Below are 144179 nucleotides of genomic sequence, written 5' to 3'. Positions count from 1 at the left end.
CACACAAGGAGAAACACACAAGGAGGGGAGACACACAAGGAGAAACACACAAGGAGGGGAGACACACAAGGAGAAACACACAAGGAGGGGAGACACACAAGGAGAAACACACAAGGAGGGGAGACACACAAGGAGAAACACACAAGGAGGGGAGACACACAAGGAGGGGAGACACACAAGGAGAAACACACAAGGAGGGGAGACACACAAGGAGAAACACACAAGGAGGGGAGACACACAAGGAGAAACACACAAGGAGGGGAGACACACAAGGAGGGGAGACACACAAGGAGAAACACACAAGGAGGGGAGACACACAAGGATACACAAGGAGAAACACACAAGGATACACAAGGAGAAACACAAGGACACACAAGGAGAAACACACAAGGATACACAAGGAGAAACACACAAGGATACACAAGGAGAAACACACAAGGATACACAAGGAGAAACACACAAGGACACACAAGGAGAAACACACAAGGACACACAAGGAGAAAGACACAAGGACACACAAGGAGAAACACACAAGGACACACGAGGGGACACACACAAGGATACACAAGGAGAAACACACAAGGATACACAAGGAGAAACACACAAGGATACACAAGGAGAAACACACAAGGATACACAAGGAGAAACACACAAGGACACACAAGGAGAAACACACAAGGACACACAAGGAGAAACACACAAGGAGAAACACACAAGGACACACAAGGAGAAACACACAAGGACACACAAGGAGAAACACACAAGGACACACAAGGGGAAACACACAAGGACACAAGGACACACAAGGGGAAACACACAAGGATACACAAGGACACACAAGGGGAAACACACAAGGATACACAAGGACACACAAGGAGAAACACACAAGGACACACAAGGAGAAACACACAAGGACACACAATGAGAAACACACAAGGACACACAAGGAGAAACACACAAGGACACACAAGGAGAAACACACAAGGAGAAACACACAAGGAGAAACACACAAGGACACACAATGAGGGAGAGGGGGAGACAGGGTTAGTACAGTAGAGGAGAGGGGGAGACAGGGTTAGTACAGTAGAGGAGAGGGGGAGACAGGGTTAGTACAGTAGAGGAGAGGGGGAGACAGGGTTAGTACAGTAGAGGAGAGGGGGAGACAGGGTTAGTACAGTAGAGGAGAGGGGGAGACAGGGTTAGTACAGTAGAGGAGAGGAGGAGACAGGGTTAGTACAGTAGAGGAGAGGGGGAGAGGGGGAGACAGGGTTAGTACAGTAGAGGAGAGGAGGAGACAGGGTTAGTACAGTAGAGGAGAGAGGGAGACAGGGTTAGTACAGTAGAGGAGAGGGGGAGACAGGGTTAGTACAGTAGAGGAGAGGGGGAGACAGGGTTAGTACAGTAGAGGAGAGAGGGAGACAGGGTTAGTACAGTAGAGGAGAGGAGGAGACAGGGTTAGTACAGTAGAGAGGGGGAGAGGGGGAGACAGGGTTAGTACAGTAGAGGAGAGGAGGAGACAGGGTTAGTACAGTAGAGGAGAGAGGGAGACAGGGTTAGTACAGTAGAGGAGAGGGGGAGACAGGGTTAGTACAGTAGAGGAGAGGGGGAGACAGGGTTAGTACAGTAGAGGAGAGAGGGAGACAGGGTTAGTACAGTAGAGGAGAGGGGGAGACAGGGTTAGTACAGTAGAGGAGAGGGGGAGACAGGGTTAGTACAGTAGAGGAGAGGGGGAGACAGGGTTAGTACAGTAGAGGAGAGGGGGAGACAGGGTTAGTACAGTAGAGGAGAGAGGGAGACAGGGTTAGTACAGTAGAGGAGAGGGGGAGACAGGGTTAGTACAGTAGAGGAGAGGGGGAGACAGGGTTAGTACAGTAGAGGAGAGGGGGAGACAGGGTTAGTACAGTAGAGGAGAGGGGGAGACAGGGTTAGTACAGTAGAGGAGAGGGGGAGACAGGGTTAGTACAGTAGAGGAGAGGGGGAGACAGGGTTAGTACAGTAGAGGAGAGGGGGAGACAGGGTTAGTACAGTAGAGGAGAGGGGGAGACAGGGTTAGTACAGTAGAGGAGAGGGGGAGACAGGGTTAGTACAGTAGAGGAGAGGGGGAGACAGGGTTAGTACAGTAGAGGAGAGAGGGAGACAGGGTTAGTACAGTAGAGGAGAGGGGGAGACAGGGTTAGTACAGTAGAGGAGAGGGGGAGACAGGGTTAGTACAGTAGAGGAGAGGGGGAGACAGGGTTAGTACAGTAGAGGAGAGGGGGAGACAGGGTTAGTACAGTAGAGGAGAGGAGGAGACAGGGTTAGTACAGTAGAGGAGAGGAGAGGGGGAGACAGGGTTAGTACAGTAGAGGAGAGGGGGAGACAGGGTTAGTACAGTAGAGGAGAGGAGAGGGGGAGACAGGGTTAGTACAGTAGAGGAGAGGGGGAGACAGGGTTAGTACAGTAGAGGAGAGGGGGAGACAGGGTTAGTACAGTAGAGGAGAGGAGGAGACAGGGTTAGTACAGTAGAGGAGAGGGGGAGACAGGGTTAGTACAGTAGAGGAGAGGAGGAGACAGGGTTAGTACAGTAGAGGAGAGGAGGAGACAGGGTTAGTACAGTAGAGGAGAGGGGGAGACAGGGTTAGTACAGTAGAGGAGAGAGGGAGACAGGGTTAGTACAGTAGAGGGGGAGACAGGGTTAGTACAGTAGAGGGGGAGACAGGGTTAGTACAGTAGAGGAGAGGGGGAGACAGGGTTAGTACAGTAGAGGAGAGAGGGAGACAGGGTTAGTACAGTAGAGGAGAGGGGGAGACAGGGTTAGTACAGTAGAGGAGAGGAGGAGACAGGGTTAGTACAGTAGAGGAGAGGGGGAGACAGGGTTAGTACAGTAGAGGAGAGGGGGAGACAGGGTTAGTACAGTAGAGGAGAGAGAGGGGGAGACAGGGTTAGTACAGTAGAGGAGAGGGGGAGACAGGGTTAGTACAGTAGAGGAGAGGGGGAGACAGGGTTAGTACAGTAGAGGAGAGAGGGAGACAGGGTTAGTACAGTAGAGGAGAGGGGGAGACAGGGTTAGTACAGTAGAGGAGAGGGGGAGACAGGGTTAGTACAGTAGAGGAGAGGAGGAGACAGGGTTAGTACAGTAGAGGAGAGGTGGAGACAGGGTTAGTACAGTAGAGGAGAGGGGGAGACAGGGTTAGTACAGTAGAGGAGAGGGGGAGACAGGGTTAGTACAGTAGAGGGGGAGACAGGGTTAGTACAGTAGAGGAGAGGGGGAGACAGGGTTAGTACAGTAGAGGAGAGAGGGAGACAGGGTTAGTACAGTAGAGGAGAGGGGGAGACAGGGTTAGTACAGTAGAGGAGAGGGGGAGACAGGGTTAGTACAGTAGAGGGGGAGACAGGGTTAGTACAGTAGAGGAGAGGGGGAGACAGGGTTAGTACAGTAGAGGAGAGAGGGAGACAGGGTTAGTACAGTAGAGGAGAGGGGGAGACAGGGTTAGTACAGTAGAGGAGAGGGGGAGACAGTGTTAGTACAGTAGAGGAGAGGGGGAGACAGGGTTAGTACAGTAGAGGAGAGGAGGAGACAGGGTTAGTACAGTAGAGGAGAGGGGGAGACAGGGTTAGTACAGTAGAGGAGAGGGGGAGACAGGGTTAGTACAGTAGAGGAGAGGAGGAGACAGGGTTAGTACAGTAGAGGAGAGGGGGAGACAGGGTTAGTACAGTAGAGGAGAGGGGGAGACAGGGTTAGTACAGTAGAGGAGAGGAGGAGACAGGGTTAGTACAGTAGAGGAGAGGGGGAGACAGGGTTAGTACAGTAGAGGAGAGGAGGAGACAGGGTTAGTACAGTAGAGGAGAGGGGGAGACAGGGTTAGTACAGTAGAGGAGAGGAGGAGACAGGGTTAGTACAGTAGAGGAGAGGAGGAGACAGGGTTAGTACAGTAGAGGAGAGGGGGAGACAGGGTTAGTACAGTAGAGGAGAGGGGGAGACAGGGTTAGTACAGTAGAGGAGAGAGGGAGACAGGGTTAGTACAGTAGAGGAGAGGGGGAGACAGGGTTAGTACAGTAGAGGAGAGGGGGAGACAGGGTTAGTACAGTAGAGGAGAGGGGGAGACAGGGTTAGTACAGTAGAGGAGAGGGGGAGACAGGGTTAGTACAGTAGAGGAGAGGGGGAGACAGGGTTAGTACAGTAGAGGAGAGGTGGAGACAGGGTTAGTACAGTAGAGGAGAGGAGGAGACAGGGTTAGTACAGTAGAGGAGAGGGGGAGACAGGGTTAGTACAGTAGAGGAGAGGAGGAGACAGGGTTAGTACAGTAGAGGAGAGGAGGAGACAGGGTTAGTACAGTAGAGGAGAGGGGGAGACAGGGTTAGTACAGTAGAGGAGAGGGGGAGACAGGGTTAGTACAGTAGAGGAGAGGGGGAGACAGGGTTAGTACAGTAGAGGAGAGGGGGAGACAGGGTTAGTACAGTAGAGGAGAGGGGGAGACAGGGTTAGTACAGTAGAGGAGAGGGGGAGACAGGGTTAGTACAGTAGAGGAGAGGAGGAGACAGGGTTAGTACAGTAGAGGAGAGGGGGAGACAGGGTTAGTACAGTAGAGGAGAGAGGGAGACAGGGTTAGTACAGTAGAGGAGAGAGGGAGACAGGGTTAGTACAGTAGAGGAGAGGGGGAGACAGGGTTAGTACAGTAGAGGAGAGGGGGAGACAGGGTTAGTACAGTAGAGGAGAGGAGGAGACAGGGTTAGTACAGTAGAGGAGAGGAGGAGACAGGGTTAGTACAGTAGAGGAGAGAGGGAGACAGGGTTAGTACAGTAGAGGAGAGAGGGAGACAGGGTTAGTACAGTAGAGGAGAGGGGGAGACAGGGTTAGTACAGTAGAGGAGAGGGGGAGACAGGGTTAGTACAGTAGAGGAGAGGAGGAGACAGGGTTAGTACAGTAGAGGAGAGGGGGAGACAGGGTTAGTACAGTAGTGGAGAGGGGGAGACAGGGTTAGTACAGTAGAGGAGAGAGGGAGACAGGGTTAGTACAGTAGAGGAGAGAGGGAGACAGGGTTAGTACAGTAGAGGAGAGAGGGAGACAGGGTTAGTACAGTAGAGGAGAGGGGGAGACAGGGTTAGTACAGTAGAGGAGAGGGGGAGACAGGGTTAGTACAGTAGAGGAGAGGGGGAGACAGGGTTAGTACAGTAGAGGAGAGGAGGAGACAGGGTTAGTACAGTAGAGGAGAGGGGGAGACAGGGTTAGTACAGTAGAGGAGAGGAGAGGGGGAGACAGGGTTAGTACAGTAGAGGAGAGGGGGAGACAGGGTTAGTACAGTAGAGGAGAGGGGGAGACAGGGTTAGTACAGTAGAGGAGAGAGGGAGACAGGGTTAGTACAGTAGAGGAGAGGAGGAGACAGGGTTAGTACAGTAGAGGAGAGGGGGAGACAGGGTTAGTACAGTAGAGGAGAGGGGGAGACAGGGTTAGTACAGTAGAGGAGAGAGGGAGACAGGGTTAGTACAGTAGAGGAGAGGAGGAGACAGGGTTAGTACAGTAGAGGAGAGGGGGAGACAGGGTTAGTACAGTAGAGGAGAGGGGGAGACAGGGTTAGTACAGTAGAGGAGAGGGGGAGACAGGGTTAGTACAGTAGAGGAGAGGGGGAGACAGGGTTAGTACAGTAGAGGAGAGGGGGAGACAGGGTTAGTACAGTAGAGGAGAGGGGGAGACAGGGTTAGTACAGTAGAGGAGAGGGGGAGACAGGGTTAGTACAGTAGAGGAGAGGGGGAGACAGGGTTAGTACAGTAGAGGAGATGGGGAGACAGGGTTAGTACAGTAGAGGAGAGGGGGAGACAGGGTTAGTACAGTAGAGGAGAGGGGGAGAGGGGGAGACAGGGTTAGTACAGTAGAGGAGAGGGGGAGAGGGGGAGACAGGGTTAGTACAGTAGAGGAGCAGGTTGTCACAGCTGTGACAAAATGACCTATTTACATTTAGAGCTTACCAGAGACGTACTCGTAATTATTCAGGAAATAACTCGTTCAGCATGGACACAAGCATACTGTAAAAATGGATGTCTTGGGTGACCGACTTTCAAAGCCACTGTGCCTGCTTGTATAAAACAACATAGATTACTACTTTAGTGTCTCAGTGTTTTATGTTATTAGGGTGTTCACTTAGCTGCAAGATACAATGTCAGAAAGCGTGTCTGTACTGTACGTGACTTAATAAGTGATGCTCCAATCCCATTATAATAAGTGAAACCGTAGCTCGAGTGGTTTTACAGTATGCAGCTGGGTACAGATCATAAGAGAATAGAACATAATGACCTTGGTGATGTCAAGATATAAAACATGCCTTTGTTTAGTGTAATCCTATTATTTCCCCTCTAACACAGCTGCTCAGAAGATCCTGACGGCTAAGAAGCAAGCCGCTCTGCTGGCCTCCTGCAAGTCTCTCCCCAACTCTCCCAGTCACTCCGGAGGCTCCACCCCAGTGTCGGGAGTCTTTCCCGGGCAGGTAAAACGCTCACATGTTGACGACACGCACCGTGATCGGATGAGAGTAGGGGTGTAACGATGCGACGACACAACGATTAATTTCGGTTACGATTATTCAGGCAACGATTCAATGCATCATGAAATCTCTTCATTTGACCACGATTCGATACATTTTTTATTAATTTTCTTATCAGTTAATTCCCCCCAAAAAAATGTATACACAAAATGTGGCTGGGGGAACTGATTCACTCAGCATGAATGGACTAGGTCAATAAAAACAATACACACAAAAAAACATAACATATATATATTTTTTCTCGATCATAATGGATTCTAACATATTCAAATCGATGCAGTTGAATCGTCACATTAGAATCGATGCATCGTTACACCCCAAGATGAGAGGCATTTCACGAGTGCTTATACCTGCAGTGTTCCTTACATTGCTTAGCAACAAGGAACTAAATAATTGTTGATAAAGGATGAAATTAAAGTGTGGGTCATTCAGCCATAGACTTATCCCCCACCCCCCACCCCCACCCCCCGACATGCCACAAATAGCCTCAGCCAGTCCTTTGTTCCAGGAGGTATCAGACATGGACTGCTGCCAATAGCTGGAGAACTTGAGAAGTGTTAAAACCATCTCTGACTCTTAATTACTAAACACTGCATGGACTCTGGCACAATGTGCTACTACTATATATACACCATGCATACTATTATGATTGTGATTATTATGATTATTATGACTGTTATTATTATGATTATTATTATTATTATTATTATGACTGATTATGACTGATTATGACTGATTATGACTGATTATGACTGATTATGACTATACTGCCGTTATTATTACTTTTTCTATTAGTATTTATTTTGTATCTATAGCACCTTGTGTTTGAAAAATTTCAAAATGTTTTATAAAACTAACAACATACTCAAGGTCATGCTATTGTGGTGGTTTATTGGCACCAATGTGCTGGGCCCTATTCCCCGTACCTGGTTCAACTAAGTCGATCAAGAGTCCCATTATCCAGATTCAATTAACCCGATGTTTGAAGCCGGGATTTTCCTGTTCCTCGAAGGTGGATTCAGTCTCGTTAACTCGAACCAGACTTGAGACTCTGGATAATTGCGCGCGGCCGCTTCAGTTGAAAAGACAGCAGGTGTCGATAGCAGAAATCCTGATCTTCTAACGGCATTGATTGATTGATTGATTGTTTTAAAACTTTATTAACAGATTGCAGGCGGCTCAATAGCCTCGCCGACAAGTTAAATGCATAATCTATAGGCTAATTTTAAATCCCTCATTACCCCAATCAATCAGATTATATTTCTTTAAACGTTCCTGCTGGCAGTAGGTTTATGGATTGAATAATCAAATGAGATCTTGCTAGCGAAAATAATTAGTTCAACTGTTTCAGAATAAGGATACGGCTCTCTTATCCATTGATTGATGTATGGTGGATGTTTTACTTATCTGCACTGTGGTGTGACGGTTTGTCCTTTTGCCTTTCACGCAGACGACCCGCGTTCGAATCCCCCTCCTTCTAGTCTTTTTCTTCTTTTTGCAATGTAAATACTTTGGTGCACGTTGAGAGCTATATAAATAATGACATCCTCAATGCATGTAGATTTATAATATTTTAACTTAAAACTAGGCTACTTTTGCGTATAATCATTAATATTATATTCCAAAAAAATTATATTGGAAACGCGGGGTTTCAAACTCGGGTCGCCCGGTTGACAGGATTTGGCACTAGCCGTTGCACCACTGTGCCAGACGGGATATATTCATTGTGTATCCATCAATGGACAAGAAACCCGTGTTTCGAATATTTTTCTTTTGAATGAAGTTTTATCTCTTTATTCTCAAATGCATTAATGTGACGTCAACGGCTCATTCAATTTCTCAAATCCGTCAAACAGCGCATCTCATCAGACATTTTAATCCCAGTTACAATATCACACAAAAACCACAATCCACGCATAGACACTTCAATTTTATGCTTGAATGAAACACAATCCGGGCGCTCCGTTAAGCAAATCTACAGCGGAGAATATATGAAACTAATCAGAGCCAAACGGCCGATAGGTTTCATTCATTAAAAATATCCCCGCGGGATTCACATTTGCAATGCGCCGTTATTAAAATAACCACATGCAGTGTGTATCGCGACTCCGAGCGCCGTATATGACATGCATTATTTTATTTAGGACAAAGTAAATCTATAGGCTCAATATGATTTATTATCAGCATTTAGTTCTATTATTATACATTTCAAAAGCCCCCTCTAGGAAAACGAAGCACAAAAACATAATTCAGAATGGTATAATGGGATCTAGACTGTGAGAGAAATATTTCTGGAAGCGAGCTGGCATTTCTTTGCGGGGGCGTGGCCATGGTTCATCCAGCTAACTGAACTTAACCCTGCTCCCGACCAGGCTCAAACTTTTTGATCTGTTGTCATGGTGATTTAGACAATCGAGCATCGGGGAATGGAAAGGTCTGGTTTAAGTCAGGCTATGCTGGAAATTATCCGGCTAACTCAGTTAGCCAGGTACGGGGAACGGGGCCCAGGGATCTAAAGGACTCTGTACAGATCTACAGTATGGCCTCGTTTGTCAGAGTTTGTCAGAGGGGAGCAACAGTTGTGATTGGAGGATCAAGAACCACGTTGATAGGGGAGCTCCAGTAGCTCACCACGTACCGCGAGTGCTATTTCAGCGCCGTGGACAACCGTGCTCGTCACGGATCTGGGGCTGAGCGCGTTCGAATCCCGGACGGCAGCCGTGCCTTTCCCAGAGTGTCTTCCCCCCCATCTGAACCCTTTCAGCCTGCTTCTGTCATAGAACCAGCTGACTGGTCAAAGTTTTTAAAAAAAAGAACCACGTTGATTTTAGTTCTATTGTGTATTTTAGTTAGTTCAACTATTTTCCTCTTGTCACTTGTCTGCCTGTTTATCCCATACAGTACATGGCTGGTGTGGCAAATTACACTGTTAATGTGCTTATTGCCTAGTGCAAAATTCAGTACACATCAGTCTGTAAATATGAATACCGGTAACTATATATAATTTCCATATGTATATTTTTATGTGTGCATAATTGGACATATGCATCAGATTCAGAATACCAGTAGCCTGGTTTGTATTATATGCACACTATCTGTTTACTGTGTATATATATATATATATATATATATATATATATATATATATATATATATATATATATATATATATATATATATATATATATATATATATATATATATATCACACGTTACTCTGTACATATCAGTAGCCACCTGTTCACTTGTACACAATTAGTCACAATTAGTCAAATGCACATTTGTCTATATCATTTTTAGCTTTTATTTCTCACATTTACATTTACATTTAGTCATTTAGCTTGACGCTTTTATCCAAAGTGACTTACAAGTTCTGTACAACATGCACAACTCTGGCAGCTAAGGGTCAGTAAGATTGTTTGTCAAACAGTGTTGAACTTAAGTGCTGCAGTCTTGAGTGCATAGTAGTAAAGACATATGAGCATAGTAGGTAGTAATATAGACACGGTAGATTACTTAGTAGCAATTTCTTATTTATTTTATTTGATATTTTTTGTGTTTTTAATGAACATTTTCGACATTTCTGGCCTATTCATTGCAGCGTGGTGCTATCGACTATACGACACTTTTTCCCCTCGAGGAGATGGCGGTCTTACCTGTTGTTCCTCCCTCTCTCCACCTCCAGACCAGTAATGGTGGCCAGAGCAGCGACTACTCCTCCTCCCTGCCCTCCACCCCAGTGATTAGTCACAAAGACATCAGCGGTGCCGCCCCTGGGACCCTGCGCAGTGGCCCCCGGAAACGCACCTCCCGCTTCACAGTATGTGTTCTTCACTGCTGTCTCTCTCTCCCCCCCCTCTCTCTCTCCCCCTCTCTCTCTCTCTCTCTGTCTCTGTCTCTCCCCCTCTCTCTATCTCTCTCTCCCCCTCTCTCTCTCTCCCTCTCTCTCTCTCTCCCCCATCTCTCTCTCTCTCTGTCTCTGTCTCTCCCCCTCTCTCTATCTCTCTCTCCCCCTCTCTCTCTCTCCCTCTCTCTCTATATATATACTGTATATCTCTCCCTCTCGCTCTATCCCTCTCTCTGTCTCTCTCTGTCTCCCTCTCTTTCTCTCTCTCTCTCTCTCTGTCTCTGTCTCTCTCTCCCCCCTCTCTCTCCCCCCCCTCTCTCTGTCTCTGTCTCTCCCCCTCTCTCTATCTCCCTCTCCCCCTCTCTCTCTCTCCCTCTCTCTCTATATATATACTGTAATCTCTCCCTCTCGCTCTATCCCTCTCTCTGTCTCTCTCTGTCTCCCTCTCTTTCTCTCTCTCTCTCTCTGTCTCTGTCTCTCTCCCCCCTATCTCTATCTCCCTCTCTCTATCTCTCTCTGTCTCTCTGTCTCTGTATCTGTCTGTCTCTCTCCCTCTTTCTCTCCCCCCCCCTCTCTCTCTCTCTCTCTCTCTCTCTCTCTCTCCCCCTCTCGCTTTCTCTCTCTCTCTCTCTCTCTCTCTGATCAACGTAGTGTCTTTCCTTTGTTCTCAGAGCCGAAGGGGCAGTGACTCAAACAGACGCAGCGTAGACTGTAAGGGGGACTTTGGCAGTGGGCGCTCCATCCCTATTAAACAGGTGGGTCGCAGTCATTTCAGCTGTTTTCTTAAAGGGGACATGCATTGCTATTCCTAGCACTATTTGGGCAACTTTACACAATTCCTGTGAGTCTATTGAACACATCTGTAAGCTTTTATTTAAAAAAATTCATTGTTTTATATTTCTAATCAAGTACTCAAAAGTTTTTCTCACTTTGGATTTCAGGCTGTGTTGGCCTGGCTCCGCCCATAAGCACTTTGAGTGACAGTCATCCACACAGTCTGCGACTGGCACAGAGAGAGATAGAGATAGACTGAGGGGGATACTAATTCATTTCGCCGCGCGCGGGGGGGGGGGGGGGGCATAATCCCACGGGACAATGCATTGGTAACTTGTTTCAAATGACAATATATACCCCTGTGATTATTATTGTACGGATCGGAATACGGGCGTGCGCGTGGGAGCATGCGCAAAGATATTACAGTGATATGCTGGTGCTCGACTGCGAGGGAGAGAGAGAGATAGAGAGGGAGAGAGAGAGATAGAGAGAGAGAGAGGGACACACGGAGGCATGGAGCACTGTGTAAACGCTGTGTGTGAGAGAAGACGGGTCCCCCTCTCTATCTCTCCCTCTTTCCCTCTATCTCTCTCTCTCCCTCGCAGAGTTGCAGTCGAGCACTTTCTCGTTTGAGGAAGTATCGGGTTACACTATCTGCCTCGCTCTGTTTGAGGAAGTGAAGATTTTCCACTGGCTCTGCTGTCGCGGTCAACCATAGAGGGGGCGTTAGTTATGCAAATCAGTGCTATATTCACATCAGCAAAACCGTCAAATCAGAACAGCTTAGTTGAGTGAGGGAAGATCTCGTGAACTCGAGACTAGACTGACGAGTCAATATGGTAATTAGAGACACAGACCCATTGATACTAACCCCTATTACTATAAAACCATGATAAATACTGGGAAAAGCCATTTATAATGCATGGGACCTTTAATGTTAACTTAACGTTACTTACTTACTTACATGGCAACATTCCCCTTAGAGCTGCTGTCAGATCTGTCCCTGAATTAGGGCTCATGTTCCCAGAGCTTCCCAGAGGAGGAGTGCTGACCTGGGGTCAGCGACAGGAACACTCGTCTTTAAAACCTTATTCAAACTAACAGAGGGGAACTCACTGTAGAGCAGTGCGCCCACTTTGAGAGGTTTTTGTGAATAATATATTATGGACTCAGGAATGTTCAGCAATGATGAAAAACACCCTTGTTTTCATATGAACACCCACTCATTGAAGAGGTTCTGAATGGATTTCATGAGTCCTAGGGTCATGAAACATGTAAAGCCAAGGACCAACTTTAAAACTGCGGCGACCGTTGGTTGTGTGATAGTAAAGGGTTAACCTTCTGTCGTGTGGCAGTGAAAGGGTTAATGTAGACCTTTTTTTATTTGTAAGTCAACTCTTTGACTGCCAGAGTGGAGTGGACTCAACCTTGATGACTTGGACTCGGACTATAGGGTAATGGGGACTCGTCTCTGACTCGACTTGGGCTCTTCTTTGGTGACTCGGATTCGGATTCGAACACTGGGGACTCGAGACTCGACTCTGACTCGAGATTTAGTGACTCGACTGCAACACTGGCTCACGCGTCCATCTGCATCCTTGACACTCTGTGCCCTTGTTCTCCTCTAGTGCTGAATTTCCCTCAGGATAAATAAAGGATCTCTATTCTCTTCTCTTCTCTTCCTGTGGAGCAGAGCATCCTGCTGAAGCGCAGCGGGAACTCACTCAACAAGGAGTGGAAGAAGAAGTACGTCACTCTGTCCAACAACGGCACGCTGTCCTACCACTCCAGCGTCAACGTGAGTGACAGCTGTCAGAATGATCCACTCTAGCTGTTTGAAGTCTCAGGGAGGGGGGCGGGTTGTAATTGTCAGAGTTGAGTCGGTTCTGCTTCGTGTATTTACATACCGTGTCATTTTATTTGGTTATTCGTTTGATGCATGTTTTAATTATTTCCCTTACCTCTGTGATGTATCGTCTGTCTCTTTTCTATTTTATTGAATAATTTTGTCCCCTTTCCCTGTTGCCCTTTGAGAAGCCCTTTTTTCTTCTCGCCAGGCCGTTGTTGTAAATAAGAATTTGTTCTTAATTGACCTGCCTGGTTAAATAAAGGTTAAATAAAATTAAATTGAAAAGTTGGGAAAGAGAGCTGCAATAAATGACTCCAGTAAAAGTCCTGTCACTTCAGTGAGTTTGTATCTAAGTTGGAGGTCAAGTATTTGTCTCGAAAGTTACTTGTGTAAAGAGTAGCACGCCGTATAGTACTCAAGTATTTTGTTACTTTCGTACAATGATCATTGCGATTCTGTGCAGCTAACAACGTTGTAATTAGCTGAGTGGTCCTTGTGGTCTTTGCAAAGAAATTGACGGGTCCATATCAGCCTTTAAGATGTTTCCTTAATTAATCGTATTATTTGTATTATTATTATTCAATTAACAAGGTATTGTGGTGTTTTGCAATAAATGACAGATGTCATTGTACTCTTTTACCATTGTAAAACTTGCTCAAGTAAAAGTAAATACTTAAAACTGAATAATTTCAGGTAATTAACATTACATATCTCTTGTTGTTGAATTAACACAACATTATGCATACTTTTGACAATAAATAAAATTAGAATTTGTTCTTACTTGCTTGCCTGGGTAAATAAAGTTTAAATAAATGTAAAAAATAAAAATATCACATTGTCCGATATCACATTTTAATGCCAATATCGGCCGATAATATCGGACATCCCTACTTAAAACGAATAAATGATAATAATCACGTAAATTCCAGTACCTACGGTAGCTATAATGAGTGATGGTTGGTGTTCCCTCGGCAGGACTACATGCAGAACGCTCCGGGGAAGGAGATGGACCTGCTGCGGGTGACGGTGAAGGTGCCGGGGAAACGACCGCCTCGCGCCTGCCCCCCCGCTGACCTCAACGGCCTGGTGAAGGACCAGGGACCTGACGGGACCAGCCCAGGTAGAATAAGAACAATACACACCCTGTCCTGCATTCACTTTGTGGTCCACCAGTCTGGTTGATGAATGGCTGGTGCAGTTATGAGTTGAACCGTACCAGACACTCATTCTCTCTCTCTCTCTCTCTCTCTCTCTCTCTCTCTCTCTCTCTCTCTCTCTCTCTCTATGCAATGCATACTGTGGCACTGTATTCATTTATTTTATATTATTATTCATGAACTCATTATCATGTGATTAACACTGGGCAGTTTTCATAGGTCGTTTTAATCTGAAGCGTGAACTACACTATGTGTTGCTTTATCCTTTTTATATTGTTTGATTGTCTGTTGATTGTTGTTATTTGCACTGTGTTGGAGTTTCAAGTTTCAAGTTTCTTTAATAGTTGTCATACAGAAGTACAGAATACTTTTATACAAAATGCTTCTTACTGTTGCGCTCCAGAGACTGTGCAAGACAAGATAAGTATGAAATAAAATAACATAGTAAAATTAGAAGTAAAAAAATGAGGTCACAGTGTTCAGTTTAGACATATGTACAATGTTCGATGCAGAATAGACATAGTTACCATACAATATACAATACTGTGCAGTGTACTAATATACAATACTATATAGTGCAAGGCAGAAATGGAGAAATGGGACGAGGTGCAATTTAGGTACAATTCACAGTAGGTGTACGAGTTGTAGTGCAAATCCTTTATCAATAAATATAAAGTGTAAGTGTGTTTGTGTGATCTAAAGTGTGGAGAGTGGGTGCTGCAGTGTGTTGTTTGTTTGAGTGAGTGTGTGCGTGTGGGTGTGTGTGCTGTGTGCATTTGATGGTTGTTGCATAGTGATTATTGTTCGTTTAGCGATTATTGTTCGTTTAGCAGCCTGATGGCCTGGGGATAGAAGCTTCTTCTGAGTCTTTCTGTGCTCGCCTTAAGACTCCGGTATCGCTTGCCTGACCGCAGCAGTTCAAAGAGGCAGTTGTTCGGGTGGCTCGAGTCCTTAATAATTCTCTTAGCCTTCCCCTTGCACCGCTTGTTGTAAATGTTCTGGAGGGTGGGAAGCCCCCCTCCAATTGTGCGTTCGGCTGAACGTGTCACTCTTTGTAGTCTGCTACGGTCTTGTGCAGTGCTATTCCCAAACCAGGAGGTGATGTTGCCGGTCAGGATGCTCTCTATTGTACATGAGTAGAAGTTCCTAAGGATCTTCTGACTGACTTGGAACTTCCTTAGGCGCCTGAGGAAGTAGAGGCGTTGTCGTGCCTTCTTCACAACACTGTCAATGTGTGTGGTCCATGTCAAGTCCTCGGATATGTGGGCTCCGAGGTACTTGAAACTGTTCACTCTCTCAACCGGTGCCCCGTCGATGCTGAGGGGGCTGTAGTCCTTGACCCCCGACCTCCTGAAGTCCACAATCATCTCTTTTGTTTTGCTGACATTCAGGGAGAGGCAGTTCTCCTGACACCACTGTGACAGGTTCTCTACCTCTTCCAGGTAGGCCCTTTCGTCGTTGGCAGAGATCAGGCCCACCACTACTGTGTCATCAGCAAATTTGATGATGGTGTTGTTGTTCCGCTGTGCTACGCAGTCATGTGTGTACAGGGAGTAGAGGAGGGGGCTCAGAACACAGCCCTGGGGGGCCCCTATGTTGAGCGTGATGGATGAGGAGGTGCAGTTGCCGGCTCTTACCACCTGGGGTCTGCCCGTCAGGAAGTCCAAGACCCACTGGCAGAGGTCATAGTTCAAGCCCAGGTCCCTGAGCTTGGCTATGAGTTTGGAGGGGACTATGGTATTGAATGCTGAGCTGTAGTCGATGAACAGCATTCTCACATAGTTCCCCTGCCTCTTGTCCAGGTGTGATGCTGCTGTGTGCAGCACATGGGCTATGGCGTCCTCCGTGGACCTGTTGGGGCGATATGCAAATTGCAGAGGGTCCAGGTTGATGGGGAGGGAGGAACAGCTGTAGCCCTTCACTAGCTTCTCAAAGCACTTCATGGCTATGGAGGTGAGGGCTACAGGGCGGTAGTCGTTGAGGCAAGCGGGCGTAGATTTTTTGGGTACAGGGATGATGGTGGACTTCTTCAGACAGGTGGGGATGACAGCCTGTTCCAAGGACAGGTTGAAGATGTCAGTGAATACCGGGGCCAGTTGGTCGGCACAGACTTTTAGGACGCGGCCGGGGATGCCGTCCGGTCCTGCTGCCTTCCTGATATTCACTTTTTTAAAGATCCGTCTCACCTCATGCTCTGTTACCCTGAACACTGAGTCTCCATCAGCAGACCCCCCCCCCCCCCATTGCCGTGGTTTGTAGGCTGGTGTTGTTATTCACAGCCTCAAACCTCGCATAGAAGGAATTGAGATCATTTGCTAAGGAGATGTCACTGTTCAGTTTGAGGGGGGTGCCTTTGTAGTCTGTCATTGTTCTGAGGCCCTGCCACATGCCTCTAGAGTCAGCCTGTTCAAACTGAAGTTCAACTTTATCCCTGTAACGCCGGAGAACAACATTTTGTTTTTAACCCTCCAGTCACCCTTTAAAGAACCCACTACCTGTCTCCCTAGTGACCGAAACTGCGATCTCAGTAAAACATATCCTTTTCATGTATTGTTGCAATTTTTTTCATGAATATCATTATTAACTTCAGTCCTCACCATACATATCGAACATTTATTCATTTTCAGGATTTTAACCATTTCTTAAATTAGGGTTAGGGTTAGAGTTAGGGTTGGGGTTAGGGTTAGGGGGTTAACCTGTCCATTTCTGCGACTAGGGTGAAAGGTGTGACACTTGTTGTTCACGCGCTTAATAGTGATTGTTTTAAAAAAACCAACATGGATTATTGTAATGTGAGTCCAAGATGTGATACTGAGCTACTTTTTTGGCATATACATAAAAATCTAGCCAACGCTATCCACAAACACACGTGGAAAAAAAGGCTATTTGACCAGAATTGCAACAAGGGTGACTGGAGGGTTAAGTGTGCGAGTACAAAGAAATTACACTAAAGAACCTTGAACCTTGAACCTTGAACCTTACAAACGAAGCGCAAACCGGGTGAACTGGTTCAGATGAGAGTGGTGTCACTGTGAGACGAGGGGTTGTTTTCTCAGAGGAACGGGCAGCAAGTGGACGAGGCGATGCAGAAGGCTGATGGTAATCAGTGGTGATGGAGGTGACAGCGGCTCAGGAGGTCGTCTGGTAATCAGACGGTTCCCGGTTCGATTTTGGCTCCTCCTGACAGCATGTCGAAGTGTCTTTGAGCAAGACACTTAACCCCTCCTGATGAGTAGGTCAATGGCATATGGTGCATTTATCCAAAGCGCTTTAAAATGTATGCCTCACATTCACCCATTCACTCACACATTCACACACCGACAGCAGAGGCAAGGTGCGAACCTGCTCATCGGGAGCAATTGGGGGTTAAGTGTCTTGCCCGGGAGGAGCAGGAATCGAACCGGGAACCTTCTGATTACCGGACGACCGTTCTCTACCTCCTGAGCCCCTGTCGCCCTACAGTTGGCACCTTGCGCGGCCACCTCCGCCATCGGTGTTTGAATGTGTGATTGAACGAGTGAATGTGAGGCATAAGTTGTAAAGCGCTTTTTGGATAAAATCTGCTATATAGATGTTACCATTAGTCCATGTGATGGTCCTGGTTTGCAGCAGGCCCTGGTGGACACGGCTCTCCTGCCGAGGGGAAACAGCTTGTGGCTGAGCGCCGCCTGCCAGTGGAAACAGGCTGCCTGGGAGGCCTGGGGGGGCGAGACGGTGCAGATGGTTAACGGCGACGGGGAGATTTTCTGTTCTTCACCGCAGAACATTTGGTTCTGGGTTCTGGTGTCCAGAGTGATCGCAGTTCAACTTTAATGTGATCGTTTTCCTGAGGGCTCAGCCATATGGGTTCTGATGTTTTATTATATACGCAGGACACGGAGTACTGTCAGAGTCGTCTCTGATTGGTTGGTTTGGAAGAGGAATGTGATGACCGCACACACACGCCTCTCTCTCTTGGCAGTTTAAAAATATTTATTGGACTAAGACTTAGTATCACCAACATGGCCGTGGGGGATTAATACATAGTGAATTATTAATTCATTCATTCATTCATTCAATCTTCATTTAATCTCGAAAGGTCATTGAGAGCGAGCTCTCATTTGCAATAACGTCGAGAGGTACAAGTACATAAAGCAAAAACAATATAGAAACAGAAAGGTCAAATCAATTAAACAATTTTAATTCATTAAAACAACTACAACTATAATACATAGTAGAAATAGGTTTGACATGGACATTGTTATCTAGACATACAGTATGGGCCTGTATGGACAGACATAGGTCATAGTGAAGGTTACATGTCAGTTTTTATTTATAACAAGTACCATTCCCAGTGCCCTTTATTATATAATACCTGCTGAGCTATTACTGCTTTTACTGATTGAAAGACAAGGACGGGAAGGTCATTTATTTTGGTTCCCAAGGTGTAGACTCTGCGTCCCATGTTTGGATACCCTTAAAGGTGCTCCCATAGTCGAGCGGACTGTACACGGACTGGACTCTGCGGAGGTCCACTGGACTCTTTGAGCTTTCATAGTCGAGCGGATCTCCGCGGACCAATTTCCTACATGTCTCGCGCCAGTTTACACCAGTTTACACCTCGCGCCAGTTTGTGTGACACCAAGTCGGCGCCGCGGACGTCCGCGCGTCAGAAAATAGGAGCTTCGCACTCTGCTGTGGGTCTGCTTGTACAGTGTCTCCCCCCCCCCCTCAATGTACAGTTTTGCTTGTTTATACAGTGTGCCCCCCCCCCCCCAACCACCTCCAATGTAGATTACCCAGTATGGTTGTCAATATCCCAGTGTACAGTTTCTACGTCAAATGTATATACTCCCTTTTCCTGACTCCTTCTGTATCACAAACAGTACTGTATTTGCAAATCTGGTATGTCATAAATGTATAGATGTAGCAGTACTGACTATCTGTATGTCATGTATGTCATATATGTCCTGATGAATTGAAAATGGGGGACCCTGATGTAAACAAGACGAAAGTCTTTCTCTGGTCTGCATCCCCTTAACAATTGTGTGTATTGAGCTGTACTGTATTGTACCCATTCTGCAATCTGTTAATAAAGTTTTCAATCAATCAATCAATGCTTTGAGTACCCTTTGGGTCAGCTTTGAGCCCGCGGGAGTCTGCTCCGTGTATGGTCCGCTCGACTATGGGAGGGCCTTCAGAGTTGTTGTTTACGAGAATGCTGTTGATCCGAGTTTTCCAGCATATCTAGATTTCTTTGTAACTAAGTAAGGCTTTGATGACATCTCATCAGATATCCTGTGAGTGGAAAAAACGGTTTGGGACAACAATCGCATGCAGGGACAGCATTCATTCATGAGGGTTTCAGAGAAACTAGTATTCTGCAAACTCTGCCTTGCGTTTTCCGCCATCCCACGGGGCCTTCAAGCGCTCGCGGGGGGGGATGAAAGTGATTTGCAAGAGAACACTGAAACATTCAGCGTGAAGGCTAAAATATTGCACAACAAAATCTAAATTCCCCCGTGTCTGGAAAGTATCTGATTTATTCCTTTCAGGCGTTCGTGAAAATAAGCTGCATCACACCACAAGTAACGCACTTCCCTGGATCGGTTTCAGCGTTTCTCCCACAGAGTGTTAATTAAAACGCTCACGCCGTTTCTTCTCCGCAGTCCCCGTGAGCGGCAGCAGCATCCTGCAGGTGGAGGACAGAGACGGGGTGGGGATCGCTCTCTACTTACGGGGCAGCAGGACGGTGCAGCGATGCCCCTCCACGCTTTCCAACAAGGCCCAGAGTATTGGTGAGAAACATCAGGTCCACGGGGGAAACAAACAAAGAAGGTTATTGTGTTTGAAGGAAATGTAATTTTAAGCATCAGTATGTAGGACTACTGTAAAGCAGACTTCAGTACATGTGGCGTAAAACTGTGGAATTCTCTACAGAATCATTTAAAGAGTTGTACAAATATCTTTCAGTTCAAGAAAATGTATAAAGAAAGGACATTTAGACGTCATGAAGTTGAGGGGTAATAGCTTTCCCTATGAACATTTATTTTTGTATTATTATTATTATTATTATTATTATTATTATTATTATTATTATTATTATTATTATTATTATTATTATTATTATTATTATCATCATCATCATCATCATCATCATCATCATAATCATCATCATCATCATTATTATTATTATAATTATTATAATTATAATTATTATAATTATAATTATTATTATCATCATCATCATCATCATCATCATCATCATCATCATTATTATTATTATTATTATTATTATTATTATTATTATTATTATTATTATTATTATTATTATTATTATTATTATTATTATTATTATTATTATTATTATTATTATTTTTTTTCTCATTATTGTAAGTAGACCATCTATTTCTATTGTTTATTTATTGTTTTGAGTAAGGGGGCAGGCAAAATAAGATTTTCTTCTCCCTGCTCCTTTTCGCTCATGGAATGTACAAATTGAGAGGTGCTTTTATTATGAAATTAGGCTGTAATGCTTTTGTTCATGTGCATTAACATGAACGGAACAAATACAAATGAAATTAAATGAAATATGCACCCTTGTGTTTAAATACAGAACACCACATTCATTTGATTGTGATTAATTATTCCTGTAATTCCATCACTAGACTTGGCCATTGAGGGCGTGTCCAGCTCTTCCTCGACTAAAGACGTCGGCCCCGTCTCCCCGGTGACGGACAGGAAGAAGCATCGCAGGAAGAAGAGCATGAATCAGAAAGGGGACGCGGCCCCCGGCCAAGCAGATGGTAACGTTCGGTCTCATCTGCACTATTTCATTGTATAAAAAAGTCCATGATGATGAGGGTGACAAGTAATGTGAGAGTGATTCTACCCCCAAAACGACAGTGTCGGGGATGGTATGGATTCACCCGAACTGCTACCGCGATAGATCCTTCGCGTGGACACGATAACTGAAAGGATTTCTGTTCTTCCAAATTTCCAAATTTGCTGTGAACATTCATGGCCCCTACGGGAAGAGCCTTATTGATTTCAGTGACCACATGGCTTGTCCTCTAGCGCCGCCATCAGGACAAACCCCTGACTCTATTTGTTGTACAGTCATGAAAGTAATATTTTCCATAAAGAGCTATGAAGTCCGTCATATTCGATTTTCCACCATTTTGAATGTTTGAAAAATCACGTTTTTTCCACTAGCTTCCTTTGGCTGCTCACTTGATTCTCACAACGCTTGTTGTGTGGCTTATAGGGACCAATATCTTTAAATATGCCCTTTATATAGTTGATAGACCAAGCTGTATAACTGGCAGATCCAGTAGAACTTCAATTTTCACACTTGTTTTAAATAATTTGCACCAAACTTCACAAATATATGTTCATCCTACTTAATACTCATCAATGGGATGATTTGATAGATTGATAGGCCAAACCCTATGACCCCTCAGATCCAATAGAAGAAAAACGGAAGTGATGTGTTACTTGTAGGGCTGGGTATTGACAATCAATACCATCAAAGGTATATTAATACCACCTGGTATTGAAAAATGTGGAGACAAGCTCAACTTTAACTTTTCTTTTAATTGTGAAATAGATTGTTTTCACAGGCTATCACTACTAAGCGTACTGTATTCAACATGAATTCATTGACAAGTCAACACAAAGATCTTTGGGTACATGCTGTTTAGATATTGCCTTGGATGCCTGCCCTCACCTGCAAGCAAGCATTTGTAGTACCTTGCACCAATCATGCAGTATATTGACCAAAGTACTTGGTAGTTATTTGAATCAATATATACAATACAAGATACAAGATATCTTGTTTGAGAGTGGGAGAAATAAAAGACAAGACCATCATCTCCTCGAGGGGAAAGAGTGTCATTGTCGACAGGCCCACGCTGCAATGAATAGGCCAGACATTTAGAAAAATCTAAATTAAAAACACAAAAAAGGTCAAATAAAATAAATAGGAAATTGCTACTAAGTAATCTACCTTGCCAATTACTACCTACTATGCTAATATGTCTATACTACTATGCACTCAAGACTGTAGCACCCAAGCTCAACACTGTTTGACAAACATTGTTACTCAGCTGAAAGAGTTGTACCCTTCCTGCTGACTTGTTGTACAGAACTTGTAAGAAGTCACTTTGGATAAAAGCGTCAGCTAAATGACTAAATGTAAATCTATTGAACAGTTTCAAACAATACCCAGGCCTAGTTACTTGGAGTGGGAGGGAGGCCAGTCCCTGACGACCGGGGGGTGTTTCAGGGACATAATGTACCCTTACTGTCAGCATAGTTTTGACTAAAAGACTACTCAAAGAGAAGGTTTTACGGAGAACTCTCATGAAGGGAATACCTTTGCCTTGTATCACTTTTAATTTATTTTCACACAGTCTGTCTCTGCTGTTTGTCTTCTCTCTCTCTCTCTCTCTCTCTTTCTGGGAAATATGCTCTTGTGCTCCGTAGCCAAGCGCAGAATGTGGAAACTAAAAAGCTTTGGTAGCTTAAGAAACATAAACAAAACAGGTAATGCTGATCCGTCAGCCGTTTATCAGCCTCGTCAGCTGTTCCGTCTGCATGTCCTCTAACAACCCGCCCACTGACCCTGTCCAGATGTCTGCCTGGCTTGCTGTTTTCGTGTGTCTGGCTGTTGTCGTATGGCAGCGTATCATTATTGTAACGTTACAGTATGATACGGCCACCATACTGACCTGCTGTTCTAGCATGGCTACATTCAAACCATCATATCTCCATGAGCCAACGGATATTCTTCTCAGTATATCGACTTCATCCACCGGTACTGTGACGGGTTGAGGTGAGGTTTAGGCACGTGGTCTCCACAGTAGGTTAACCCTTTCACTACCACACTACAGAATGGTTAACACGTTCACTACCACACTACAGAATGGTTAACCCTTTCACTGCCACGCTACAGAGTGGTTGACCCTTTCACTGTGACACTACAGAATGGTTAACCCTTTCACTGACACACGATAAAGGGTTAACCCCTTCACTACCACACTACAGAATGGTTAACCCTTTCACTGCGACACTACAGAATGGTTAACCCTTTCACTGCCACACGATAAAGGGTTAACCCTTTCACTACCACACTGCAGAAGGTTAACCCTTTCACTACCACACTGCAGACGGTTAATGTTGGATCTTTAGCATTTACCTATTCTATTAAAAAAATATATATATATATTTACGGATTGTTGATACCATGGTTCATGGCGTTCATTATACCCATCCAGACGACTGGTCAGTTCCAATATATGGTCTGTTGGTTTGTATAAATTAGGTTTTAATTTACGTGACACATTCATTCCAACAGAAAACCCTCTGAATCATCTGCCTCAAATGTCTGCTGTGACGTGTTGACATTCACATGTCTGTGAGGGAGCGTGCCTATGTTCCCACAGCCCTATGTTCCCACATTTCCTTTTTTCATAAATTTTTATCTGATTTTATCCCACTTTCTCTTAATTTGGTAGCCAATTACACCCAACCTATTATCCAATTGTCCTCTGGTAGTGGAGGGCTCGTCCGGGAACATAGGGCTGTGGGACCATTGGGCTGTGGGAACATAGGGCCTAATTTTTTTGTGGAGGGGGGAATCTTAGAAATGACACCGTTTATTTGCGTGTCTCCAACAGACGAGGAGAACTTTGACTTCCTGGTGGTGTCGAGCACGGGCCAGACGTGGCATTTCGAGGCCCAGAGCGTGGAGGAGAGGGACTCCTGGGTGCAGGCCATCGAGAGCCAGATCCTGGCCAGCCTGCAGCTCTGTGAGAGCAACAAAAACAAGGCAAGACACGGCGGTGTCGCAGACACGCACACTAACACTGTACACACAAACAGTCAAATGCTGATGTGAAGTGTCATTTCGGTTTGATCCTAATTACTTTCTCTCGAAAAATGTATATGTATGTGCGTGTGTGTGTGTGTGTGTGTGTGTTTGTTTATTTGTTTATTATCTGGATCCCCATTAGTCTACACCCATAAGCCCAGCATGTTTGGCCTGTGTGATAATGATTCAGAGGTGCTCTGTAACATCTCAGCCAACACCCCTGACGTTGTGGTGGTTAATGAGAGTAGTAGAGAGGTGTTTATTCTAGAGGTTGGCTGTACCTTCGACCACAGCCTGGAGGAAGCCGCTCAAGCTGAACATCTCACAACTGGGCTCACAAGTGTCAACTTTTACTTTTCATTTTTGGCAGCCTGGGTCATGTTCACAAGCTGGTGGTTAGGGGCCTTCAGATGGCCCACATCTCCAAGAGAAAGGCTAAACAGTTAGCAAGGTATTGCTCCATATCTGCTATTATTACATGGCGTTTTCACATTCGCCGAAATGCTTGCTTGTGATTGGTCAATAGCCCCCGACAGCGGTGAATTATTTTTCGATAACCACCGGTGATTATTGTTTTTCGCAGCTGGAGTAATCAAGCCCCACTGACACACACTGTTTCATTGCAGCCAATCAGACACACCTGCCGGGCTGCCCGTGATAATAATAATCACTTTATTTAGGCTGACAGAGCCACAGAACAACTGCGATTTGTCAAATGAATTAGGTATATTGTTAGTAAGTTAGCCATGTAATAAGCGGGATAATGTATAGCTATACTCGGTCATCATCGCAAAATAATTGACCTTCACTGACGTTTAAAACACCTCGCCGAGGCGGCTCGGTATTTTAAACTCTGTGTCGGTCAATTATTTTGCGACAATGACCTCGTAGCTATACATTATCCCTTACTTATTGGTAGCTGTTCTATTTGGAGACGCCGTTACTTTTTGTACCCATAGAGTAGATATAGTTTTACGGAAATGCTATTGTATCTGTTAACCCACTTTTGATACATCATCTGTGTCAATATTGTATGTGTACGATGGGTGCTGCACAGTCACAAACGTAATTGAATGACTCCCAATGAGCTAATTGCACTGTTAATGTTTATGTCCTTAATGTACTTTGTATTTATGTGGACATAAATAAAGCTTTTAAAATGTTTGTATGTTTGCATGGGCATTGTGGTCAAAATGAAGGTAACATGCTGAGGGGGTTGTTCTGCATCTGTGTGTGGGTGGGATGCAATTCCTGGCACGGAAGTAATCCAATCATCCCCGGGAGGGCAAGGCGAACGATAATCACCTCTAACATCTCTGAGTTATCGCCATAATCCCGTGATCTATTTCTTGATGAGAGCTGCATCTTCCAGGATGACAAACCCCCATCGTTATCAGCCGTCCAGTGGTTTTTTAGACGGCATGCTAACGATGTCAGCCGCACTGTGGGGCAATAATCACATCTGACTTCACTTAAAGGGGAACGCCACCCATTTTAACCATTTTCACTACCATACTACCAACCAAGGGTTAACCCTTTCACCGTGACAATACAGAAGGTTAACCCCTTCACTGCCACGAAAACAAAGGGTTAACAATAGCCGTAAATAAGCCCACATGGTCTTGCATCACAATCGTACAGCACTATAGGATCCCATCCGTGTTCATTAAAGGGCATAACATGAGCCACAGAGTCCTGACAAGATATTCACTGCACTCATCTCTATTTATGCACCACAGTAGTACAATGTTGTGTTGAGTTCTCTCTCCTAAATGATGTTTACATTCTAGTATTGCTAACATGACTGAGCCAGAGTGTAAGCCTCATGTTGGTATAAGAGCTTCACACAAACATCGTTTGGACCCACAGAATCAATGCTCCATCATTGTCTATGGAGCAGCTGCACATGATACATCACTGGGCCTCATTATGATGCATTTGTTTAGCTAATCGAGTGTGAAATGGTTTATTCTTTACACAAGAAATGCAGCATTTAGCTTTTTGGGGTTTTGGGTGAATGAGTTTTATGTGTAAATTGTAATTTTTTTTCAAGAGCACGTAAATAAACATTACCTTTCTCAATGCCGTCCTGAGGGAGGTTAGATGTTAGAAAATGTGTGTGACAAATTTGTGCATGTAAGTAGAAATTAAATTAAAATATGAGTCCACCACACGACTTGTCAGAATGCTCCCACCATCAGTTTGTTTAGTCTCAAACCCCGCCCTCTGCAACAGTTGTGATTGGAGGATCAAGAAAAGAGGGCAGGGTTTGAGATAGGTCCGTTGATCTTCTGACCACACTGCAGGTGCGTAGCTAGCTGCTGGTGGGGCCTGGGCCCCGCCCACTTGGAAACCCAATCGTTTTCATCTTCATGTTTACAAACAAGCACAACGTGGGGTCAAAGCCGGATCCCCCACTTTAGTAGCCTACACCTGTCAGTCATCTTGTGACATCATTTACCCTTTATGTGTTCCTCCACAGGCTCGCAGGAACAGCCAGAGCCAGGTGGTGGCGCTGCAGGCCATCCGTCACGCCAAGGGAAACAACTTCTGTGTCGATTGTGAAGCTCCCAGTCAGTGACACCTTCTCATTGGCCTACATGTATCCCAAACCCGCCCTCTTTTCTGGATCCTCCTATCACGACTGTTACAACTGTTGTAACAGTTGTGATTGGAAGATCAATAAAAGAGGGCGTGGTATGAGATAGGCCTAATTCCTTGTTCTTCTCAAGGAAACTATAAAAGAAGGAGTCATTACGTCAGACGTTAGCTAGTTAACAATGCAACAAATTGCAGATGATTCTGACATCTGAGGTAATAATCTGTTTAAATGACAGATCATAAATGAGGAGATGGCGTTGCCATTTAACTCAATGTCGGTCAAACTGAACGTTTTCACACTTGGCACCAATGTGCGTTCACGCGCTACACAGTGATGCGATGACCCTTCCTTCTTTTATAGTTTTCTTGGTTCTTCTATTATTCACTTACACTTGTCCTCTTTTAGTCTAATTTCTTTCTTTTTTGTTTTAATGACATACATGCATGTCAATCAAATAATACCATCATATTCCTTTCATATATTTTTTTTCATGTGCTCATTCAAAAGGTTATTCACTCGCTCTGATATGAACGCTCATGTACCCAAGTTCGGCATGTCAAGTGGTAGCTCTTTATTTGTCTTGTCGTGCACATGGCTGTGTGGAGGGGCGGTTTCATAGCCTCACAGCCAGGATGTTATGGCTAACCTGCTTCCTGGAATCTGCTCTTGGATGAGAGGAATGAACCTGGAGTTCTTCCTGTCTGGAGAGGGAACCAATCAGGGGAGAGAACCAGTCAGGAGAGAGAACCAGTCAGGAAAGAGAGAACCAATCAGCAGAGAGAACCAGTCAGGAGAGAGAACCAATCAGGAGAGAGAACCAGTCTGACCATGGATTCCAAAATATTACCAGAAAGATTACATTTTATAATAGAAAAATTAACCTGCTTGGGCACCTGGTAAAGTGACTTTTGTTGGCTGTTCACATTATTTCTTAAAGGGGAACTCCAACATTTTGGGAAATTAGCTTATTTAACGTCTTCCCTGGAGTTAGACAAGAAGATACATACCTTTTTTGTCTCTGTGCGTGCATTTTAGCTTTGGGAATAGACGCTCCGTTAGCATAGCTTAGCTTCATCACTGGAAGTGAGGCAGGACAGTAGCCTTACAGTGCCTTACAGTGTATTGCAAGGTCTGACATTGACCAAATTTGATATGCATGACCTTGGTGGGCTCTAGGTCAACTCCTGAAAAGGGGGTCAATGTCAGACCTTGCAATCAAAAGTTAGGGGGCGCACTGAAATTATGGCAAGGGTTATTAGCCCCCTAACCTTTGATTGCAAAGTCTGACATTGACCCCCTTTTCAGGAGTTGACCTAGAGCCCACCAAGGTCATGCATATCAAGTTTGGTCAATGTCAGACCTTGCAATACACTGTAAGGCACTGTAAGGCTACTGTCCTGCCTCACTTCCATGAGCTATGCTAACGGAGCGTCTATTCCCAAAGCTAAAATGCACGCACAGATACAAAAAAGGTATGTATCTTCTTGTCTAACTCCAGGGAAGATGTTAAATAAGCTAATTTCCCAAAATGTTGGAGTTCCCCTTTAAATGTGGCCAATATCAGATTCCAGTGTGAACCGCTCACGCTCCTGAACTAACAGGAATGTGAAAGAAAGTCTGACCTGTATCTGATTTCGGACCACATAATGAAAGTGGCCCAGAATCAGAATTGAAAAGATCAAATTCCATGTGATTTGTGCTGATTTTATCAGCTGATTATGAATAATGATTTGGGCCACTCTCGCCTGCAGTGTGAACACAGCCATTGTGTCTCGCTGTCCCTGTGCACAGTTTTTATAGTTCTGTTCTGTCATTGTACCATGTGTGTGTGTGTGTGTGTGTGTGTGTGTGTGTGTGTGTGTGTGTACCATGTGTGTGTGTGTGTGTGTCATTGTACTTTGTGTTATGTGTGTCACACTATTGCTTTGTTCTATTGTCAACAAGACGGATTGTTTTTGCGAACGAGCTGTTTCTGATTCTGCTCCTCAGATCCCACCTGGGCCAGCCTGAACCTGGGCGCTCTCATATGTATCGAGTGTTCGGGGATCCACAGGAACCTGGGCACACACCTGTCCCGCGTGCGCTCCCTGGACCTGGATGACCTGCCGCGGGAGCTCACGCTGGTCCTCAGCGCCATCGGCAACCAGCTGGTCAACGGCATCTGGGAGGGACGCACGCTGGGACGCCATAAACCGTCCCCCGACGCCACGCGGTGAGGACGGGTGTTAGTGTACAAAGTCAACGTTTCAAACTAGGGATGGCCGATATTATCGGCCGATATTGGCATTCAAATGTAATATGGGAAAATATCGGTATCGATTTTTTTTTTTTTTATATATATATATATTTTTTTCAATATCGGTATATCGGATATCGGTAAAAAAGCCAATATCGAACATCCCTACTTCAAACCTTTATTTAAACTCGAAAGGCAACTGAGGTTTCCCTCATTTACAGTCACGTCGAGTGTATAGAAATAAGCACACACAAAAAAAGCCTATCAAATCACACAGCATATAGAATCATAACAAAAAGACAACAAGACGAGGCAAAAAGCAAGGATAACAAATCAATTGAAACAAGTACAACCTGATTGACAAAGGTTGGACATCAAGGTTTTAAACTCTGCAACAGAGAACTTTATATTTGAAGAATCGGTGTTGCAATCAAGTCACCTACAGTAACTGTAACTACAAACCCAATCTCAAGTCAACAGGTCCCAAATCCAAGTCACCTTACTGTATCTCCGTGTCCCCAATTCGATTCCCAAGTCTCCAGTACGTCCAAGTCCAAGTTCAAGTCACCTAATCAGCCGTTTAAATTCCTGGACTCGAGCGCACTGATAAAGACCGACGAGAATACATTTGAAACTTTGGAACCAAATACATACCGATTCAGTGTTGAATTTACATATTTAGTCAGTGGCAGTGTGGGAATCTGAGAGAGCGGATTGTAGTAGAAAGATATTGCTGAATTGGCGATGCAGCTGCGGTAACAACAGTAGAAGAGAGAGCGGAGTCTCATCTCAGTGACCTTCACACCTCCTCTCATGTACGACGCCTTCCAGGGTTGATTGATCACATTTGAATAGAAATGGCCTTTTGTTAGCATTCATATCTGATGAATCCAACCGTTCTGAGCAGTGTTGGGCAAGTTACTCAGAAAGTGTAATTAGTTACTTATTACCGATTACTCCTTTAAAAAGTTATCAAAAATGACTTTACCGATTACTTTGTGTAAAAGTAATTAGTTATGTCACTAGTTACGTTACTCGTTGCCCGCTGTCCAGATGTCAGCTGTGGTGGAAACAAAGTCTACCGAGTGTGGCCTTGAAATGAGCTTCCATCACCATTATTCTACTCAGTACCACATTACCGCCCAACACCGGTTCCCGAGTGACTGAAGACTCACCCGTTGAACCGGAGCGCCGTAACCGCTTACCAGAGTCACACTTCATCCCCTCGTGGGCGGAGCGCTCGATTGGTTGTTGAATATTCTAATTGGAAATAAAAACCCACTTCCTGCATTGACTCAAGGACACTATAAAAGAAGGAAGGGTCATCACGTCATAACACCAACGTTCTACGCTCTGCTTGGTGCCAGACTTTGGTGCCAGTTCTATTGAAGCCTGTATTAAAATTCTAAATATATCTATCTATCTATCTATCTATCTATCTATCTATCTATCTATCTATCTATCTATCTATCTATCTATCTATCTATCTATCTATCTATCTATCTATCTATCTATCTATCTATCTATCTATCTATCTATCTATCTATCTGAGGAAATACTTTTTTTTTTTGGATAAAAAAAAAACAAGAACAAAAGTAAAGTGAAATAAGTTCATAAAACGATTTTCATAATATTAAGATAATAAGATAATAATAATGATAACAATAATAATCAAAGTAATAATAATAATAATAATAATAATAATAATAATAATAATAATAATAATAATAATAATAATAATAATAATAATAATAATAATAATAATAATAATAATAATAAGAAGAATAATAATAATAATAATAATAACAATAATAACAAAAACAACAACATTAATAATTAGTCTAAACAAATTAACATGAAACTGTTAAACAAAGTGACATTAATGGTTTTATGAGATTGAAACTATTCATTTAATAATGTACATTTAAGCTTGGATTTGACTTTTTGAGTGATGAAATAGATGAGCACATTTTTATTATGGAGGGTTTTGAATTCCAAATAGTAGGACCTCTAAAAGCCTGTATTAAAATTCTAAACATACCAGCTATCTGAGGAAATACATCAACCGATATATCAAACGTTAGCTAGTTAACAATGCAACACATTGTCAGCATGTCCCCTGCACCCCCCACCCCCTAAATCTACGCCTACATGACTGACAGTCCTGATCCCTGTTGTTCTCGTCCCCCAGAGAGGAGCGGGAGTCGTGGATCCGGGCCAAATACGAGCAGAGGATGTTCGTGGCCCCGCTGCCTCCTCCCAGCCCCGGCGAGGGGGCGGCCATCGCTCTCTCCGGCCGCCTGCTGCTGGCGGTGATGGATCACAACCTGCCCCGGCTGCTCCTCCTCCTGGCCCACGGCACCAAGGAGGAGCTCAACGCTCCCGTCTTCAACCCGGCGCTCGTCCCCTGCTCTCCCTCGGCCCACAGGCTGCCCAGCTCCGCCCTCCACGCCGCCTGTCAGCTGGCTGACGTCGTCATGACGCAGCTGCTCGTCTGGGTACGTTTACACACTATATACCAATAGCCTCCAGCTGCAGTACGGAAGTTTCTCTCATCTAAGAGAGGTTAAGGTTAGAGTGACAGCCAGGGCTGGTAATCCTTCCTGTAACAAAGCAACATATAGGCCCTCAACCATAGAGGGTTAGGGTTAGGGTTGGGGAAGTATTTTACTGTATTGTACCCATTCTGCAATCTGTTAATAAAGTTTTCAATCCATCAATTCCTGGCCGCGACCCTCTCTCCAACCGCACGTCTCAACCGAGCTTGGTCAAGGGGGAGGGGCTAGGCCCAATGTGGAGTGATCTCCGCCAATCAGCGCGTGCTCTCTGTGGTAGAGAAACTTCCGTACTCTCCGCCAATCAGCGCGCGCTCTCTGTGGCTGCCACAGCGCCTAGTGAGGGGATCGCTCCGGTGTTGCAGCTGGACGCTACTCCTATATACAGGGTATCTGCAGGTTTCAACAAGCTACGTTTAAGACTTTTTAAGACCTTTTTAATACCACTTAGAGCTACATTTTATATCAATTTCACGACCATACTAGCAAAACAAAACAACACATAGCGACACTGAACTGGCGGCTGCATTTGCGTGCCAATTAAAATTCTTGCGTGGTCCATACAAGCTCTCGCCAGACGCACCAAGCTCCCGGTAGCCCCGCAAAAAACTACTTGAATGGGGGACCCTGATGTAAACAAGACAAACGTCTTTCTCTGGTCTGCATCCCCTTAACAATTGTGTGTATTGAGCCGTACTGCATTGTACCCATTCTGCAATCTGTTAAATAAAGTTTTCATTCATTCATTCATCATTAATTCATTCACCGTCGTGAGACAGGTTAGTTTTACCCTACTGATGATGTGTTGTTGCAATAGTAATCCTGCTCAGTACGAGAGGAACCGCAGGTTCAGACATTTGGTGTATGTGCTTGGCTGAGGAGCCACTGGTGCGAAGCTACCATCTGTGGGATTATGACTGAACGCCTCTAAGTCAGAATCCCCTCTAAACGTAACAATACCGTAGCGCCGTGGATCTCAAGTTGGCCCGGGATAGCCGGCTCCGGTCGGTGAGGAAAGCCGTTCGTGACGGGGTTGGGGTGCGGCCGGATGATGGTCGTATGGAAGTATGAATTTAATACTTTTTAAGACTTTTTAATACCCCGCAGATATCCTGTATATCTCTTCACATCGCTCCACATATACCTCTAGTGTTTTATTTTAATTGTTTTTTTTACATTTGCTACTCGATTTTGAAAAAGATCATTTGAGAACAGCGATGTTGTTTTATTCTAAAATAGATGGACTTGTATAAATGTGTGTTGTGTTCTAATTAGGGATGTTCGATATTGGCTTTTTTACCGATATCCGATATACCGATATTGTCCAACTCTTAATTTCCGATACCGATATCAACCGATCCCCCCCAAAAAACGGAATAATTTCAGGTAATTAACATTACATATCTCTTGTCATGGAATTAACACATTATGCATACTTTTGACAATAAATAAAATAAGAATTAGTTCTTACTTGCTTGCCTGGGTAAATAAAGGTTTTCTTTTTGAAAACCGATACCAATATTTTCTTATATTACATTTTAATGCCAATATCGGCAGATAATATCGTACATCCCTAGTTACATCGCCATTTAAAACCAAATCTAGGAAAAGGTACAGTAGCATAATCAAAAAACGTAGTAGGCTAGCCTATTATCTAATATCCTGCACTTAAAACATTGATTTATCTGCCATTCATATGCTAAATGTTTCTATTACATACAATATTTCTTCTTGAGGTTTATCACTCTGACCTGATGTCAAAAAAGATACTGTTGTTGTTGTTGAAGCGCACCTTTCACCAAATCTAACCTCTCCTCCCCCGTGTCTTCCTTGTGGCGCGCAGTACGGCTGTGACGTCAGGTGTCGGGACGTGCAGGGGCACACGGCGCTGGCGTTGGCGCGTCGCGCCGGCAGCCAGGAGTGTGTTGACATTCTGCTCCAGTACGGCTGCCCCAACGAAGCGCCGGCCCCCTCCTCCGTCGCCGCGGCAGCCGGCTTCTCCATAGCCACAACACCCGGCGGCCTCTCTGTTGCCATGACGCCCAGCCTATCTGTTGCCACCACGCCACACATCTCTCATATGCGCGGCGCCACCAGCTTGAGTCACAGCGGCTCTAGACGAGCAGTGTCATAATTAAAAACACGTGTGTGTGTGTATGTGTGTGTGTGTCTGCGCACACACGCACTAATATTGAACAAGTGGCCCTGCCTCCTACTGTCCCCGATAAGTACCCGTGTCTGATTGCAGCACCAGACTAGCAGGACTGATGCACAGGCTGGCAGATCTGTCACACCTAGAGCCAGAGGGGGGGAGGTTTCTGCACGGGGGGGGGGCGCGTGTGAGAGATGAGGCTATTACAGTAGGTCACCACGCCCCGGCTGATGACGGCACGTACATAACAAGGTGCACTGGGATTGGATTATCGATAACTCTCAAGGGACCCGGGGTATTTGCCAACACTTCTGTTTTGGACACAAGACGGACAAACGGACCGATTCCCCCAAAAGACCTCATTCCAGAGCGACACAGAGCGCTGTACGATGGAACCGACGGAGCCGAGAAGAACTGCAATAATTTTACTTATTTGTGAGACGACTGGATGTTTCTGTATTCAAGTCTTGCCCTGTCTCTCTCTCTCTCTCTCTTTCTCTCTCTCTCTTTCTCTCTCTCTCTCTCTCTCTCTCTCTCTCTCTCTCTCTCTCTCTCTCTGTGTGTGCGCGTGTCTGTGTGTGCGTGCGCTTGGAGTTCTATTGTTAAGCAAATCAAAGACAGTCTCTATTATTGGCAGAGAATAATTAATGTGTTCATAATTCAAAATGAACAAACTGTGACTTGTGTTCCGTACGGCCTGTCATCCAGCTACTATAAGTCACGCTCATCTGATGTTACACATAAATTCATTTTAATGCACTCTACTGTGAGTAGGGTTTATACATTATTAGATTAAAATAAAGAAGAAAAAAAAAGTTATAACAATTGTACAAAAATGTATTAAAAAGAAAGAAAAAAAACACTATTGCTATAGTTATGAATATTAAGACGTGCTTCATGTTAAAGATTGTTATTGTGCGTTCTGATGTGTATGGTAGGCTCTCTTTGTGAGACTCAAAGGGGTTACTTATAGCCACTCAGAGATTTACTACTCGTCGAGTTTCCTTCTGACAGCCAGTTTATTCCTTTTATTTAAAAAGTCTTTGAACATCAAAAGTCTTTGATGAGATTTGTAATGTATATTTGAATAAGTGTGTGTGTGTGTGTGTGTGTGTGTGTGTGTGTGTGTGTGTGTGTGTGTGTGTGTGTGTCGCGCGTGTTTGTGTGCGCGCGAGCGTGTGTGTGTGTCTGTGTGTATGACATAAGGTTTGTATAGGATTAGTTGATGCTAAATTCAAACAGAGTGCATCGACGCTTGCAGAGAGAATGATTCCCATAGCAGCCCCATGTCTTGGCTAGTATACACTGCTAGACGTGAAATGTATATGAACAAATGAAATGCCTTGATTTAGACTGAATGTAATGTGGACGCGACGTTATGAAACTCCACAAGAGGTTCCAAAAAGCAGCTGGTTTGATTTCATGATTTAAAATACTAACTTGTGTAATGTAGATATCCATGTATGGCTACGTTCACACTGCAAGCCTTTAGTGCTCAATTCAGATTTATTGCTCAGATCAGATTTTATTTATTTTTTACGTTATTTTTTAAATGTTGCCAAAATCAGATTCCAGTGTGAACTGGTCACACGCTCCTGAACTGACCCCCATGCGCAGATGAACAATAAAGAAGATGGACGTGAATTTTTTTTACAAACGTACGTAAAACGTAAAAGTCACATGACTGTTCAGAGGTCGCATTGCAAAGGAAATCTGATCTGTATGAAATGACCACATATGAAAGTGCCACCAAATCTGAATTGAAAAGATCAGATTCAATGTGATTTGTGCTGTTCACACTGTCGTGAAAACCCCCAGATCTGAGTCACATACGAGCAAAAAGAATCCACTCTGCCTGCAGTGTGAACGCAGCCTAATACAGCTTTGAATGCACTACCAGACCTTCAAACGTTTCTTTTCCCCCATGTTTTTTTTTATTTTTAGACTAACATCATTCCAGTTGAACAAGGGAAGCATTTATGTGAAACCCAATGTCTTAAAACCTGGCAAAGGCTCCAACATCGTAAACTTGGTCTGGTGACGACGATTTTTTACAGCGGCCAAAAATCTACCTAAAACACAGTGAGGACTGGTATAAAAAGTAGTAGTCTGTCTGTCTCTTTATTTTATTTATTTTCTCAAAGTTAACCTGGAATATTATTGTACATGTGTGTGATGTAAGCATCCCTTTCCTTTGCTTTTTAATTATACTTTTTTTTTTATTATTATTTGTGATGATTGATTGATTGAGTATCAGCTGTCAATACAATTAGTAATGTTCATACTGTGATGTTTTATTGATGGTCTCTCTCTCTCTGGGTTGGGGAGTGGATGATATGATATTTCATATATATATACACTGGAGCCTATGTTATATATTTGTATATATTATAAATGTGTATCTATTTATGTGAGTTTATCATCTCAGAGGAAAGATATAAATGGTATTTATACTGGTATTAAGGTATTAATGCTATTTTCTATGCTAATTATTTAATATATTTGTATATGTATTTTTTATGTGAGTTTATCAACTCAGAGAAGATATATGAATGGTATTTATACTGGAAATAAGGTATTAATGCTATTTTCCTATGCTAATTCACCAAATTTTGTCAGAAGATTAGCCAGCTGCTTTGATTTCTCATGATCTGGGCCCATATTTATCAAACATCTAATAGTAGGAGTAAGATAATAATAATACATTTAATTTATAACGCACTTTTCAGGAACCCAAAGACGCTGACAATGAGCAAAACAAATGAACAGAGAAACAAAGAACCACAGGGAATAAGCAACAGTATGAATACGCAGGACATACAACCACGGGTAACAAGTAACAGATACAGAGTCCAGTAGGGGAACAGTCAGGGAAGTAAGGAAACCGAGGGGAGGGGGGGGGGCAGGAGAGGGAGAGAAAGTAGGGAAGGAGAAAGTGAGGTGGTAGGTTGGAGCGAGGAGGGTGGTTATGGGTAGGGAAGGTTGTATGCTTGGGAGAACAGGTAGGTTTTGAGTCAGGATTTAAAGGTGGAGAGTGAGGGAGAGTCTCGGACAGTCTGAGGGAGCGTGTTCCAGAGTCTGGGTGCAGCTTGTGAAAAAGCCCGGTCACCAAAACTTTTAAGTTTGGATGACGGGACAGTGAGGGAAGCAGTGGAAGAGGACCGGAGGGAACGGGTGGGGCGGTAGGGGAGAAGGAGGTCAGTCAGACAGGGGGGGGGGGCAGGCTATGGAGGGCTTTGAAGGTGAGGAGTAGTGTTTTGAAGTTGATGCGTTCCTTGATCGGGAGCCAGTGGAGGGAGTGGAGGACAGGAGTGATGTGTTCGCGGGACCGGGTGTTAGTGAGGAGGCGGGCGATAGTTAGTTAGTGAGATCAGAGACTGCTCCGGTCTCATTACCATTTACTCCTCACTATGACTGGTCGCAGACCAGCACTCCTACTTTGAGATGCTTGATAAATACAGGCCGTGGTGACCAAGTTGAACCTTTATTAATCCCTTTGGGGAAATTCTGCGTTTGACCCATCCTAACTATCTAGGAGCAGTGGGCAGTCGCACAGTGTGGCACCTGGGGAACAACTTCCAGTTGTAATGCCAGTGCCCTGGTCAAGGGCAACGGCAGGAAACCTAGCATGCATGTCTTTATGGTGTGGGAGGAAACCCACGCAAACACAGGGAGAACATGCAAACTCCACACAGAAAGACCCCCCTGCTGGGGTTTGAACCCAGGACCTTCTTGCTGTGAGGCAGCAGTGCTAACCACTGCACCACCCAACTATACCTTACTGTCTAGTATACAGGGCTCTACATTTCACTTAAAAGGAGTTCTGCTGATATTGGGACTCACTAAAAACCTGGCATCTCATACGAGCATCATGCACCACATCTGATGAGCAGTTAACCTTCCTAGCGCTAAAGGTTAAGATTGGGCATGAGGGGGCGCCCGAGTGGCGCACCGCATACAGCACTACGGTGCAACACGGCCGACTCGGGTTCGACTCCCGGACCCGGTGATCTTTGCCGAATGTCTTCCCCGATCTATCTCCCATTCCTCCTCTCTCTCTCTCTCTCTACCGGACTGCCCGGTAGCAAAAAAATCAATGACTGAGTGATAATCGCCAAATCATTCTTGTGATGAGAGAATCGTAGGAGCAATCAGGGACATCAGTTAAGATATATTTAAGCTTTTTTCCTTTTGAGTACCAAAGCTCCTATTCGCAAATCAAGAGGTGAGCATATAAGATATAAGCTTACATAAAGGACATACAACTGTAACGTAATTTTCTCTATTTAGATTGAGAAGATAGTAGTAACTGGCATTCCCTCTTGGTATAGGCTACTGTATTTTCAATTAAGATATTACTCTAACAATAATCTTAAAGGTAGAATCTGTAATGCCATCAAACAGTGACCTCTAGGCACTTTGTTTACATTTTTAGTTTTGGTCTGATGTGTGGGTTCGATTTGAGTGGGTATACTGTAGGGAAGGGGCTGCTATTGCTGGCCAGACCGCAGGCTCTTCTGGTCTGGAGAAATTCATAGTTTAATAGATGACTATAATAAATGCCCACCACATTAGACCAAAACAAAAATGTAAGCAAAGTGTAATACCAAGCAGAGCTCTTTTGCCAAGAGGTCAGTGTTTCACGGTATTACAGATGCTACCTTTAATAACTGAAGTACGAAGGTTAGTCTGCAGCCATCATTTATAGTTCACCTCCTATCTCTATGTATGTAGTGTTATTTACATTTATATTTGCATTTAGTCATTTAGCTGACGCTTTTATCCAAAGCGACTTACAAGTTCTGTACAACAAGTCATCAGGTATCATATTCATCAAAGTGTTGAGTGCTATGTGTAGGTTAGTGTATAAGTGCATAACAGTAAGGTTAGTTAGGGTTAGATAAAAAAAAAATATATATATATATAATAATAATAATAATTAACATACAGTAGGTAGTAGTATAGGCATAGTAGCAAAGTACATAGTAGATAATAGTAGTATAGACATAGTAGCATAGTAGGTAGTAGTATAGGCATAGTAGATAGTGGTATAGAAGTAGCATAGTACATAATAGTAGTATAGACATATTAACATAGTAGTAGTAGGTAGTAGTATAGGCATAGTACATTATTATATAATAATAGTATAGTAGTATAGGCATAGTAATAAATAATAGCATAGTACATAGTAGATAATAATAGTGTAGCCATAGTAGCATAATAGATAGTAGTACAAAATAGTAAAAGGTTAGTTTATTTTTATTTATCTTTTTCACTTACAATAGAATACCTTGCATTCATTTAGCTCCTCTCCTGCCTCTGTTGTCAGCAGAAACTACAGTCCAACGTGAAAGTCTTTTCTTTGTCTTCACGGGAATTTCAAGAGTCTATACGCCAGCAGATTTATGAAAGGGTCAAAACACACCGTGAGAGCAGTGGTCCACGTGTCAGTGTGAGCTGTGAGGAACGCTGTGGTCCTGGGATTGTTTTGTGAGCTGTGAGGAACGCTGTGGTCCTGGGATTGTTTTTGTGAACGAGTTATTGAAGCCTTTTTCTCATTTATTTCAGACAGGCTTGCAACAGATGCTGGCGCCGGTGCTGCATTCAGACGACTGCTACGAAGCAAGAGGAGATCAGTGATTCTCATGGAAGTCAGCACGGCTGCAGACGGCCACCTGACACACAGCGCTCCGTGACAGGCATGCAAGGTGACAGCAGGTCCCGGACACAAGCGCATCTTCAGATTGAAGTTGAGCTAAGCTTTTTTTCTCACGCTCTGCGCTGGCAAATATTTCATGATAACAATCTCATCAATCTCAAGAACATTTATTAATGCCATTTATACAACAGTTAGTTCAAATTAGAAGTAATTTGATTGGACAAGAGGCATTCCATGCACAAGTGCTGATATTCAGTATAACAGCACTGGGACTTTTAACTGTATCACTCTGCCGCACAGGTGAGGTGTTCTATTAATAACTTCAATTAATCGGTGCGCCCCGCCCCTCCCCCCAAGACCAGTAGTTTCAGCTCGTGTTGAGGGAATTTTTTGTACACAAGGCAATTTAAATTGTCTTTTCGCCTATCCCTCCTAGTTACACAATTAGGCCTACACAGTCCTCATATCCCTCCTAGTTACACATACACACAGTCCTCATATCCCTCCTAGTTACACATACACACAGTCCTCATATCCCTCCTAGTTATACATACACACAGTCCTCATATCCCTCATAGTTACACATACACAGTCCTCATATCCCTCCTAGTTACACATACACACAGTCCTCATATCCCTCCTAGTTACACATACACACAGTCCTCATATCCCTCCTAGTTATACATACACAGTCCTCATATCCCTCCTAGTTACACATACACACAGTCCTCATATCCCTCCTAGTTACACATACACACAGTCCTCATATCCCTCCTAGTTACACATACACACAGTCCTCATATCCCTCCTAGTTACACATACACACAGTCCTCATATCCCTCCTAGTTATATACACACAGTCCTCATATCCCTCCTAGTTACACATACACACAGTCCTCATATCCCTCCTAGTTACACATACACACAGTCCTCATATCCCTCCTAGTTACACATACACACAGTCCTCATATCCCTCCTAGTTACACACACAGTCCTCATATCCCTCCTAGTTATACATACACACAGTCCTCATATCCCTCCTAGTAACACATACACACAGTCCTCATATCCCTCCTAGTTACACAAACACAGTCCTCATATCCCTCCTAGTTACACAAACACACAGTCCTCATATCCCTCCTAGTTATACATACACAGTCCTCATATCCCTCCTAGTTACACAAACACACAGTCCTCATATCCCTCCTAGTTACACATACACACAGTCCTCATATTCCTCCTAGTTACACATATACACACAGTCCTCATATCCCTCCTAGTTACACATACACACAGTCCTCATATCCCTCCTTACACATACACACAGTCCTCATATCCCTCCTAGTTACACATACACACAGTCCTCATATCCCTCCTTACACATACACAGTCCTCATATCCCTCCTAGTTACACAATTAGGCATACACAGTCCTCATATCCCTCCTTACACATACACACAGTCCTCATATCCCTCCTAGTTACACATACTGTACACACAGTCCTCATATCCCTCCTAGTTACACATACACACAGTCCTCATATCCCTCCTAGTTACACATACACACAGTCCTCATATCCCTCCTTACATATACACACAGTCCTCATATCCCTCCTAGTTACACAATTAGGCATACACAGTCCTCATATCCCTCCTTACACATACACACAGTCCTCATATCCCTCCTAGTTACACATACTGTACACACAGTCCTCATATCCCTCCTAGTTACACATACACACAGTCCTCATATCCCTCCTAGTTACACATACACACAGTCCTCATATCCCTCCTAGTTACACATACACACAGTCCTCATATCCCTCCTAGTTACACATACACACAGTCCTCATATCCCTCCTAGTTACACATACACACAGTCCTCATATCCCTCCTAGTTACACATAGTCATCATATCCCTCCTAGTTACACATACACACAGTCCTCATATCCCTCCTAGTTACACATACACACAGTCCTCATATCCCTCCTAGTTACACATAAACACAGTCCTCATATCCCTCCTAGTAACACATACACAGTCCTCATATCCCTCCTAGTTACACATACACACAGTCCTCATATCCCTCCTAGTTACACATACACACAGTCCTCATATCCCTCCTAGTAACACATACACACAGTCCTCATATCCCTCCTAGTTGCACACACACACAGTCCTCATATCCCTCCTAGTTACACATACACACAGTCCTCATATCCCTCCTAGTTACACACAGTCCTCATATCCCTCCTTACACATACACACAGTCCTCATATCCCTCCTAGTTACACATACACACAGTCCTCATATCCCTCCTTACACATACACAGTCCTCATATCCCTCCTTACACATACACACAGTCCTCATATCCCTCCTTACACATACACACAGTCCTCATATCCCTCCTTACACATACACACAGTCCCCATATCCCTCCTAGTTACACGTACACACAGTCCTCATATCCCTCCTTACACATACACACAGTCCTCATATCCCTCCTAGTTACACATACACACAGTCCTCATATCCCTCCTAGTTACACATACACACAGTCCTCATATCCCTCCTAGTTACACATACACACAGTCCTCATATCCCTCCTAGTAACACATACACAGTCCTCATATCCCTCCTAGTTACACATACACACAGTCCTCATATCCCTCCTAGTTACACATACACACAGTCCTCATATCCCTCCTAGTAACACATACACACAGTCCTCATATCCCTCCTAGTTACACACACACAGTCCTCATATCCCTCCTAGTTACACATACACACAGTCCTCATATCCCTCCTAGTTACACACAGTCCTCATATCCCTCCTTACACATACACACAGTCCTCATATCCCTCCTAGTTACACATACACACAGTCCTCATATCCCTCCTTACACATACACAGTCCTCATATCCCTCCTTACACATACACACAGTCCTCATATCCCTCCTTACACATACACACAGTCCTCATATCCCTCCTTACACATACACACAGTCCCCATATCCCTCCTAGTTACACATACACACAGTCCTCATATCCCTCCTTACACATACACACAGTCCTCATATCCCTCCTAGTTACACATACACACAGTCCTCATATCCCTCCTAGTTACACATACACACAGTCCTCATATCCCTCCTAGTTACACATACACACAGTCCTCATATCCCTCCTAGTTACACATACACACAGTCCTCATATCCCTCCTAGTTACACAAACACACAGTCCTCATATCCCTCCTAGTTACACATACACAGTCCTCATATCCCTCCTAGTTACACATACACACAGTCCTCATATCCCTCCTAGTTACACACACACACAGTCCTCATATCCCTCCTAGTTACACATACACACAGTCCTCATATCCCTCCTAGTTACACATACACACAGTCCTCATATCCCTCCTAGTTACACATACACAGTCCTCATATCCCTCCTAGTTACACATACACACAGTCCTCATATCCCTCCTAGTTACACATATACACACAGTCCTCATATCCCTCCTAGTTACACATACACACAGTCCTCATATCTCTCCTAGTTACACATACACACAGTCCTCATATCCCTCCTAGTTACACACACACACAGTCCTCATATCCTTACTAGTTACACATACACACAGTCCTCATATCCCTCCTAGTTACACATACACACAGTCCTCATATCCCTCCTAGTTACACACACACACAGTCCTCATATCCCTCCTAGTTACACATACACACAGTCCTCATATCCCTCCTAGTTACACACACACAGTCCTCATATCCCTCCTAGTTACACATACACACAGTCCTCATATCCCTCCATACAGTCCTCATATCCCTCCTAGTTACACATACACACAGTCCTCATATCCCTCCTAGTTACACATACACAATCCTCATATCCCTCCTAGTTATACATACACACACAGTCCTCATATCCCTCCTAGTTACACATACACACAGTCCTCATATCCCTCCATACAGTCCTCATATCCCTCCTAGTTACACATACACACAGTCCTCATATCCCTCCTAGTTACACAATTAGGCCTACACAGTCCTCATATCCCTCCTTACACATACACACAGTCCTCATATCCCTCCTAGTTACACATACACAGTCCTCATATCCCTCCTAGTTACACAATTAGGCCTACACAGTCCTCATATCCCTCCTTACACATACACACAGTCCTCATATCCCTCCTAGTTACACATACACACAGTCCTCATATCCCTCCTAGTTACACATACACACAGTCCTCATATCCCTCCTAGTTACACATACACACAGTCCTCATATCCCTCCTAGTTACACACACACACAGTCCTCATATCCCTCCTAGTTACACATACACACAGTCCTCATATCCCTCCTAGTTACACATACACACAGTCCTCATATCCCTCCTAGTTACACACACACACAGTCCTCATATCCCTCCTAGTTACACAAACACACAGTCCTCATATCCCTCCTAGTTACACAAACACACAGTCCTCATATCCCTCCTAGTTATACATACACACAGTCCTCATATCCCTCCTAGTTACACATACACAGTCCTCATATCCCTCCTAGTTACACAAACACACAGTCCTCATATCCCTCCTAGTTATACATACACACAGTCCTCATATCCCTCCTAGTTACACATACACACAGTCCTCATATCCCTCCATACAGTCCTCATATCCCTCCTAGTTACACATACACACAGTCCTCATACCCCTCCTAGTTACACATACACACAGTCATCATATCCCTCCTAGTTATACATACACAGTCCTCATATCCCTCCTAGTTACACATACACACAGTCCTCATATCCCTCCTAGTTACACATACAGTCCTCATATCCCTCCTAGTTACACACACACACACAGTCCTCATATCCCTCCTAGTTATACATACACACAGTCCTCATATCCCTCCTAGTTACACATACACACAGTCCTCATATCCCTCCATACAGTCCTCATATCCCTCCTAGTTACACATACACACAGTCCTCATATCCCTCCTATTTACACATACACACAGTCCTCATATCCCTCCTAGTTACACATACACACAGTCCTCATATCCCTCCTAGTTACACATACACACAGTCCTCATATCCCTCCTAGTTACACATACACACAGTCCTCATATCCCTCCTAGTTACACATACAGTCCTCCGCACATATGCATTTCATCAGAGGTCAGAGCGCAGGGTCGCCGAGAGCACAGTGCAGTTTTGGGATTCAGTGCCTTGCTCAGGGGCACTTAGGCAGGGTGGTGGGCACCGTAGATGTAAAATCATCCACCATTCAGTCACCAGCTCACAGCTGGAATACACCCTCCTGTTGGGGCCGGGGATCGAACCAGCGACCTTCCGGTTACTGGCCGCCATGGCCGGCCTCTATTACCACTAGGCCACCCTGCTTTCCCAGCACGGCTGTGATTCAGTCCTAAGTACGAGGCCGCAGGCCAAGTACAGAAGATAATCACAGCCGTGCAGTATAACGGCACTCTCTCTTGTGTGATATTGCTTAAATGTCCAAAGGGCACTCAAGCAAACACTTGAAGGGTGAACACCAGGCATCAGTGTGGCTGGCAACGATTGACCGTTTGGCAGCTTTGTGTCGCCCGTAGGGTGAACAGACAACCTGCATTGGCCTGCATCAACAGTGGCCTAGTTTACAGACACACATCTATGCCATTAACCTGTAGTGGATATAGTTTATTTCCACTCTGTGTCAGGACTGTTAAGATACTGGACATAGGGCGGCTGAGTGGCGCTCGTCACCAACGCAAGAGACACCGGGTTCAACTCCGGCTGTCGGCGTGGCCTCCGGCTTGGGCCAGTCGTCATACTATCTCAATTGGCAGAGGTAGCGGGTGGAAGTCGATGGGTGGTAATCTGGACGTTGTGGACAGCGACTCCTACAGGTCGGTTGGGGACGCCTGCACAGCAGAGACAGGAAATGGCGAGGGTAGTGTGAGCCTCCCACACGTTACACCTCGCCAATGAGAGTCCGCGCTGGCAGGTGAAAAGATGTGACAGGCTGCCTCCTCGTGTACCGGAGGGGACGCGTGTATATTTTCCCTAACGCACTTTCACTTCTGCGTTCGGCTTCCGCGATCTGATTGGCCACTGATGTTTCTCTCAGCGCCAATCGCGTTACGCCTAGTTCTATCACTGGTTAAGCTTGGCGACTCTTTCGAAGTTGGTTAAGGTTAGAGTTTGGTTTAGAGCAGGGCGATAGACCACCAGCCCTGATTCCAAACTCTAACCTTAACCAACTTCGAAAGAGTCGCCAAGCTTAACCAGTGATAGAACTAGGCGTTAGCTAGCTAGCAGGCTGTGTTAGAGGCATAACTAGGCGTAACGTGATTGGCGCTGAGAGAAACGTCAGTGGCCAATCAGATCGCGGAACCCGAACGCGGAAGTGAAAGTGCGTTAGGGAAAATATACACGCGTAGAGGACACGTGATACAAGGCTTCTATCCTCCCTACAACCGGCCAATGGGGGGCATATGCGAGCAACGTTCAAGACAGGGGAGGGAAGAATTGGCACATTGGAATTGGGTTGGGAGAAAAATTGAAAAAGAGGAGAAAAAGTGGATAAAAAAAAAAGATACTGGACATAATGAGAGGTTTCCAAAAACAGTGATGTGCTCCCTAAGGTTATAAATCGTTATAACTCTCACCAGTGCCAATAATAACCATGATATAGCACCAGTTATTGCTTAAAGGTAGAATCTGTAATGCCATCAAAGAGTGACCTCTAGGCAATGTGGTGTTATGTTAACGTGTGTGCGTTATACGACACAGTGTACAGGCCACCGTACTCGGGGGTCAAGGGGTCGGCACGAGAGGGGCAAGGGAGACACACCCGTGTGATGTAGCTACGGAGTTAAGCAATAAAGATACTCACAACCACAGCAGAGGACTCACGTAGTTGTACTGTGAAGTAACACGACACGATTATGGTTTTTTGCTTTGGTCTGATGTGTGAGTTGATGTTTAGTAACATATTTATACTGTGCATTTCACCAGACCTCTCTTGGCAGAGCCTGGGGTGTGGCCAGCAGTACTGTAGCAACCCCTCTCCTATACCCACCTAGAGGTCACTGTTTGGCAACATTACAGATTCTACCTTTAACACTAGCACAGCCATGGAGTCAGATGACCCGACAGCTTATATGAGAAAAATAAACAGTGCAAACTATATAATTACCTCTGAATATAAAAATATGAGGTTTACCACAATGAAATGTACGTTTGAGTGACATGATAAAAAGGAAAATTTAAAAATAAAATATTATAATCTTTTATTTGAATTTTTTTGGATGGAAGAGCCACACATTGACGGGCAAAGAGCCACATGCGGCTCGCGAGCCACGGGTTGGCCACCCCTGCGCTAGACGCTCGCAAAGTGCTGTGACTTTCGTCTGTTCCAACGGCCCATAAGTGGAATAACGTTCTAATTACATTTTCCTGAAGTCATTTTGAAATTTCAGAAACCGTGCCAGATAAAACGGGTACTTTTAGGAAAAGTCATTGAGTGAAAGAGGTGGAGCTCGACCGAGTGACGCGGATACATTTATTGCCTAGGGTCATTTGACCCCTTGTCGGCTGTGCTAGTGTTAAGCATCTAATTCGTATGAAGCTTGAAAGGTATACAATATCACTACAATATTACTCAATTCACATTAATTCACATTTATTCTCTATTTAGTTGTCCCTTACGTTGGAGCGCCAACCTACTTGGTCCATTTAGTAAGACTTCCTTTGTAAAGGGATTTCATAGCACATTCATTATGTTCATGACATGGTTTAAAAATCAGCATTTACAAAAGCTTCATTTCACATTCATATACAGTAACATGATTACATAGCGGATTTCAAAGTAAAGGTCCCGTGGACCAATGGAACTTTATAACTACAAATATTTGCCACAAATGAGCTTAGACATCATAATAAAGGCTCCACAGTACAGAACTATACTCAAAGCGAAATCAATCATTTTTGGCAAATTTGATGGCAATCCGAAGACAGTTTTTCAAGATATGATGGTGGCGCTAGAGCAAAAGGCAAGGGGTGACCCAAATTATTCTGTCTGTCCTTTAGGGCTCTTGAATGTTCACATGAAGATTCTGTGACTAATGCATCAAGAGATGCACTCATTTAAAAAGTGAAGGTTTGGCCGAGAGGTCAGGGGTCACCTAAATCAATAGATCTTACAATAGATAATACATATGCACAGCACATTTTTGGTCATTACATTTCGAGATATCTCTTTCATTTACAGACCTAAAGACTCACAAACTTGACTGATTACATACTCCTGGGCAAAGGTAATAATAATAATAATAATAATAATAATAATAATAATAATAATAATAATAATAATAATAATAATAATAATAATAATATTTATAATAATAATAATAATAATAATAATAATAATAATAATAATAATAATAATAATAATAATAATATTATACCAACACACATAGATGCAAACACACAAAAACATGACCATTATCATCCACTACCAAAAGAGTCACCAACAGTCTCATCCCCCAGCCATCCCATCTTGTTTTCTACTCAACACCCATGGCCATGAAACACCTCGCAACTTGGGCTACGTTCACACTGCAGGTAAAAATCGCCCAAATCTGATTTATTTGCTCATATGTGATTCAGATTCGATTCTTTTCATGGAATCTGATCTTTTCAAATCTGATTTGGGCCACTTTCATATGTGATCCTAAATCAGATACAGGTCTGAATTTTTCAGCAATGCGACCTCAGTCTGAACAGTCAAGTCAGAATTCATGCGACTTTTTTATGTCACTCTTGAGTCTAGATTGACATTCATCACAATTCTGTGGCGTTTGCATTCGCTTAGTGAATACAAACATGGAAGACAGCTGTGATGGAGGTGGTCAGTGGAGGGACAGGGAGGGGGTGATATTTGTATACAAGCCAAACTTAATTTGTGCCTGCGGGATATTGGCCACATTTAAAAAAGAATGTGAACAGCCAAATAATTTTTTTTTTTATCTGAGCAATAAATCAGAATTGAGCAGTAAAGCTTGCAGTGTGAAAGTAGCCTTGGTGTAATACAGAGGGAATTATTGAACAAAAAAGTAATAATGTATTTTATGAAAATGAGTCATGAATTTGACATTTCCTGACAGCGTTGATCTGACAGCTCCACGGCCGAATCCCCCTCGGCGCGGCGTGACTGTGGGCAGGTCGGGCTCTGAAGGTGAACTAGGCGAAGATCTTGGCAATAAACTCCCGGAAACGTTTACCGTACTGCTCCGGGTGGACCGTGGAGATCTCTGCTCCTGCCTGAGAGACGCATGAGAAGAAACCACTGGATTAGAAACAACACAACAAAGAGAGAGCAGCAGTGTCAACACAGCTCTAATGAGATCGCTGCCGTGGCTAGCGGGGTCCCTCCCTGTTTCCATAAAGAATACCAAAAGTGCTGACAAGCTTTTTTTGTTGTTGTTTCCCGGAGAGCCAATTCCCCCGGGGTCGTCAGAACACACGTTTCAGCAAAATCACATTTGGTGAACAACTACTTTGTAGCTCCGTTAGGATCGGGGCGCTTCAGTGGAACCAGGGATTAGCATATTCAGCAAATGAAAAGTAGTTATTTTGAGAGAACTAATAAAATAGTCCCAGGGATTTACTTTTAATGATCCGTTACTGGGTGAATGAATCTAATGCACAACGTGACTCATCCTGACTAGGGGCTGCTGGTGCTCAAAAGGCCTCTTCTATTACTGTTTACTTTCACTCTTACTCACAGTACAGTATTCAGATTAAAATTCTTTATTGCCTATATTTATTGTAACGTATAATAACCGATAGAGCATACAGACCCTCAGCTGTACCTTCGTTTACACTTTGTTTATTTTTCTCATATTTCTTATATTCAGTTAATTATATTGCTTACACTGTTTATTTCTTCTCATATGTTTATATTCAGGTCTAATGTTATTGCCTGTATATACCGGTACCTGCCCTCCCCCCTCCCCCATACTGCTATGATGCCCAAATTTTGATTTAAAATTTAGATTCAAATATATTGTCATTATACAGCAGTACAACAGAAGTACAGAACAATGAAAATAAGTTTGACATCCATGAGTGCAAATGTAACAGTAAACAATGTACAGGTGATTAAACTGGGTATCAAATATATAAATTAGTACTACTGAGTGTAGTGCTAATCATATGTATGTACAGAGTTGTAATATTAATATGTACAGTGATACAGGTATAATGACAATATGGTAATAGTCATACTGACCTGCAGCCTAACTAGTCAGAGTAGTGTGTGTGTATATATATATACGGTATATACAGCATTATTGTACATGCTATCATACAGAGTTATATGGGTTATATACAGGTGTATAAGTAGGTATATAGAAGGATTATATGCAGGTATATTCAGACAGATATGATATCCCTTGGGGGAATCAATAAAGAAATATCTTATCTTATCTTCCATTCAAGTGAATTAGAATGGTGTTTCTTAAAGGGAAACGCCACCCATTTTAAGAAATTACTTGTTATTCCAGTGCCCCGGGACCGTTCATATCATGCACCACACTCACCTAAAGATAGTGGGGCTGCTCCATAGATAATGAACTGACTTGTTGAGATCTCACACCCAAATTACGTTTACATTCTAGTATAACAGGTCTGAACCAGAATGTACTGTACAGTATATATATTTTGAGTGTATATATAAACATTATATAAGTCCACAAAGTAAGTACGTATTATTTCTAAAGCACATTTAAAACAACTGTAGTTGCACCAAAGTGCTGTACATATAAATGGCACTATAATAAAACACAGTAAAACATGGTAAAGAAAGCTATACAAATATGACAAATATGACAACAAGTAAATATGAATATATAAGAAATAGAAATATACATATAAGCGGTCAGGTGGCGTAGCAGAGATTGTGCTCGTCACCAATGCAAGAGGCTGCAGTCTCAACTCCCGGAGAGTCAGCATTGCCTTGGCTTGGGCGCTATACTAACTCGTTTGGCTGAGTTAGGGGGAGGGAAGCCGGGGGTGGGTCCTGGGCGTTGTGGACAGCGACCCCTACAGTTCGGTCGGGGCGCCTGCACAGCGAGGGTAGGATCTGGAGAAAGGTAGTGTGACCTTCCACACGTTACACTCTCCCGGTGAGAATCTGCGCTGCCAGGCTGGCTGCCGGCTGGCTGCACATGTGTCGGAGGAGCGCAACAACCAGGAAGGGGGTTGGGAATTGGCATAACGACTAACAGTGGGATGGGAGAAAAATCGGAAAAAGGAGGGGGAAAAAGATAATAAAAAAAAAATATATATATATATATATATATATATATATATATATATATATATATATATATATATATATATATATATTTTTTTTTTTTTTTTTACTATCTTTTTCCCCCTCCTTTTTCCGACCTTTCTCCTTCTATCCTCCCTACAACCGGCCAGTGGGGCGTATATGCGAGCAACGTTCAAGACGGGAGGGAAGAATTGGCACAGTGGAATTGGGATGGGAGAAAAATAGAAAAAGAGGAGAAAAAGTGGATAAAAAAAACAAAACAGGGTAGGTGTGAGATAAGACTATCCAGAAAAAAGAAAAAAAAACTGTTTAAAAGCTGAAAGGCCTGGGTAAACAGGTAGGTCTTTAACCTGGATTTACAGGCAGCCAGGGATACAAAGTCAATACGCAGCGGCTACCTTTTAAACACAAATCAAAGGTTTGCAGAGTGCAGCGGAGTGAGGGACCACGGGGACTAACGGCGGGGCGCGCTGTGAACTCACTCCCGACCCACAAACCGCTTGGCCAAGAAAAATAAAAGACCGCAATTTGAAAATGTCAGCATTTCCCTGTGCAAAAGGTCGCTGATCACTCACCCCGTGTTTGACCGTCTTGGCAGCGTGCGCGGCCTTCTTCTTCGTGTCGTACTGGGTGAGCACGTCGATGATGCCGAGGAAGTACACCGCCCTCTGGGGCGCCCCTGCAACACAGCAGCCGGAGGGGCCAGTGAGCGACACAGCGTGGGGGCCGATTATGGTCAGAGCAGATCGAACCGAAGGGGGCCAATTTCTAACGACCGCCCACCGGGGGCTGTTTTTTTCACAATCTAATATAATTATTCTTATTATTTTTTACAAGTCGATTATTAATTTCAATATAGAATATTCATTGACAGCCCTACAAGTACAATTAGTTACTGCACAGACTCCATCACCCCTGAGTGGAACATGGAAAGCCAAAACGTTCCCCCACTGTACAGAAAACCTGTACCTAACCATACCGTACCGTGGTTTTTGTGTAGCGTTACACCCCTAGTATCAACCCCACAGTATGTACTGTAGACAACAGGAGTGGTGGTGCCTGAGCTCAGAGATTGTGTAGTGATGAAGAACCCCCCCCGGCCTTCGGAACCTCTGCTGGCCCGAGGTTGAATTCTGCCAGAAACCTTCTCTCGTTTATGTTTGCATTTAGTCGTTTAGCTGCCGCTTTTATCCAAAGTGACTTCTTACAAGTTCTGTACAACAAGTCAGCAGGAAGGGTACAACTCTGGCAGCTGAGGGTCAGTAAGATTGTTGGTCAAACAATGTTGAACTTGAGTGCAACAGTCTTGAGTGCATAGAAGACATGTTAGCATAGTAGGTAGTAATATAGGCAAGGAAGATTACTTACCGGGTAGTAGTAAAGTGCATAATAGACAGTACGAAGGTTAGTAGTTGTTTTCAGAAAAGAAGAAAAGAAAAAGGACTGCATTTATATAGCACTTTTAACCAACGCGATTTACAACTCATGCCTCACATTCACCCATTCACTCACATTCACACACCAACGGCAGAGGCCACCATGCAAGGTGCCGACCTGCTCAGGAGAAGTTAGGGGTTAAGTGTCTCGCTCAAGGACACTTCTAACATGCTGCTGGAATCTAACCGGGAACCTTCTGATTACCAGACGACCACTCTACCTCCTGATCCACTGTCGCCCCCAGATATTGATCGAAGAGGTACGTTTTTAGTTGACGGCGGAAAATTGGGCTGGTTTCAGCTGTCCTGACTGTGGTGGGAAGTTTGTTCCACCATTGTGGAGCGAGGGCCGAGAATAGCCGGCTTCTCTTTGATGACCCCCCCGGAGCTCTGATAGGAGTGGGTCTGAGGCGGCCAGAAGATGTAGAGCAGGGGGGTCTTGAGGGTGTGTAGTAGGGTTCTCTCCTATGTCTCCCCTACTCTGTCTCCCTCTCAGCCTTCCTACTGTCTTTCAATAAAGGAAAAACACTAAGGGCGTTTGGGTCAATTTTGCCTGCAGTCTGAACGTAGCCGTAGTGCTCATTTTGGTGCCATGCATGATTCTGTCTGGGACTCTGGGTAGTATCGACCATGTTTGAACTGGTTCCACTAGGTTCTTGATAACCAACCCTAATCATAGGTTGATGGTCATAACCATATGAGGCATGTAATAAGGTAGCAGAGTTGAAACAAAAACGATTTACTCACTTGAATTAAAAAAAAGTTCCACATATTTACAAAACAGATTTGTATTTTTATACTTGGGTCTTGTATTGGGGAAGGTTTAGACTACCACCCTACTGTCGGTCTGGGGAGGGTGTAGACTACCACATGCTGCCCTACTGTCGGTCTGGGGAGGGTGTACTGTAGACTACCACATGCTGCCCTACTGTCGGTCTGGGGAGGGTGTAGACTACCACATGCTGCCCTACTGTCGGTCTGGGGAGGGTGTAGACTACCACATGCTGCCCTACTGTCGGTCTGGGGAGGGTGTACTGTAGACTACCACATGCTGCCCTACTGTCGGTCTGGGGAGGGTGTAGACTACCACATGCTGCCCTACTGTCGGTCTGGGGAGGGTGTAGACTACCACATGCTGCTCTACTGTCGGTCTGGGGAGGGTGTAGACTACCACATGCTGCCCTACTGTTGGTCTGGGGAGGGTGTAGACTACCACATGCTGCTCTACTGTTGGTCTGGGGAGGGTGTAGACTACCACATGCTGCTCTACTGTCGGTCTGGGGAGGGTGTAGACTACCACATGCTGCCCTACTGTCGGTCTGGAGAGGGTGTAGACTACCACATGCTGCCCTACTGTCGGTCTGGGGAGGGTGTAGACTACCACATGCTGCCCTTAGCCCTACTGTCGGTCTGGGGAGGGTGTAGATTACCACATGCCTCCTCCGATACAGAGGAGAATATCCATTGTTACTGCAACATTCCATTATACAGTAGAAAACTGCTAAATATGAGGGTGTTATGAGTAAAATTGGTTATGTAATGGCAGTAACACAGTTAAGGTAGTGTTATATTGTGATCTTGGCACTGCTGTGCTGATCCGTAGCAGTTGGCTTCCACATGTGACAGTAGCACAACAGTGCTAAAACTTTATGCTGTAGCAACTCGTCTGTATTACTGCTTAAAATGTCAGGTTTAGTTTTATTTGTCACACATAAGGTACAGTACACAGTGAAGTGCTTGGTTCTGTATGAGCCCCCTTTGTGCTTCATACAGTAAAAAGAATAAAGACCGTCACCAAACACTACAAAATAATATACAATACAAAACTAAAGTACAAAATGCAACAAATGCAAAAATGAGGCAGAGATGTAATGCAAATCTTTTAGTAATATAGATAAAATATGGTTTAGTGTTCAAACGTGTTTAATGTGTGAGGAGAGGTCACAGCCCCTGGTCCAAAACCCCTTACATACTGTTGACCTTACATTTACATTTGACCTTTACATTTAGTCATTTAGCTGACTCTTTAATCCAAAGCGACTTACAAATTGTGAACAACAAGTCAGCAGGAGGGGTACCTCTCAGCTAAGCTAAGGGTAGGCCTAGGTGGCATTATTCGTCAAATAGTGTCGATCTTGAGTGTTACACTCTGAGTGCATAGTAGTATAGACATGTTAGCATGATAGGTAGTAGAGTAAGTATACTAGCATAGTAGTATAGACATGTTAGCATGATAGGTAGTAGTATAAGTATACTAGCATAGTAGTATAGACATGTTAGCATGATGGGTAGTAGAGTAAGTATACTAGCATAGTAGTATAGACATATTAGCATGATAGGTAGTAGTATAAGTATAGTAGCATCGTAGTATAGACATAATAGTAAAAGACAGTAAGAAGGTTAGTTGTTTTTATTGTTTTTTTTTAAAGATATATAAGATTTAAGCGTTTTTAGTCAACAGCAGAAAATTGTCCGGGTTCCAGCTGTCCTGACTGTGGTGGGGAGTAAAGTAAAAATGATTGAATAGAATGTACATTAAAACAGCTTCTGCCCATAAGGATAACTGTCCAGAAAGGGTGAAATTAAGGAAATATCGTCACTCATTGGCTGCGCTCCCTCTCCCCCGCCGCTTATCACTGAGCTGGCGGCCATGTCTGCTCATGTATACAGTATTGTCACAACTAAGATATTTGCACTTTATATACATTTAGTAAATTCACCCCTTCTGTTGTGCAGTGGAACGGCCATTACCCGGGGGTCTGTTTGGCTTCAAGCAGCTGGATAACAGCTGTGTCTCTGGCCAATACACACAGTCCCTAGCTTGAGGCGCAGTACAGTAACAGTTACACCATGTGTACGCATAGTAGTAGGTTGGGTACTTCCAGTGTGTGGCTGCTATTGTGTCTGGCTGCTACAGTATGTGTCTTTTCCAGAATATCTGCAGGATAAGATGTTTTTAATACCACTTAAGAGTTCAATTTAATACCAATTTTACGAACATACTAGCAAAAAAACAGAGCGACACTTAACTGGAGCCTGCACTTAAATTCTCGAGCGTTCCATACAAGCTTTCACCAGACGCACCAAGCTCCTGGTAGCCCCGCAAAAAACAACGACTTGAATACAAAAACATTTAATATATTTAATATTATTTCATCTCCCAACTGCCCCCCCCCCCCCAAATGTAATACCTGTGCAAATGAAATGTAAGTCTTTTTTAATACCTTTTAAGGCCTTAAATTGAGAATTATTCAATAATTATTATTGGTTCTTTCCTCATTCCCTCAAGAAATATTCACACCATCTACCAAAGAGCACCTTCTGTTCTGTTAAAACTAGGGCTGTCAAAATTAATGCTTTAACTTTGGAGATGAATTTAAATTAATTAAAGCATTAAAATAAATGTATCTAGATTAATCTATGGAGTGAAAAATCGTCAACGTTCTGAACTTTCAGCAGTATATTTGCTTGTTCTTTTTTTGCATCGACTCATGCACCTTTTTGAAAATCATCTGACATGAAGATGGAACACATTTTTGTTGTGAATATCATTTATATTACTATTAAAATACTATTAAAATAGTAAATATTTGATTTACATTAATTCCATGATTTTACTCAAGTAAATATCTGTTACAAGCTTCGGTCTTAAATAGAAAAATGCTATTTTTAATCTAGATTAATCTAGATTAATTACAGAAAATTGTGAGATGAATTAGTTAAATTTTTTTAATCTGTTGACATCCCTAGTTAAAACTATTAGTTTGAAGAAGCTCTGCTGTTCCAGGCTCTCTAAACGTACCTACGGCACTCTGAATGGCGTACACGTCCACGTAGGGGTCAAAGTCCCCAGGACTCAGGGGTTTGAAGGAGTTCATGTAGCCAGCGATGCCCTCTGGTGAGGAGGTGCTGTGGGGGCCGTGGACGGGGACATGGGGCTGGCTCTCCTCCTCCTTCTCCTCCCCCTCCTCGCCGGACGCCGCCGCGGCCTCTTGCTCCTCCCTCTCAACCCGCTCCACGTCATGGATGCCCAGCAGCAGGCTGTAGTCCATGAGCCTCATGTGCACCAGGAACTGAAGACACACGGAGAGGTGCAACAAACATTACATTAGATTAGATTAGTTTAGTTTAGAATAGATTACATTACATTACATTAGACTAGATTAGATTAAATTAGACTAGATTAGATTAGTTTAGACTAGATTACATTACATTAGATTAGACTAGATTAGATTACATTAGATTAGACTAGATTAGATTACATTAGATTAGACTAGATTAGATTAGATTAGACTAGATTAGATTACATTAGACTAGATTAGATTAGAATAGATTAGACTAGATTAGATGAGACTAGATTAGATTAGAATAGATTAGATTACATTAGATTACATTAGATTAGAATAGATTACATTAGATTACATTAGATTACATTAGATTAGTTTAGAATAGATTAGACTAGATTAGATTAGTTTAGAATAGATTAGATTACATTAGATTAGTTTAGAATAGATTAGATTACATTAGATTACATTAGATTAGAATAGATTAGATTACATTAGATTAGATTACATTAGATTACATTAGATTAGTTTAGAATAGATTAGATTACATTAGATTAGACTAGATTAGATTACATTAGATTAGATTACGTTAGATTAGATTACATTAGATTAGTTTAGAATAGATTAGATTACATTAGATTAGACTAGATTAGATTAGATTAGATTATTCCTCCCAAATAAAGCCGTTAAGAACATGGAGAACACAGTCTGTCAAATTAATAACATTTTCAATCAGTCAATCAATCATAAGTGTGCTCCTCAGCACTCTTAAATTCTGCTCTCAGCCACGGCCGATTCCAATCTCAGGGAGATTTGGGGAATCTCGCTACCAGCCCTAATATATCGTAAATCCATTCGGGAATGACACCCAATGTCCACAATACGGTCATGATGAGCTATGTACACACACACACACACGCACACGCACATGCACACGCACACACACACACACACATGCATGCGTACACGTACCTCTACATCCCTGTTGAGCTTCACCATGACCTTCTCCTTCTCCTCCTCGCTCACATACACCTTCTGCATGTTGTTCCTGAAGTCCACGTCTTTAAACGTGGGCAGCCCTTTCACCTGCAAACAGTAAACCAGGTTATGGAAGGTTATGCAGTCATCCTAATATTTCCTATGACACAATATCGAGGTTACATTAGAGTCCCAATCAGCCAGCCTCTTTGATGTGGGACCAGAGTTAAGGGCATGGCTACAAGATACGGAGTTGGACCTCTGACGTTACACGAAAGAAGAAGATAAACAAACCTTTTACAACCACAAAATACAACAAATACAAATATTAGAAAAATATGTTTAACACATCCCACGCCGGAAATGGCTTACGACGTGTTTCAAGTTCATGCGAATTCTGCCAATCCACGGCGTACAACGTTATTGAGATCATATTTCATTTTTTTGCCATGTTATTCATAATTCCCTCACGGAGCCTCGTCTGATGCAGTGGGAGCATGCACAACTCTGCAACGCTTCAATACTGCCCCTTGGTGGATGATCGGCGAGTTGCCAAACCGGAAATGGACGAGTCGATCTCTGTGCATCTTGGAAATGCGTCCGGCACTCGCATATTGTTGCGGGACTCAAGACACACACCCTGTATATGGATCGCTGCCATAACTCAATAATCGACATGATTTGGGCTGTTATTATTATTATACAAACCGGAAATGGATCGACTCGATCGCCGTCAAATAAGTGGGATCTTTTTCCTCCAGTCTCACCGGCCAACGGTAAGAGGACACTGACGTCATTTTCAGCGCGTTTGTTTATTATTATCCATGCAAACTGCTCCGATCAATATATCACCCATACTACATAAAGCATTTACCGACGATCACGGAATTATAAACGACCCCCCCCCCCCGTTCACCCGTGCATGATCAGTCATAACGTTTAGGATCATGTACAGTTGAAATTTTAATATAGCGTGTATCGCCAACAAACGGCATTTGATAATCTATATATGCATTTATGCCTATATCTCACGTTCTAGGAATTACTGCAGAAAACGATAAAAACATATTTATATTCTAGAGGGTATTTTCGTATGAACCTATGAATGAAAAAGTTAAACGTTCCTACATCCTGAACGATAGATAATCGATGTTGAATGGGCCATAGTAATGTCAATTTAGCAATACAATTTAAAAAGTTATAGCCCTGCAAAGAAGGTAAACATCTCCATAGGCTTAGACTGGTGGCAGTGATCAAACATTGATGGATATAAGCGTGGCAGGGAATGTGTTAAAAAGAAAATGTATAATAATAACAATAACAATAATAATAATAATAATTTTAAATATATAATATTATTATTTAGCTGTTGTCTAGCCTTGTATCAACAGTCTGAGAGTGAAACAACTAGAGCATACAACAAACATGTCCCCATTGCTATTTTTGGATCACTGAGTTGGCCTTTAACATCACGCAGTCTGTAAATGTCAAAATCAGAGCTTCTTCATGAAAAGCTCTCGGCGTCGTTCCAACAGATGACGTTGAGGTTTCTCTTTTTGGTCAGACTTCACGTGAATTCTACTTCATAACATTTATAACGACTGAACCTGCTTCACAGCCCATCCCTGCGTTTGTTCATCAACCTTGGTCCATTCATCCTTTGCCAAAATCACAGCGGTGCCATGTCTCCTTCCCCAGAGGCTCTAGTCCCACTGGGCGAGACTCAAAGCTCCCTGTGTTGTCAAAACCCTCCTGAGCGTTCTATATAAAGCTACTGTATGTTCACACTGCAAGCATTGGTGCTCAATTCTGATTTATTGCTCAGATTTGATCGTTTTTGTTTGGCTGTTCACATTATTATAATTATTATAATTCTTTAAATGTGGCCAATATCAGATTCCAGTGTGAACTGGTGACACGCTCCTGAACTGACCCGCATGCGCAAATTAACTAGGGCTGACCTCGACTAGTCGACTAATCGATCTAAAGGAGCCGTAGTCGACTGCCAACCTTTCAGAGGCACTGAAAGAGGATTTCACACACTAGACATATATCAAGATGTATCCATCATTTGACCAATTGACAAGAAGCCTTCAGTCGACTTTTTCAGACATCAAGCACCCCCCCACAACCCAAATGGAATGACCCCCCCCCCCCCCCCCCCCCCCCAAAGAAAAGACAATTTAAATTTTTTTTATTGGTAGGTAGTCGACTACCAGCAAATTTCGGCCAACTGTCAAATTGGAAAATTGTCGACTATACAAATCCTTAGTCGGGGACAGGCCTAAAATGAACAATGAAGAAGATGGACATCAAAATCTTTTTGACAACCGTCATTCTAAAGTGACGTGAAAGTTGCATGAAAGTCACATGACTGTTCAGACTGAGGTCGCATTGCAAAAAATCAGACCTATAACTGATTTAGGACCACATTATGAAAGTGGCCCAAATCAGAATAGAAAAGCTCAGATTCCATGGGATTTGTGCTGTTCACATCAGATATGAGTCACAGAAAAAAATCCAATCAGATGTGGGCCACCTTCGCTCGCAGTGTGAACGTAGCCACATTCTACATGTGATGCATGTTTGCTCTGATTGGCTATCTCAACTGTCCTCTTTATAACCTTTACCATTATGATATATTCACCACATTGTTGGACTTATTAGTCCAGAAATCACATGGACTGACTAATACGTATATCTATAAATCTGTATGTATGTACCTCATGCAGAAGGTAGTAATTCACAAAAGATAAACAAGACAACGTTGACCTTTTAGTGTCTTATCTCACCTTTTCTTTGAAACTGGCTGCACGAGACACCAACGACCCTGGAAAACAAAACATCCCATAATGTTTCATTCATGTGCTCTGTTTTAACTGGAGCCACGTCAGTCACCATATTCATACAATACAACAGTTGTCACGCCAGCTCATCTTTGGCAATCCTGGACAGTAAGTCAATGTCCCGAGCAGTGACCTCAGGTTGGCCCAGAAGTTATTCAGGTGGTTAGTTTAGGCATTGGTTAAAGGTGAAGGATAGAAATACTGTTGTAGTTTCAAGATGCCTTTCAATTATTGTGATAATACCCACACCCATTATTATATATTATTCCTAAAATTGCTGCACTTTGTTAAAAATTGCATGGATCTGTTGGTCTGTGTAGTAGCTAATACAGGATTTTGCTGCTTAAACGTATGTATAATGTATATTCATTGATTCACTCGTATACCAAAATTAATTTGAATTGAAAATGTTTGATTTTCGCATCAAATAGTGATTCAATTGTGATTAATTTCTATTCATTCACTATAAAGTCTAGAATTAATTCGATAAACATTTTTAATCGAGTCCCACCACTAATTATTATATATATTTTTTTATTAAAGTTTAAATTGTATGTACTTACTTGTTTTTATTTACAGATTTGGGTCAGGTGCAAACCGCTGACGAACTACTAGGATATGAGAGCCTGTACAATAGTGCTGTATATACTGTACTGTATACATTTATATTTACTGCATATATATATGAATATACCTGCATATAATCCTTCTATATACCTACTTATACACCTGCATATAACCCATATAACTCTGTATGATAGCATGTACAATAATGCTGTATATACCATAAGCAGGTCTTGATATTAATATGATCTCATGTACTTTGTTCCCTTTCCAGCCTTGTTTAATACAGAAAACGTGTTTTAGACAAGCGTGTCACGACTATTCATATGCTGCCTGCTGTACTTTCAGACATGTGATGTCATAATGGACACGGCGCCAGCTAGATGTTTTAACTGCGAAGTGATGAAGAGAGTGTGTGGGCAGTGGTGGCTCTCTGTGTTAATCACTCTTCTCCTACGCATCTGTCGCCGTTCAGGTGTGCAGAAGCTCTACTGCTGCTACTGACACACGGCTGCAGAACTCCTATTCTGTTCTGACCACTTAACCACCAAAACCTGCACAGACTTATGACATATATCAGGCCAGTTATGGTACCTTGTGTAATACTGCACCTTGTGTACCTTTACTCATAGTATTCAGATTTTTATATATATTCATTTTTCATATTTATATTTATTGTAACGTGGATATAACCGATAGGGCATACAGACCCTCATCTGCACCTTTCTTTACACTGTTTCTTTTTCTCATATTTCTATATTCAGATCAAATTGTATTGCCTACCGTATATTTATGTCTTTCTACTATTACCCTGGCCATACCTGTACCTCCCCTCCCCCTTCCCCATGCCACTATGATAAAGGAAAAAGGATAAAGGAATATCTTGTCTTATCTTATCTTACACAGAAACCCAACCTATAATATTCGACTGAATCCCACAAAATGTACCGCACCTTCAGGTCGTACTTCCGGTGCACGTGCATCCTGTGGCTGAACATGTTCCTCATGACTAAGAGGTAGGTGTCCTCACTCTCCACGGTGACGCGGTACATGGCCAGGAACTGAGGCAGCAGCATGCTCCCGTGACAAGTCACAATGTGCTGGAGAGAGAGAGGGGGGGAGAGAGGGAGAGGGGGGGGAGAGAGAGAGAGAGGGGGGGGGGGAGAGAGGGGGGGGGAGAGAGCGAGGGAGAGAGAGAGAGAGAGAGAGAGAGAGAGAGAGAGAGAGAGAGAGAGAGAGAGAGAGAGAGGGGGGGGGGGGGAGAGGGAGAGGGAGGGAGAGAGAGAGAGAGAGAGAGGGGGGGGGAGAGGGAGGGAGAGAGAGAGAGGGGGGGGGAGAGGGAGGGAGAGAGAGAGAGAGAGAGAGAGAGAGAGAGAGAGAGAGAGAGAGAGAGAGAGAGAGATGAGTGGGCGATGATGGAAAACAAACTGCATCTGGTTATGGGTCTGTGGAGGTTCACGTGAAAGAGCTGATCAAAGCCTGTCAGCAAGATGAAACAAATCACTTTAGTTTCACTTTTAGTTTAGTTCAGCACGGTCACTTTTGGTTCAGCATCAATTTAAATTCTCGAGTGTTCCATACAAACTCTCACCAGACACACCAAGCTCCCGATAGCCCCCGCAAACGAATTTAATACAAAAACATTTAATATATTTTATATTATTTCATCTCCCGACAGCTGGGCTGCCCTCCCAAAAATGTAATACCTGTGCAAATCAAATGTAAGACTTGTTGTTTATACCTGCGATTTGAGAATTATGAATTTAATACTTTTTAATACCCTGCAGATACCCTGATTCAGTCTTAAATCTAGGAAAATAAAGGTTATTAAGAAATCTTTTTCGTCATAAGTTTTGCTGAAAGTTAAAAGTAGTATTAATGAATATTCAATTTTGCTGATGTTGTTTACATTAACATATTATCAGTTTAATGCCTTTAGAGAACATAGGCATACATTCTCTACCTTTCTGTCTCTCTCAGTTCACAACACTCCTTCAAGCTTTCACACACACACACACACACAAACACACACACACACACGCACGCACGCACGCACGCACGCACGCACGCACGCACGCACGCACACACACACACACACAACACCCCCCCCTCCACCCTCCTCTCAGCCCTTGTAACCTCCTTCGACAAGCTCTGTCCCCTTGTTGAGAAACCTGCCCGCCGTTCCCCACCCAGTCCATGGCTGACAGATGCAGTGAGAGAACAAAGACAGGTCCTGAGAGCGGCTGAGAGGAAGTATAGAAAGTCACGCCTCACTGCTGACATCGACACATATCACAACCTCTTGTTAACATTCTCCAAAACCATTACTAATGCCAAAGCTTCTTTCTTTCACCATAGGATCGAGGCCTCTGCCAAGAATCTTCGCAAACTGCATGCTACCATGTCCTCCCTCCTCACTCCCCCCCCACCCCCTCCTCCCTCATCTTTTTCTGCCGAAGACTTTGCAATCTTCTTTGAGGAAAAAGTGGAGAACATCCGCAGCTCCTTCTCCCAACCCCCACCCATTCCAAATGCTGAATCGAGAACCTCATCCTTCACTCTGTCATCTTTCTCTCCCATTACAGAAGCCGAGACCCTGACACTGGTAACGTTGAACCGTCCGACTACATGCCAGCTGGACCAGCTACCCTCCCCACTCCTCCAGACCATAGCACCGGACATCCTCCCATTCCTAACTGCAACCATCAACTCCTCACTCAACTCGGGGGTGGTCCCCACCTCCCTAAAACTAGCCAGAGTCACGCCCCTCATAAAAAAACCAACCCTGAACCCCACCGTCATAGGCAACTATCGTCCTGTCTCTCTTCTCTCCTTCCTTTCTAAAACACTTGAACGTGCTGTATCCAACCAACTTACTGCTTATCTCTTACAGAATGACCTCCTAGACCCCAATCAGTCAGGCTTCCGGACTGGCCACTCCACAGAAACGGCCCTCATTGCGGTCACAGAGGCACTTCACTTAGCAAAAGCGAAAGGCCTCTCCTCTGTCCTGATTCTCCTAGATCTATCTGCAGCCTTCGACACAGTCAACCATCAGATCCTCCTCGTGGCCCTCGCAGGAATGGGAGTGGCTGGATCTGCGCTGACATGGCTGACATCATACCTCGACGACCGCTCCTACCAAGTGTCATGGAGAGGGACCCTGTCACCCCCCGCCCCCTCCAGACGGGTGTCCCCAGGGCTCGGTTCTAGGACCCCTTCTCTTCTCCCTCTACACCAAATCACTGGGTAACATTATCACGTCTCATGCCTTCTTGTATCATTGCTATGCCTATGATACTCAACTCTTCCTCTCCTTCCCTCCCTCAGATATCCACATCTCTGAGCGGATCTCGGCCTGTCTGTCCGACATCTCAGACCTACTCCTATCCAAGCTCCCGGAGGGTCATCATCATCAAAGAGAAGCCGCCTATTCTCAGTCCTTGCCCCATAATGGTGGAATGAACTACCCACCCCAGTTAGGACAGCCGAATCCCGTCCAATCTTTCGCCGTCGACTAAAGACGCACTTCTTCAACCATTATCTGAAATAATAATAAAAAAAAAATAAAAAATCTAACCCTAACTAACCTTACTGTCATGCACTAATAAACTAACCTACACTGTAACACACACAACACTTTGATGAATATTGTTACTCAGCTGATAGAGTTGTACCCTTCCTGATGACTTGTCGTACAGAACTTGTAAGTCACTTTGGATAAAAGCGTCAGCTAAATGACTAAATGTAAATGTGATAGATAAGCTACACAGACAATATCCTCCCCCAAGGGATTCTCTTAAAGGGGAACTATGGACAATACATGTTATTACTCTGGTCAAGTATAAAGTCTGAAGCTGCTCCATAGACAATGAATTGGGAAATATTTGTATAGATGACACAGCACCCAGTGGAATGTTCTGGGTTCAGAGGTACATGTTCTGTTTCAGAATTGAGAGCACTGCTATATAATAAAGCATTTGGAAAAAGAAAACAAACATTCTGCGGGTCCACAAAATCAGTCTCCCATTCATTGTCAATGAAGCAGCTCCAGGCTTCACATGACATCACACGTTTGATTCTTACTTCTCTGGTTTCTGGCTTTGGAAGAGAGTAGGTATTGTTCACAAATATTGATTGAATATTCAGGCCATGGAAAGAACATAACAAATTCCCCTTTATATTTTGAAAACTTGTGGTTGGGCAGAACCTTGACAAGATGTATTAAACATGTACCAGCATGTAGTCGCCTGCGATTAGGCAGACTATAATGCCAGACTTGAAATTAAACAGCAAGCCCTAGCCTCAAACGATCCAGTTATGATGTTAATACTCTGTGTATTTGAAAGTCAGTCTCTCGTAGTTTCGCTTTTAATGTTGAAAAGCCTTGTTAATTGCCATGGTAATCAGGGCTATGATCAAAGGAGTAACTATCTGCTGTAGTAGCCTACTACAAAAGAAAGGAATTAAAATATACACAAGGCTGCAAGCTAAATCACTTATATTGATGTTCTGAACTTGTGAAAAACGTGCCATAAAATGAATGGGACTCTATATAGGCAATTCACGAGTGTACATAGAGAAATAAGCAAAAAAGAAAGCATATAAAATCACACAGCATATAAAATCATAAAAATAAGATTAAAGAATCTCAAGCTTTAAGGAATGTTGGAGTTCCATGAGCTAGAGGGGCATCATACTGTAGCAGAATGCAGATTTACCCTGTTCAGAGCAAACTCTGGGGACCTTAACACTTTCAGTGCCAACGACGAGATAACTCGTTAGTTCATGCCAACCGTTGAGTGCCAGCCGAGGAGAGATCTCGTTTTTAATCGTTTTTTTTTTATTAGCGATTTCCATTCATATTTCATCAATCTAGTTGCTGTCCCGGAGTGTTGACCGGAGTGTCGGACGTCCCGTGATGAAGACCGGGAGGACGCAACCCTCTCTTCGTGCCCTCCTGTCTCCCTGTCTCCGGCTGTCTCGTAATGACCGGAGTGCTGGACGTCCCGCGATGATGTCGGGGAGGTTGCGACCCTCTCTGCGCCGCCCCCTATCTCCCTGTCTCCGGCTGTCTCGGAGCGATGACCGGAGTGTTGAACGTCCCGTGATTAAGACGGGGAGGACGCGACCCTCTTTGCGCCACCCCTGTGCCTCAAATAGATCTGCTATCAGCTCTATCTTTAATCTTTCAAAATGTTCAGTTGCTATCGCTATCAGCTCTATCTTTAATCTTTCAAAATGTCCAGTTGCTATTGCATGCACTCATCTGTGTTTCACTACACACATGAGTGCATGCTTACCAACTGTCAGTCTGCAACACTACTATCACCAACATCTAAGAAGGGAGATCCCCCCTTGAATGGCCCTTCTAAGGTTTCTCCCCTCCACACTGCCTGTGGTGCATTTTTTCCTATTGTTAGGTTTTAGTGAGTTTTTCCTTATTTAAAATTTGTTGGACCTTATGGTGTTCTTGTTTTGTTCTTGATTTATTGTTATGTTTCTTCTTGACTTGTTTAAACAAGACGTGTCCAGCCCATGGGGACATTAACGTGTGTTGTCGGGCCTTACAAATAAATTTGATTTGATTTGATTTAGCCTCCCGTTTACCACTGGAACTCTCTCTGAGCTCCATTGAGAAAATACCGCCCCCTATTGTCTCTCCCTGTGGTACTGCACCCCATTGGATTAGACTGAATGAAAAGCATGGGGGGGAAATCCTGCTTCCACATTTTACTTCTCAGGCAAGTAACTCAAGCCGATCAGATTCATTCTGGACCATCAGAACAGCGTGGAATCTGTGTTTCGACCACCCAGCGTTGGATCAATAAACGCGATCGATATTTGGAATGGCGATCAGGAATTTGAATAATCTTTTTGGAGAACACCTGATCTGAGGTAAGGAATATATTTTACCAGTCTTAGGATAAGCAGAGCTTTTTTCACAGAGATATCAACGTGGGCCCTATGTGTGTATGTGTGTGTGTGTGTGTGTGTGTGTGTGTGTGTGTGTGTAAGATAAGATAAGATAAGATATTCCTTTATTGATCCCCTTGGGGAAATTCAGGCATCATAGCAGCATGGGGGGAGGGGTACAGGTAGTAAAACAACACAGTATACAGGTAGTAAAAGACAACACAGGCAGTGTAAACAATTTGATCAATATGGTCAAAATAATTTACTATCTGACTAGCTGAGGAATATTCACATTATTCACAGTGTCACATGAGGTGCAGTATGCAAGAGGTAGTGTTATAATTTACTATAATTTACTATCTACTGAGTATACATTAATCAAAGTACCAGGGTAGTCTACTTTGTCCCCCTTGGGTTCCTATAAGTCCCAGGTCAATGTCTGGTAGCAGTCGCTGTCGCTGCCCCCTGTTGTGGGGCCTGGAGGCTGCTAGTCGCTGCCCACTGTTGTGGAGCCTGATGGCCGCTGGTATGAAGGACTGTCCGAGGCGGTTAGTTGAGTGTCGGGGGGGGATGAGTCTGTGGCTGAACGAGCTTCTCATCTTGACTAGCTCGTCGTAGAGGGGGTGGTAGGGGTTCTCCATGATGGCATCCAGCTTCCTTATCATCCCCCTCTCTACCATCACCTCAAGTCTAGGTAGCTCGACTCCCACCACGGAGCTAGCCTTCCTCACCAGCTTGTTGAGCTTGTTGGTGTCCCTTGAGTTGATGTAGCCTCCCCAGCATGCCACAGCATAGAAGAGGATGCTGGCCACAACAGACTGGTAAAAAGACTGCAGCAGTTTGTTGCACACATTGAAGGACCTGAGTCTCCTCAGGAAGAACAGCCTGCTCTGTCCCTTCCTGTAGAGGGCCTCTGTGTTGTCCGACCAGTCCAGTTTATTGTTCAGGTGTACCCCAAGGAACTTGTATGAGTCCACCATCTCCACATCCACCCCTCGGATGGAGATGGGAATCGGGGGGGGCCTCTTCTTGCCCCTCCGGAAGTCCACCACCAGCTCCTTGGTCTTACTGGTGTTGAGTTGGAGGTGGTTGCTGTCGCTCCACCCCACGAAGCTCTCCACCAGGGCTCTGTACTCCTCCTCATCATCGTCGGTGATGTAGCTTACGATGGAGGAGTCGTCTGAGAACTTCTGCAGGTGGCACCCGCTGGAGTTGCGGCAGAAGTCTGAGGTGTAGAGGGTGAAGAGGAAGGGTGACAGCACAGTTCCCTGGGGGGCGCCGGTGTTGCTCACCAGTACGTCAGACTGACTGTCCTTTAGTCTGACGTACTGTGGCCTCTCAGTGAGGTAGTCCTTGATCCAGGCCACCAAGCCGTGCTCCAGCTGCATCGCAGAGAGCTTCTCCGCTAGCAGTGACGGCTGGATGGTGTTGAAGGCGCTGGAGAAATCAAAGAACATAATCCTCACTGAGCTGCGCGGCTTCTCCAGGTGCGTGTACGCTCTGTGGAGCATGTAGATGATGGCATCCTCCACCCCGATGTTTGCCTGGTATGCAAACTGCAGGGGGTCGAGGGAGTCACGCACCAGGGGCTTGAGGTGTTGCAGGACCAGTCTCTCAAACGTCTTCATGACGTGTGACGTCAGAGCGACTGGCCTGTAGTCGTTGGGGGTGCTGGGACGTCCCTTCTTGGGCACCGGGACAATGCAGGAGGTCTTCCAGAGCTGGGGCACCCTCTCCAGCCTCAGGGAGAGGTTGAAAAGATGCTGGAGCGGTGCTGCCAGCTGCTCTGCACATACCTTGAGCACCCTGGGATTGGTGTTGTCCGGTCCTCTGGCCTTGTTTACATTAATTTTGGAGAGCTGCCTACTGACCTGACTGGTTGTGATCGTCAGGGTTGGGGGTGGTGGGCAGTCTGCTGGTGTTGGGTGTGTGTGTGTGTGTGCGATCAGGAAATAAAATAATCGATTTTTCAGCCCGCTTCTATAGCGTGCATAAGTACACATATACTATCGATAATCTAGCGTTTATTTGAAAACGATTCATAAATAGGCCGAAAAATGACAACGTGTTTTGTGTATTACAGTAAAGGGCGTTTATCACAGAATCTTCTGAAATCTTCTGGAAGTTTCAAGAAACTAGCGTTTTTCAAAATGGTATAAAACGGAAATGAACCGATTAAAAAACAATCCGTTTCGACAATGTTGACTGCAAACAAGTCATTGATTTTTTTTGATCCACTTTTTCTCCCATTTTCTATATTTTCTCCCATCCCAATTTCGTATCATCCAATTCAACCCTCCCCTGTCACGGACGCTGTTTCTTGCCTCCCACAAGCTGGCTGCAATGTGGACTAAGTCATACATAGCACAAGTCCCCTCCGGTACTTAAGGTAACAGCAGTTGCATCTTTTCACCTGCGCAGCTCGATCTCTCAGTGGCGAGGAGTAACGCGTGGGAGGCTCATGCTGCCCCCGACACTTCCTGATTCTACTGCGCAGGCGCACCAACCGACCTGTAGGAGTCGCTGTCCACAACGCCCGATCCCCACCCATCAGTTTCCCACCCCCTAATACGGCCAATGTGTATTAGTACGGACGACCAGCTAAACTGAAAGCAAATGTGGAGCGCTGGGCTCGAACTGACGAGCCCAGCTTCTCCAGCATTTCGTGGCGAGTGCCTTGCCCACTACACCACGTAGCCACCCCGACTTTATTCTTTATTCTTATTCTTATTCTTGACTTTTGTTTCTGACTAAATGTTTACTGTTTACTGTGAGTGATCTGTAGTGCTGAATTTCGTTTGGGATAAATAAAGTATTTCTATTCTATTCTATTCTGTAAACAAAGCACACTACCATGTAGTCATCTTTTGCCTAGAGGTCGCTACTTGGACAACATTACAGATTCTATTTGTGCAGAATTCCATTTCGGTCTTGGAGTTGAGGAGATACCTGTTGAGGAAGTAAATCCATAGGTGGCCTTAGCTATGTTACACCCATTTCAAATGAAACGGGCCCCACTCGCTAGCAGGGCCCCGGATTGATTCAAAGCAAACACACCCTGGATTGATAAAGCAAATGCGCACACTGTGCCAATGTGATTCAAGATTGAAGATTCAAGAGTTTTATTTGTCACATACACGAGACATGCAGTGAAATGTAGGTGGCCATGCTCGCCTCAATTGTGCAAAAATAAAAATAATAAAATAGAATAGAAAAAAGTAATACGAATAAAATACCATAATATACAAACATACAGTTCGGACTATTGCAAAAAAATACAGTAGTTTTTTAGTTTTTAAGTGAGATTTTTTGTAGTGTATTTGTATGTGGGGTCTGTGAGAGTGTAAGTGAGGATGTGTAGTGTGTGTGTGTGTGTGTGTGTGTGTGTGTGTGTGTGTGTGTGTGTGTGTGTGTGTGTGTGTGTGTGTGTGTGTGTGTGTGTGTGTGTGTGTGTGTGTGTTTGTGTGTCTGTGTGTCTGTGTGTGTGTGTTCATGTGTGTGGAGAGATCAGTGTTCAGTGTTCTGATGGCCTGGGGGGAGAAGCTATTGCGCGGTGGAAACACTTGAAAAGGCACGTCACCAACACAGAAAGATATTTACTGACAAAGTCTTTGACGTTGTTGAAGAAACCTTGCTCCTGAAATAAACCAAGTCATGTAAATCTCCAGGGTCTAGTTGAGCTGTGTCGTGGTGAGTTTGGCACAGTGGCTACAGTAGCTTACCGGCTTATGGGCAAATTTGCCTAAAACATTATATTGTCATTGACTTAATTCCTATTGTGGATTCTGGGTGAGGTAGAATCATATCTCCAGAAACCTCAGAATGTGTGTTTCATTCGATATATGACACTATCATTATGCTAAGATGTTAGGGTTGAAAAGTAAGCAGAAAATGACTCTTGTGTGCGCTCAGGCTCTCCCCATTTGCATGCACCCCACAGTTTGAGAATCACTGGTTTAGCCGGTGTGTGTTTGAGAGAGAGAGAGAGAGAGAGAGAGAGAGAGAGAGAGAGAGAGAGAGAGAGAGAGAGAGAGAGAGAGAGAGAGAGAGAGAGAGAGAATTCCGTTGTGGTCGTGGAATTCACTGACCTTTGGGAAGTATTTTGACATGTACATCATGGGTACCTTAGTGGTTGTAGACCAGGCCCATTGCAAGTTGCTGTACTCTGTCGTCTACTCTAAGTCAGAGAGAGAGAGAATGTGTGCGTCCGATAGGCACTCTTACACATTCTATCATTGAGCTAACTTTTACGGTAATGATGAAATAGTGAAATTCAACTATTTCACGTTTTTCCAGGGACCGTCTGGAACACGGTCCAGGACCCCACTTTGAGGAAGCGATGGTCTAGGAAATCCAAAATAAGATCGCTTCCTTGCTTGAATTCCTCCATTCGGTCTATCTGCGCTGACAGGTTAACGGATGCTTGACGGATTTGTTTATTCAAGGCCCTGAGGCTCAACCTTCTCTGTCCCTCTTAAGACTCACCAGCGCAGACCTGTGTGCGATCCATTTTGTTAGCTCCGCTGACAGCATGTAGTGCGGCTTGCTCACAAATCATCTAGTTTTGTCACGTCATGCGCCTTCGACTGGATTTGTTACGAGGTGCGTGGAAAGGTGCATGTCTGAAAACGATTAAAATCCTTTTTTTTTTGTGCACCACTGCCGGAGCAGAAACGTTGTCCTTGTGTGGAGGTGTCCTGCCCCGCAAATAGCAGTCGTTTTATGAATTCTGTTATCCCTGTCAACAGAGAGTACTTATCCAAGCAGTGGTGGAAGAAGTACACAGTTCCTTTACTTAAGTAAACGTAGAAATACTTAAATATAAGTACTGTATAAGTATATAAATATAGAATAGGTCAAAATCATCCATTCTCTTAACCACCAAAACATGCATGGTATATAGTACGAGGCAGGTAGTTATGATTATTATGATAAATGGTAAATGGTGCATTTATATAGCGCTTTTATCCAAATTTGTTCCTCACATTTTACCCATTCACTCACACACCGTGCAAGGTTCTGCCAACCTGCTCATCGGGAGCAGTTAGGGTTTAAGTGTCTTGCTCAAGGACACACTGCCCGGGAGGAGCGGGAATCGAACCGGGAACCTCCGGATTACCAGACGACTGCTCTATCTGAGCCCACTGTCGTCCCTTGATTATGGTAAACACTGATATGCGATAAATATAAATATATTATGAACGGTATATAATTCAACACTGAGAAAGTTAAAAGTGATCCATGAACAGACTAATAAACTATTTCAATGTGGATGTCTGTCAGAAGATTGTTATTTGGGAGACATATTGAAAATCCTTGTTGCTATAGGTCAACACTGCAGTCGTAACTGGGATGGCCGGCTGGAACGATACTCCAGCTGGAATCTACACATACTGTAACTGTACCAGAACTGACCCAATTAATTGTCCACACTTCCACAGGTGAAGAAGCTGGAGGTCCACTGATGACTAACCTCTCCTAATTAAATTTACTTCCAAACCTCCATATCTAAAGAGACCAGGGTGCTAAAATATTAATGGTGTTGAATTATTCATGGAGCCTAATGGCATAGAGGTTTATGCAAACGGCTATACATTCTAAGAGGAAAGTGTCTCTTATTTAAAACCACACTTTCCATTCTGATTCAGAAAAGGCAACAAAGTACTGTGGTTCCATCATCCGGAGACCAACAGAACCTGGTCCGACTACAGTACACCAAGCACAAGCTACTGTAAAGGTAATAATGTAACGCTAACACCAAGCACAAGCTACTGTAAAGGTAATAATGTAACGCTAACACCAAGCACAAGCTACTGTAAAGAAGGTAATAATGTAACGCTAACACCAAGCACAAGCTACTGTAAAGGTAATAATGTAACGCTAACACCAAGCACAAGCTACAGTAAAGGGTAATAATGTAACGCTAACACCAAGCACAAGCTAAAGGTAATAATGTAATGCTAACACCAAGCACAAGCTACTGTAAAGGTAATAATGTAACGCTAACACCAAGCACAAGCTACTGTAAAGAAGGTAATAATGTAACGCTAACACCAAGCACAAGCTACTGTAAAGAAGGTAATAATGTAATGCTAACACCAAGCACAAGCTAAAGGTAATAATGTAACGTTAACACCAAGCACAAGCTAAAGGTAATAATGTAATGCTAACACCAAGCACAAGCTAAAGGTAATAATGTAACGCTAACACCAAGCACAAGCTAAAGGTAATAATGTAACGCTAACACCAAGCACAAGCCCATGGTAATAATGTAATGCTAACACCAAGCACAAGCTAAAGGTAATAATGTAATGCTAACACCAAGCACAAGCTAAAGGTAATAATGTAATGCTAACACCAAGCACAAGCTAAAGGTAATAATGTAATGCTAACACCAAGCACAAGCTACTGTAAAGGTAATAATGTAACGCTAACACCAAGCACAAGTTACTGTAAAGGTAATAATGTAACGCTAACACCAAGCACAAGCTACTGTAAAGGTAATAATGTAACGCTAACACCAAGCACAAGCTAAAGGTAATAATGTAACGCTAACACCAAGCACAAGCTAAAGGTAATAATGTAACGCTAACACCAAGCACAAGCTAAAGGTAATAATGTAACGCTAACACCAAGCACAAGCTAAAGGTAATAATGTAACGCTAACACCAAGCACAAGCTAAAGGTAATAATGTAACGCTAACACCAAGCACAAGCTAAAGGTAATAATGTAACGCTAACACCAAGCACAAGCTAAAGGTAATAATGTAACGCTAACACCAAGCACAAGCTAAAGGTAATAATGTAACGCTAACACCAAGCACAAGCTAAAGGTAATAATGTAACGCTAACACCAAGCACAAGCTACTGTAAAGAAGGTAATAATGTAATGCTAACACCAAGCACAAGCTAAAGGTAATAATGTAATGCTAACACCAAGCACAAGCTAAAGGTAATAATGTAACGCTAAAACCAAGCACAAGCTAAAGGTAATAATGTAACGCTAAGACCAAGCACAAGCTAAAGGTAATAATGTAACGCTAACACCAAGCACAAGCTAAAGGTAATAATGTAACGCTAACACCAAGCACAAGCTACTGTAAAGAAGGTAATAATGTAACGCTAACACCAAGCACAAGCTACTGTAAAGGTAATAATGTAACGCTAACACCAAGCACAAGCTACTGTAAAGAAGGTAATAATGTAATGCTAACACCAAGCACAAGCTAAAGGTAATAATGTAATGCTAACACCAAGCACAAGCTACTGTAAAGGTAATAATGTAACGCTAACACCAAGCACAAGCTAAGGGTAATAATGTAACGCTAACACCAAGCACAAGCTAAAGGTAATAATGTAATGCTAACACCAAGCACAAGCTACTGTAAAGGTAATAATGTAACGCTAACACCAAGCACAAGCTAAAGGTAATAATGTAACGCTAACACCAAGCACAAGCTACTGTAAAGAAGGTAATAATGTAACGCTAACACCAAGCACAAGCTACTGTAAAGGTAATAATGTAACGCTAACACCAAGCACAAGCTACTGTAAAGGTAATAATGTAATGCTAACAACAAGCACAAGCTACTGTAAAGGTAATAATGTAACTCTAACACCAAGCAGAAGCTAAAGGTAATAATGTAATGCTAACACCAAGCACAAGCTACTGTAAAGAAGGTAATAATGTAATGCTAACACCAAGCACAAGCTAAAGGTAATAATGTAACGCTAACACCAAGCACAAGCTACTGTAAAGGTAATAATGTAACACTAACACCAAGCACACGCTAAAGGTAATAATGTAATGCTAACACCAAGCACAAGCTACTGTAAAGGTAATAATGTAACGCTAACACCAAGCACAAGCTACTGTAAAGGTAATAATGTAACGCTAACACCAAGCACAAGCTAAAGGTAATAATGTAACGCTAACACCAAGCACAAGCTAAAGGTAATAATGTAATGCTAACACCAAGCACAAGCTAAAGAAGGTAATAATGTAACGCTAACACCAAGCACAAGCTAAAGGTAATAATGTAATGCTAACACCAAGCACAAGCTACTGTAAAGAAGGTAATAATGTAATGCTAACACCAAGCACAAGCTAAAGGTAATACATTTGTAATGCTAACACCAAGCACAAGCTAAAGGTAATACATTTGTAATGCTATTATAACAATATGCACAAGCTAAAGGTAATAATGTAATATTAACACTAATCACAAGCTAAAGGTGATAATGTACTGTAATGCTAACACCAAGCACAAGCTAAAGGTAACAATGTAATGCTAACCCTACGGAGAAGCTAAAGGTGATAATGTAATGCTAGGCTGGGTATCCTTTGAAAATGTTCAATACTGGTGCCAATACCGATACCTGGGATTCAATACCGATACCAAAATTATACTTTGCATTAAGTGTGCTGTGTGAGCCAATTGGAGGCTTTGTTACATTTTGGATGATTTTGGTTGAACTGAAGAAATGTTATATGTTGGAACAAACCCGCTTATTGGCTCACTGACACTGATGAGATGAACTACTTAGGTATTTGAATTTGGTATCAATGACACAGGGTCAATCGATACCAAACTTCGATAGCACAGCATTTCTCGATACTCGATAGTATTGAATCAATTACCATAAAGGTATAATACTCACTGGCCAGCAGCGTAATAAGAGTAGGATATGTACAGATATGGATATAGTAAAGGACTATGTGCAGGTAAGTACAGACAGGTGACCCACTGTTGTGCTATTCACAACGTCGTAAGTGGACATTTTCTGAATGCTCAGAGTTCACAACAGGGAGAGACTAAAATGACCTCACTGGGCCTGCAAACCCAGCAAGTCATCATAATTTTAAAAGTTGTTTATAAACCTATCCCTAGCCCTATAACCTTAACAGCTCCCACTACCTACACAAAAACATTGTATTCCTGGTTTGCAAGCCCAGTGAGGGTATTTAGTCTCTCCCGTTCAGAACAGCCCCCATGTAGTGGTTTCAGCCGGTGTAGGAGCCACATACAGTATGTTCAGCCTGACAGATCAGCTCGGGGTCCAGTTTATCACGCTGGGCCAAAAATCATTGGTTGTACGTGGCTTCAGGCCACTTCACCCAACACGGTCTCATCAGAAAACGTAAATAAAGTATTAATAATCGACCACAGGGAAAAAAGTACTGTATGTTATGTTATAGCCATACGTAATATATTTACTTATTGTATAATGTACATTTCATATCAATGAAAGTCCAAAGCTAAACCGGGAGTCTAATTAACAATGCTTGTGGTCACAGTTAAGTGCTCTCACCACTAGACTAAGTCACTCACCCAAAACTATGATGATGGTTAGTGTAGGAGCCAAGGGCTGAACTTCGAAGCTTTTTTTGGCAATCGAAGCTTCGGGGCCGAGCTTCGATTTTAATTCGAAGCTTCGAAAAAAAACAAAAAAAAATAAAAAAAATAATTTTTTTTTTTTTTATCTTATGTTGTGGGACTTGTACAGCACTTTCGTAAACGTTGTTGTTTTTAAATGTGCTCTATAAATAAAGTGGGTTGGATTAATTAATTAAGTAGCCCCTTTCGTGACTGACGCATCCAACAAGGTTTCACTCGGCTGTGTGATTTAATTCAAGGTGGATCGCTGTTGTCGTTTGAACAACTTCAGATTTCATGGGAACTACCAATCCCCTAAATCAAGAGTGTTTAAGATGAATGAAGTAAGATTTTGATTATTTGAAATATGGCCTGTGTAGACTAAACTATGCACAGAATTATGTCAGTCTACAAGGTCCGGATTCTACATGGTCCGGCAATGTAGACCTTGTAGACTCCACTACAGACCAATTATCAGTGAATGTTCATGCATTTTTAAGAAGGGCAACTTCCACAAAAAAACAAAGAACTCACCAAAACATCTCAGTAGCACCTTATCTAAATGTTATATTTCATATATGGAGATTCATATTTATTTATGTATTGCATGCATTTCTACATTTTATTTCCTATTTTGTTTATTCATCCCAGTATCTTTCTTTCTTATGTGTGGAATTCTACAAGGTGCGCGCACACACACACACACACACCTACACACACACCTACACACACACACACACACACACACACACACACACACACACACACACACTTACATTTAGTCATTTAGCTGACGCTTTTATCCAAAGCGACTTACAAGTTCTGTACGACAAGACAGCAAGAAGGGTACAACTCTATCAGCTGAGTAACAATGTTCATCAAAGTGTTGCGTGTTACAGTGTAGGTTAGTTTATTAGGACAAGTGCATGACAGTAAGGTTAGTCAGGGTTAGATTTTTTATTTTTATTTTTATCATTTCAGATAATGGTTGAAGAAGTGAGTCTTTAGTCGACGGCGAAAGATTGGACGGGATTCGGCTGTCCTAACTGGGATGGGTAGTTCACACACACACACACACACACACACACACACACACACACACACACACACACACACACACACACACCTACACACAAATCGAAGTAAAAAAAAAAAAAATGAATTTTTTTTTTGAAAAAAAATGATATATTTTTTTTTTTACTTCGATTTTTTTTTTATGTTCGAAGCTTGTGCCATCGAACCGAACGTTCGAAGCTTCGAAGCATTTAAGACAGCCCGTGGCATATTATTTATTATTTGTAATATTATTATTGGACACCTGGTGGCGGGCTTTAGATTAGACAGCACTGGTTAGGTATTTAGAGGGTCACAGGTGGCATGATTAGGGAGGACACAGGTAGTGAGGAGCACACCATTCTTACCATTGATTGATTGATTGATTGAAAATGTTATTAACAGATTGCAGAATGGGTACAATACAGTACAGCTCAATACACACAATTGTTAAGGGGATGCAGACCAGAGAAAGACTTTCGTCTTGTTTCCATCATTTTCCATTTTCAAAGGGTGAGGCTATTAGAAATGTGTGTCTCTGTAGTCTTGAGGTAAAGGCACTTGCCTCCCATGTGAGCGTACCTCCTTACTTTAGTAATGTTTAAGTCAGAAAATGTCTTTCAGATGAAAGCCATTTGTGTTATTATTTTCATATACATATATATATATATATAATGATATGGTCGCAACAGTAGTCTGGGAGCCGACCTGCTATAAAGCAAATTAAGTTAGCAAGCTTATCATTAGTATATTTTGCTATTCATAGTATTCAATCTCAAACCATACTGTAGGTAATTTTAATCAAATAGCAGGTGATTGCTATTAAAAACAACTGCGGCCAATGAGCTGTGGCATTAGATCATATTGTATGGCAGGGCTATTCAACTGGCGGCCCGCGGGCCAGATCCGGCCCGCGGGATGATTCTGACCGGCCCGCCAAAGATTACATGATAATAAAAAGCTTAGGATGATTCCAAGGGCTGGGGGGGGGGGGGGGGGGGGGGGGGCAACATTTTTTTTTTTTTTTTTTTTACTAGACATCACTCACGTGTATTATTGATGCTCTCATTGATACTATGTTTGTTTCTGAAGTGTGTGTGTGTGTGTGTGTGTGTGTGTGTGTGTGTGTGTGTGTGTGTGTATATAGAGAGAGGGGGGGGCTTTGGTAGACTATTGCATTGGTCCATTCATTGAAGATGAACGCAATGCGACATCCTTTACTAGGCTCACCCACCAACAGTGCAGGTGCTGAACTGCTGATCCGAATGTATAGGTAAAAACCATATTATGCGTTTTCATCAATAAAAAAATGGCCAAAGAAAATTCCGCTCGCGCGCTTACGCACGCTCGCATTCACTGGGGGCCTACAAATAAATTCTTTCATGGGGCCCAGAATCTGGAGCTACACCCCTGTGTGTATGTAGGCTAGGCCTGTCTGCCCCCCACCCCCCTGATGTTTGAGAGTTAAGAGTGGACAATAAGTGCTAATAAGATGCTGTGATTTGCTGTTGTTGCACAGACATGAAGCACTTTTTCATAAGCTCAGCTGCACTATAAATGTGTTTTTTTGTTCAAGTGTTGATGTTAGAATGTTCAGATGCACATCATGCACTTGTTTGTTTTTTATTTTATTTTTATATTGAAATGTTGAAGAGGAGATGTTGCAGTTGTTGCACAGTCATAAATGAAGCACTTTCTGCAGGAGATGTTGCAGATGTGGCACATAAATGAAGCACTTTTTTTGAAAAGTATACTACTTTTGCAATGTAGTTAAATAAAAGTTGTGAAAATGTGGTTGCGTGTTGTGTCAAGTGTACATATATTCATAGCACGGGGAGGCGCCGTGGCAGTCCGGCCCCTGGCCCCTTGGGTTTCTGACAATGTGGCCCCCTGAACAATTTAGTTGAATAGCCCTGTTGTATGGCAAATAAAAATCTTGAGAAGAATACTATGAATTGACAACAGCTGGCTTAGTTGCTTAGTAGCTAAGAAGACGACGCAACTCCAAGTAATTTCCTGTAATTCATTACGTGAGCTACACAAGGCACGGCATTGGCTGGCTTACTTCACTGTGTCCATGGAAATGAGGATGAACGCAGCCATAAAGGTATGGTTGCGTGATTTTTTTTCGTAGCCGCAGTTTGCGAAAATGCTCTCTGATTGGCTAGCCCGTGTACAGCGAAGACCGTCTCTGATTGGTTTAGCTCCGAAGGGCTCTGGGGTAGAAATGTCCGCCTTGTACATATATATTCTCTGCTTCGAAGTGGTTATGCTTTGGCCCTCTTTCGAAGTGGGTGATTGAAATTGATTGATTGATTGAAAAGTTTATTAACAGATTGCAGAATGGGTACAGTACAGTACAGCTCAATACATACAATTGTTAAGAGGATGCAGACCTGAGAAAGACTTTCGTCTTGTTTCCATCAGGGTCCCCCATTTTCAATTCATCATGTGACACACACGACATACAGATAGACAGTACTGCTACATCTATACATTTATGACATACCAGATTTTCAAATACAGTACTGTTTGTGATACTAAAAAAATCCAGAAAAAGAGTGTATATACATTTGACATAGAAACTGTGCATTGGAGGAGGTTGGGTAGGTGGGGTGGGGCTGTACATTGGAGGTGGGGGGGGGGGGGGGGGGGTTGGGTAGGGGGGGGGACACACTGTACATTGGAATACTGACATACATTTGACATAGAAACTGTACATTGGAGGAGGTTGGGTAGGTGGGGTGGGGTGGGGTTGGGTGGGGCTGTACATTGGAGGTGGGGGGGGGGGGGGGGTTGGGTACGTTGGAATACTGACAAAGCCATGCTTGGTCTTTATTGTACAACTGGGTTAGGACATTTGTAGGGGCCAGTTTTGAATTGCAGTCTCCCGTAGGTGTTCTTTGAGAGTGTTTTTGAAGGTGGGTAGTGATTCACATTCCTTTACAGCTTTGGGTAGGGCGTTCCACATTGTTGTGGCATAATTGCGAAACGTGTTTAGTCCCTTGTTTGAGCCGAATCTGGGTTTTACATGATTTGTGGAGCTCCCTCTGGTGTTGTGATCGTGGTATTCACTGACCTTTGGGAAGTATTTTGACATGTACATGGGTACCTTGGTCGTGTAGTGTATCTTGTAGACCAGGCCCATTGCAAGTTGCTGTACTCTGTCGTCTACTCTAAGCCATCCTAGGTTGGCAAAGTGTGCAGGGGTGAGGTGGGTTCTAGGAGTCAGGTCAAGCAGTAGTCTGACTAGTTTGTTTTGAGATGTTTGTAATTTGGTTTTTAGTGCCTTTGAGGTGCTTTGGTACCATGAGGTGCAAGCATAGTTGTTCTGAAGGATCAGATTAAACCGAATATATATATGTATTTATATATATATATTTAATTGTATTTGTATATCCCCTGATATCCCTTGTATATTCCTTGTACAATATGCATTGAATATCCCTTCTAGTCTACTGAACATCCCATAATAGTCTCCATTCTACCATTGGACGAGACCTTGGTGCCAGGTCGCCATACCCCTCAGACCAGGTTCAATCGTACCGCTCAACATGTATGGACAAGTCCTAGTTCCGCGTAGGAATATGTCTACCGCACCACTAATGGTACTATTTGTTCATAGTGCGTATATATACTGCGCTATTAAAGTAGAGCTTTCTTTTAGTCCAGTTCATTACCCTCCAACAGAGTGACAGACGCAAAAGCCTCCCCGCGAACCACGTGTGGGCAGTAAGGCCAATTCGGCCCAGTATCGGCATTGAGACATCGTGTATATTAATATTTGAATAGTCATATTTGGCACTATATCGTCGAGTTGGACGTATTCTATTAAGCTAATAATAGTCTATTCATATGTAGTGCCTCGTGCGGTAAGAGTTCTATAGTAATCAGCACCCCCATCGTTTCGGGCATCAGCTGGACGCTTATCCAGGGTGGTTGACCCCACGTGAAGCTGCACCCGAGGAGCTCCAGGCCAAAGAGCGAGTGGACCTGTATATTGGATTATTCTACCGACGACGGCTAGCCTTCCCCGGCTTGGATTATGCTTTGAGTACTTTGATTATTCTATGGATAAAGGCCAACACTGCGGTGTGTTGGAAATACCCCCCCCGGAGAGGACGACAGGTGAGAAGACGCTCTACACGACGAGGTCGCCTCACGTCTCTCCATCGTGGACCGGAGGACGCCGGCCACAGAGAGTCCAACTGCTTTCATCTGTGGATCGAGGATCGCTGGGCACCGGGTCGCACGACTGTGGGCTCTCCCAGGATACCCTCGGCCAGACGGGATACAGCCAGACTCTACCCCCCCCCCCTCCAGCTGTCCTACAAGCAGTCGGAACCTTCCCCTAGTGTATCCAGCTATATAATCATTCAAGTATCATTGCTATTGTTCCCTAAATATTCCAGGTTGTATATTTGCTTCCTGCGCAATCAGAGATTGGACATTCGATATTGATCTACCTACGAATACTCATTTGCCATAAAAGTGCATACTATTTCAAATCATAAATGTAATTAAGTGATCGTTGTACATACCTTTTGCTATGTATTATTATTAAACGCAGACTTTCGACTTGGTACATTTGTGTTGGATCCGTTTCATCAGGTGGGAGTGTTTATCATAATTATTTATACCTAGTACTGGGTGGCCAGAGTCTAAAGTACAAGAGGTAGTGGTAGTAAGTATCATATCTAACAATACAGTCAGGGAATTGTACCCCTCAGTTACAATTGGTCCTTCGAGCCGGAGGGTAATCAGTGTAATATTAATATAGTGTTATTAATATTAAAATGGCCTATGATGAACACTCCACGAAACGATCCTCCTAACCAACAACGCCCGCGGCGCAAACGACAGCTCCCTCAGTACCTAGAGGCTTACGCTGTCAGTCAACAACCTAGTCTTCTACCAACAGTAAACGCGGTAAAACTAGAAAGTAAAATTATGTCTAACCCTAACGACCAGGCTACCCCGACCATAGAGGCCCCTATGGGTTCTAACGTAACTGACCCAGCTCACGGTGGGGACCAGGGGGAACCAGACATGACTTTACACCCCGCCAATACCGAAGAAGTAGTCCCCGACGAGTCCCGGGAGGAAGACAACACTACAGAGAGAGAACTCGGCACGGAAGAAGATGAGGAGAGCACCGTGGAGATAGAGCTCCAAGACTCCGCACGGAGTACCCCAAGGGACGGCTCCCCTATACAACCGTCTTCTCCCAGCGAGGCAGAGAGGACACTACAGCAGGCATTCCTCGTCAGCCTGAAAGCCTCTACTGAACGCGATAGACTCCAGGGTGAACGCGATCGATTGCAGATACAGCAACGGAGCGAAGAAGAGCACATACGCCTGGAAATAAGACGCATTCAGATGGAAGAGAATATGGCAAGAGACCGGGCCGACGCCCAGCGCGCCGCCACCGGTGCCCAGAGAGAATCGGATCTCACCAAGCGCGAAGCCGAGCGCGACAGAGCACAAGCGCAACTAATAGAACAGCTGATCAGAAGGACAATACCCCCTCCCTCCACCAGAGGCTCCAGGAACTCGTCTAGACATCACTCCAGGGCGGCATCCCCTAGCCGAGTAAGCGACCCTGAACTTGACCAACAGACAAGGTTTATACCCCCCGCAGACCCCCTTCCCCAACCGGTCCAAGCGAGACCCAGTCACCGGGAAGGAGCAGCATACACTGCGGAGAGGCTAAATCAGAGACTACAAGCCCTGGATGACCTAACGGAAGACGAAGAGGAAGAGGAGGAGAACCACGCCCGACGACAGCACAGTACTCTACCGGACCAGGAGGTCCAGTACAGCCCAGGCTATACCCCCGCGGAGCTGCGCTACAGACCCCCGACGCTATTCACGGGTGAGCACGACGCACGACCCGCACCGAGGAACAGCACCTGGACCAGCGGGCCATGGTACACAGCCGGTACCAGCCCACGCCAAGGAGCAGGAGGAGACTCGCCTAGGAGGCCTCTCCCCCAACGCTCGCCGATGTATCAACAATCCGCGTCATACATTGGCCCACCTATGGTACCAGACTTCACCCAGGAGAACCGGGCCCAGTATACGGAGCTCCGCATGTGTCTGGAGACAATGTTGGTGGATGTCATTGATGAACGCCATAAATACGCGATACTACTGAAGCATTTAAAGGTACCCCGCGCGCACAACATAGCGCTCGCCTACGCCACTTCCACGACCCCATACACCGCAGCGCTGGTAGTGTTGGACCAGAGATATGGACGTATATGGGATTACGTGATCCAGGAGATCAGGCACATCGACCGCCTACCCCCAGCAACAGACAATCGAGCACTGGACGACCTGTCCATCAGAGTGCAGTCCCTGGTAGGGATGCTGGGAGCGCAGAGGGAAAAGGGTAGGCATGAACTATACGCCAACTCAAATGTAGAGAGGATCTTGGAGAAGCTACCGCCCGCCCGACAGGAGCGCTTTAGGCGGCAGAGAGACCACCGAGACCCTAATGGCCCCGAACCGAACCTCCTCGATCTAGCCGACTTCCTGGCGAGAGAAGTCAGCAGCTTACGGCTAGATACATTCGGACGGAGCACCCCTGGCTCCAGAGAAGGAACCAGGAGACTAAATGATGGAAGAAGATCGGTGACTGTCATGCACCAATCGGAGTCAGTGCCAAGCAGTAGGAGCCACAGTACCCCCTCAAGAAAGGAGAAGTGGAAGATAGTGTGCCCCTACTGTGAGAAAGAACACTGGCTGTCACAATGTGACTCATTCCCCAAGATGAATGCGGAGGAAGCGAGTCAATGGATAAAGTCCAACAGACGCTGTTTTCGCTGTGCGCGATCACACATGGCAGCCGAATGCCGCTTAAAGAAAAAGTGCAGTCGGTGCGATGGAGCCCATCTGGACATACTCCACGACAGTAACAGACGGCGGCCTCCACCCGCACCATCAAGCAGCAAAGCAAGCGTCATGTACATCGACCCCGCCAGCAGCAGCGGAGCCAGAGTGCTCTTAAAGGTAGTCCGTGTGACATTGAGCTACCAGAATAAAGTCATGGACACTTACGCCGTCCTTGATGACGGGTCAGAGAAGACCCTTCTGCTCGCGTCCGCTGCGGCCCAGCTAGGGCTGCGGGGGAGCGAAAACCAAATGACAATTCGGACACTAAGAAGAGATTTGAAAACGATAAAGGGCGAGAATGTCTCATTCTCTATTGCAGCAAGCGGCCAGCCCGAGCGACGGTACAGGATTACAGACGCTTTCACCAGCCAAGAAATAGGACTGTCGCGGTACACATACCCCGTAGCCAAGCTGATGGAGAAATATGTACATCTACGCAAGCTACCGATCCCACTCATAGACGGTGCTACCCCGACACTGTTGATAGGCTCCGACCATGCAGACCTCATTGTCCCGATAGACCGGGTTCATACCGGACCCAGAGGCTGTCCTGCAGCAGTCGAGACCCGCCTAGGATGGACTCTCCAAGGCCCACTCGCCAAATCTCTCAACCGAACCACAGCCACTAGCTGTCTCCACTCCCGAGTCACAGAGGGAGACACCGCACTCCTGCAGCATGTAGAGAGGCTATGGACCTTAGAACAAATGCCCTTTAAGAACGAAAAGAAAGACATTCGCTCTAAAGACGACATCTACGCCATTAACCTCCTCGAGACGGGAACAAAGAGAGTCCCAGTCAGCGGCGTGTTGAGATACGCCACGCCACTCCTGCGGCGGGAAGGGATGCCTACCTTTCACGCAAAGAAAGACGCCACAGAGCGGTACCTACTAAACACAGAGCGGCGCTTAGCCAAGGACCCCGCCCAAGAAAGTGTATACCGCGCTGAGATTGAGAAGCTCATCACAGCGGGACACGTCACAAAGATTGACATTAAAGAGGCCGACCAGACGACTGAATCGTGGTACGTGCCCCACCACAAGGTTCATCACAACGACAAAGACCGCATCGTGTTTAACTGCAGCTACCAGATCGGATCCCAAAATCTGAATAAAGAGCTATTGCCCGGTCCTACACTCGGCCCCTCCCTACTAGAATAGAATAGAATAGAATAGACTTTTAATTGTCATTGCACAGTATACAACGAAATTTCAGGGGAGCTCCCACAGACCGTAGTACATAATACATACATGAACACATAACACATAACACTGTACATAACAGAATATTTTAAATAATAAAGTGCATAATGGGTGGTAATCAGAGATTATCAAGTGCAGTGGTAAGTGCATGGTGCACGTGAGGGGACAGTCAATGAGTGTTTAACAGTCTAACTGCTTGGGGGAAAAAGCTGTTCTTAAATCGTGTACTCTTAGCATGTATTGACCGGTATCTCCTCCCTGAGGGAAGGAGCTGAAAGAGGTGATGTGCTGGGTGCGACTGGTCCTTGATGATACATTTGGAGCGGTGGAGGCAGCGGGAGGTGAAGACGGAGGTGATGTTTGGTAGAGGAGTCCCGATGATCCTGCCTGCCGCCTTCACCACCCTCTGTAGAGCCTCTTGCTCTGCCTTTGTGCAGCTGGAGAACCACACAGACACACCGTAGGTCAGCACACTCTCAACCGCACAATGGTAAAAGTTGACAAGGAGATTTCGTGGCAGGCCAGCCTGCTTCAGCTTCCTTAGGTAGTATAGGCGTTGCTGAGCTTTTCCGATCACTGAGGCGGTGTTGGTGCTCCAAGACAGGGTCTCACTCACACTGAGACCCAGGAACTTGAACTCAGTGACCCTCTCCACTACTTCGTTGTTGATGAGCAGAGGGGAGTGGAGTACTAGGCGTACTACTCCGCTTCCGCCAGGACAAGGTGGCTATCAGCGGGGATATCAAAGGGATGTTCCTGCAGGTGAGATTAGTAGAGGAGGACAAGCCCCTGTTGCGGTTCCTATGGAGAGAGAGGCCAGGAGATGAGCACCCAGCCATCTACCAATGGGAAGTCCTCCCTTTCGGAACTACATGCAGCCCATGCTGTGCTACATTTGCACTACAGAGACATGTCGCAGAGGACCCAGCAGCGGACGAAGAGGTCCGACACAGTGTGAAGAACAGCTTCTACGTAGATAACTGTCTACAAAGCGTTTCGACCCAGGAAGAAGCCGAGGCTCTCCTACTTAAACTCCGCGCCTCTCTGATCAAAGGCGGCTTTGATCTCAGGCAGTGGGCCAGCAGCGATCCGCACGTACTGCGCAGCCTCTCCTCCGAGGACAAGGCAGCGAGCAGCGAGACCTGGATGGCCACAATCCCAGGAGAAGCCCAAGAGATGACACTAGGACTAGTGTGGCGCTTCAAAACAGATTCGCTCCACTATAGACACAAACCCCTGACCACGGAGCAGGGAAGGTCGACGGCAATACCGACCACCAGACGGAGTGTGTACAGAACACTCGCCCGACAATATGACCCGTTAGGATGTATACTACCGTACACCACCAGGGCAAAGATGATTGTACGAGCATTGTGGGACAAGGACCAGGGCTGGGACGACCCCATTCCCGCACACCTTGCATCCACCTGGAGAGAGTGGGAGATGGAACTCCACTCACTCCCAGGCGTTAATATACGCCGAAGCTACTTCCCACCCACGGTGAGGCCAGAGACATGTAAAATGGATTTACACGTCTTCAGTGACGCCTCCGAGGTCGCCTACGGATCAGTAGCCTACTTGCGGGCCCAAGAAGAGGGGGGAGAGATCTACACAGCATTCATCCTCGCCCGCTCGAGAATAGCCCCACGCAAGCAACAGTCTATCCCACGTCTAGAGCTCTGCGCAGCCCTCGCAGGAGCGCATCTAGCCACGCTCATCCAACGTGAGCTCACCATTCCGGTGCATAGAACAATCCTGTGGTCAGATTCCACGACAGTACTCGCCTGGATCAAATCGGATTCATGCAAATACAAAGTCTTCGTGGGAGTCAGAGTCACTGAGATTCAAGAGTTAACCGGAGAGTTAACCGGAGAAGCAAACTGGCGCTATGTTGATACAAAACACAACCCAGCTGACGTCATCACCCGGGGAATGTCCCTAGATGACCTAACCCGTCATAACATCTACAGTGACGGACCAGCATTCCTCAAGCTCCCGGAAGGAGATTGGCCCACGCCCACCCCGAGGGAAGCAAGTGACGAGGAGGCTGAGAATAAGAAACCCATGTTCTGTGGATTGAGCACTGTTGTCTCCGCAGACCCCAACATAGACGATTGCATTACCATAGAGTGCGCAGCAACGGACATTCCTGCGGCACCACCCAGAGATTAAGTCCCCCGCTGATATGTCAGCAGCTGACTACGAGGAAGCAGAACTGCTTCTACTGCAACAAGCCCAGAGAGACTCGTTCCCCGATGAACTAGACTGTCTACAGGGAGGAAAGCCCGTCCCATCAGACAGCAGATTGATTCATCTGGCCCCCGAGAGTGACACACATACCCTCATCAGAGTGGGTGGTCGCCTGCGGAGAGCCCCCAATTTACCGGATGACATTAAGTACCCGATCGTATTGAACAGCCGACACAAGGTCACAGAGCTGATTATAAAGAAATACGACGAGGATGTACACCACGCAGGAGCAGAGAGAGTCTTCGCGGAAATCAGACGTCGTTACTGGATACTTCAAGGAAGAGAGGCGGTGCGACGCTTCCAGCGAACCTGTCTAGACTGCCGAAAGTGGCGCGCGCAGCCCAGCATACCACGGATGGCTGACCTACCTCCATGTCGCCTCCGACTCGGCGACAAGCCATTCCACTCAACAGGCATGGACTGTTTTGGCCCGCTGCACATAAAGAAAGGAAGAGGCACCGAGAAGCGGTGGGGTATTGTATTCAAATGCATGACCACCAGAGCGATACATATCGAGCTCCTTCCGACCATGAGCGCAGACTCATTCCTTATGGCCTTCCGAAGATTCACATCACGGAAAGGAAAACCGTCTACATTATTGTCCGATCACGGGACAAACTTCAAAGGCGGAGAAAGAGAGCTGAGGGAGAGCTATGGGCCCAGAACTTAAGACCCACCTCGCTCCAGCCCAGATTGACTTCCAATTCAACCCCCCAAACGCACCCCACTTCGGTGGAACTTGGGAACGAGAAGTACGTTCTATAAAGACAGCCCTGTACGCAGTACTTGGGGCCCAGACTGTGGCGGAAGAAGTCCTAATGACAGTCCTCACGGAGATTGAGGGAGTATTGAACTCAAAGCCCCTCGGTTACGTCTCCAGTGATGTAGCAGATGTCGACCCAGTCACCCCCAACACCCTCCTGATGGGGCGGCTAGATCCCGCGTTACCCCAGACAATGTACCGGCCTGAAGAAGCGAACGGCCGACGAATGTGGAGGTACAGCCAAGTATTAGCCGACAAGTTTTGGAGCAGTTTCCTACTGCACTACCTACCGTCTCTACAGACCCGCCAGAAGTGGGTAAAAGAGAGAGACAATTTGACGGAAGGAACAGTCGTCATGATTATTGACCAGTCACTACCCAGAGCTATGTGGCCGGCTGGCCGCGTAAGCAAAGTGATCACCGGTGCCGATGGCAAGGTCCGAGCAGCTGAAGTACTCGTCCAGGGGCGCATGTACACCCGTCCTGTGGCGAGGCTCATAGAACTGCCCCGACTCCCAGACACAATCGATGATGACCATGACCCTATGACTTTGTGAGTTGACTGACCCTTACAGCGAACCCTTGAGTGGTAGACAGTGCGGTTAATCTGTCTCTGCTTAACTAATTGGGTTGGGACCAATTAGGGGGCGGCTGTTCTGAAGGATCAGATTAAACCGAATATATATATGTATTTATATATATATATTTAATTGTATTTGTATATCCCCTGATATCCCTTGTATATTCCTTGTACAATATGCATTGAATATCCCTTCTAGTCTACTGAACATCCCATAATAGTCTCCATTCTACCATTGGACGAGACCTTGGTGCCAGGTCGCCATACCCCTCAGACCAGGTTCAATCGTACCGCTCAACATGTATGGACAAGTCCTAGTTCCGCGTAGGAATATGTCTACCGCACCACTAATGGTACTATTTGTTCATAGTGCGTATATATACTGCGCTATTAAAGTAGAGCTTTCTTTTAGTCCAGTTCATTACCCTCCAACAGAGTGACAGACGCAAAAGCCTCCCCGCGAACCACGTGTGGGCAGTAAGGCCAATTCGGCCCAGTATCGGCATTGAGACATCGTGTATATTAATATTTGAATAGTCATATTTGGCACTATATCGTCGAGTTGGACGTATTCTATTAAGCTAATAATAGTCTATTCATATGTAGTGCCTCGTGCGGTAAGAGTTCTATAGTAATCAGCACCCCCATCGTTTCGGGCATCAGCTGGACGCTTATCCAGGGTGGTTGACCCCACGTGAAGCTGCACCCGAGGAGCTCCAGGCCAAAGAGCGAGTGGACCTGTATATTGGATTATTCTACCGACGACGGCTAGCCTTCCCCGGCTTGGATTATGCTTTGAGTACTTTGATTATTCTATGGATAAAGGCCACCACTGCGGTGTGTTGGAAATACCCCCCCCCCGGAGAGGACGACAGGTGAGAAGACGCTCTACACGACGAGGTCGCCTCACGTCTCTCCATCGTGGACCGGAGGACGCCGGCCACAGAGAGTCCAACTGCTTTCATCTGTGGATCGAGGATCGCTGGGCACCGGGTCGCACGACTGTGGGCTCTCCCAGGATACCCTCGGCCAGACGGGATACAGCCAGACTCTACCCCCCCCCCCTCCAGCTGTCCTACAAGCAGTCGGAACCTTCCCCTAGTGTATCCAGCTATATAATCATTCAAGTATCATTGCTATTGTTCCCTAAATATTCCAGGTTGTATATTTGCTTCCTGCGCAATCAGAGATTGGACATTCGATATTGATCTACCTACGAATACTCATTTGCCATAAATGTGCATACTATTTCAAATCATAAATGTAATTAAGTGATCGTTGTACATACCTTTTGCTATGTATTATTATTAAACGCAGACTTTCGACTTGGTACATTTGTGTTGGATCCGTTTCATCAGGTGGGAGTGTTTATCATAATTATTTATACCTAGTACTGGGTGGCCAGAGTCTAAAGTACAAGAGGTAGTGGTAGTAAGTATCATATCTAACAATACAGTCAGGGAATTGTACCCCTCAGTTACAATAGTCGTAGTACCCTTGAATGAGTGCTCCTGCCAGAGTCTTCAGGGTATTCTTGTTTACCAGAGAGGAGATCCGGTACAAGAATCGAGTTCGTTGATTGACTTTTTTTATTACATTGGATGCCATTTTGTCACAGGAAAGATTAGCCTCTAGGATGGAACCCAGGTAGGTAATTTCATCTTTCCTTGTGACAATATTGTCACCCACTGTAACTGAGAAGCCGTCGGTCTTGCTGAGTTTGTTATTTGAACCGAAGAGAATGGACTCTGTAGCTAAGGGGCTACACAACCCGGACTGTATTAAAGATTGTTTAGATTAAACCACTACTAAAGATTATTACTTGCCAGACAGTACAGTTAGATAAATATGGCAGACACTCAATTGACGGCACGGGGACAGGGATATCAAGTTTACAGTATTTTAATCGTCATATCAATTATACAACTGAATTATCACGTTGCTCTTTTAATAGTAGAATGTCAGAGTATCAAAGTCAGGGGGAATGAATATTTCCTAGGTTAAGAATACTCGACCGGAGCTCTGCAGGGAGTGAGAGGAGGTGATACAGGGCAAAGCAAGGGGGGTAGCTGGAGACGATAATTTCCCTCTCTGGAGTTGTAATCTCCGGAGGAATTGAAGAATGGTTGGATAATCCTGTGGTCACTGAAGAAAGGGGTCTCGTACGGAACCAGTCCTTGTAATCCTAGCGCCCGATGGCAGGGTTAATAGCTCTTAATCCAAAGCCCGATGGCAGAGATGGTAGCTAGCTAGCTTCGTTTGTACTGGAAGCTAGCCCGATGACGGTCTTCAGGGAGTAGTTAGATCCAAACGCCGATGGTTTTAACTATACGCCTCTACTTCCTCAGGCGCCTAAGGAAGTTCCAAGTCAGCCAGAAGATCCTTAAGAACTTCTACTCATGTACAATAGAGAGCATCTTGACCGGCAACATCACCTCCTGGTTTGGGAATAGCACTGCACAAGACCAAAGCAGACTACAAAGAGTGACACGTTCAGCCGAACGCACAATTGGAGGGGGGCTCCCCACCCTCCAGAACATTTACTACAAGCGTTGCAAGGGCAAGGCTAAGAGAATCATTAAAGACTCCAGTCACCCGAACAACTGCCTCTTTGAACTGCTGCGGTCAGGCAAGCGATACAGGAGTCTCAAGGCGAGCACAGAAAGACTCAGAAGAAGCTTCTATCCCCAGGCCATCAGGCTGCTAAACGAACAATGAATGAACACTACACAACAACAACCACCAAACGCACATAGCACACACATCCACACGCACACACTCACTTTAAACAAACACACTGTAGCACCCACTCCACACACTTATAGCACACACCCACTTTAAACAAACACACTGTAGCACCCACTCCCCACACTTTATATTTATGGATGAAGGATTGCACTACAACTCGTACACCTTACTGTAAATTGTACCTAAAATTGTACCTCATCCCATTTCTGCTTTGCACTAGATAGTACTGTACATTAGTACACTGCATAGTATTGTGTATTGTATATTATATGGTAACTCAGAACATTGTACATATGTCTATACCGAACACTGTGACCTCATTTTCTTCTTCTAAATTCATGCTATATTATGTTATTATGTTATTTGATACTATCTTGTCTAGCACAGTCTCTGGAGCGTAACAGTAAGAAGCATTTTGTATGAAAGTATTCTGTACTTCTGTATGACAACTATTAAAGAAATTGAACTTGAACTATACGCTTCTCCACGTTACTTCGCTTACACCAGTCACTATACTGCGCCAATAATGGCTCTACAATATTATGGTCATATCTAAGTAGCTACTAGCTATCCGTAACGATACACCGCTGGTAGGTCTGTGTACAACTGTACCGAACGTATTACAATCTCGCTCGGCTGCTTCTCCTGTTCTGATACTGCCGACTCATTACTTCCACTGCTGTTAGGTTACTGCTCACTGTTCACTCTGGTGGCTATTTGCACCATCTACAATATATATACTCAGACTGATTTCTAGAGCGCAGCCGAATTACCTGTCCGGAATCAATGCGCCTGCTATGGGCATGTCTGAACTTGCCCGGACACGTCTTTGAACTCTGTCTGAGGGGCTCGTCTGCTGGCGCCTCCAATGTCAAGGGCGGGGCCCAATGAGGCGAGCGAAGAATACTATGATGCAAACGGAAGGCGTTGGATATATATCTTATATATATAAACAATATACAAGTTATACAAAATAATAAACGCAGACTTTCAGTATTAATCTGGACCTTCAGAACAGACTCTGTTTTGCCCATGTGTAATGATAGTTTGTTGTCGGCGAGCCATATGCAGATTTTGCCTAGTTCCGAGAAGAGGGTTTTTTCAACCTGTAACTTGTTCTTGTCAGAGACCAGCAGGGCTGAGTCGTCCGCAAACAGGAACAAGTTGCAGTCACAAGCTGACGACATGTCATTTGCATAAATTAGGAACAGTAGTGGTCCTAGTATGCTTCCTTGTGGAACACCACAGTTCACTGTGAGGGGGGGGGGATAGGGTACCGTTTACCTCCACCATCTGTTCTCTCCCCTCCAGGTAGGATTGTATCCAGCTCACTGATAAACTATCAAAACCAATTGCTTTTAGCTTGTCAATCAGAATGGTGTGATTGACAGTGTCGAAGGCCTTTTGTAGGTCTAGCATGACCATGCCGCAGTATTTGCCCGCGTCCACCTCTTGCTTGATGTGGTCGTTCAAATAGAGAAGGCATGTGTCAGTGGAGTGGGATGTTCTGAAGCCAGATTGGAATTCGTAGATTAGATTTTTATCCGCAAGGTACTTTTCGACCTGTTCGTATACTATTTTTTCCATGACTTTCGAGATGGATGTAAGGATAGAAACAGGGCGGTAGTTGCCTGGGTCTAATTTGCTGCCCTTTTTGTGCAGGGGTGTTACTCTCGCTATTTTGAAGTCCTTGGGGACGTGTCCCTGTTTTATGGAGAGGTTTATTATGTGTGTGATGACTGGGGTGATGGCGGCTGCTGAGTCTCTGAGGAATTTGGAGGGGATGTTGTCATGGCCAGTGGCCTTGTTCGGTTGGAGGGCGCTCAGTTTATTGAGTACCTCATCTGTAGTTACGATTTCCAGTTTGAAGTCGTCTTTGTGGACGCCTAGGTTCTTGTAGTATGCTACTATGTGTTCTACCCCATACTGCCCTGAGTGGGAGGGTAGTTTGTTTACCAGTGTTGTGGCTATGTTTGTGAAGAAAGTGTTTAAGTAATTGGCTACATCCAGTTTGTCTGTGATGAGCGTGTTGTCCGTCTTTATGTTTATGTTTGAGAACCTGGTTTTAAGTTTTTTACTGCAGCCTAGTTGATTATTGAGTAATTTCCAAAGTTCACGTGGTTTATTTTTGTTTTCCTCAGTTTTGTCATTGATGAATTTTTTTTTGCAGTTTTTATCATGGAGTTTACGTCATTTCTTAGTCTGTTTCTTTCTAGTTTGAGTTCAGTCACGTGGGCTTGGAGTTCACTGCTTGTGCTTTTGGTAAGCTTTGACTGACTTTTACGAAACTCAGAGCATTTTTTGTCTCTGGCTTTCATAGCGGTCAGTATTTCAGTGTGCATCCACGGCTCAGCGCGATTTTTTACCCTGGTGGTTCTGTGTCTCTACATTTCGTAGCTCCATTTCTGCAGACCCCTCTCTGATTGGTTGAACTCCATTTCTGCAGACCCCTCTCTGATTGGTTGAGCAAAGGCCCTCTCTGATTGGTTTAGCTCGTCACGCGGTAAAAGGCGGATGTAATGTTATCATATCAAGAAGATAAGCAGAAATGTACTACCAGATTTGCGTATAACGTTATTTATTTCACGTGACTTCGCGGTTTATTCATAACGTTATGCACATTTCACAACACAGCCAGCTGTTAGAAACTGTACATTGTAACATTATATAACATAACGTTATGTTATTTTGCGGTTATTTCGCGGTTTATTCATAACCCTCCCAAATCATATTCAGAAAGTATCACAGAGACTTCTATTGACCAAGGAATTAGTTATTATTTCACGGTTTATTCACATAATGTTATATTGTTTACACTGTCTTTCTTCTATTATAACCCTCCCAAATCATATTCAGAAAGTATCACAGAGACTTCTATTGACCAAGGAATTAGTTATTATTTTGCGGTTTATTTTTTTTCTTCTATTATAACCCTCCCAAATCATATTCAGAAAGTATCACAGAGACTTCTATTGACCAAGGAATTAGTTATTATTAGTAAGGCACAACATTTAATGACAAACCAATTACATAATCCAACATATGTGTAAAGGCACACACAACATATTCCAGTTAACGGTATATTTTTTTAATGATTCGTTATGGCGTAATCAATACTTCCATGCGTATAAATTGCGTTCGCGACCTCCATGTTTTGGGGGTAGTCATCAGAAACCTCGGATCCGGGATTCGCTCCCATCCGTCGGGCAAGAACTGTGTGTTTTCAGCCTCTCTCTCTGGAGCTTAACGGAGTTTCCTCCGGAGTTTCTGGAGGAGCTTGTCGCGGCTCATGCGCATGCGCGCGCTCAACCAATCAGAGAGGGGCTTCGCTCAACCAATCAGAGAGGGGTCTGCAGAAATGGAGCTCAACCAATCAGAGAGGGGTCTGCAGAACTGGAGCTACGAAATGTAGAGACGCCTCTCTTAGGGGGGCCATGTTGTTTAGTATTGTTGAGAATTTGGTTTGAGCTGATTCTACTAAAAGGGAATTAATAACTAGCTATGAGTGTAATGCGAAGACCCTCTCTGATTGGTTTAGCTCCGAAGGGCTCTTCCGCCTTGTACATATATATTCTCTGCTTCGAAGTGGTTATGCTTTGGCCCTCTTTCGAAGTGGGTTATGCTTAGAGTTTGGAATCAGGGCTGGTGGTCCATCGCCCTGCTCTAAAGATAAACTCAAAGCATAACCCACTTCGAAAGAGGGCCAAAGCATAACCACTTCGAAGCAGAGAATATATATGTACAAGGCGGAAGAGCCCTTCGGAGCTAAACCAATCAGAGAGGGTCTTCGCATTACACTCATAGCTAGTTATTAATTCCCTTTTAGTAGAATCAGCTCAAGCCAGTTGGATCTACAAGTGCTAGTAACGTAGTAATCACTTTGTTGTTGATAGAAACGTTAGCTAGCTCAGCTAGTTATGGCGCCCGTCTGTCATCTTGGATTTTCTGACTAATTAACTTATATCATGTTTAGCTTTAACACTGGCATAGTAAACAACAAAATGAAGATGGCATCTTCAAAGAAGAACTTAAATCATTTATGGACTTTTGATGAAGAATAGATGACTGCTCTACCTCCTGAGCCACGGTCGCCTACTACTACTACTACTACTACTACTACTACTACTACTACTACTACTACTACTACTACTACTACTACTACTACTACTACTACTACTACTACTACTACTACTACTACTACTACTACTACTGTTACAAAGGGTCAGATTAAACCGAATATATATATTTATTGTTTGATATCCCTTGTATAATATTTGTATATCGTTTGATATCCCTTGTATATTATTTGTATATATACACGGAATATCCCTTTACCTGTGCACAAACCAGAGTAATATTCGCTCTCCTATTGGACAGCGACCCCCAGGCGCCAACGACCAAGCCCCCAACGGCAAGTTCAAAGGCAACTCCGGGCATGTCGAAACATGCCCAGAGTCTGCGCAGTAATACGAGACAGAACTGAGGTTGGCACTAGATATTCACCTTACGTATAAATACGGCGCAGGTGTAAACAGCAGTAGTCTTACCAAACCCTTAATGCCTTCACCACGCATACAACGTGCAGTGAAGTGAGCAACCTTGCATCTAAATAGAGCATTGAGAACCGCGTGCGAATAGAATGCTAAAGTGTCAGAGTTTAACGCAGTAACGTTGAGTTCGACTTAATCTAATGTGAAGTAATAGTCGATCATTTATAGTGTATCGTGCGGCTACAGTTCTTCAGTGACCAGCATTACCATCGGTTCGTCGTGTATTTAGCTAGTGCACTTATCCAGACTGTGCGGCCTAAATCCGTGCCCACACCCGAGGAGTCCTAGGCGAGAACCGTTGGATATGTACACCGGAGAACCTACACCGGCGACTGCAGAACCATTTCTGGTTGGATTATATTGCTTTGGGACCGTGACCGCTGGAGAAGAGAACCGTCGATCCCACTGTCGTTTGGGATTTACCCCCGTGAGGATCATCACTCGGGCCCGCCTCTAGGAAGAGACTGGCTAGCTGTCGTCAATGCTATTCGAGCATCTTGGATTACAACTGCTGCTTTGTCTGCTGATCAAGGGAGTACATGCACCGGCTCCTGTATCTGGAGCCTCGTTATTCCTCGTTGACCCAGACTTTGTACCCGAACATTCCTCTACCCCTACCGGCCTTACACCCCGGAGGGAACCCCCCAGTGTCTCCAGCTGGTACCAGTGTGCCCTATGTAATTGCTATACCACAGGTGGAGTCAGCTTAGACCCATCCTAGTATTCATACTATTCTCATTGACTTATGCTCTTGACTGACTTTACGTATGTTCTTCGCCATACAAGCGCGAGCCTAATTCTCAATCTGTAACCTAACGTTGCTTAATAATAATAAATAACCCTCCAATAGAACTTTATGTGTCAATGCCGTATTCTTGTGTGGGTGTTCACCATATATATTCATGTACTGTATGGCCAGTAATTAAAGTACATAACTAGTAGTGGTTTAATATATCACAATCTTTAATACAGTCAGGGTATTGTAACCCCTCAGTTACAACTACTACTACTACTACTACTACTACTACTACTACTACTACTACTACTACTACTACTACTACTACTACTACTACTACATGCAGAGATGCCTTCCTTTATAACTATATCTTTTTCCTCTTTTTCTATCTTCTCCCATCCCAATTACCCACTGTGCCAATTCTCCCCTCCCCTGTCTTGAACGTTGCTCGCATATGCCCCCCACTGGCCGGTTGTAGGGAGGATAGAAGCCTTGCATCACGTGTCCCCTCCGATACACGAGGAGGCAGTCTGTCACATCTTTTCACCTGCCAGCGCGGACTCTCATTGGCAAGGTGTAACGTGTGGGAGGCTCACACTACCCCCGCCATTTCCTGTCTCTGCTGTGCAGGCGTCCCCAACCGACCTGTAGGAGTCGCTGTCCACAACGTCCAGATTACCACCCATCGACTTCCACTCTCTAATTCTGCCAATTGAGTTAGTATGACGACTGGCCCAAGCCGGAGGCAACGCCGACAGCCGGAGTCAACCTTTATAACTATACTTGAGAGAGTTGCAATTTTTGGCTGGGAAGTCAGTGTGAAAGCACTTGAATTGTGAAAAGTAAAGTGTCAGGGCACAAGCGGTGAGGATGCTAACCTACTGAAGACAGGTCTTATACCAGACTGCAAAGTGCAGCATGTTTCATACCTGCTCATGAATCTGTCTGGGAGGTTTAGTGCAGGTGCACCAGTACACATCTCAGTAGCCACTTATCCCCACAGCTAGAGTCAAAAGTCTGGAGATCTCCTAGACAGGAGGAGCATAGCAGAACACCCATTCCATGCACCTCAGGCATCGAAAGAAAACAATAACAATAGACAGAATATGACATCTCAATAAATGGGCTAAAGGCACAATTACAAAGGGAACAAAGTTTTACAACTGTAGCTCAGTATTTTATAGCCGGGCCTTTTATAAAGTCAACGTGTTAATGTCGTATTAGGAGCCCAGATGTGAAGTTTACAGCTGTATTTGTATTTGATGGTGTACAGCTGTGCTCATCTCTTATTCATGACTCTACTCCAGCGCTGTCAGGATCCCCCCCACCCCCCGATGAAGAATACTCCCTGTTAGCTGTGGAACATTTTAGTTGGCAAAATAAATAATAAACTGGACTATCTCTCAGGCAGTCACAATGCTTGCTACATAACCTTGGTGCCATAAGGATGCTCGTGTTTTGACAGCCCCATTCAACTAAAGAGTTGTTGTCGAGTGTCTGTGTTCCTGGGTTTCCTAGTATGTCAGGTAGTGGAACACAGACTGCTGATATAGTCCTGTAGGTTTCCATGAATTCTAAATGTGCAGCTGTATATGTGATTAAGTCTCGGCTTGTGGAAATACGGTGCTGGTTGTGTTTGTGTTTGTGTTTCCCCCCCTCCCCCGTGGGTAATAATAGAATCCAAGTCCAACAGAGCGGATCAGAAAAGAGCAGTATGACCGAATTGAGGCATTTAAAAGTCTGGCTGAGCGCTCTGTGAAGGTGTCTCCGCTCTGCTGCCTTAATAAATACTATCTGTAATTAACTGGCTATCTTTAAGTGCCGGTTGTCTGAGCCTGTGCTTCCATGAAATGAAAGCATTAGCCAGGCTTCATATAAAAACATGTTTTCTCCGATGACGCTTTTGATGGTAAGATTAAGATCGCAAAATGTCAGACAATTCATTATGCAATTTATTAGCTGTGACCAGCAGCTTTATAGGTCACTCTGTCAGTCGGTTGGTTGGTTGGTCCACAGAAATGTCCCCACCATCTACTGTAGCAGCCACAGGTTTCGCCCCCTAGGGACTGAAATGTGGCATGGAGGTCAAGAGTGTGTGTGTGTTCATGCTAATTGGCTAAAAAGGGGTGTGGTAATGGGAGGGGCCTATTGTTTGTTTTGTGTTAACGTTCACAGGTAATCAAGAGGCAATCTTAGCAGCCCTTTATCAATAAGGTTTATATATGTATCCGTAGCCCAGCATGTAGTTCAAGGCTTGGAGGTAAACAGAATATTAAGTTATACCGTCACAGACTTGTACAAAGGTATGACCTTTTACTATACCGTATATATATATATATGCATACAATATACAAACTGTAAAATGACAGTACATGTATTATTTAGGTTAATCTAAAAAGTGTTCCTTGGTTATAAATATTTTGGAATAAAATAGTCTTCTTGAATGAAAAAGCACCATGATAATTATATTAAAAAAAAGAAAAATATTGTAATATCATATTTTGACCATAACAGCAATGTCAACCATGTCTTAAACAGGCTACTGTCAGGTCCATAATAAAATAATTATTTAGTGTCTTACGTCAAGTGATGTCCAGCCCACATGTACAATACACACATAATAATAATTAAAAAACAAATGATAGATATTTTACTCTATATCTTCATACTTGGCATAAATCAACACAAATAGAATAAACTCACAATCATGTCATACGTATATGTTATTCAAACAAAGTGTCTAGTCGCCTCCTTTTTCAAGTTTTAAAAACTAATACTAGCAATGTTCAAAACTTTGTTTAGGACAATCTACTCAGTTTCATCAGACCACAATAACGTACATTTAGTTTGGTCTTGTTTTCTGCCCTGGAATCCCAGGACCTGTGTTTGTAATCATTCTACAAGCAAAACAACAGGGTAGAGGAGGTTTAAGGTGAACACAGTCCGCACATCTGCCGATCACATTAAACCATCGCAGCCCACAGAAGTATTTCCAGTGGTCTGTTATTTATCACGCTGTTTACAGCAACAACAATGGAAAGGTCTCGTTTCTCAGATGATAAATGTTGATAGAGCAGATTTGTTTTTATTGCATAGATTCAGAAGGTATATTACATTCATCTTCATCTTACAAATCTTCATTCGAATCTTTTCAAATTTGTGGTGCACATTCATGACCCCTATAGAGAGAAGCCTATATTGATTTGGGTGACCCCATGATCTTTTCTCTACCGCCACCATCAGGCCAAACATTTATCCTACTTCTAACCCCATAACCTTTCCTCTAGTGCTATCATCAGGCCAAACCTTACATTTTTTAATTAGTGTCTCGATTCTCGTAATCTAGTAATCTAGTAATCTAGTAATCTAGTAATCTAGTAATCAAATCAAATCTTTCGTTCAGATCTTTTCAAATGTGCGGTGCACATTCATGACCCGTAGAGGGAAAAGCATAGTGATTGCATAATTATAATCAAGTAAAAACTTGCATGTAGATAAGGTTGTATGCATTGACATTACTATAAACCTCTTGTTCATTACTTTGCTGTGGATTACAGTTGTATTTATTTATTATAATTTATTTATTATAATTGCACCTGATACCAGCATCTTTCATTCAAACTAATGCTCTCTAGTAATTACCATGGGACTATACTTCAGGGTATAGAAATATCTATTTTACCTCATTATACCATCCAGAGTAGGGGGGGTGCACTTCCTTGTATTTTCCTGGTTTTTCCAAAAGTAGGCACTTCCAGAAATAGCACTAGAACGCTGACTAAATGGGAACTTGTTTTGCTACTGACAGACATTACCCAGAGCTATCGCTCTCTTAGCGAGTTAGCGCTACTATATTCTCCCCTGTCAGAAGTTTGAAATGATGCCATCGCAGAGCACTGCTGATTTATTTAAAGGTGCACTTCACCAAAAAATAATGCCGATTTATTTTGCACATAATCTCACACACATCCAACAACTCTCTAAAAAGCTCTAAACAGCACACATTCATTTAGTTTGACATTTATTGAGAGTAAATGAGTTTGAATATGGCCACCAGTGATGTCATCTGGGACGTTGAATCCTTGTGTAGCACAATGAAATCATGTGGATGAAAAAATTGGAATACCTTGTATTATAGACCTGTATACAAACAAACCGTGTTCGAGCCAATCAGCAATACCAACGGAGTCACGTGACACGTTGAAAAGTTGTTTCAAATGAAAACGGCTAGATGTAATTGAGCCAAATCAGCATGGCTGAGTCTTTCACCTTTTACATATCTGACTTTGGCACGGATTGATTGTTTAGATGGCTAGCATGGCTAACAAATGCAAATATATTGTAGTCTGCCCCGTTGTTCTGACCAGGATTACGTTCCTTTTGCCCCCTTGATGCGCGTGCACACAGAGTCTGACGTGGACAGCGAACAGGTCTATAGAGACTGCTACCTTATCATTTCATTGTGCTGTGATTAAGACAACACAAGGATTCAGTTTTCACTGGTGGCCATATTCAAACTCTATATTACTCTCAATAACTAAATGAATGTGTGCAAAACTGTTTAGGGTTTTTGAATATGTGTGAGATCATGTGCAAAATAAAGCAGCATTGTTTTTTGGTGAAGGGCCCCGTTAAGTCTTACTTTTCAAGAAACACCCAGCTGTGGGTTTCTTATAGTACCTGTTCACAGTTTTTCTTGAATATAGTTTTTGGATACTTATGATCTATACTTGTATGCAGATTGTAAGGAAGGAAAAGGTAACAAATGACAAGGAATACAATTAAAAACACAGAGGAACCTGTATGCTTATTTATGCTTTCGATTTTTGAAAAGAAGTGAGAGTTATTAACATATCTAAAATATCTCTACCATGCACTGGAATCTCTGGGTCAGACAATATTGCTGAGTTATGGCGACAGCATTATAGTACCTTCAACTGTGTCCAAAGTGATTTGTATAAGGTGCCAGATGGAGTGCAATGACTCAATGATCATTATGTCACATGAGGTATACCAAGCTGTAAACAAGCTGTCTGATAACAAAGGAAGTGGTTTAGATCATATTACTGGTGAATACCTTAAATATGCCAATCCAAGGATAGCTCCTCTCCCTGCGATTTGATTTACGGGCTTTATAGCTTTATATGGCTTGTTACCAGACTCAACATTGTCTGTTCTGTTAGTGCCAGCTATTAAGGACAAAGCTGGTAAAGTTGGCAGCCTAGAATATAACCACATGCTCATAACTCTAGCCAGCACACTGTCGACAGGCCTAGAAAGATTCCTGCTGGATATATTACATTAGTTCACTCCCCAGGCACGATAACCAGTTTGGTCTCACAGCTAAACACGGCACTGACTTGGGTATAATATGCCTTAAAGGAAATGATGAACAAATATAGAAGTAAAAACTCATCAGTTCTTATGCAAATATAAAGCCTTTGATCATGTTGATCATAGCAAGCAATGGTGTCAGACAAGGGTGAATGTTGTCCCCAGATATGATTGTATTTATATATAGGCTAGCTAGATGATCTGTCCAAGCAATTGAAAGTCTGTAATACTGGGTGCTTGATTGGTAACTCTAGTGAACTATATCACGTATGCAGATGATTATGTGGTCTTTAGTCCAAGTAGCACTGGTCTCCAGCAGCTCCTTACTACAGTATGTTTTGTGTCTGGTGTGGGACATGATATCAAATATAATGCTGTCATGATTATGTGGAAGTAAAAGAGGACAAATATAAAACATTTCCTGATTTCTGATAATAATCTAAGTGTTTGTAATAAGTAAAATAACATTTTATTACAGATGATGATGATGATGATGATATTTATAGGCAATGCCGCACAATGTAGGCACAAGCATTCTCTCACCCTCACCCTCAAGGTTAGTATGTGTGCACATGGGGTGAAGATGTCCCTGTTCAGAATATATTATATACCACTCCATACTGCACACTTGTGGTCAAACTACAAAAAAGCAAGCTTACAGAAACCTTCAAGTAACATTTGATGTATTTGTTTATTTTGTTTATTTGTTTATTTTATGGATCCCCATTAGTCTACACCCATGGGTGAAGGACTATTCTTCCTGGGGTCCGAACACATAACTTACATTACAGTAATAAAAAAAACTATAAAAACATAAGAAACACTTTAGCCTAAGTACATTCTCAAAATCTTTAAAATCTCACAAAAAAAACACACAAAGGCTCCAGCCACAATTACAATACTAACTAACTAAACTAACAATACTAACTAAATAAATCAGTAACTCAACTGTATTTCATTATTCATAACAGCATTTTTAAACTTTTTCTTAAAAGTAAATTTGTTGCTGATCATCATTATCTTCACATTATCTTTGCAGCAGCTCAATACATTACGGTTCTCTTAAGTGCATTTGCTCTTGGTAGAGGTCGAGTAAAATGAAGACCCACGGCGTGTCTGGTGACATAGCCATGTCTAGTATTTGGTGGGTTGTAGTTCTGACCACAAAGACTTAGGTTTACCAATTTTATAAATATTAAACAAAAATGTTACAAGGCTGCATGCCAGCCTCTGATCCACTCTAAGCCAAGACAGAGTGGCATGCGTTCCCTCAACACTGCTCCTCACAGAGCAGCGGAGGGCGAGACGTGCCGCTCTGTTCTGAGCAACCTGAAGTTTCTCCAGATCCCGCTTTGAAGCGCTCAACCAAATTGTTGGGCAGTAGTCCAAGTGGGATAGGACTAAAGCTTGTAACATTAGATTAACTGTCTTCTCACTCAATAGATGAGCACACCTTCTGGTCATTGAAATACTCATTTTAGCCACTACAGTATGTTATTAAAATGTGCCTTGACCAAATCCATCGTATCCATCTCCGGCAAACCCATAATCACCACAGACTCCTTCAAATTTCTTGGCACCCACATAAGCAACAACCTCAAATGAAAAACCAACATAGACCACATCCACAAAAAAAGCCAATCAAAGACTCTTCTTCCTCTGCCAGCTCAAAAAATACAGAGTCAGAAAACATCTCCTGCTCCATTTCTACCAGGCCATCATACAAAGCATCCTCACCTTCTCCATAACAGTTTGGTACAGCAGTCTGGACACTCACTCCAAAAACAAACTGCTAAGAATAATCAATAAATCCTCCAAAATAATCCGCACCCCCCTCCCATCTCTCGAATCACTCCACCGCCAAAGTACAATAAGAAGAGCAAGAAATGATCTCTGACCCCACTCACCCAGCACACCATATCTTGCAGCTGCTGCCCTCCGGGAGGACTGCATACCACCAAAACATCCCGCTTTAAAAACAGCTTCTTCCCCACTGCCATACGGACACTGAACTCCCTGTAGCAACCCCCCTACCTCTGCTGTTATGGACATAAACTGTGATATTGTGGTCTTTGTAATTATGTATCTATGTATTTAACTGCATGTAGTATTATGTATGTATTGTAGTGATGTTATATGTTGGAACAATGCAATGCAATGCACTGGAAAACAAAGGTTTAGCGCTGCACGCTACCAATTCCAACTGTGGAGACATTGGTACAGTTGTCTCTTTGTAAGACGTTGATATTGTATATTTCTTCTTTCTTATAGATGGGGAGATAATTAGAATAATTTCTAATTATTTAATTAATCAGGAACGCTTATTTGCAGCGGCCGCAGCCAGACGGGGGAATGGGATGGTCACATGTCCTGCTATATTATTGGGCGTGTGATGTTCCAGCTGTCTCCTTCTGGGCTAATTTCAAGGATCCAAGTAAATCCAAGTTGGGTACAAATGGAATGTAATTCATGTCATTTGACACCGTCTCTGACTTCATCTCTGACATCATCCCTGAATGATCTCTTGTTCCAATGCCTCTAGCTATACATTATGTTAAGAATAATCCCATTGTAACACAGTCTTTGAAAATATGGTCTAATATCAGGAAGTATTATGGATGGCAAAAGGACTCTCTGCTTGCTACTGTTTATCCATGTCTTCTCCCCCTCTATTATGGACACATCTTATGATATATGAAATAGAAATGGTATAGATAATATGAAGGGCCTTTATACAGTATTTCTTACTTTTGAGCAGCTGCGAAATACATTCTATTTACCAAAGTCCTACTTTTTGGACTTTATTAAATATTAAAGCTATATTACTTCCTCATTTCACAACAGTTATAATAAAGCTAATACTCCCTCCTTTCATAAGTTATATTAAAGCTAATACTCCCTCCTTTCACAACAATTAAAGATAATACTTCATCCTTTCATAACAGTTATATTAAAGATAATACTACCTCCTTTCATAACAGTTATATTAAAGATACTCCCTCCTTTCATAACAGTTATATAAAAGATAATACTTCCTCCTTGCATAAGTTATATTAAAGATAATACTTCCTCCTTTCATAACAGTTATATTAAAGCTACTACTCCCTCCTTTCAGTTATATTAAAGATAATACTTCATCCTTTCATAACAGTTATATTAAAGATACTCCCTCCTTTCATAACAGTTATATAAAAGATAATACTTCCTCCTTGCATAAGTTATATTAAAGATAATACTTCATCCTTTCATAACAGTTATATTAAAGCTAATACTCCCTCCTTTCATAACAGTTATATTAAAGATACTCCCTCCTTTCATAACAGTTATAACTTATATTAAAGATAATACTTCTTCCTTTCATAACAGTTATATTAAAGATACTCTCTCCTTTCATAACAGTTATATTAAAGATAATACTTCTTCCTTTCATAACAGTTATATTAACGATACTCCCTCCTTTCATAACAGTTATATTAAAGATAATACTCCCTCCTTTCATAACAGTTATATTAAAGATACTCCCTCCTTTCATAACAGTTATATAAAAGATAATACTTCCTCCTTGCATAAGTTATATTAAAGATAATACTTCATCCTTTCATAACAGTTATATTAAAGCTAATACTCCCTCCTTTCATAACAGTTATATTAAAGATACTCCCTCCTTTCATAACAGTTATATTAAAGATAATACTTCTTCCTTTCATAACAGTTATATTAAAGATACTCTCTCCTTTCATAACAGTTATATTAAAGCTAATACTCCCTCCTTTCATAACAGTTATATTAAAGATACTCTCTCCTTTCATAACAGTTATATTAAAGATAATACTTCTTCCTTTCATAACAGTTATATTAAAGATACTCCCTCCTTTCATAACAGTTATATTAAAGATAATACTTCTTCCTTTCATAACAGTTATATTAAAGATACTCCCTCCTTTCATAACAGTTATATTAAAGATAATACTTCTTCCTTTCATAACAGCTATATTAAAGCTGATGGCAGAGCAATGGGGAGAAGCCCTGGAAAGGGGTACTGTGCCTGACATGGCCTCAATTTAAGCTGCTGCATCGCCTGCGTTTTCTCTAAAATGTTCCCAAAGGTGACAGATGCAGCCTTTCTCTGCATCTCTAATACAGTCATTTTGGCAGTGTCATAATCTGTCCACTTATTGCAGTTCACTCTTCAAAATACTGCCTAGTAAAGGGAAACGATGAGAATCTGTCTGGAACTAAACTCCAGATAATAAAACCAGTGGCTAAGAGAACCGATGCAACATCTCAAACTTGAAAAATCCACAAAATGTGTGGATTATATAAGAGAAAAGATGGATATCCCACGTTCCTGATGTGACCTTTGAGGTTATGGGTTACATTAATTTAATGTTTTATGCTTGTTTGTGCTTTTCACAGATAAGCAAGCCTTGGACCTGCACAGCACGAAGCGCTGCAGGGGGTATTGGAATCACGTCTGTGGTTCTGCACCAGCCATAACTTCTACAACCGAGTTCTAAAATATTTTATAATATTTTTTCAAATTCGTCAACAACAAGTATACTTTTTTAATACTTTTATTGGTAAAGCTTGGCCCATAGGAATGAATTGCGGAATGTTGAGACCCTAGAGTGTGGTGAGCTGCTTTTTGCAGAATTGTCTATGTTTTATAAATCGCCACCATACCCTACATTTTCACTCAATCTCTGACTTTTGGCTCAAAACGACCACACACTTCTTTTTGCTCTAGTGTGTTCAGTTCTCCTAAAATCTCCCAAGTTCGACATGCTGGCTCCCTCTCTCTGCACTCTGACTGAGACTCAATGACCCAGCCGCTTCTATACTTTAGGCAAGTGGCTTGTCCTTCCGCATTCCCGTTTTGCGCTCTGATTGGCCACGCACGTTTCTGGTCATGTGACATGTGCGCCAATCGTGGGACGGCAAGTTTTTGGACGGTTAAGCTTAGGCACGCTTTCGAAGTTAGTTAAGGTTAGAGTTTGTCTTAGAGCATGGCGATAGAACGCCAGGTAGTTTGCAGGCTGTTCGACGCGGAAATGGGCAAAGACACAGCTCGTCACGCTATTGGGCGCACATGTCACATGACCAGAAACGTGCGTGGCCAATCAGAGTACAAAACGGGAACGCGGAAGGACAAGCCACTTGCCTAAAGCATAGACGCGACCCAGCCAGGTCACAGGTCCACCAGCCCATATAAGGACACAGACAGTGCTCCACTCACATACACACACATTATCTTAAAGGGACAGGCACATAAATGAGTCCCATAGACTTCCACTGGGAGGGCTGTAGGCATCTCTTCTAGCTTTCTTTTCCTTTCAATGTCTTCTAACGGCTGCAGAACTTGACAACTATTAGGAATGTCTGACCACTAGGTGTGTCTGACTCTTAACCACCAAAACCTGCACGGACTACAACGTATGACGTATATCATGCCAGTTAGGGCACCTTGTGTGTATATTGTTTACTTTTACTCTTACTCATAGTATATATGCAGATTTAAATCCGTTATTGCCTATATTTATTGTAACGTATAATATAACCGATAGGGCATACAAACCCTCCTCTGCACTGTAACTGTGGCCATTATATGGTTTTCATTTTCTTTAGGTTTTGTAAGCCTATAGTGTAATATTTGAGAATGTATTCATGTTGCATTTCCTATTTCTTTGTTATTTAAGTTGCTACAACTTATAGTACATTTATTTTGACGTCTCAGTTATATATAGTGTCCCGTTGGGCGGCTCTCGCGTGTGTTTTTGGGACTAATTGCGACACCTGCAAGCAAGCAGCAGGGATGGTCAGCATAGTACAAGTTGATCATTTAACTAATATGACGGTTACAAGAACAGAGGACTGAAGATGTTCCCCCTTTGTGTGGCACGCAGCCAACAAGGTATTTAGTGTTTGTTTGTATTCTGCTTTGGTAAAGTGTTGTTTCTCATGCTGTGCATGTTATTATTTTGTGTTGAACTGACGTGGCTTATGTTTCTCTTTTTAAGTTTTCACGGTGGATTGGAGCAACAAGGCCCACTTGTGTCTGCTGTGCTTCCAGGGGATTACATGCACCTTTGTTTACACTTTGTTTATTTTTCTCCTATTTTTATATTCAGAGTTAATTATATTGTTTACACTGTTTATTTTTCGCCGTATTTCTTTCCATATCTAATTATATTGCCTATATTTATGTATTTCTACTGGCCCTCCACCCTCCCCCATGCTGATATGATGCCTGAATTTCCCCAAGGGGATCAATAAAGGAATATCTTATCTTATCTTCTTTTGTGTTTTTGTATTGTTATACGTGTTAGAAAATGTAATATCTTGAAAAAGGTAAACCGTTAAAGATCATTCAGAGGCCCCATAATTACTCATGCGATCCGGATATGGCGTGAATCACAAAAAAAAAATCCTAACCCACAAAAATGGCACAATCATACTCCCTTATTCAATAACAATGCTCTCTTAATTGGAAAACGACCTATAAGATTCCCTATATGGGAAGAGCAAGGCATACACTCATTAGGGGATGTTTTTAACAAACAGGGTTTTTGTAGTGATAAAGAAATACGCAAAAAATTTAATCTCACCAAGTCCACATGGCTTTTTCACAAACAGTTAGAGCTATGTTTGAAGTCTCACGGTGTTCCATTAGACAGACCAATTGAACACCACAGATACCACAAATTCTTCTACGCAAGAGAGACATCGAGAGGTTTTGTTTCAGAATTTTATCATCAATTACTAACGTCCTCGTATGAAACCCTCCAACTTGACTCTGTCTGGAGGAGGGATATACCAGACCTGGAAAATGACTTTGATTGGCAAGGAGCCTGGGCAAATGTCCGACTTACATCAAGGAACCCGGATCATCAACAAATCAATCTTAACTATATTCACAGGACATACTTGACTCCTATAAGACTGTGCCAAATGGGGCTTAAACAAGATTCCAAATGCACCCAATGTACAAATGGGGACGAAGGGACATTTATAATAATAATAATAATAATACATCTATTTTATATAGCGCTTTTCCAGGTGCTCAAAGACGCTTTACATGGGCAGGAGAGACAAACTATGGCAAAACAAAAAAACAGAACAAAAATAATACATGACAAAAATAAAATAAAATAACACCGACAGAATTAGAGGTCAAAAGCACATGTATTGGGACTGCTCACCAGTTAAGGCATTCTGGAAAGATGTGACCCAACAAATATCAAAACTCGTATCTTGGAATATACCTGTACACCCCTCGGTATTATTATTGAATGATGTTTTTGAGTTTGCAGTGAATCCACAGCTAAAGAGATTGGTTTTATCGGGTATCACAGTAGCCAAAAAGCTGATCGCATCACGCTGGTTTCAACCGGAAAAAATGTGCCGTAAAGTTTGGTTTCTTACATATCTCGATGTAATTTACCATGAAATATCTACAGCAAGAATTCTGGGTCTCAATGAATCCAAAATGTCAATGTGGTTAGAAGTGGTGGAGAGAATAAAAGCTAGCTTATAATGGTAGTGTCTGGTTAGGTGCGAGGGATAGTGGAGGTACTTCTCAAGGTGGGGTCCGGGAGGGGGGGGTTCGAGCTGAGCATATGTGTGTAGTTTTTTTTTTTAGATAACAGGTATTATGGGTATATCTTATATAAGACAACTAACTAAAAGGTGATCTCATTGGATGTGCCCTGACAATTAATGCTTGTATATCTTATCGTGTGTTGTCATGTTTGTTTATATGTTTGTTTAAAAAATAATAAAAAAATAAAATACAAAAAAAGATCATTCAGAGGGTCCTGGTTATTTCACACATCAGCTGAAACACTCCTTTAAAGATTGGCAGATTTGTAACTAATTAAGAATCAACGGGCCGCCGTTACAGATACAGTAAATATACTGAGTTACAAGTAAGACAGACTCTTCTCACCTAGCCTTGGACCCACACTGTCTGTCTCTTATCGTGATTCATATACCAGCCACTCATATTTCTAGGCATTGTACCCACTGGACACGCAGAGGGCATTGTCAGCGGCTCAAACAATCACACGTTCCGGCCTGTCAGCGGGACAGGGAGGCAATCTGGCAGCCGACCGCGGGGTCGTGACCTCTGTGGTGTTGCTGGTAACTATCTCACCGGCACGTGTCAACCACCCCCCCCCCTCCTTTTGACAGCTTCATAAGACGCTGTCTATGGTTATTTCCCGTCTCCTCCCTCGTTCAAAGAAGAAGTGATGGGAACGGTCTGTGGAGATAAGTAGGCGGTAGAACAGCATGGGCAGCCATTATTTGAGACGGAAGTATAACCTTGGGGCCTGTATCCGTCATGTGTTCCAGACTAACGGGATGGATGGGAGCCTGTGTGTGTGTGTGTGTGTGTGTGTGTGTGTGTGTGTGTGTGTGTGTGTGTGTGTGTGTGTGTGTGTGTGTGTGTGTGTGTGTGTGTGTGTGTAGGTGTGTGTGTGTGTGTGTGTGTGTGTGTGTGTGTGTGTCATTTCGTCATTTCGATCATCAATTCACACGTGCACTTTCACATGAAGTACCAATTCACTTAGAGATTATACTGTGTATAAATATCTTGGCTTGTGGCTCGATGAGAAATTTTCATTTAGGTTCCATGTGGATATTCTTGCTTCCAAACTGCGACAGCAGCTTGGCTTCCTGTATAGAAATAGATCCAGCTTTCCCAGTGATTAGTAGAAAGAGGATTGTTGAAGCTGTTTTCTTGTCAATTTTGGACTATGGTGGTGATGTGATTTATAAGCATGCTGCAGCTTCAAAACCATTGGACTCTATCATTTTGCCCTCAGATTTATTACTGGTTGACAGATATGATACCCACCACTGTGTCCTACATGAAAAGGTTGGATGGCCTTCTCTGGTTGAAAGGCTTAACTATCATTGGTATTTGTTTATTTTTAAAGCCCTTATTGGTAAACATCCATCTTACATCACAACACTATTGGAATGGAATCTTGGAACCTATTCTATGCGTTCAAATGACTGGTTGATTCTTAGGGTTCCTCCAGTTTGCTCTGAACTATGAAAAACTACTTTTTCCTTTGATGCTTCCAACACCTGGAATGCCCTCCGACTGACTCTGAAGCTGAAGGTTCTTCCTTCTCTTGCTGCATTCCTGTATGATCTCCAACCACTGTGTGTTGACTTGTAACTGTCTTAACTGATTTTCTATCGTTTATTAGTCTTATTTATTGTGCCTATATTATGTATGAAATTTAAACTACGTCTTGTTTTGTGAGCTTGTCGTTGCTGTAAATTAGGGTAACCTCAGTGTCTTAGGAGTTGAAATAAAGGTTTGAAATTAAAATTAAATGAGAAATAAAAAGTTGCAGCAGCACGTCAGCCTCTCTCATAAAGAAGATGGTAAAGAAAGATAAAGATTCAGGTAACGTGTTTAAACAACAAACCTTATCTTGGGAAAAACAAGAAAACAGAAATCAGTTTATTATCTAACATGAAACCTCAACACTTTAGCTCCCTTTACTCACAGGGATCAGGAATTGGTCTATAGCCTCGTACACTAGTTATCACAGTCACTGTCTGTCACAAGTCGGGACTTGAGAACTAGAGACTCACATCACCGTACCGACTGTCTTGTATTTTGCACTAGAGACTCCTATCACTGGACTCTCATCACTGGACTATCTTGTGTTTGTACTTTTTATATTATTATATTGTATTTGTATCTATACCTTAAGTGTATCTATAGTGTATATAGATACTGGACTGTATAGGACTGTGAAGCTATGCATCCCCCACCCTGTATCCACCCCCCCCCCCCCCCCCCCATGCTGCTTTGACACCCGAATTTCCCCAAGGGGATCAATAAAGGATTATCTTATCTTATCTTTATCAAGTGATATGCATCCATCCATAATCGCTGCTCAAGGCCAATAAGGTCTTGTCCACAAAATAAACACCCTTTCAAATGTATCCAATGACACTCAATATGAAGCGTTGCTGTCCGTGGTTCTGAAAGCCCCAGTCTGACACTGGAGCTGGAGCAGTGGCGACAATGTGGTCTAATGTGGAGCCTGGTCTGTTTGCTTATGAAACAGATCAGATTAATCTGGGATCTACTACAATATCGTCACAGGCAAAGCCACCTCCCTGCACTTAGGCGTTTAAATATAGACCTACAATCCTACATAAATCAGTTCTGTTTGACTGTATTTTACGTTATTATGCACTGGTTCTTTTGATATCTTTGCAGAAGCATTCAGTCTATTTGCAATATTGATACTGGATAGGTTTAGATCAGCTAGCTACTGTAGGTTAGTGGCTCGTAACACTTTCAAACATCAAAATAAACGGATGTTTTTATTTTAGGATTACCTGGCCTATATCTGAACACCTGAAACATGTGATACCGAGCATCTGGGAGTATCCTCAGCTGCACGGGAATTTGAAGTTTTATGTTGATCTGACCTACGGTTTGGGAGCAAATACAATAGGGTTCCAGTAGTTTCGCTGCTTGGACCCCTAATGATAAAACCACCAATAACAACAATAGGATTTAGCCCCCTCTGGACTTGCACCCTGACAGTGTTGTAGTCGAGTCACTAAATCTCAAGTCTGAGTCGAGTCTCAAGTCCCCCAGTGTTCGAGTCCAAGTCCAAGTCCGAGTCACCAAAGAAGAGCCTGAGTCGAGTCCCCATTACCCTAGTCCGAGTCCAAGTCATCAAGGTTGAGTCTACTCCACTCTGGCAGTCAAAGCTGACATACAAATAAAAAAAAAGGTCTACATTAAACATAAATGACACAGCATTGACACATGACACTGTTTCAAAGGGGGTTAATTTACTTTGTGACACAATAGACAAACAAATGCACTAGGCATCAATGTCTTTTGCCAAATGATTAGAGCCTATTATTATTTTATAAAAAATTTGATAACCTGTATTTATCAATTAACAAGTCCGAGTCCTCATCTGCACCTTCCGAGTCCGAATGCAGTCGATGCTTGAGTCCAAGTCCAAGTCTGAGTCATCAGTGCTCAAGTCCAAGTCGAGTCACGAGTCCTGAAAATCAGTCCAGGACTCAGACTCGAGTGCTACTATACTTATACTACTACCTATCATGCTAATATGTCTATACTACTGTGCACTCAGAGTGTAACACTCAAGCTCAATATTATTTGACGAACAATGCCAGAGATATACCCTTCCTGCTGACTTGTTGCTTTGGATAAAAGCATCAGCTAAATGACTACATGTAAATGTGAAGTGCTGTGCCTGTGAGCTGCCACTAGGGGCAAATTGGCTAACTGTGAGTGAGTGAGTGAGTGAGTGAGTGAGTGAGTGAGTGAGTGAGTGAGTGAGTGAGTGAGTGAGTGAGTGAGTGAGTGAGTGAGTGAGTGAGTGAGTGAGTGAGTGAATGAATGAATGCATGAATGAATGGGTTAATTATTAGAGACACTGCTATGAGGTGCGTCTATGTGCTTTACATCTAATAAAGACGATACAAGAAATTGCAGGGAGAAAAAAATAAGGATTAAAGGGGAACTCCAACATTTTGGGAAATTAGCTTATTTAACATCTTCCCTGGAGTTAGACAAGAAGATACATACCTTTTTTGTCTCTGTGCGTGCATTTTAGCTTTGGGAATAGACGCTCCGTTAGCATAGCTTAGCTTCATCACTGGAAGTGAGGCAGGACAGTAGCCTTACAGTGCCTTACAGTGTATTGCAAGGTCTGACATTGACCAAATTTGATATGCATGACCTTGGTGGGCTCTAGGTCAACTCCTGAAAAGGGGGTCAATGTCAGACCTTGCAATCAAAAGTTAGGGGGCGCACTGAAATTATGGCTAGGGTTATTAGCCCCCTAACTTTTGATTGCAAAGTCTGACATTGACCCCCTTTTCAGGAGTTGACCTAGAGCCCACCAAGGTCATGCATATCAAGTTTGGTCAATGTCAGACCTTGCAATACACTGTAAGGCACTGTAAGGCTACTGTCCTGCCTCACTTCCAGTGATGAAGCTAAGCTATGCTAACGGAGCGTCTATTCCCAAAGCTAAAATGCACGCACAGAGACAAAAAAGGTATGTATCTTCTTGTCTAACTCCAGGGAAGATGTTAAATAAGCTAATTTCCCAAAATGTTGGAGTTCCCCTTTAAGCACAATAAAGGAGCTTACCGTGTACGTCAGCCTTACCTGGTGGTATTCACACAGAATATTGTGCATATCCTCCACCTCCTCACTGGAGACCTGTTTCACTACTAGGGTTCGGTCATATGATGTCAGGAACAGGCCCATCCCTAGTCCCTCTCCGTCTTTGATAGGAGGCCTGCGAGCCAGAGACACCTGTTGGTCAGTAATATTATGGCATAACTTACATCACCAGAGACACCTGTTGGTCAGTAATATTATGGCATAACTTACATCACCAGAGACACCCGTTGGTCAGTAATATTATGGCATAACTTACATCACCAGAGACACCTGTTGGTCAGTAATATTATGGCATAACTTACATCACCAGAGACACCTGTTGGTCAGTAATATTATGGCATAACTTACATCACCAGAGACACCTGTTGGTCAGTAATATTATGGCATAACTTACATCACCAGAGACACCTGTTGGTCAGTAATATTATGGCATAACTTACATCACCAGAGACACCTGTTGGTCAGTAATATTATGGCATAACTTACATCACCAGAGACACCTGTTGGTCAGTAATATTATGGCATAACTTACATCACCAGAGACACCTGGTGGTCAGTAATATTATGGCATAACTTACATCACCAGAGACACCTGGTGGTCAGTAATATTATGGCATAACTTACATCACCAGAGACACCTGTTGGTCAGTAATATTATGGCATAACTTACATCACCAGAGACACCAGGTGGTCAGTAATATTATGGCATAACTTACATCACCAGAGACACCAGGTGGTCAGTAATATTATGGCATAGCTTACATCACCAGAGACACCCCTGAACTGATTGCCTTTATTTCTTGTAACATAAATTCATATAATACAGCATACAGACCCTCACCTGCACCTTTGTTTACACAATTTATTTGTTCTCATATTTTTATATTCAGATCAAATTGTATTGCCTATATTTATGTATTTCTACTATTACCCTGTCCATACCTGTACCTCCCCTCCCCCATGCTGCTATGATGCTCGGATTTCCCCAAGGGGATCAATAAAGTAATATCTTATCTTATCCCTGTTTTATTTGGTTCCAATGTACAGTGAGTGCAGACTCTTTTCTCAAACATAATTTAGGCTTGAAGTAATATTTATATAATAATAAAAAAAAAACGAACAGGTGGAAATAGGACACAGTGGTAATGATGCCTCTACTGTAAATTATGAATGAATGGATAATCATTGCATTAACTCATTGACTGCCAGGCTGTTTTTCCATCTGTACTCCCTGGCGCCAGCATTTTTGAAAATGTTCACGATGTTTGCAATGCAGACCCATCGTATATTCTATATTATAGCTATGGAGACAATAGCTCATTTGAAAGGCAATATTTATACTCCGACAGGGAACAAACCGTTTATTTCTACATATCTTCGTTCCTGCGCAATCCCAGGCTAAAACACGTCCTGTTTCAAAATAATCCAGTCTTGTTTTCTGGAACGTGAGATATTACGTGTTTTCTGTGCAGCATGCGCATTTCGTGCGGGTTGCTCGCCTGACACCTATATTATTTCCAGGTCAAAGGTAAACATGACCATAGGATTCACAAAGCCACCATGGGGGGGGGGGGTCCCTCGCAGACTCGTTTTCTGACGCTGGGATCATCACATGCATGTTTTATGATGGGGTTCGGTAAAATAGACGTTACCTTTGTCAGCAGGTCCACCAAAACCCTGTCCACTCTTGCTCCGAAGTGTCTGAGTCAGAACAGGAACAATTTAAATAAATAACGTTAGTTGGCTCTAGGCAATCACCATTGCTGAACGTTAGTTGGCTCTAGTCTGGAGATAACGTTACATCCAAACAGCCTGTTTGAAAATACTAGAATCCAACATAGTCTGGTGAAAACGCACCTTATGTAAACGCACCCCCACAGTAAACTAGCCCAGTTCAAAAGGTAGGCGATACTGCCACCTATCGGGATTCGATCGTCGTTTCAATTCGAATTCACTCAGAGGTACCAGGATCACACAACAAGGTCCGGCTGACTGTTTAGTATAATCATAATAAAAAAAATTATAAAAACTAGTATGCTCGTTTTTGGCGGTGAACGCATGGGAGCCAGAAACGAGTATACTAGTTTTTGGCGTTCAATGAGTTAATATAGCGCTTTTTCTAGACACTCAAATCGCTTTACAATGTAGAGCGGAAATTGCCTCCTTCACCACCACTGTGTAGCAGCCAACCTTGGGCTACGCAGGCTCAATGGCTGCCATACACTGGCACCAGGCACACATCACAACGGCTGAAAGGCTCAGGAGACAGAGATTGATATCAGCCAATTAAAAGGGAAGGGAAGATTAGGTGGCCTTGATGTCAGAGACCAGATTGGGAATCTTGGGTTCTTTAACGACTGAATTCAGTCGGGACCTCGGTTTACCGTGGGATCCGAAAGGATGATGCACATAACACAAACACGTCCTGGGCTTTATACGAGCGCAGAACCGGGCAGAGCAGAGCAGATGGCTCAACTGGGTCACCGGAAACATGCAAATATTATGCAAACAAAATGCAAAGGTGGAAGAGCAAACATCCTTTCTAGTTACGCAAATGACATAAGCGCAGATGAATTGGACTAATGATGCCGCTTCTAAAGTGTCACTTAAGGAAAATAAAGATATATCAGATAGATTTAAGATTTTCAGGAGTTTTTATTTTTCGTCACATACATACACGGGACATGTAGTGAAATGTAGATGGCCGTGCCCGCCTCGATTGTGCAAAAATACAAACAGAATAGAATAATAAAATAGAATAGATAATAAAATAGAATAGACATGATCAAAAGTAATACGAATAAAATACTAAGCTTAAGAAATAAAGGTAATGAGTAATATATACAATAATATACAAATATACAGTTGTTTTTAAAGTTACCTTTTTGTAGTGTATTTGTGTGAGAGAGTGTAAGTGAGGATGTGTGATGTGTGTGTGTGCGCGTGCGTGTGTGTGTGCGTGTGTGTGTGTGTTCATGTGTGCTTGTGTGTGGAGAGATAGTTTTTAGGTGTAAAGACAGCCTTCTCGTATCACAGATCAGCTCCCTTTTATTCTTCTTCTAAAACACAGACTTGGAATTGCAACAACATGCAACAAGAGTGATTATTCTCTGATGTTGTTGATCATTGATTGTTTGGATATTTCCTTTTAAAAATACACACCTGGTAATTCTGATCCTGGACCCCAAAGTGTTCTCTGAGGTTCCTGAACACCTGCGGACAATACTCTTTGAATTTGAACTGTCCAGGAAGATTCTCCCTGAGGGGGGAAGAAAAGTGAAATATGAATGTTATGACCTTGTTGTAGTTGTGACGTCCAGATAGATGTGTTCATGGGGTTTATCGATGAAAACAAAAGTAGAGTGACAAACAATTATATTGAAATAGTGTGATGTGGGCGGCTAAGTGGCGCAGTGGGCAAGGCGCTCGCCACTAACGCAGGAGATGCTGGGTTCGAGCCCAGCTCTCTGCGTTGCTTCTGGCTTGGCTGGTCGTTCATACTAATACAATTGGCAGTGTTAGGGGTGGGAAAGCCGGTGGGTGGGGATCGGACGTTGTGGACAGCGACTCCTACAGGTCGGTTGGTGCGCCTGTACAGCAGAATCAGGAAGTATCGGGGGCAGCTACTCCTCGCCGCTGAGAGATCGCGCTGTGCAGGTGAAAAGATGCGACAGGCTGCTTCCTCGAGTACCGGAGGGGACACGTGATGCAAGGCTTGGTCCTCACTGCAGCCGACCAGTGGGAGGCATGGTCTAACAACGTTCGAGACAGGGGAGGGTAGAATTGGATAATACGAAATTGGGATGGGAGAAAAATAGAAAATGGGGAGAAAAAGTAGATAAAAAAAAAAGAAATAATGTGATGTGATATGGGCTCAGGAGGTAGAGCGACCGTCGGGTAATCGGAAGGTTCCTGGTTCGGATTCCAGCTCCTCCCGGCAGCGTGTCAAAATGTCCATGAGCGAGACACGCCAACACTTTGGGAAATCTTCCTCTCTGTGTGTTCAGTAGAAAAGCTATCTGGCTGCATGTTAGCCTAGCTTAGCACAATGAATGGCAGCGGACATGGCCGGTTAGCCTTCGGGAGAGGTGTTAGTTGGACAATGCCTAGGCTAACCGGCCATGTCCACTTCCATTCATTGTGCTAAGCTAGGCTAAAGTGCAGCCAGATAGCTTTCTACTGAACGCACAGAGAGGAAACTGGTATCTATCTTCTTGTCTCTCTCTCTCTCTTGAGAAGACGATAAGCTAATTTCCCCAAATGTTGGCGTGTTCTCTTAACCCCCTAACTGCTCCCGATGAGCAGGTTGGCACCTTGCATGGTCGACCCCGCCATCGGTGAGTGAATGTGTGAGTGAATGTGTGAGTGAATGGGTGAGTGAACGGGTCAGTGAATGTGTGAGTGAATGTGTGAGTGAATGGGTGAGTGAACGGGTCAGTGAATGTGTGAGTGAATGTGTGAGTGAATGTGTGAGTGAATGTGTGAGTGAATGTGTGAGTGAATGTGTGAGTGAATGTGTGAGTGAACGGGTGAGTGAACGGGTCAGTGAATGTGTGAGTGAATGTGTGAGTGAATGTGTGAGTGAATGTGTGAGTGAACGGGTGAGTGAACGGGTGAGTGAATGTGTGAGTGAATGTGTGAGTGAATGTGTGAGTGAATGTGTGAGTGAATGTGTGAGTGAATGTGTGAGTGAACGGGTGAGTGAACGGGTCAGTGAATGTGTGAGTGAATGTGTGAGTGAATGTGTGAGTGAATGTGTGAGTGAACGGGTGAGTGAACGGGTGAGTGAATGTGTGAGTGAATGTGTGAGTGAATGGGTAAAATGTGAGGAACAAGTGGTAAAGCACTTTGGATAAAAGCACTATCATCAAACCTTTATTTAACCAGGAATAAAAACCCATTGAGACCGAGGTCTCTTTTTCAAGGGTGATCTGGCCAAGAAGGCAATCACGAATTATGACAACACATAGTACATAACAAAGCACAATACACATACAGTATATAGACTACCATACAACAACAAGTACAAATAAAATTCTGATTAATAAAATACAAGCACAATAAAACAATAACAATCAACCTGTAGAAAGGTGCTACACATCAAAGCAGGAGCAGCACGTGGCAAGGATTTCAGATATTTTTAGTTTGAAGCAACACAAAGAGATTGGAGAGGCCAATTTGAAACCTTTCTGGAGGTCATTCCAGGACCAAGGACCAAAATAAAATAGGCTTCTTTTACTTGCCTCAGTCCGCACGGGCGGGATTTTAAAGCGCATCCAGGTGCTGGATCTGAGAGTTTTGAATGAATTCAAGCTTGGAACTGATGTACCATGGAAGTTTACCAAGAACAGCCTTATATATGATAACATACCAGTGCTGCAACCTGCGTGTCCATTTACCATTTACCATGATATGACATGCCGTGAGGCGAGGTGACGGCGGGCAACAGAACATATCGGAGCCCTCTGTTTTCGAAACTCCACCGTGCAAGTGACCAGGTAGAATAAAGTGACACCACACCCAGGTGCTAATTACCGGAAGTGAATGTAACCGAAATTAATGTGTGCAGTCAAAACAAATAAATGACACAGACTAAATACATTTAGGCTCCTACGACAGTATTTCTCTTGACAGGATGTTATCAGTAACACTTCATAATAACAGTGTTTATGACATATAACACCTGAGTAAGAACTACGTTATGAGCTAAATAGAATCCTGGTTCAACTCTTTTGTCAGCTTTCACAACAGCAGCCATGTAATAAGTATGTTTAGTTTTACAACAAATCACACATCCTAAAAGGATCAAGGATAGCAGAAAAAAGCCACAGACTTATTTCCATTGTGGTCCTTGGTCTCAGCAGCACATAGTATTTACATAATCTGATACATAAAAGTCTTCTGAGTTTACTGAGTTTATGCTATTTCATCCGTAACATAGTGGTGTAATGGTATGCCAATTAGGCAGTAATTTCAAAATAAAAGTCCTTCCTTTTCAGCCTTTGTGTGGTGTTTGTTACCGGTATATTCACCGGCCTTATTAGTCACCTTTCCAGGTGCTTCTCATCCTCCTCATTGGACATGCACCTAGTCAAATGGTTGTATCGTCTAACCAATTACAACTAACGAGCTACAGTATGAACTCTCAGTATCCAAGCACACCACAATGGCCATAATAGTAGTTTGATGGTCATTTCGGTTTACCGCGGTAGTGGTAAAAGTCATGTATCGCCATGGTACCACTTTTGTACTTGAATAATACAATAATAATAAGAATATACCAGCATATACTGTAATCCTTCTATATACCAATTTATACACCTGCCTATAACTCCGTATGATAGCATGTACAGTAATGCTGTATATACCGTATGTATATTTGTTCTTACCATATATATATATCTATTTACATCTGTCTGTACATGCCTGCAAATAATTGTTTTTACATATCTGTAGATACTATATCTATATCTGTACATATCCCTTACCTACTCTTACTAGTTACACTGCTGGCCAGTATGACTTACTACCATACCATACCTGTATCACTGTACATATTAATACTACAACTCTACAACTGTATACATCTGATTAGCACTATTACTCAGTGGTACTAATTTATATATTGTATATCCAGTTTAATCACATGTACATTGTATATTAATATTGCACTTTACTGTTATATTTGCACTCTGGTTGGATGCCAAACCTCTTTTCGTTGTACTGTACTTGTGCTGTATGACATGAGTCATTTGAATCTTGTTCTCTAAGGGTAACCTTGGTTTTTCTTGAGAGGAAAAAAACAACTGAATGATGCCTCCCAGCTCGGCCAGTGGGTCATTCACCAGTGCCTGAATTCCTGAATGGATTAAGAGGGATTGAGAGAAAATCCATTCTGACTCACTGGGTGGTTTGTGTACAAATTATACTGTCATTGTGAACCCCATAGCAGAAATATTACACAATTAACACATTGAACTTAACTTTAACTTGTACCTAAACGTGTGTTTTGTACCTTTTTTTTTTTAACTCTTTGTTTTATTATATACATTGTTTTTATAATCTAGGTTATTTTTATTTTCTCTTTTCGAGAACTATTAAGAATGTCTGACCACTAAGTGTGACTCTTAACCACCAAAGCCTGCACAGACTACAACGTATGACATACTGTATATCATGCCAGTGGTACCTTGTGTATACTGCACATTGTGTATAGTCTTTGCTTAGTCATTCAGATTCATTCAATTCTTTATTGCCTATATTTATTGTAACGCATAGTATAACCGATACGGCATACAGACCCTCATCTGCACCTTTGTTTACACTGTTTATTTTTCTCATATTTTTATATTCAGAGTTAATCATATTGTTTACACTGTTTATTTTTTCTCATATTTTTATATTCAGATCTAATTCTATTGCCTATATTTATGTATTTCTACTATTACCCTGCCCATACCTGTACCTCCCCTCCCCATGCTGCTATGATGCCCGAATTTCCCTACCTCCAGAGAAATTACTATTAAAAAGAACAAGAGTGATGTAGCCTGCCAGCAATCAATGTATCAAACTGCCTCCTCTATAAAATCAACGTGTTTTACTTCACTCACTCAGAGCCGTGGAATTCCAAACTATTAATTCACCACCGGCACCATGTCAGCAGAACTTTATAAGTATAATGTAAGGTTGTAGTGCAAAAGTGATATTTCACTGTATACTCTGGCAAATGACCTACAAATGGAGTTAAAGTCTTATCTCTGTAACATAGCATTACTATTAGGGTACTACGACTATGCTTGCACCTCATGGTACCAAAGCACCTCAAAGGCACTAAAAACAAGATTACAAACATCTCAAAACAAACTGGTCAGACTACTGCTTGACCTGACTCCTAGAACCCACCTCACCCCTGCTGACTTTGACAACCTAGGATGGCTTTGAGTAGACAACAGAGTACAACAACTTGCAATGGGCCTGGTCTACAAGATACACTACACGACTAAGGTACCCATGTACATGTCAAAATACTTCCCAAAGGTCAGTGAATACCACGACCACAACACCAGAGGGAGCTCCACAAATCATGTTAAACCCAGATTCGGCTCAAACAAGGGACTAAACACGTTTAGCAATTATGCCACATCAATGTGGAACGCCCTACCCAAAGCTGTAAAGGAATGTAAATCACTACCCACTTTCAAAACCACTCTCAAAGAGCACCTACGGGAGACTGCAATTCAAAACTGGCCCCTGTAAATGTCCTAACCCAACCCCCTCCAATGTACAGTAAATGTCCTAACCCAATAATACACAAGACCGTCTTCTTGGGACCAAGTAAGGTTTCGTCGATAATCCAATGTACAGTTACCCCCCCCCCCCCACCCACCTCCAATGTACAGTTTCCCACCCCCCCCCCCCCCTCCACCCCACCTACCCAACCTCCTCCAATGTACAGTTTTTTCGTCAAATGTATATACTCTCTTTTTTAGACTATTTTTGTATCACAAACAATACTGTATTTGTAAATCTGGTATGGCATAATCATAAATGTATAGATGTAGCAGTATTGTCTATCTGTATGTCATCACCAACATCTAAGAAGGGAGATCCCCCCTTGAATGGCCCTTCTAAGGTTTCTCTCCTCCACACTGCCTGTGGAGCTTTTTTCCCTATTGTTAGGTTTTAGTGAGTTTTTCCTTACCTTCGCGTGGGGTATGTCTGGGAGTGCTTGCATTCTTTCATTTATTTGCATTCATCTAAAAATGTTTGGACATTATGGTGTTCCTGTTCTGTTCTTGACTTATTGTTATGTTTTCTTCTTGACTTGTTTAAAGAAGATCTGTACGGCCCATGGGGACATTAACGTGTGTTGTCGGGCCCTATAAATAAATTTGATTTGATTTGATTTGATGTATGTCATATTATGATGAATTGAAAATGGGGGACCCTGATGTAAACAAGACGAAAGTCTTTCTCTGGTCTGCATCCCCTTAACAATTGTGTGTATTGAGCTGTACTGTATTGTACCCATTCTGCAATCTGTTAATAAAATTTTCAATCAATCAATCAATCACTGTTGCATTTTTTTGGGCCCAAAATAATTGGCTAGCGTCCTGGCTATATTTCAAGCTTCTGGGGGTCTATTGCGAATCCTGACGAGCATGACAGACCAATCTTGTGCTGCACGATCATACAACACGCATGATGAAATGTCTAGCCCCGTTATACATCACTATATACTGTATAGAGATTAGGCTCATTGGGCTCCAGTGGAGGGGCAGCTGCCTACTTGTTGAAGAGATGATTGTTGACTTTGATCTTGGTGTTGGCTTTGAAGTCGTCTGGAAGTAACATCACAGGCACTGGAACGTGGCTCAGGTCATTAATCTGCAGAAGAACATGGACATACAGACTGTCAGACACCAAATAGTTCTCATTTATCGACGCACGACATACACACACACACACCAAAGAGTTCTCATTTAATTTATATCGATTGATTGATTGATTGATTGATTGACATTTTTATTAACAGATTGCAGAATGGGTACAATACAGTACAGCTCAATACACACAATTGTTAAGGGGATGCAGACCAGATAAAGACTTTCGTCTTGTTTACATCAGGGTCCCCCATTTTCAATTCATCATAACACACATTCAGTAGTACACACACTCAAACACACACGCCGACGTACCGAGTTATTGACTCCCCACATGAACACGCTTAACACGGGATCACTCGCCCGAAAAACCTCCACTTTCTGCTGCACGAATTGTTTCTTCTTTGACTTCCTGCGAGCCAGAATGTGATGGAGCGGGTTCGAGGTGTCGCCGGGTCTGGGAGAGGAAGCCATCGCACTGGAGGAGTCGCGCAGAAATTTGTTTGTTTCCACAGGTGCCTCCTCGTGAAATATACACGTCCCTTTCCGTCGTAATCTTTTTGTCCATAAACCACCTTTAAGTAGCTTAAAGTTCTCCGAACAGTGGACGAAGTGAAGTCGTACCGGTTGGCAACTGTGAGATTGCGTCGCAGCCTGTGGTCCAGTGCGCAACTTTAATTGACGGTAAAACGATAAACAAATGATCCATGAGCCTTGTCAAGAAGACTAGGGCATCTAGGCATCACCATTGTCCACTAGCACGGGGCTCCACCCAAAATCTGTTTAATTAATGCATCATCAACCAAATCAATCCATCCTATCTGAGACAGGAGAAAGGTCTATACTATACACTGTATAGCCTAATATAATAGTCTAAGCTCTTAGCTGGTATTGTATTTTGCTGCACGCTGGGGGGGGGGGGGGGGGGGGGGGGTCAAGAGGTTAGGCTACTTACAGTAAGAGCATGTTATGATGAATTGAAAATGGGGGACCCTGATGTAAACAAGACGAAAGTCTTTCTCTGGTCTGCATCCCCTTAACAATTGTGTGTATTGAGCTGTACTGTATTGTACCCATTCTGCAATCTGTTAATAAACTTTTCAATCAATCAATCAATGCGAGTTTCGTTCTCGAGTCTAGTTGATATGTGCCTGATACAAAGACCTGCCTATCACTGTAGAGACAACAGGTAGGCTTCTCTATAGTTTTATTTGGTTTGATATTAACTATCTATTATCTATCTCCAACACAACAAACATACAAATCACAGTAAATACACATAAATAAACGAGTCTTGTATTCATTCATAGAAAAACAAACAAGGATGAGTTGGAGAAGGAGCAGAAGAAGGAAGCACAGCTTGTCCTGCCCCTTTCTTAAATCAAAACGTTCTCTGAGAGCAACTATCTATAAATCAAATCAAATGTATTTGTAAGGCCCGACAACACACGTTAATGTCCCTATGGGCCGAACACATCTTCTTTAAACACGTCAAGAAGAAACATAACAATAAATCAAGAACAAAACAAGAACACCATAAGGTCCAACAAATTTAAAATAAATGCAAAATAAATGAATGAATGCAAACACTCCCAGACGCGTCAATACTTTTACCAACTAACTTGCATTTTTCCGCGATCTGATTGGCCACTGACATTTCTGGTCATGTGACATCTGCGCCAATCGTGTGACGCCTGTTTCTATCACTGGTTAAGCTTAGGCACTCTTTCGAAGTTGGTTAAGGTTAGAGTTTGTCTTAGAGCAGGGCGATAGAACACCAGCCCTGATTCCAAACTCTAACCTTAACCAACTTCGAAAGAGTCGCCTAAGCTTAACCAGTGATACTGATATAACTAGGCGTTAGGTAGTTTGCAGGCTGTTAGAGGCGGAAATAGGCGCAGAAACAGGGCGCACATGTCACATGAGCAGACACGTCAGTGGCCAATCAGATCGCAGAACGCGGAACTGGAAGTTTGATGGTAAAAGTATAGACGCCTCCCAGACATACCCCACGCGAAGATAAGGAAAAACTCACTAAAACCTAACAATAGGGGGAAAAAAATGCACCACAGGCAGTGTGGAGGAGAGAAACCTTAGAAGGGCCGTTCAAGGGGGCGGGATCTCCCTTCTTAGATGTCGGTGATAGTAGTGTTGCAGACGGACAGTTGGTAAGCATGCACTCATGTGTGTAGTGAAACTATAGTTCCTCATATCTGTATTTGTCTATCAGTGCTTTTTTTGTATATGTTTGAACTGTGCAACATTATTGCTCTGTTTCATTTACACTTGTAGTCCATTCCATAAAGCTATACAAACTGAAATGCACATGCTTCTAGTTGACTATGCTCCTGAAACAAAGACTTGCCTATCACTGTAACAGGCAGGCTAAATATGTGGATACGGATCAAGAAAGTTACAAATAGTGTATTGTCTATAGACAAATCAGACTCTTGAATGAATGTGAATGTATCCCGCAATGATATGGCCAAAAGATTATAATCACAGATCGGGGGCTTTAAAAGTAAAATGTTATACAGTAGTAGTAGTTGTTATTATTATTCTACGCACATTAGCCTATATTTAAAATGATGTAAGAAGTTGTTTGTCTTAAATCTCACAATGTAAATGCATTTACCCTCATAAATATGTTTTCTATATCTGTAATCTGATTACAGTTAACCTTCTTTTTTTTTATCAGATTACTCCCCAAGAGTGTGTGTGTGTGTGTGTGTGTGTGTGTGTGTGTGTGTGTGTGTGTGTGTGTGTGTGTGTGTGTGTGTGTGTGTGTGTGCATCCAGGATGGTGACATTAGACTACTTTCTAAATGTTATGATTGATGCCCGTATCAGTAATCCTTGAATCTCAATGGTGATTTAGGTGAACCTGTTGTCTGTGGTTGCTTGCTTCATCCTTTTTTTTTTTTTAAACTTTGACCAGTCAGCTGGTTCTTTTTAGCGTTTATCGCTTTTTCTGGTCAAGCATGACCGACAGAAACAGGTTGAATGGGATATAGATCGGGGGAAGACACTCTGAGAAAATACGGCGAGTCCGGGAGTCGAACTCGTGTACCCCAGATCCGTGACGCGCACGGTTGTCCCCGACGCCGAAATAGCGCCGAGATACGCGGTGAGCTACTGGAGCTCCCTGCTTGCTTCATCCTTAAAGAAACACGCCAACATTTAGGGAAATTAGCTTACCGTCTTCTCCAGAGACAGACAAGAAGATAGATACCAGTTTCCTCTCTGTGCGTTCAGTAGAAAGCTATCTGGCTGCACGTTAGCCTAGCTAAGCACAATGAATGGAAGCGGACATGGCCGGTTAGTCTAGGCATTGTCCAACTAACACCTCTCCCGAAGGCTAACCGGCCATGTCCGCTCCCATTCATTGTGCTAAGCTAGGCTAACGTGCAGCCAGATAGCTTTCTACTGAACGCACAGAAAGAAAACTGGTATCTATCTTCTTGTCTCTCTCTCTCTCACAAAACGTGAGGGAAGAAGACATGAGGGAGGAAGACGTGAGGGAAGAAGACGTGAGGGAGGAAGACGTGAGGGAAGAAGATATGAGGGAGGAAGACATGAGGGAGGAAGACGTGAGGGAGGAAGACATGAGGGAGGAAGACATGAGGGAGGAAGAGGTGAGGGTAAGACATGAGGGAGGAAGACATGAGGGAGGAAGAGGTGAGGGTAAGACATGAGGGAGGAAGACATGAGGGAAGAAGACGTGAGGGAGGAAGACGTGAGGGAGGAAGACGTGAGGGAAGAAGACGTGAGGGAAGAAGACATGAGGGAGGAAGACATGAGGGAGGAAGATGTGAGGGAGGAGGAAGACGTGAGGGAAGAAGACATGAGGGAGGAAGACGTGAGGGAAGAAGACATGAGGGAGGAAGACGTGAGAGAGGAAGATGTGAGGGAGGAGGAAGACGTGAGAGAGGAAGACGTGAGAGAGGAAGATGTGAGGGAGGAAGATGTGAGAGGGAAAGACGTGAGGGGGAAGACGTGAGAGGAAGATGTGAGGGAGGAGGAAGACGTGAGAGAGGAAGACGTGAGGGAAGAAGACGTGAGGGAGGAAGACATGAGGGAGGAAGACATGAGGGAGGAAGACGTGAGGGAGGAAGACGTGAGGGAGGAAGACGTGAGGGAGGAAGACATGAGGGAGGCAGACGTGACGGAAGAAGAAAGACATGAGGGAGGAAGACGTGAGGGAGGAAGACATGAGGGAGGAAGACGTGAGGGAAGAAGACATGAGGGAGGAAGACGTGAGGGAAGAAGACATGAGGGAGGGAGGAAGACGTGAGGGAGGAAGACGTGAGGGAAGAAGACGTGAGGGAGGAAGACATGAGGGAGGAAGACATGAGGGAGGAAGACGTGAGGGAGGAAGACATGAGGGAGGAAGACATGAGGGAGGAAGACGTGAGGGAGGAAGACATGAGGGAGGAAGACATGAAGGAAGAAGATGTGAGGGAGGAAGACGTGAAGGAAGAAGACGTGAGGGAGGAAGACATCAGGGAGGAAGATGTGAGGGAGGAAGACATGAAGGAAGAAGACGTGAGGGAAGAAGACATGAGGGAGGAAGAGGTGAGGGAGGAAGACGTGAAGGAAGAAGACGTGAGAGGAAGACGTGAGGGAGGAAGACGTGAGGGAAGAAGACGTGAGAGGAAGACGTAAGGGAGAAAGATGTGAGGGAGGAAGACATGATGAAGGAAGACGTAAGGGGACCTTCCTACAGTGAAATATCACTTTATAACTGTAATGGAACAGTTTGAGTAGTCCTGCTCTAATTCCCTCAGTCCCTGGTCATGTGAGAAAGATTGTTGGATTAAGAGACTAGAGAACATAGCCTTACTTCCGCAGAAACGTTACTTTTGGTTACAAAATGGTCCAGAGTCTCCCAAGAATGTTTAAATGTTTGTCATATGCCCCATGTAAAGGCCTGTGTTATAGACACATCAATCACTATGGAGATGTGCATATGTGTGTGTTTGTGTGTGTGTGTGTGTGTGTGTGTGTGTGTGTGTGTGTGTGTGTGTGTGTGTGTGTGTGTGTGTGTGTGTGTGTGTGTGTGTGTGTGTGTGTGTGTGTGTGTGTGTGTGTGTGTGTGTGTGCGTGTGTGTGTGTGTGTGTGTGTGTGTGTGTGTGTGTGTGTGTGTGTGTGTGTGTGTGTGTGCTAACCAAGATATATTTGCACCAATTCATGATACAGTAGAGCTATAGGAAGAAACAACCAAGCCAAACATCTTGTAGGCTTCTCCACAAATGAGAGCCCTTTGGGGCGTAAGATTTTAAGCAATTAAAATTTACATTATGAGGGAGACAAAATCTGTGAAGAAACCCCCTCTAACTAAATTCTACTCAGAGATAAACATCGTATTAACAAAAAGCTTGAAAAGGATATACAGAATATCTTAAAATGATAGAAATGTTCTTCAATGTCACCTGTGTAATCAGTCTGTTTGTGTTCGTGTGAGCGTATTTTTGTGTGTATCTGTCTGTCCTCAGTCATCGCAAACCACAGGGCTGATTTGGATGAAACTTTGCACATAGGCTGACAGCAGGCCAAGGACCAGAATACAAGTCGATCCAAATCGGTCAACGATAAGTATTTTATTTGAATACATTTCCATCATTGTCCATTGAAATACATATTCAGTATATCCATTAACTCACTGGACTGTCAGTGTAATATTTATTTATTTGCACTAGCACTATTGCACTTGGGACATTGATGGTATATTATTATTATTATTGAGGACATTGGGACATTGATACTATATTATTATATTATTATTATTATTATTATTATTATTATTATTATTATTATTATTATTATTATTATTGACATTATTATTTTGCACATGCTATATTTTATGTTTGTATGCCAGTGGTGATGCTCCAAACTAAATTTCATTGTACCAACAATGACAATAAAGATTCTATTCTATTCTATTCTATAAAGTTACACCTTTTGAACACAATAGGGCGATACTACACAGGTTCGCTGTTCAGAGATTCCAGTAATAGTGAACCTATCGTCATTGATATACCTGTGCATTAAAAAAATATATTTTCCCAGCGTTGTAATAGAGTAACAGTGCAATAGTGTAATAGTGTAATAGTGTATAGTAGTGGAGGTCTCATGGTTTTTACCACTTGCATGCATTTACATTTACATTTACATTTAGTCATTTAGCTGACGCTTTTATCCAAAGCGACTTACAAGTTCTGTATGACTGGTGTTTCCTGTGGTTTGTCTGCTTTGTCCTTGTTGTGGACATGCAGAATGGTCAGGTACATGGTAAATGGACTGCATTTATCCAAACCACTTTACACATTCACACACTGACGGCGGAGGCAACCATGCAAGGTGCAGAGTGTCTTGCTCAAGAACCTTCTGATTACCAGACGACGGCTCTGCCCTCCTGAGCCGCTGTCGCCCCCGGGGGTTTTAGATTGCATTCGTCACAGCAGGTCAGACCTCTGCATTCCACACTCATGCGTCCGGCCTTCAAGCATCCAAATCATATCCGTTTGCTCAATACAAAGGGGAAAGCTATTCCTGCCCCTGGCCTCTTTCAAGAAGACGATCTTCACATTAGTAGACGATGGAGACGGGGTCAATTATTCGGACAATGCCGACCGAACGACACGCGTGAGCTACCAGGGTCTAGCCAGCCTATTTCCCGGCACACAGGATGTTGCAGTGGGCTGCTTTGACTGCCTCGTTTCAGCTCGCCTTCGTTATACTGTAGTGTTGTAGTCGAGTCACTAAATCTCGAGTCTCGAGTCCCCCGTGTTCGAGTCCGAGTCCAAGTACGAGTCACCAAAGAAGAGCCAGAGTCGAGTCCCCATTACCCTAGTCCGAGTCCAAGTCATCAAGGTTGAGTCTACTCAAAGAGCTGACATACAAATAAAAAAAGGTCTACAAACTACTTAACTGACGGGCACATTTTTCAGAAAACGCCTGAAAATTGCATACCCAAAGTAATCTGCAATTTATTATACTTAATACGTATAGCACATGCATGAGTCTGGTCTCTTTTGAAAGGAAACATTCTGAACTTTCATCCACAACAGGAAGAATCACTCTGAGTGCTTTTTAAATTTTGAAGTTAAGTTAAGTTTTTACGTTTTTCTTTTTACTTCCATTTGAATTATCTTGCAAACAGAGGCCTCTTACAGGTTCCAGCTGATAGGTATGACCTGGACACCACAATGGGTCCATAGCCTAAAGCCTTATCTAGTACAGGTCCAAAGTTGATAATAATACCACAGAAAATGAGTGTTTTACACAACTTTTTATAATGGTATATGTATATCTATGCGTTTTTCCAAAATGGCCACTTGGAGTCTCCAAATACAAGATACAAGATACAACAAGATTAATTTATTGCCACACAACCAGGTTGGTGGTATTTGTGATCGGTACAGAGTGTATTGAAGCTCTGCAGTACATAAAACTGGAACATAGATACATTTACCCCCCCCTGCTTCCCAGCTAAATAAATGGCCACTTGGAGACCCTATGTCTCCAAACGCTATAACTCTTGAACGCTTCAACGTACAGTCAAAATCTCTGGCTCTAATGAAAGGTTACACATAGTTACACATTATTCATAATAAAAAAATAAAACAATTATAATAAAAATATATATATAATAAAAATATATATTATAAGAATTATTTATTTTATGCGAGCACAGTGACAATCTTAGCTTTCAAGCGATGTATTGGTTCATTGGCATAAAAGCATTGGATCGCCTTAAAAACGAGGCCGCGAGTGCATAGGTGCCGGTGACAGTTAAGTACATAAATGACACAGTGGTCACCATTTCAAAGGGAGTTTATTTGTGACACAATAGTCAAACAAATGTACTAGCCATCAATATATTATGACAAATGATTAGGGCCTATTACAAAAGAATTACTGTATTTATCAATTAACAAGTCAGAGTCTGCACCTTCAAGTCCGAATGCAGTCAATGCTCGAGTCCAAGTCTGAGTCATCAGTGCTCAAGTCCATGTCGAGTTATGAGTCCTGAAAATCTGTCCTGAGTCCTGGTCTCGAGTCCTACAACACTGTACCAGAGACACTATGCGTTGAGGAAACAGAGCGGAGAAATCCGTAACACTAAAGATTGACAACAATTACTTGCGAAAAAACTAAATGCATTCAGAGAAAACGATTAAATGTGATGTGAATGTTGAGTAACGTTATAATTTACCGAATTCTGAGGTAAAGTGTGAGTTTTGGAGATGTTTTAAATTAATCTCAGGAATCAGGAAGTGAGTGGTTGCCATGGTAACTAAGGTAACGTAGAAGCCTTTATAAATAAAAACGTTTTTCTATCACAACATTTTTATATTTGACCACATTAACCATTCTGTGTTGTCAGTAATTTACCTTTGATTTCAAATATGAAAGAAAAGCAATGATATGTATGACAGATTATTAGACATGGATGACTCCACACAAGAAATAGGGTTCTCTTGTTAGTATCGTTAGCTCCCGTTATCAAGATGGTGGCAGAGTGAACCGTCTCCCTTTTAGACAGACTTTGATTATTATCAGGCAAAAAAAACTTTTTCACAGCAACATTTTTATTCATACATTTTATTCAGTCATTTACATAAATAGAATGGCAATGATACAGTAGTAAGAGTTCAAAGTAAAAAAAACAACATAATATAAACAATAAAACACAACAAATCTATAAAAAAACATCAATATAGACACTTGAATTGAATATTTGATTAATATTATATGTATACAAAATAATTAGCATATACTTTTAAAACATACTGTATAAAACACACTGCTACTTTATCAGTCAAAAAAAGGTCCTCAGACAATGTCCCTGCCCGTAATGTCAATCCAACAATGAGGTCTTACATGTGCATACTATAGCTACTGTGATATTTTGGATACTAGCTTATGGTCTTAATCGGGATAAGGTATTAATATGCATCTTTATCACAATACCCCTGCTGGACCAGTCAGCAACAATGGGGAGTAGTTTCACTACATGTAATTAAACTAGTAGTTATTTTTTGACATATTGAGTTAACAACTCAAACGACACTCTTGGCTGGAGGCTGTTCTTTTTTTTATCACCCTCTCTCTGACCAACCCCTCCCTGTTGCACAAGATATTACATTCCGATACGCTGACAGGCTTAAAACTATTGTGACAGTAAGGTCGGTAAATGGTCTGAAAACGTGCCAGTTCAAGATAAATAAGTTTTAAATTAACATCTTATATAAAAATCCAGTTTTACCCGTTTTTGCATTTATTTCTGTAAAGAAACCAGAATTATTTGGCATTGGTTCATATCCAACTCGCAGACAGCTATATTGAAGTGAGACTTTCAACTGATCAAATTTTTTGCAATCACGTCACTTCTGTTTTGTGTTAGCCTAAATTATCATACTTTTGTATTGCATTGCAGATGTTAACTTTAGTTAACCAAACTATATTTTCCTTGAGGGTAGCTTTGCTGTAGTTCAACTTCTTCTAATGTGAAGTAATTGGTCGATTGTAAAACGATGCCTTCAGAGTAGCTTCCCCAGCGCTGCCGGTCAGAGCCATGGAAAGCTACGCAATGCTACATCCTTGTACCGTCTTTCACTAGTACGTATGCACTCTGCTACTAAGGAATCTACCTTGCCTATATTATTACCTACTATGCTAAACATGCACTCAAGTCTGTAGTGCTCAAGTTCAACACTGTTTGACGAACAATCCTACTGACCCTTAGCTGCCAGAGTTGTACCCTTCCTGTTGACTTGTTGTACGGAACTTGTAAGTCGCTTTGGATAAAAGTGTCAATTTAAATGACTAAATGTAAATGTCACCCGCATATTGAATGAGGCTGAGTGATGAGTAACTCCTTGGTCACGAGTACATTATCGTCAGACTTTGGCACTTAAACATAAAGTCTGAACTACAACTGTGGCGTAATACCCAATATAAAGCAATAGCCGTATTGTACAGCACCTTGCAGATTGTGCAAAATCAATCACACCTCCGCACACACCAGTGACCGAGAATGTGCTCAAAGGCAAACACGTTTCCCTGCTTTTCCAGTATAAATGAGGTGTATATATTATATATATTTTGTATATGTTTTGCTCAACAGAGGGCGCAAAGCGGCCGATTTACTATTTATCTCAGGAAGGAAGCACATGGCTCCCTCTTGACAGACTGTTGTAACGATTGGCCTGATATAGAAGTAGTAAGTATTTGCCTAAGGAGTATCCAGCAGTTTTAGAAGTTCTAATTGCCTCCTTTGACGATAGCTTCCTCTTCTTCTCCTCGGTGCTCGGTGTCTCTGCCTCGAGGCCGGTCCTCAGGCACTGTCACAGACCAGGGGGCCCTCCTGTCTGGTGGGCGAAGGCATGTGCAAGCCGCTCTGATCTACGCACCAGCAGCGGCCCCTCTGGGTCCCCCGAGACGACCAGCACTACACGGGGGGAACATACACAACTGTGTTTTACTGCCGCCTGTGATCAAATAGGATTGATAAAAGCAGCTGCTGCAGTTTATAGTCAATTAGATTCGATTAGATTCCAATGTATTGTTGTCATCATACAGCACAAGTACAGTACAACGAAAAGAGGGTTGGAATCCAACCAGAGTAGCCAAATGTAGCAGTAAAGTGCAACAGTAATAAACAATGTACAGGTGATAAAACTGGGTATAAGATATATATATACATTAGTACTACTGAGTAATAGTGCTAATCAGATGTATGTACAGAGTTGTAGTTGCCACATATATATTGTGTGTTGTATGTTGTATATTGTATAAGTTGTGTGTTGTATGTTGTATATTGCATAAGTTGTGTGTTGTATGAGTTGTACAGTATGTTGAATTGAATGGGATTGAGGTGACCGTTGTTCAGACTCACCTGCTTCCGTTTGAAGAGACCTTGCTGGTCACAGTTGGGGATGTAGACGCTGCGATCTGCCCGGATCAACTGTGTGTCAAAACCTTTGAGAATTCCGATTTGCAATCTGCGACATGGAGCCTATAGCGGGAAAGAGCAGGAAGATGTCAAGTGACGATACATAATCACGATTTGGGTTATTATTAGTCTATTGATTCTGTAAATCATTATGGGTAGTGATGGGGAGGAACTTTACCGTGTCTGCAGGTAGATTGCCACTTGCTGTTGTGTCTGGGTTATAGAAGAAAAAAAACAGAGTTTAACACTGTGTAATTAATGATTACATAATTAACGACAAGAATGAATAATAAATCACATAATTGCAGAGGCAGAAGCAATTGTCACATTTTGTTCAAAAGGTATAACCTTTTGACTGTATTCTAGGTAAATTCTTTATAAAAGTTTCATAACCAGGATACTTTATAGATTATCTGTTATCTATTATCTATTATGGTGGCATTAGAAAGATGAACATAGTGTATGTGCTCACGTCATATACGGAGAGGTGCACTACTTGTATTATCACCACCACCATCATCATCACCATCATCCTCATCACCACTACCACCACCACCATCATCATCATCATCATCATTCGGCTTGACTATTACATAGAACCCCTCCTTCACAATACAGGCAGAATGATGTCATTGGTACCTGTTGTAACCTATATGATGCAAGCTCATCATATTTCACACACTCTATTTAAATGGAAAATAACTTGAGTTGGATGAATCATATGGTGTCTGTGGTGGATTCCGTATCTCTACCTAACCTAACCTGTGACTAAAGGTTACTCAATGTCTTCAAACAGGGTGTGTGTCCCCCAGATCCAGGTAGCAGGGGAACCTTACCTACGGTCTGGTTCCTCTTGGTGGCGTTGGTCCTGCTAATGTTGCTACAGCTGCCCCTGCCTTCCAGCAGAGCGTGGAAGGGGCTGGGGTGGTCCTCTGGAGCCGTGCAGCGGAGCCCCGGGGCACAGCTCAAGGTGTAGACCCCACATGGCTCTCCCGTGGCCAGGACAGTGGTGTCGAGCTCTGCAGGCCGACGCCTCTGCGAGGGGGTCCTGGTCCCCTGGTGTCCCTTACAGGCGGGGCACCCCCTGTCGACGGTCAGCGTCCTCGAGCTGGACACTGCCAGCTGGAAGAAGAGCAGGGTCAGGACGTTTTGGTGCCAAGACATCTTCACTCCGGTTCGTTGTTCAGTAAACAGGATTGATGGGAAAAGTCCTTAATATTATTGAACGCCGTCTGAGGTGAATCGTTAGTTTGCCTCTCTACTTTCTTTCTCTATTATTTGAGTTGAGTCCCACTGACTTTAGCCTGTAGTAGATGGGAATTCCCTCAAGCTAAGATAGAGCGATAATGGCAGACCGCCACCACTGACAGCAGCTTTTAAAGAGCTGACACTTGGGAGGCGAGGTAGGGGAGGGGAGGGGGCATGAATGTAATGAGTCTCCCCTCTTGTTTCCTGGTTGCTGAGCACAACGCAATTTCCCCTTGTCTCTGACACACGCGCACGCACACACACACACACACAAACACACACTTACTTTTCTGCTTCCTTGTAATAAGGATAATAACGGTTCCTACCACAATAGAAATCACCAGAGATTGCTGTGTGCTCCACTGTTGTACATTTTCCCACTGAAAATCCAAAATGACTGACACCGGCATACAGTATGATTGACAGGTAAACCGGAAAAACCATTTACAGGTACGCCTTGGAAAAATATGGAAATTGTTGCTAGTCATATATAAATATGATATGACAATTGAGGAGAATCTCTCTCTCTCTATCTCTCTCTCCCTCTCTCTCTCTCTCTGTGTGTGTATGTGTGCGTGTGTCTGTGTGTGTGTGCGCGCGCTTGGAGTTCTATTGTTAGGCAAATCAAAGACAGTCTCTATTATTGTCAGAATAATGTGTTCATAATTCAAAATGAACAAACTGTGACTTGTGTTCCGTATGGCCTGTCATCCATGTTGTGACTCCCACCTCGTCCCAACTCATCGAGTCTAATCAGACGCCTATTTCCTATTAAATCTGATTTATTTATCATCTGTTTCCTGTGTCTGTCTGTCCCAGGGTACTGCCACCTTTGACCACTTGGTTTGACCGTAACAATCCAGCTACTATAAGTCATGCTCATCTGATGTTACACATAAATTCATTTTAATGCACTCTACTGTGAGTAGGGTTTATACATTATTAGATTAAAATAAAGAAGGGGAAAAAAAGGTATAACAATTGTACAGAAATGTAAAGAATGAAAAAGAAAACACTATTGCTATTGTTATGAATATTAAGAAGTGCTTCATGTTAAAGATTGTTATTGTGCGTTCTGATGTGTATGGTAGGCTCTCTTTGTGAGACTCAAAGGGGTTACTCTACAGCCACTCAGAGATTTACTACTCGTCGAGTTTCCTTCTGACAGCCAGTTTATTCCTTTTATTTAAAACGTCTTTGAACATCAAAGGTCTTTGATGAGATTTGTAATGTGTAATACATAAATAATAATCTTTAATATTATTTGAATAGGTGTGGTTGCATGTGCGTGTGTGTGTCTGTGTGTGTCTGTGTGTATGACAACGTTTGTATAGAATTAGTTGATGCTAAATTCAAACAGAGTGCATCAACGCTTGCAGAGAGAATGATTCCCATAGCAGCCCCATGTCTTGCTAGTCATAAATATGATATGACAATTGAGGAGAATGTGGTGCTCTCTCTGTCTCTCGCGCTCGCTCTCTCTCTCTCTCTCTCTCTCTCTCTCTCTCTCTCTCTCTCACAAGAGTTGTGGTGTGAATAGAAAGCAGTCCCTTATATTGCACTTTACTATTACTATGTGTTGTGACTTGTGAAAGACTCACGTAGGGAATCAGGGCTGAATCGGGCCGAATGTTTGGATCCGGGCGTTGCCATGACATCGCTTAGGATAACAAATAATGAACATAAAGAGTTACTAGGGCACGGTTACGTAAATCAGCGGGCATAGGCTTTGATCAAGACGGTATAGACTGAGCCTACCACTCAACAGGATGGATGACTAAGCCATTGATGACCAAGGGCGATAATAATTCATCACCCCGTCACAGGAACCAGATTCCACTGTGTGCGTCACAAGTGTGCTGTTGAAATCTGAAGAGGTTCTTAATTGAAGACTTCTTAATTTCATGCCCATGGCCTATGGAGCCGGCATCTCGGTTAGGATGGTTACTACAGAGAAATAACAGAATAATATACCATCAATTCACTTTTCCTCTTTTTTTTTGTCAATTTCTGTTTCTGGGCCAAGCCAAGAGAAGAGTCAAACTTTCCATGATAATATTGAATGAATGATGAATCAAAATAGTTGATGTTTTTACTGAACGAGTCCAAAAGAGCCATTAATCATGGAAAGGCTCATTGTGGAAAAGGTTTTTAGATGACATAATGTTACCTACTTGTGAAGTAGTTTCCCCATTTTAATGATCCCAACCTAAAGAAGGGCAAACAAAATTGAAAGTAGTTAATTGTATTTCACGGACTGGGGGTATAGGGAGGGATTGGGAATCGAGATTCCATCCTCAGTCAAAGATAAAAAAATGTAACTCTAAAAATTAGTTTTTTCAGTATTGATGATTTATAGTTCTAAATGTCAAGAGAAAGTAGAAACCATAGCACAAGATTGAAAACTGGAAAAAGAAAATTGGGGATTTTTCTTTTTCTTTGTTCTTTTAATGCAAGATATTCTCAAAGATCTCAAGCATATGGAGAGGCGACAGTGGCTCAGGAGGTAGAGCGGTCTTCTGGTAATCAGAAGGTTCCCAGTTCAATTCCAGCTCCTCCCAGCAGCGTGTCGGAGTGTCCTTGAGCAAGACACTAACTGCCACCGATGAGCAGGTTGGCACCTTGCATGGTTGCCTCCGCCGTCGGTGTGTGAGTGAATGGGTGAATGTGTTTAAATTGTAAAGTGCTATATAAATGCAGTCAATTCCCACCCCTAATAAAGACATATATTCTTGTTTAAATGTGAATATTTTGTTCTGAATAAAATGTTCCAACGCCTTGCTAACCACGTTCCATGTTCTGCAAGCAAAGGAGACCTTGCAGAGCACACTTTATCTGACTGCTGCAGAGCAGTGGCTGTCAACCTGTTTCACAGCAAGGATTCCGCACATCGATACGCCACAGACCTCGATTTAATATGATTTGGTCTCTGGGACCTTAATCTGAGAAGAATTGTATTATATAAATGAATATAATCAATCCATGATTCCTTAATTGTCTTTGCTGTAGGTAAAGAGATACCAGTGAAAACGATGATTAAAATAGCCATTATTTCATTGTTCTCACAAAAAAAGATTATAATAATAAAAGAAAAATTAGATATACATTTAAAAATATATATTAAATATATATTTAGCTGGGGACTTCATGGAGACCACTTTGTTACCAAAGCAATTTCATGAGCTCAGAGATAAATGAGATGACAAAGATATTGTATTTACCTTGAGCACGGTTAATCACATACCAGTGATCAATCACAGTTGCTGCAATCGTCATAGAATCTTTTTTTTTAAGGTAGGAAACACATGTAAAAACATTTCTTTGTTTGTGTTAATCCATCAAAAACGGCCATAGCAACACTTCTTGTTTCAGCGTTCATAGTTAAGTAAATGAATAGATAATTGTATAAAGATAATGGTTCAGGTTGAAGTAGCCTATATACTGAGGGGGCAAGAGGGGGAATGTATGGGTGGTTTCCTGTAGCTAAATTGGCCGCAGTTTAGCACAAATTTACGTGGATGTTCCAGCATTGTTCCAAATAGGACCCCTGACCAACATAGGGTCAGAAAACGTAACTAAAATTCAAAGAAAAAGTACATAATGTACATTATGTTATTTATAAGTAATATTTGCGTTTTTTATTGGCGAAAGTCCCCCCTAAAAAGCATGATCGGGAGTAGTAGTAGTAGTAGTAGTAGTAGTGGTAGTGGTAGTAGTAGTAATGGTAGTAGTTGGTAGTAGTAGTAATGGTAGTAGTAGTAGTAGTAGTAGTAGTAGTAGTAGTAGTAGTAGTAGTAGTAGTAGTAGTAGTAGTAGTAGTGGTAGTAGTGGTAGTGGTAGTAGTAGTAGTAGTAGTAGTAGTAGTAGTAGTAGTAGTAGTAGTAGTAGTAGTAGTAGTAGTAGTAGTAGTAGTAGTAGTAGTGCAGTATGGTAGTGGTAGTATAGTGGTAGTCAGGGCCGCCTCAGGGGGTGTGCGAGCAGTGCGGTCGCACAGGGCCTCGCGGGAAGGGGGGCCTCGCACTTTTTTTTTTTTTTTTTTTTTAATTATTATTATTATTATTTTTTTTGCGAGGCCCCCCTTCCCGCAAGGCCCTTTTTCATCACAGACCTAAAATCTAGTTTTGCTTATATGCTTATATATTTCACATTAGACACGTTTGTAGAATGTGTCTGACTTGTTCCTGGGTCTGCAGACATACTCACTATTGGAGCTCTGGGGCTCTGCAGCAGACATACTATTGGTTTCAACGAAGGGAGTGGTTACATCATGTGTAGTACGCCGGCGTGCGTCAGCTGCGTTTGACTATTTCGCGCGTGCAGCTTTTGACTATTATGCTTAGTTATGCCAGCCAAGACGAAGAGGTCGGTCATTATCAGTCGGTCGGTCACCAAGGAACGTTGACGAAAGGCCTCTCGCTGGCGGGACAAAAAGAAGCTATGGTGGAGCCTTGTCATGGTGCAGTCGGGATATAGCCATGATGATGTCGGCTAGTAGCTAGCTTAGCTAAAGGCTAACTAGCGTTAGCTAACCTAGAGACAGCGCATGCAGCCAAGATAGCCTGTTTGCGGACGACTCAGCCCTGCTGGTCTCTGACAAGAACAAATTGCAGGTTGAAAAAACCCTCAGCACGGAACTAGGCAAAATCTGCATATGGCTTGCTGATAACAAACTATCATTACACATGGGCAAAACAGAGTCCATTCTCTTCGGTTCAAATAACAAACTCAGCAAGACCGACGGCTTCTCAGTTACAGTGGGTGACAATATTGTCACAAGGAAAGACGAAATTACCTACCTGGGTTCCATCCTAGAGGCAAATCTTTCCTGTGACAAAATGGCATCCAATGTAATAAAAAAAGTCAACCAACGAACTAGATTCTTGTACCGGATCTCCTCTCTGGTAAACAAGAATACCCTGAGGACTCTGGCAGGAGCACTCATTCAAGGGTACTATGACTATGCGTGCACCTCATGGTACCAAAGCACCTCAAAGGCGCTTAAAACAAAATTACAAACATCACAAAACAAACTGGTCAGACTACTACTTGACCTGAACCCCAGAACCCACCTCACCCCTGCCCACTTTGCCAACCTAGGATGGCTTAGAGTAGACGACAGAGTACAGCAACTTGCAATGGGCCTGGTCTACAAGATACACTATACGACCGGGGTGCCCATGTACATGTCAAAATACTTCCCAAAGGTCAGTGAATACCACAACCACTACACCAGAGGAAGCTCAACAAATCATGTTAAACCCAGATTCGGCTCAAACAAGGGACTAAACACGTTTCGCAATTATGCCACAACAATGTGGAACGCCCTACCCAAAGCTGTAAAGGAATGTGAATCCCTGCCCACATTCAAAACCGCCCTTAAAGAGCACCTACGGGAGGCTGCAATTCGAAACTGGCCACCGTAAATGCCCAAAACCCCCACCACCTCCTAATAGACAGTCTCCTCCCCACCGCATGTATATATTCCCTCCCCGCCGTATGTATATTCCCCTCCCACCCACCCACCCCCTCCTAATGTACAGTCCCCTCCCCATCATATGTATATACTCTGTCAGGATCTAGGGGTAACAGTACTGTATATTTGAATACCGCCTATGTCACAAATGTATCAGTACTAAATACCTATATGTCCCTATGCCATAAATGTCATGTATGTTATGTATGTCATAAATGTCTATATGAATTGAAAATGGGGGACCCTGATGGAAACAAGACAAACGTCTTTCTCAGGTCTGCATCCCCTTAACAATTGTATGTATTGAGCCGTACTGTATTGTACCCATTCTGCAATCTGTTAAATAAAGTTTTCATTCATTCATTCAAGATGAAGAGGATGGTCGTTTGGCAGATGAACTTCGTCAACTCCACGCGGTTGTCTCCATCCTCTTGGACGTTTGGTGAGTTTTTAACCTATTCTATTAACTCTATTCTATTCCCGCCGTGGATCTCTCTCTCTCTCTCTGGAGCCAAACTGGCCGACTAGCTGTAGTAGCTAACGGTGTGTGGCCTGGTGTCAGCACCTGTATTGCTTTTCTCACGTTGTACAGTTGTTCAGTGGTAGCCGCATAGCTTGCTTCTGCGTTAGCTAATGGTTAGCGATAGCCGGGTTGAGCTAACTGTTAGCCAGTTAGCTGTTTAGCTACGACGTTAGCTGCCGGCTGCGCTCGGCTGGGAACGTTAGCTTGATGCTATCAGTTAGCCTAGAGTTAGCTGTTAGCTTGTGCTACGACCATTGACATTAGCCGTGAGAATAGCAGGGGGTTCTGGCACTCTGACTACGACATCATCTTTGACAGAAGATGTAGTCGGGCCTGCACCATGACAAGGCTCCGGCCATAGCTTATTTTTGTCCCGCCAGCGAGAGGCCTTTCGTCAACGTGGAGACCTGTGTTGCGGCCTTTCGCCCTGCGTTCCTTGGTGCAGGTAAGATGAATGAAAATGTCATGACATTACCCCACTCTTCCTTCCTTCCCCTCCCGAATGTTTTGTTAATAACGATGTTTTTTTCCAGGCAAAACATATGTTACTTCACAACATTTGGAGATACGACATGTGCTGTGTGTGAATGAATTGTCTTGGTTGTTTGTGTAGCTTGGGTAGCGTTGGGCCGTTGGCCAAAGCTGTGTGTGGCCTGGTGTCAGTAGCCTACCTGGCTAGCCTATTTAGCTGATGTCGGCCATTGGCTCCTTGCTGCTTTGTTTTCTCTGGTATAGACCCTCTTCTCTTTGGATTTAAGTGTTGATCTTTGTCCTTTTGGATCTATGTATATTCATGTTGCCTTTGTGAAGTTATCTTTTCCTTCTGTTTTGTTCTTTCATTAAAAGTTGAATATCCTTTAGGGGGTCATCTTTGCTTATCTCTCTCATACATGCTCTCTCTCTAACACACATACGACAAACACACATCTCACTCTCTCTCTCTCTCTCTCTCTCTCTCTCTCTCTTTCTAACACACACAGTCTGCCTATGGCGGCCTTTCTCGATGGCTAGGCTGTGCTCGCTGAGTCTGTACCTAGTCAAGGATCTTCAGTCACAGTGATCAGGTATTCTGCCACTGTGTACTCTCTGTTTAGGGCCAAATAGCATTTCAATTTCTTTCCAATGTGTCTCTCTCTCTCTCTCTCTGTACACTGTATATTGACTGTAGAACGGGAGCTCTCTCTCGCTCTCTCTCTTGCTATATGTTGACTGTATCATGCCCAGCCTCGGGCAGCGCTATTATTTAAGAATATGTTGACTGTATGAAAAAAATAAAAATTATATATATATATATATATATATATATATATATATATATATATATATATATATATATATATATATATATATATATATATATTATTATTTTTTTACCTTTTGGGGGGGGGGGGGGGGGGGCCTCGCGTTTAAATTTCGCACAGGGCCTCGCATTTCTCCCAGGCGGCCCTGGTGGTAGTAGTAGTAGTGCAGTATGGTAGTGGTAGTATAGTGGTAGTGGTAGTAGTAGTAATAGTGCAGTATGGTAGTGGTAGTATAGTGGTAGTGGTAGTAGTAGTAGTAGTAGTAGTAGTGCAGTATGGTAGTGGTAGTGGTAGTATAGTGGTAGTGGTAGTCAGGGGCGGACCTAGCACATTTGGCGCCCTAGGCGAGATTCACCACCAGATTTTTTTTTTTTTTTTTTGGCGCCCCCCTCTGGGTGGCGCTCTAGGCGACCGCCTATATCGCCTGTAGGAAGGTCCGCCCCTGGTGGTAGTAGTAGTAGTAGTAGTAGTAGTAGTAGTAGTAGTAGTAGTAGTACTAGTAGTAGTAGTAGTAGTAGTAGTAGTAGTAGTAGTAGTAGTAGTAGTAGTAGTAGTAGTAGTAGTAGTAGTAGTAGTAGTAGTAGTAGTAGTAGTAGTAGTAGTAGTAGTAGTAGTAGTAGTAGTAGTAGTAGTAGTAGTAGTAGTAGTTAAAATCAGACTGCGTCAACGGACTGATTTTGTCAGTGAAAAGGTACAGGCTGAAGCATAATGCTTATATATGCCTGTCCTATATTCTTATCAAATTAAGCCTCCAAAACAAAAACAAAAAATAAAGATTATTCACATTCATAACCCTCAAAAATAGCTATAGGCCTACAAACCTTTTTGTGAATTACTTATTCTTAAATGTATATATCAGCATTCCACAAGTTAACCCCAACAATAGAAATACACCTCCTTTAAATCCCTTTCTTAGCTTTTTGAACAGTAAATGTACAAACATCTCAAATCATATTTGCTCTCTTGTATTGAAACAAAAAATGCTAACTTTTTAATCAAACTAACAATGCTTGTGGTGGGGGGGGGGGGGGGGCAAGTGTACTCACCACTAGACTAAGCCACCCACCCTGATACAAACACAGCAAATTATACTATGATGGCTATAACATAACGTACATTATGTACCTTTTTCCTGTGGTTGATACGTACTTTACTTACACATTTAAAGCGAGATCGGGCTGCTATATGACAGTCACTGGTTTTCATTCG

At 43.1% G+C, this 144179-nt stretch overlaps 3 protein-coding genes across 3 annotated transcripts in view; 1 reads left to right on the top strand and 2 right to left on the bottom strand.

Moving 5' to 3' along the window:
* The window catches only part of agap2 (ArfGAP with GTPase domain, ankyrin repeat and PH domain 2), a gene marked incomplete at both ends in the record, with an annotated part of 84077 nt that extends 50555 nt beyond the window's left edge, over positions 1 to 33522 (top strand). The window contains 13 exons of the mRNA XM_084315592.1: positions 6337 to 6458; positions 10201 to 10335; positions 11034 to 11117; positions 12830 to 12934; positions 13961 to 14105; positions 19791 to 19919; positions 20790 to 20927; positions 22609 to 22668; positions 23802 to 23953; positions 26478 to 26568; positions 28587 to 28809; positions 31025 to 31331; positions 33232 to 33522. Coding sequence (XP_084171718.1) covers positions 6337 to 6458; positions 10201 to 10335; positions 11034 to 11117; positions 12830 to 12934; positions 13961 to 14105; positions 19791 to 19919; positions 20790 to 20927; positions 22609 to 22668; positions 23802 to 23953; positions 26478 to 26568; positions 28587 to 28809; positions 31025 to 31331; positions 33232 to 33522 — 1982 coding nt within the window. The remainder of the gene's footprint in view (positions 1 to 6336; positions 6459 to 10200; positions 10336 to 11033; positions 11118 to 12829; positions 12935 to 13960; positions 14106 to 19790; positions 19920 to 20789; positions 20928 to 22608; positions 22669 to 23801; positions 23954 to 26477; positions 26569 to 28586; positions 28810 to 31024; positions 31332 to 33231) is intronic.
* A 14960-nt stretch (positions 33523 to 48482) lies between these two features.
* On the bottom strand, positions 48483 to 123858 carry LOC311230003 (phosphatidylinositol 5-phosphate 4-kinase type-2 gamma-like; the record flags this gene model as incomplete). The annotated part of the gene is given in 11 exon segments (XM_084316131.1): positions 48483 to 48563; positions 51156 to 51259; positions 55819 to 56089; positions 57053 to 57166; positions 59851 to 59885; position 59888; positions 61422 to 61568; positions 114065 to 114214; positions 117245 to 117341; positions 123372 to 123469; positions 123781 to 123858. Coding segments are annotated over 11 exon segments (1119 nt in total). The 5' UTR covers positions 123802 to 123858.
* An 8249-nt stretch (positions 123859 to 132107) lies between these two features.
* LOC311230429 (insulin-like growth factor-binding protein 6) lies at positions 132108 to 135707 on the bottom strand. The gene is made up of 4 exons (XM_084316703.1): positions 135262 to 135707; positions 134604 to 134638; positions 134369 to 134488; positions 132108 to 133921 (listed from the first exon to the last, which is right to left on the bottom strand). Exons 1-4 carry the CDS (start codon positions 135587 to 135589, stop codon positions 133808 to 133810), a joined length of 597 nt encoding a protein of 198 aa, XP_084172829.1. The 5' UTR covers positions 135590 to 135707; the 3' UTR covers positions 132108 to 133807.
* Between the last annotated feature and the right edge of the window lie 8472 nt (positions 135708 to 144179).

The sequence above is a fragment of the Notolepis coatsorum genome, assembly GCF_963971535.1.
Source record: "Notolepis coatsorum genome assembly, chromosome: 6".
Lineage (NCBI taxonomy): Eukaryota > Metazoa > Chordata > Actinopteri > Aulopiformes > Paralepididae > Notolepis > Notolepis coatsorum.
Note: the sequence above shows the minus strand (reverse complement) of the source record. Positions and strands in the feature narration are given on the sequence as shown.

Bases quoted from the DNA above. Each gene is read 5' to 3' on its own strand.
- LOC311230429 (XM_084316703.1), bottom strand. From the start codon at position 135,589: ATGTCTTGGCACCAAAACGTCCTGACCCTGCTCTTCTTCCAGCTGGCA. The intron at 134,639-135,261 runs GTAAGGTTCCCC...TCTATAACCCAG, and splicing joins CAAGAGGAACCAGACCGTAG to ACACAACAGCAAGTGGCAAT. The intron at 134,489-134,603 runs GTAAAGTTCCTC...TTCCCGCTATAG, and splicing joins GCAATCTACCTGCAGACACG to GCTCCATGTCGCAGATTGCA.